A 126,935-nucleotide genomic window follows, 5' to 3' on the forward strand; every position below is an offset into this window, starting at 1 on the left:
TGTCTTCACCTCACGCAAATGCGTTGATTTTTATTTCACCTTTTCTCAGTCACTTTGCTACAATTTCTTGGATCATCATTTAAATTTGCAAAACAGGAAGTGCATTTCTCAAAACAACACGTGCCTGCTTGGGTTTTCTGTGGGTACTCTGGGTTCCTCCCACATTCCAAAAATATAATTGCAGACTGATTGAACACTCTAAATTGTCCCTTGGTGCGAGTGTGAGTGTGGATGGTTGTTCGACTTTGTGTGACCTGCGATAGGCTGTATCAAACATCCTGCCTGAAGACGGCTGGGATAGACTCTAGCACCCCCCCCCCCCCAACCGTTATGAGGATAAAATGGATCGGAAAATGGATAAATATTTGGTTATCCATCCATTCATCATCGAAACCGCTTGATCATCAAGAGGGTCTGGCCATGCTGGAGCCTTTGCCAGCCAATCACAGAACACAAATAGACAAACAACCATTCACACTTATTTGGTTAATCATTAAATTTAATTAATTATGAATAACAATTTAAAACTATTTCAAATAAATTTGGTATTAAAATAAATTATGCTGCAGATTGTTACCTTTTTTAAGCTCATCCGTTTAAAAAAAAGCAATCAATCAATAGTTTCCTTCAGCACAGACTTTTGCCCACTCCAATTTATAGTCTTCATTTACCCTAAAACATGCATGCTTTTGGTATGGAATAAAAACTTCCTGAAAAGTACTCGCCATGATATCACACGTTGACATTGAGTTTGGTATGATTGATCAGGGACACAAAGGCTATGTTTGAGTACATGTGGATCGAGTGAACTACACATTGGGCGGACGCAGCTTGACGTGAACACACAGTGAAAAGTAAATAAACATGTACCAAAGGCCAAGAATTGAAGTCAAGGATCCCACACAGCATGGAGCACCAGCGTGAATTTTACTTACATTTTTTCACCCTATGCAAGGCAGGAATCCCCAGCTTTCACCCCTTCCTCATCCTAGTTGACTTCAAGTGAGTCCTTCCGGTACACGTGCCGCCACTTTTTGCAGATGGACAATTGTTTTCCACAGTCTGTCATTAACAGACAATTCAATGGTAAAGGCATAACTACTGTAAATATTTCCATTAAAAAACACTTCAAGTCCAAAAATATCAACTATTACTTACTGCACGTGCCGTTCGTAACCTCGAAACGCCGTACAGTATACAGTATCTGTAAAGCGAGTCTCCTGTGTGCCACGGGGGTCGGGGCTTATTCATGAGGGAATGGCGCCTCCTTGCGAACAAGCGGTAAATAACAGTGAAAAATTGGAAGGGTACCTGTTCGAAGGAAAAACTTCACCGACTCCACATAATCGAATGAGTTCAAATAAAAGAGCTGGCAGAATAATTCTGACATAAATAAGGCGGCCATGATTCGAGGTTCCAACATTATAAGTGATTACATGACGTCATGTAGGATTTCTGTAATTTAGTCTTTATTCAAAACTTTTTCCTTAAACATTCCGCTTAATGAATTTCCAATAAAGCATTGTCAAATCCAGTTGTCATTTTGGTTGCAGTTTACAAAAATGAACTTGTAATCCTAGTTATTTTTAAAGTGAAGTTTCACTTTACAGTAGCACTGATGTGTATACTTTTTAAAATGGGGCCTCAACTTTAGTTTCAAAATGCCAGAACATTTCCCTACATTTGCAATATCTTCCACAATATTTGAAATGGTTAACGCACCTCTGGAATTCTACACACACAAAAAAAATGCTGCTAAATCTATAGAAGTGTGATTATTTGGCCTCAATTTGCAACTCATTGTACATTTATAGCTCAGAATCACTCTCAAATGTTCAACTCTTGTTGAACATCATGAGCATCACGAACATCTTGATATCATGAGGCCATTCATAAGTAACTCTTGGCAGGTTCTGACAATTTGATTCAGTGGCACTGCTGTAATGGGGGAAAAAGGTAAATCAGCAATAAAATAAATAAGCAGGCTTCCAGTTAGAAACACTCTTCATTTATTACCAGTCACAAACATTCAAAGAATGACTGTAAACATTTTAGCTAGGATGGAAATCATAAAAAGGCTTAGAAGAGTTACACTTATGTACTTCACTGAGAAAATGTTCTACAACAGGCCGTTAAAAAAAAAAAAAAGTGAAAGCTGAGCATGACGTGGATCAGGTCCATCAACCATGATTCAATAAAACATTTTAATTTACAACAACAAGATACTCAAGTGACCACTACGACACGGAAACAAGAGTGTTGTGGGAGGAAAGAAATCCAGATTTAAAAAAAAAAAAAAAAAAGGTCCAACACTTCCCTCGTGGACTTTTTCATTTTTACAGAGGCGCAGTATTGTTTTTGCGGTTTCCATATGATAGTTCAGAAGCGTCGATTGAAGGCTCCGCCCTGCATGCCACCTTGCATCGTTTGGTTTTGTCGGTTCAGCGCCCCCGAGAGAGACTGGGATGAGCTCATGTAGCCTCCGCGGCTAACGACACACAAAAACATACAAGTTAATGAAGTTTGGTTGTAAATGAATTTAGTAAAACGACAAGTCAAAGCAACTCACCCTCCCATGCCTCCACGCCCCCCCATGTGGCTCGGGCCCGGGATCCCATCGCGACCTGAATGTGGAGGATGACAAAAACGCACATTGTTGTGATGCTCGTCAGCGAGGATGACACTGCATGCAAAGCACGGTACACAAATGCCTTCAACACAAAATGTGTGCAAAACATTTGTACCTTGCCACGGCCGGTCGCCATCCATCTTCCGACCCGAGTCCCAGTCTCGGCCTCCGTCCCTGCAACCAACCTCAACTTTAGAAAACTATGTAAGCTCTGCCAAGGATATTGTGATAGAGATATTAAAGCCATGGTTAAAGTGCCTAAAGAAAAGACCAAATCTAAGGAACGGAATGTTTTTCACGAGGCAAAATAAGCAGGCACAATGTTTCCTCATCTTAAAAAAATAATAATTAAAAAAAGCACCTGATTGAAAGTCATAAAACCATACAATTCCAATAATTCAGTTCAAGTCAAAATACAATTGTTTAAATTAAGTCTTAAAAACAAATCTTCAGCTTTCGGCCATTTTAACACTAGAGCAGACTGCTTCTAACCACTGTAAATGGAAACGAGAAGCCAAGATAGATTTGGCAGGAAAAAACAAACAAACAAAGCATCACGCCTTTCTAGAACGCCCATTTTGTACCCTTGGACACGGGGACGTTAGCTCTCAAGATCAGCGGCAGCTGAACATTTTCACGTGTATGGCTGAATAGGGCCCTCACCTGTTCATACGCTTGTCATAGCCGCCGCCCCAGGAGTCGCGGCCATGTCTGTCGAAATTCTGCAGATCCAAAGAATTCCAATAGTTATGGACCACACATTTAAAGGAGACGAATTATGCAAAATTTGACTTTGTATGACATCTGTAATCAAACAAGGGAGAAAATGTGAACATAATGCCTGTCCACTCTCAGGATTTGGTCACGTTTCTATGGAGATAAAATGTGTCCGTCTCTCTGTCCTTTTTTTATTTTTTATTTTAATAAATACTCTGCAGTGTGACGTGCTTGGAAACGTACAGGAAAGATTTGTGTTCTTACCGGACCATCTCGGTCTCCACCCATGCCACGGCCGCCGCCTCTCATGTCGTCGTGGTAGCGCCCTCGGTCCCTGTGGTCAAAGTCCTGATAACGATCCTGCCGGCCAAAGTCTGAGCGGTATCGGTCGTCCATGTTCATGCGCTTGTCGGGCCAGTCGTCCTTCCTAAGAGGGAAGAATTGATCAGGTGGGGACATTGGAGTGGAGAGACATGCGCTCATAATCAAACAGCCCTTGACCTGCCATACATGTCGTAAGGCCTCTTCATGGGGCGTCGTTCCTGCTCGAAGCGCAGCTGTTCCTGCTGTCTCCGAATCTCCTCGCGCTCCCTCATGATGCGCTCCTGCTCCCGACGCCGCTCGTATTCGATTCGCATCCTTTCACGCTCAAGGTAATGCCGTTCCATGCGGTCAGCATCGAGACGGTCCCTCTCAACCTGGGGAATGACCAAATACAAAACTGTTTTGTCCCCCCCTACGTGATAAGCAGGAAAAACACCTGTCATGAGTGGCTGACTGTTGAATGAATCCTTTTTCACACTGCACTTGCGTATTATGAAAGGATTGCGCGACAACGTGCGACGATGATGGCGGTCTCTGGTGCCCGCGCTATATTTTTTGAACGTGCTGACCGAGCAGCCAACCGGGGAACAAACGCAGACTTTGAGCTGGATTAGTCAAGAACAGAATCTAACTGTGGGGTTTCATGTTCTTTCTTGGATGGAGGGGAGAAAAAAAGACATACGAGAAATTTAAAACGCAATAGCTGGCTGTGAGCCTTCAACTTGGCTTCTATGAAAACTCTTCGTGTGAAAACGAGGTCGGTCTATAGATCCCTCCCTCACGGGAGAAGCTCCAGCTCAACCGTGACTAATGTCAAGTGCTGTCGAAAATGGATGACGTCTGCATACTTTTGTCAACGTGATGAAGTCGAGCATCATGAGCACAACTATTGTGAGCTGACCTGCAGCCACTGTCTCTTCTTCAACAGGTGCTTCTGCTCCTCTTTCTCCCGGAAAATGCGGATGCGCTCGCGCTCAGTGCGGTTGTCCTGACCGCGATCGCTGCAAAGAGACTCCGGGTGACATTGCCGTAGGGACGCGCGGGAGACACGGCTTCCACATTCGCCACGTGGCCTCTTACTTCATTCTGCGCCTGTCCATCTCTCGCATGTCCCGCTCCCGTTGCCTCTGCCGCTCACGCTCGCGCTGCTCCTTGATCTGGTCGAACGACAGGATGTCCTTCCTCTCCTTACTGGAGGACTTGCGGTCCTGACTCTTTGAGCTCTGGTAGGGTTGGGCACTGAGGAGTGAAGTCCATTTTTCACGGGGTCGTTTTCCTCCTACCATCAGACACTTACTCGCTCTTTGCTTTTGGATTTGACGCTGATGACCGGCTCCCCCTTGGACTTGTCCATGACTACGGTCCTCTCGTCCCCTGGTTAAACAAAGAGTCGTGAAACGGTGGCAATAATTTTTCGCTAAAAAAGCTGGGGGTTAAGAAATCAGCTCCACCCACCTTTGCCATCCTTTCCTTCTTCCTCCTCCTTCATAGGCCTGCAAGATGTGAAACTTTTGTCAGCCATCATTACTCTAGTCGGAAAACTAAATCTCACGGTTTTGCTAACTGGCTGAATTGGAGAACCTCTCCTCTTATGATCAGTCAGCAATAATTGTTCACTGTGTGAAGAGTTTTGGGTTTTTTTGGTCCTACTTGATTTGCGGTCTGGTTCAATGACTGGTAAATATTAAACATGTTATTTATTTCTCAGCCTGCTAATCCTGTGTGGTCAACGCAGAGTGTGGCTGAGGCACGGACCCACATGTTTGTGACGTGAAACGGAATGATTGCAAATAAAAAAATCTGGCGGTACTACTAGACACACAATAAAAAAAAAAAGAGGAACAGCTGGCCATGTGAGTTTTTGTGTTAACCCGTCACACAAGGAGAAGCGTTTGCGACTGCAATCTAGTAACCACATAAGAGTTGAGCTCGCTTCTTCTACTACTACTTTGTATTTTCATGCAGTCTGAATAAAGTGTGACAACATGCTGCCTTCTCATCGGTCAGTTTGCTACATGGAACAGGCGTGGGTGTCAGATATGCTGTGTTGGTCATCTTACGCCACAAACTAAGGTGTGTATGACTTTTTTTTCCCTCATGATGTGTGGTTGCACATTTTAAAACTTGGTTAATAGGGGGAAGAAAAAAAATATATGCTGGAGTATTCTAACCAAAACATGAAAAACGAATGTCAGAATAATGCAGGGTATTCCTACAACACTGGCCTAGAAATAAGGTTGGAGAAGAGAGTGTGTGGAGAAAAAAAGTGCAGTCAAGCTTACTTGGAGTCGGCTGAGTGTCTCCGCTCGCCGCCTAACTTCTTTGGATCGTTTTTGTCGGCTGGCTTCTTCCCCGCTGGCTCATGTTTAGCCTACGGTATGATGAGATGTATGATAAGAGCGTTTGCAAAGTTCAACATCCGAGTGTACGGTTTTCAGCTGCGATGCGCACCCGCTCGACAGAGATCATCTTGCCGTGCAGCTCAGTTCGATGAAGTTGGCTGACGCACGTGGCGGCCTCTTCCGCGGAGGACATGGTGACGAAGCCATAGCAGCGGGCCCCGGGGCTCTTAGCATTGGTCACCACCTTGGCACCAACAACCTGCACGACAAAGGGGCTGCGTAAGGAAAGAGACCCGAGCAGAGCGCGACGTGCGCCCACAACAATAATGGGCCATCAGCCAAGTACTTCTTTGCCTGCCACGACAGCCTTTGGGCCCAGCTGCAGGGCCCCTATAGGGGCCTGTCTGGGCGGTGGAGGCAGGAGCTAAGAGCTTTGTGGCGGACATTGGAGGCAAGCCAGAGAAAATCACGATGGCCCGCCTCAAGCCTCATTATTTACTGCATCACCACACGATTAGCTTGAAAAGCTTTTCTGGGCCGCAATTAAATACAGTGACCCGACTAAAATAACTTCATTGACGCAAGTTAAAACTAAGAAAAGGGCACAATCAACAAATATTCATCAGGGTGGCAGAGGAACAAGTCATTAACTCAGCCAATTCTTGACCAAGTCGAAAAAGACGTTTAAAAACGTCTTTGGGAGTGAATGAGCTAAATGCAGCCATCCGTGGTACTGACCTTGCCGTGTTTACTGAAGAGTGTCTTCAGATCAGTCGCCCTGGTGGTGGAAGCAAGGCCGCTGACCCACAGGTTGCTGCTGCCTGTCGCAGGACTCGGAGTAGCTAAACGCAGCAAGCATATGAAATCGTGAGCATATGATCACCCGGGCGGGTCTAAAACCGATCCCCATGACCACACTCACCACTGGCATCCTTTTCCTCCTCCTTGCAAACGTTGTCTTCGGCGCTACAGACAAATTCAAACGATAACAAGTGAGGACACCAGCAAGCGCTTGCAAACGTGTGCGTCTTCAGACAAAATGTGGCAACTATCAACCCATTGCGGGCCTTTAACAGGGAGTAAGCGGGACTTGGAACCTGACAACCCCGTCGTGCTACTCATTGGATAATGCCGTGTAAAAGTGCAGGGCGTGCGATACGACAAATGCATTGGTCTGCTTTACCACCTTGAAAAGAGCATCCAATTCTTACGTAGCACAAAAGAGCCAATGCAAGAGAGGTCGCCATTTTGGTTTCGAGTAGACAGAAAGCAACAAACCTCTTGTTCTGATCGTCGCCCTCGACTGAGGACGACTCTTTCACTGCCGAGGCTGAATCCGCAGTCGCATTCTCTTCTGTCTTCTCATCCTCACCCCCCTTCTTAGAACCCAATTCTGAACCAACAGTTTCAACCCCAACGTCCTGTTCGCTTACACTAACAGCTTGCGAGCCCTTTTCACTGTCCAATGTCTCTTCTGGTGGCTTCTCCGCATCCGCGGTGGCGTCCGTCTCAAGGGCATCCCAGTTGCTTTCTGCGACCGCTTTGGCTCCCGTGTCGGCAGACACATTGTCTTCCCCGCCAGCGGTGGCCGCCTGTTCTTCATCGGCGCTCGTCTCACGGCTCGGGAGGCGGTCTTCGATAAGCGGCTCAGATAAACAAGACCCAGCTACTTTGTCATGTTCTACAGGTTTAACAGGAATAGAATGGCACAGAGTTTAATAACTTCTGAAACACAGCAATGGTTAAGGAGGAAGCGGCAAGGCCTGGATTAGGAACGTCATAACCCCGAGCCTGTGCTCCGACAACAACTAAGCAAAGTGCTGAAGTAGACCCTACGGAGAGACTGGAAGTGAGCCCAAAAGGTAGTAAAATAACCAAGCGTGTAGAGTGGGGAGGGCGGACTCATTCTTTTGTCTTGCAGGTTTGACAAGTGGCCAAGGTGTTCACCTGATCCAAAGCGGAGTCCGTGAGGGAAGAGAGGCGCAAGATCAGCGTTAGCGCACTGAGGGTGTCCTTGTAACAGTCCTTTTTGCTTGGCTTCAGTGTCCTTGGAGCAAAACTTCTTAACTCAAGTCCAACAGTTTCATATCCTTTATTGTAAATTGATGATTGAGGCTTTGATGTATCTTCGCGTCTGCGGTCTTCGAGCGGCCAAGAGGAACACTGCAACGGCTCGCCCCTGACTCTCATTCAATCCGATTGCTGTCAACGTGCCTCAAAGTGACCCTCAAAATGGGCCAAAAATGGTACCGGGACCATTTTCTACAACTTCAACAACTGTTGTCAACCAAGTTTCAACACAGCGACAGCAATCACCTTTGGGCTTCCAGTCTCTCTCGCTCTCTCTTTTGTGCTCTCTCTTTGAAATTAAAGGTAATTTTTGGCACTCCAAGCTATCGCTACAAAAAAACAATTTTCTGGCTCTTTCTATACATTACCTGTTTCTGCTAATAGTTCGTCTGCGTCGGCAGTCTGAAACACAACAAAGAGCTCGATTTTAAAATGAAGTTTTGTTTTGTAAAATATGCAAATGCGGTGAACCCACATTCAGCGTGGGGGATTCAATCCAGACAAGACACGCAATTAATGAAAATCCGTTTGGGATGCGCTGGAGTGGTAAGTAGGCATGGGCCAAATATCGATTTGAGCATTTACAATGGCTTGAAAAAGTCAAGGTTACAATAACCGCTGAAGCTGCCCGTCATTGGTAATGAGCTGCTCTTTTCTTTTATGAGGCGACTTCTAAGCGAGATAAAATATGATTGGCTCTTTGCAGAGTTGAGTAAAAGAGCCGTCTCTTTGAAGTTAACTTATTTTTCTCCTTCTCAGAGCGCAGTTACGCATGGAAGTGGTGCAACGGAGATACCGTAGACAAATAAAGACAAGAGTTGCACGGATACCTTTACTTTTTTGCCTTTAAAAAAAAAAAAAACATGTACATGTGTAATTGCCAGCGTGTGCGAATTAGCCCAAACGACAAAATGAGTATCCTACGGGTGTGTTCTAAGAATAGCTCACCAGTGTTATGACACTGTGACTGGCTCAGAAGAGTTAGACCTACAGAATACAGTCAATTTATGTATTTATGTTAACTTTAAAGGGTTACCGGTAATTTAAAAATGGCACATGTTTAATGTACCAAACATTCTACATTTTGTTGAACTAAATGGATTGTGTCCAATGAAAGACATAGGCTCACAATTTCCATATCAGCCCGTGCCTTAGTGGCGAGTGCATCAGCTACAGCGAGTTTTCGAATGAGTGTCTGGACATCAGCTGGTAGACAGCAGCTCTGGCGATAGTGCATTCATTGTGTTTCGCAGCTCTCCCAGAATTTAATGGCTGAATAGTGCATCTCCTTTCCCACATACAAGGGCTTTACAGTAAGTTTAGCAAGTATGGTACTGTGAAAAAGAAATGACAGCTGTCAACTCAGATTTCGCACAATATAGATAAGATTTCAATAAAAATCTAATATGTTATGGTGCTGGAGCAGGTAAACTGCAATATAGTGGTAAATGCTGCGTTTGGAAAAATGACACCCAAAAAAAAAAAAAGACGCAAAAATAAAACATACCACATAAAGTGAAGAGCCCAGAATATCTTCATCTTCCAGCCCCCCAGAGTCATCCAACTGAAAAAAAAACGACATTAGCATAAGTCAAAGCCCTTATCTTGATGAGCATAACTTCTTATAACATGGCTGCTTCTCACGTGTCTTGCGTCCTCTTCAGAGTCAATGGTAACATCGTCCTCATCATCCAGGTGCTCATCTTCCTCGCTGCCAATTAAATTGCCCAGGTCCTCCACATCATGTTCTGGCAACCCATTGTCATTGTTGTCAGCCTCATCCAGCACATTCATGTCAAGGATGTCCATGTCCTGGAAGCTATCGTGATCCTCCTGAGGAGAAAGGCACAATATTTACACCTTGATGACTTTACACCCGCAAAGAGCAATTTCTGATGACGATTGGTGTATTGGGGTCGGGGGGCGTACATGGCCATCACGAGATTCATCTTCCAAATTGTCATCCTCGTGTTCATCAGTCCCCTGCATTACATCTGAGGACAAATTGCAGACAAAGATTAATGCAAGACTCAGAATTAAAACATGAGTTTGGAGAAAATGCTGAAACGTGGGGGGAAAAGGAGAAACACACACACACGCATGTTAACTGAGACACAGGGAGTGTGTGTGTGCGCGCGCACACACATATACATACATATATATATATATATATATATATATTATATACACACACACACAGAGACTAGTTTATGTCTTGCATGTTCCGTATATATAGCACCTCTTGCAGCACGTCTTGGTGTAGCTTTCTTGGGCACCGACTCCACTGAAAGAAGGATTGTATCAGGGTTTCCGCCCTCCTCCTCGATAGCCTGCATAAGTATATACGGATTTTTTTAATGAACGAGAAAAGAAAATTCACTTCTCAGAACTGCAACAGACTTTTAACTTAGAACGGAAGCCCTTGCAAGCTAATAGTTTTAGCCTCGTTAGCACGATGGCGTCCATTAGCCTATGGGCTAACATAGCTTCGTCACGTGACGTTATTCTGCGCTGTTGCGTACTTTGAAATGCTATTTTGCTGTGTAGTAAAAATCTATCTGGAGGATTACAGTTAACAGGACTGCGTTTGTAATAATCAAAGACCAAAATAAGACCTTTTTCAGGCGCTCCGACAGCACGCTCTTGTTGCCGAAGCTGTCCAGGTTTCGTTTCTTCAGCTCGGCCTTCAAATCAATAACTCGGAGGTCCGACAATTTGCGAACTTCATAGCCTTCCGGAATGTCATTGGCGGTTGATGGATCAGCCATCGTTTCAAATGGTAGGATACCTCACTCCTGCCAGTAGATAAGTGCAGCAAAAACAAAACAAATAACAAAAAATCGCAGATTTTGCACCGGCAGCGTGCAATTCGACCTCAAAATGGAGTCCCCTCAGTCTTTCTCTTTGGCTGTGTGCGTGTCATAAACACGCATGCGCAGTGGAAATACAGTGCGGCTGGGGAGCCAGGAAAAAAAAACAACGAAATAAAAATCACTTTTTTACGTATTAAGTTGTATAATATAGTGTATGATTACATAATTTACACCGTGTATTTATAGGGACAATATCGTTTGTTATTATTACATGTTAAAAATCAGTCATCTCCAGTACTTTTTAGACAGCTCTTTGAGATTGTCGGAATGGTGCGGCGATAGGCCTCCCAGCATGCAAGTAAATAGTTATTATGTTAAAAGTTGTTCTTTATTTGCTTTGTCATAAATGTGTTGTTGATGCAAAAGGTGGTCGAGTGGTTAGAGAGTCGACCTCAGAGGGCAGCCCGGCCTTCCTGTGTGGAGTTTGCATGTTCTCCCAGTGCCTGGAATGTTTTTTTTTTTTTACAGGTACTCCGGTTTCCTCCCACATTCCAAAAACATGCATGGCAGGCTGGTTGATCACTCAAAATTGTTGGTTGTCGGTTGGTTGTTTGTCCCTGTGTGCCCTGCGATTGGCTGGCAACCGGTTCAGGGTGTCCCTCGCCTACTGCCCGAAGACAGCTGGGATAGGCTCCAGCACACCCCGCGACCCTTGTGAGGATGAAGCGGATCAGAAAATGGATGGATGGATGGAATCTTAAGACTTTTGAACAAACAAATTACACCATTGTTTTTGTGAACAACGTGAATGGTTTTTTACTTGAAAAAATAGGACTTTATTCTTATCACATTCTGACTTTTTTCCCTCATAAATAGGCAACCTTTTAAATCTTATGGCATTATGGTCTTAAAGGGGTATACATGGTGGTTATGTTTGATTTAAGCAAACAAATATGTACTTCCGAGTACACCTACAGTATAGAAATACGGTATTTCTTATTTCAATCTAAAAGTACTTCGTAACTAAATAACAAAAAGGTTTCATTACAAAAACTACGATAGTGCTGGCCTAAGACTTGTACATAAGGCACAGATAAGAAATCACATATTTTTCTTTATCATTTAGAGAAGTGAATTTGCTAAGGCTTAGTTGGAACGGTATTTTGTTTTGTCCCTATATTTGTCAATATTAGCAGTTGTATGACCGCGCATTGGAGGCTAACGGGGCAAACTACTCGGAGAAGGAGGAGACCTCAGAGAGAGTGCACGAGTCCAGGCTGAGGGACGACGAGGCCGAGCTCGTTCGTGGTTGGTGGAGGTTCAGTTTGGACACCAGTGGTTTGCCCACCGTAACCGCTTGCCTTTCCTCCACTTCCTCCTCCAGGTTGACGTACGTGTAACGGAGACAGACGGCGAACGTGAGCTCCTTCTGTAAGACATAGCATGTCGAAACTTATCAAAGGCATTCATAAGGCGATTGGAGTTGATCAGAATAAAAAGAAGCCCGACCTTGAGTCTTTGCAGGCTGCAAATGCGAGTGTACAGACCGGGGAGTTCAGGTGAAGGAAGTTGTTCTTGGATTAATAATAAACTGCCGGCATCGACCAGAGTTTCCTGATTGCTCTTCTTTAAGTCAATGTCCACATCCTTTAAACACAACGCGATTAAGGTGAGGACAGTTTGCATCGCTCAGTGTTTTGGTCTTCTGTTCAGAATACACAAGAGACATTCGCCACTTAGCATCCATTTTCGAGAGTGCTCATTCATGTGTGAAAGAGGCCCAGGTCGTATTTGGAAAAAAAAAAATCTGACTTATACTGTTCAAATCGCATGAAAAAATATATTTTATGTGTTGCATGAGGGCAAAAGAAAAAAAGGAAATTTAGCTGCAGTCTTGACATAGCTTAGAGTAAAAAAAATGCTCATCTTTGGGAGGGAATGTGGCAGGAAAGATACTGAAACATGCAGAAAGCATGCATACTACACACACAACTGCCTCACAGTTCTGCGGTTTGGAATTTAAATCTCCGTTCCGAACTTCCTGTGTTGAGTTTGCATTTTTCATCAGAAAATTCAGAAATAGATTCTCCCATTTCATTAAAAAAAAGATCTAAAAAAAAATCAAGATTATGCGTAAAGTCTATTTCTACACATTTATTATCTTGCAAACCAATCGCTACTCTGGATTAAACATTAAATAGTCTTCTGAAAAGAAAGTAAAACAGCTTCATTGTGTGTGTAACCATACCTCTGGGAAGTCAGTAAGTTGAGCAGAGCATGAAGCAATTTCTTTGGGCTTGTCCAGTATGCGTGTGTAGATGACCATGATGTTGGAGAATTCAGCGGCAAATCTACAGAGAATATTATGAAGAAACATCAATACAGTAGTATTTTGAGAAAACAATGGATATAGTTTGCTTTCATACAAACCCAAGTTGGACCTTCACACCACACTTAAAGTGGATAAAATGGCTCTTTGGCAGGACTGTAAAAACACATTTCAACATTTGAATCAAGTTTTCTGTGGTAAGATTCTACAGAGTAGTTTGACGTCAAGTACCATGAGCAACAGCCCACTGTAGGTTGCGAGCCGAAGAGGCCGCGGAGCAGTCTGACGTCTGGATAAGGTCAGTGAGGGAACGCCGCTCAGAAAGATTACTGCGGAGTTCCAGAGCCTGCCTCCCTCGCGTGATTTCTAAGCGACCCATGTCTGATGAGAGCATGACAAAAGACAGAGAGTAGCGAGTTATTAAGGGAAGGCCTATGAGTAAGATTTGGAGCGCAGAAGTGGGTATAATTTGGAGTTTAACCAACAGTTATGGAGGAAAAAAAAATACCTGAGTGATGACGAAAATGAAAGTTAAGGTTAACTCAAGGAGTCACTGATGGTGTGATGCTACACTCGCCTGACTTGTGTGCAGGCAGCGTGGGATCGGTTCCCACTCGGTGACGATGTGGGTGTGAATGGATGTTTGACTCTTTCTGTGCCCTGAGACTGGTTGGCGACCAGTTCAAGGTGTGGTCTGCCTTCCTGCTGAAGGCCGCTGGGATAGACTCCAGCAACTCCCCGCGACCCTCTTTAGGATAAGCGGTGTTGTAAATGGTTGGATGGGTTAACTCGGTTGGTTGGATGGACCAGAAAGGTAACTCTTCTGGAATGAGCCGAACATCAGCAATGTCTACAAAACGCCACTAGGTGTCCGTACCGCTCTACAACAACTTCCGGTTCCCTCTCCATTATTTGTCCGGTGTTTGTCGTTTTGATACCGTATAGTGAGCAAGCTCTCCTAAAACCTGCACAGCAGTTATGAACGTTAAAATATTACAGCTCCCTACAGTTGATAAAGTTTACACACATTAATTCCTTTTTATTTCCATTGGGAATCTCTGTTTTGAAGCTAGAGCTAGTTGGAAGTCACCATCTAATGACATCAACGCAACAGCAGTATCAGAAATTCTACCATTACGGTAGACAATAACGCCGAGTTTGGATTTCTAAATATATTCATTTGACATTATGTTTATAGTTTTCAATGTCGTTGGACTGTACTAAGTCTTGTAAAAATCAAATATACTAGACTACAATGAAATTTAAAAAAATACCTATGTAAAGAATTAATTTGAGAAAATGACCCAAAGTCAGCTCAGAATTGGCTGCAGCTCACGAGTGACACTAATGAGGACCAGTGGCATAAAGAATAAACACAATATAATGCACCTTCTGCCACTCTGTCCAGCATGACCGTGACCTTCTCATCTTGGCAAATATGCCGCTTGAGGAAGCTTATGAAGATGCCGTTGGACACGTCTTCTTCCCTCATTTCGTAAGCCTCCGCATCAACACACCTAAATTCAACAATGTACTCATAAATTGGTTTTCACATTAACACAGCCATTTCTGATTCAACTTACGTGGCATATCCAAAGACTATATTTGCTGTCACCTTCAGCAGTCCAGGTTGAACTACAACTTCATCGTTTGGATTTCTAAAAGAATGAAAACAATTCACACAAAAAATATGCACAAAGAGGACATCACATAGAAAGCAAGCAACATTTACTATGAAACCTTTTGCGGCACATATCCAGCAGGAACACGTTGAGTCCGGTCTCTTTCTCCTGCATCATGGTTAGTATATTTTGCACGCAAATGCAGTGCTCTGATGTGTATGAGGCTGGCGCATCGATGGGCACCATGAAACTGTTGCCGTAGTTCTCATAACCGTGACCGGCAAAGTAGAGCAAGCCTGTGCAAGAAGGACAAAAATTGAAGTTTAGTGATCCTTCTAAAAATCTTTGCAGTAAATGTTTTTTCCAGTAAATGTTGCAGATTTAAAGTCGGTATTGGCATTGAATGGATTGATTGCAAAACGTAGGACCTTTAATCAAAGAAATTACAATAGTTCCTCAGCGAGTGGCCAGTTTGTCAAGTTGGTCACCCGCAGAGTATTTGGTAGAGCATTTGCAAGCATTTGTTGGATGTGAGGCATTTATTAGAGAGGAGGTCCTCACTTATACAAATCAAGTTTATACTGTATAGTATATTCAAATTTGAATGAAATGTTGTCATAACGGGCGGCCCGGTAGTCCAGTGGTTAGCACGTTGGCTTCACAGTGCAGAGGTACCGGGTTCGATTCCAGCTCCGGCCTCCCTGTGTGGAGTTTGCATGTTCTCCCCGGGCCTGCGTGGGTTTTCTCCGGGTGCTCCGGTTTCCTCCCACATTCCAAAAACATGCGTGGCAGGCTGATTGAACACTCTAAATTGTCCCTAGGTGTGAGTGTGAGCGTGGATGGTTGTTAGTCTCTGTGTGCCCTGTGATTGGCTGGCAACCAATTCAGGGTGTCCCCCGCCTACTGCCCGAAGACAGCTGGGATGGGCTCCAGCACCCCCCGCGACCCTAGTGAGGATCAAGCGGCTCGGAAGATGATGATGATGATGTTGTCATAACAAAACCAATTAGGGTACTGTGGTCTAATGAATATTATCTATGATCATGAATATTACGTATTACATATGATCGTTGTTGATTTTAATAACCTTTTTGTCATCCGGAGTTTACATTATTTTGATATGTTCATTTTTTATTGAATTCATATTGCAGCAATAAAAAACAGCTATATTAGTATAAGTATTATATATCATAACATGTGAAATGCACGCAACAGTTTGAGGAAATGAAGGACAAAAGGGAACAAATATTGAAGCTTAAACGCCCGAAGACGAACCGTAAACTCCTTTGCCGAGGAGCAGCAGGAACTCGGTGACGGCGCTGTGCATTTCCTGCCAATTGAGGTCCAGCAGAGAGACCACCTTGAAGTCCATTTGCCTGAGGAGATTGCTCAACTCGTGGACGTCCGCCATGGGAGCGCACAGTTGAGTGCGGTAGCGGTAGTTCAAGTTGCCGATCAGGAGAGCCACCTTGTCTGTGGCTGAGGAGGGAAAGAGCTTAACTAGGGTCAAAAGTTTTCAATGTGGATAAATCACTACTTGTACATGGCATTGGCAAAGGTCAGTGTGATAAACGTCTGTTATTCTCATACATAAAAAAACACAGTTGACTGTTTCTTAGTGGGAATTAAACTCAAGAGTCACTTTTTTTTAAGTTGCTGGAAAAGTCGCTAAATATTCAAGAATATTGGAACAATCAATTCATCTGTTGATTATTGAGTCAATTAATCAATGAAGCGGATTAAAAGAAAATGCAAATGTCTGTCCTTTTATTCAAAATTATTTCATTATTTCAAATTGACAGTGCAGAAATTACATGATTAAATAAGAATTATCATTCAGTTACTACTTTGGTCCGTAACAAGTCAGAAAATAGGCAAAAATGGTGATCATTGTTTTGCAAAGTAAAAGCTAACGGTTAGTTTGGTTCCAACACAATAATAATAATAATAATACAAAGATAATCGGTCTGCTTACATGGAGGACTGGAGTATATTTATTGTTGTGAAGCTTAAATTCTGAGCATTTGGACATTTTAAATCAGGGGTGTCCAAACTTTTTGCCAAGGGGGCCAGATTTTATGTGGTAAAATGTCGGGGGGCCGACCTTGGCTGACATTCTTTACATTGAACAACAATATTGTTCAACAAATTTTAGTAAGCCAGTCTGTTTCACATTTCCATTTTTATTTTAATTTCAACAATCTTAAGAATTTCTTTTGGTTCATTTGAAACGGGTATATCACATGCAACTGCTTATTCACTTGACTTTTTCTTAAACAGAAGTCTCCTGAACAAGCAATACACATATCCACAACTGCAAGGATCATTTGAAATATGACATATCAGTCAATATAAACACGGAGTGATGTCTTGTTAACTGTGAGTGATGCCCTCTAGTGTCTAAATGCTATTACTCATTTAGTGAATGCTATTACTCATTTAGCCACTAGAGAGAAGCAGTACTCTATGAAACATCACTCACCAGTCTACGAGACCTCAGTCAATGCAACACGTGTTCCATTGCGCCCAACCCGCGGGCCAGACGGCACTGATTTTATGACAGATGAAATTCGACCGCCGGATTTGGCCCGCGGGCCGGACTTTGGACATGCCTGTTTTAAATTTTAAAAAAGTATCTGAATAAGTTGAGAAACAATTAGCTGTTATATCTCTACTCAATAAAGTAAATAAATCCTGACAAATCAAATTAACAAATCAAGTCGTCAAGCCCTATGAATGACTTCAATCCTTTACTACAATTTTGAACTATCTGAGGAAAATTCTATAAAATTCTCATTACCGTAAAACTGTTTGGATAATGTTGGTGGATTGGTCATCTGTGGACATGCGTCTTCACTTGTGATGGCACTGTCCACTTCCTCGGAATCTATTAAAAAAAAAAACCGGATTTGTTTGTCCAGTGCTCTGGGTTTTTCTGCAGTTTGCGCTGTAAAACAAGAACTAATAAATGATGTAGTAATGAACAAAGAGAGGAAGTGAACACATCTCTCGTTATTCTGCTTTACAAGATATGCTGTTTAAGGAATACCTAAGCCGCGGTCAACTGCTTCCCAGGACGAATCAGTGATGGAAGTTGGGCCTGCATATAAAAGGAAAAAACACAACACTATAGCCAGGGAAAATTTAGGCGGAATAGATGTTTAAAAAATAAATAAAAAAATGGAATCAATTATGTTTCACCGATGCTGACAGTAGCAGGCTCACTCCACACTTCGTGAAACAAGTTGAACACTTTGCATCTGTATTGGCCTCGATGTGCTGTGGTCACACACGGGATCTGGAAAGTCACAAACAAATCTTGCATTGGATTATAATTGGGGACACAAGAATGCTGTATGACTATTCTCTTTGTATGACAGTTGGGAATGATAAATTGTTACCCAAAACAACATTGCCTGGACAGTTAACAAAATGTTGTGATTAAATTACATTACCGGAACATGAATTCACATGAAATAAACTTTTTTTTTTTTAATTGCAACAAGTTTGAAGTCAACAAGCATCATGGAGCTGATTGTGCTCACCTTTGGAGTTTTCACGGTGTTTTCCAAAATATGATCTATAAATAATCGGATTATGATAAAAGGTGACTTACTTTGAGAAGACGCATCTTGCTTTGTGGCATCGGCGTCGAGTTGTGGTACCACTGGTACTGGGCAGGAGGGTTGGCCACGGCAGTGCACTCCAGGAGCAGCATGTCACCCTCAGACGCCGTTTGGGACTGAGGTTGGTAGATGATATGCAGTCCACTGGATGAGCCTGAAAACATGCCGCTGCTACAGCCTGGAGTGGCAAGATTTGAATAGGTTTGATCCATAAGGTTTAGCAGAATGACAGGGCTTGTACTAAAATCATACTGGGGCTGTTCACTTGTTATCACTAAAAAAAATGCTGCCTTTGTTGAATCAAAATCTTGATTTGATGTGCTTAGTCAAATCCTCAACCCAATCTGCTGGGAATAAATAACTCAGGCTTGGCTAGGTGGCATTTGGTCCTAAGCTATTTCACCCGATTTGGGTTATTTTTAACCCAGCAGTTCTATTTGTTCTATTTGTCCGAAGAATCTGACCATTTGCACCCTCTGTCGGGACCGGAAAGCTTTTGTGTTTCGACTATTGAAGTTCTATCGGGAATGGATGAAGAGGAGGGGTGAAGGTCATACCTGGACTCGAGCCGGGTGAAGAACGAACCAAGCGCACCTGAGCCCACTGGGAGAAAACGCAGGTGTCTCCATGGTTGACCCGACAGATGTAGCTACCCTGGTGCTCGGGGCCCAACGCACACACAACAAGCTCAGGTGTGCGTCCACTGGCTTCCAAAATCTTAGAGAGACAAAGATAGTCTGATTTCAATTGAGGTCGACATCCTGTCATTGCGAATAACAACACTCACCTCCTCTTTGCCTTTAAACCACTGGTAACTTAATCCAGGAGGCCCTGAGACTCGGCATGTTAAAACCACCCTGCTGCCCAGTGGGGCCCGCTGGGAGCTGGGCTGTCCTGTGATCCGGATCTGCTCAGTTACTGTTTTATATGTGGAGAAAAATTGCCAATTTTAGACGATAATACCAACGTTCTTTTTTTAAATGACAAATTCCACACATCATGCATCCAAAGAAATATCAAGTTGACATGCATGATTTGCCTGCATGGGCAACATGTTATGGCACGCAGGGCCTGAGCCCTGGGCCTTGAGTTTGACACCTGTGATTAAAGTGAAAGGTCTCAATGATTTTTGCATTTTAAGTGGCCCAAATTGAGGAATAATTAGTTCATTATATTTGTTTTATTGACACACCAGCTTCAATATACACTTTAAATAAATAATATTTGTCAATTATTTGGCAGACCCCCAAGCAGCGTCTCGCAAAACTGCCGCACTTATCCTTGGGTGGACATTTAGCTTGGTAGAGGATGACCTGTAGCGCTGAGCAGCTGAACAGCCTCCTGGTGGTCAATCTTCTTCAAACAGTGCAGCAGGAAGAGCAGAGAGCAGGATCGATCGACCAGTAGAGCTAAGAAGCTGCGTCCTGGGCTCCCTGTCGCACTGAGCACCTGGAGCGAGCAGTTGGTCACATCCTTTTCACTGCAGGGGTGAGGTTCAATGTTACATATACAGCACTATAAACTCCCAAGATGTTGAAGATGAATTTAATGACCGGTACACAGATTTATGACAATGTGTCCCACAAATTGCACGCAACCCTTTTTTACCATAACCTCTTTACCATAGTAGAAGAAGTGGAAAGCAGTGAATCACAGGATATGCTGGACTTGACATGATCAACAATCTTCCAAAAGAATGGGTTAAGAAAGGGTATGTCCTCTCTTCTATTTTTTAAAAAATTTTATAACATAGCCTTAATTGAATGTCTCACTCGACCTCATCCCTGTTATGCATATGATCAGAATAATACAATTATTTTTACTACTACTGATCTACTTACTGATTGATCAGTAAGTTTGTCCTACGCTGATTTTAGGAAGCCTTTGATAATTTGTTACCTATTATTGATTAATAGAAAGTAAAGGTTAATTTTCAACAATTTTGAAGCCAAAATGTCCTCCAATTCTGTATTTTTAGCTCTGACCTATAATCTGCATAACAATAAAACATTTTCATAAATTATTTCACTCTGTGTGTTCTGAGTCTATGTATTTTTATTTTCTTTTGATCTCAACTACTGAAATGAAAAACATTTCCACGAAACAGTTTTCACTTTCACTTGATGTAGTACTTGTAATGGCCAGTAGGTATCCGATTACTTTCGTTCAAAAAGTGTCATTTTACAATCAGCAGCGACAACAGAACACCTGTTTGTACTGGAGTAACCAATAATACACTTCTTAAATCAACCACAATTCCTTGTCTCGTTCAAAACTTTTCTCTTTTACCACGAACTCTTCTTATGTAATTCAGTGTCGATGGTGCGTTCATTGCCCACCTGCAGCGGAATTTCGGGTCTTCGGACACAACCTGGGCCAGCTGCCTCCATCCGCAAGTGGAGTTGTCCAGCATCGTGGACAGTCTGTCGAGCACTTCTTTATCCAGATTGGCGAGACTTAATTTACACTCGTCCATCTTTTGTGATCAAACTAAAAACACAGGTCCCGGAAAGCAGACGCGCTGTGAAAGAAACTCGTCCCTCTAAAATGTTCGCCAGTAGTACGGGGATTTCCCCTTTTCACAAAAAAAATGAGGAAACGAAGCTGGGGGCGGCGGGGAATCTTGAATCGGCTCACCGTAACCAACTACGGTACAATATCATGATGTCGTGAAACTCATTTCAACGCACACTCCAAATTTACACTTCCGCCATCTGCGTTGACGTTGACAAATCTCGTTTAAAACGAGTGACTTGACGTTACATTTCAAACTCGTCGCGGGAGCGTCTCTGTTGGTTACACGAGAATTTATAAGAGTCGTTTTAACACAACGAGGCTCATAAAGTATATTAAGTTGTTCCTATCGTCTCGGTTCCTCATTTTACTCCACCCACCCCACCCGCACATAGGTGGTCTTTCCCACGCGTTGCCACGGCGACCGTACTGAAGTCATCAGACAAACAAAAAGAGGTGGCCCAGCCATCCATGATGGGGTCCGAAGGGAAGTCCAAATTGGGGGCTCTCTATTTTTTAACATTGATATTACTGATTGTTATGATATGATGATATGTTAATTGTTCCATGTACAGCACTTTGTATGCAGCGATGGCTGTTTGAAAGTGCTCGAAACAGTTGATTATGATCATTCAACTTATTGCAGCAGTGTGTGTATACCCTAAGAGAAGACTTGAGTTTATATACAAAATATTCCAAGTAATAAAACTAGATATTGTAATTTTGAATATCATCGAGGCCATCTACAAGTAGCCAGAATTAACCAACATACGATGCATTTAATGTAAAAGTATCATCTGGTTTATGGCAACAGTAATGTAAAATTAATTTGTAGAGGTCTCTCAGATCAGTGGTTCTCAAAATTTTCACACCAAATATCCTCAAAAAACACCTGACTCTCCAAGTTCCACCATCACTACTGATATTACAATTCAGTAGCATAGAATGCCCACCCTTCCATTAAAAAACAAGGCAGAGGTTTTATTCCTAAAAATAAAAGATAATCTCCCCCCCACTGTGTTTTACAGTGGTTGGAGAAGAAACAGGTGCAAGAATAAATGTTTTAATAAGCCACACAAATATAGTACAGTAAAAGCAACAAAAAAATCTACATTGACAATATAAACCATGCATTGTGAAATTCTCAAAACATTTTTCAGTTACAGTTGAATTGAAGATGAATTAATCCAGCCATCCATTATCTACACCGCTGTATCTTCATGACTCGAGACCATTCAAAAACATTTAGGAGAGGAAAAAACAAAACATTCCAACTTCTTCATTGATCCTCGGCACAGTCACTTTCACAACTCAGAAATTCCCCTTTGGGAATGGATATCATAATGCGTCACCAACAAATGAACAAATGCAAAAACAATGAAGCGGATATAACTAAAAATGCAACAAATGGATCATGTTTCAATCTCTAAGATACTTTTTTTAAATAGTCACAGAAAAGGATAAAAAGGAGGTTTTGTGAAAAATCCCTGAGCTTTTAGGCACTTGGGAAATCTGGAGGGAACGTGTACATAAACAACAATATTCAACCACACTCACAATTAAAATAAAATCAAAATAGCACTCTTGAATCGGTTCTTGTTCATACAATAACAGCACTAAAAAGTACAAAGCCAATTCCATACAAGTTGGAATGTTGTGTTAAACAAATAAAACCAGAATACAATTAAGTTAGAATTTTATAGCTTCAATACATTCCCCCCCAAAAAGCCAGGCCAGCGTCATGTTTACCACTGCTACATCACCTTCTCTTTTAACCACATTCAATAAACATTTGGGAACTGAATACACTGATTGTTGAAGCTTTCTAGGGTAGAATTATTTCCCATTCTTGCTTGATGTATAGCTTTAGCTGTACAAGTCATCATAATGCACCACACATTTTCAACGAGAGACATGTCTGGACTGCGGGCGGGCAAGTCTAGCAACTGCACTCTTCTGCTACGAAGCCATGCTGTTCTATCACATGCAGAATGTGTCAGTGTCATGCTGAAATAAGCAGTGGGGTCCATGATCAAGACGTTGCTTGGATGGCAGCACGTTTCTCCAAAATCTCTATCTACCTTTCAGCATTAATGGGGGCTTCAGAGACGATAAGATATCCTTTATTTGTCCCACACTGTTCTTTTCTGATCGTTTTTTTCCACTTTGGCCCAGAGGAAACGACGACAACAACTTCCAAAAGTAATTTGAAATATGGACTCGTCAGACCACAGAATGCTTTTCCACTTTGCATCAGTCCATGTTGGAGAAGCAGGCGGTATTTCTGAGTGTTCTTTATAAATGACTTTTGCTTTGCATAGAACAGTTTTAAGTCGCACTTGCGGATGTAGTGCCTAGCTGTCGTTACTGACATTGGGTTTTCCTTAGTGTTCCTGAGCCCATGTGTTGATATCCTTTTTTATATTGATGTCGGTTGTTGATGCAGTGCCCTCTGAGGGATCGAAGGTCACGGGCATTCAATGTTGGTTTTTAGCCTTGCAGCTTACATTCGGTGATATCTCCAGATTCTCTGAAACGTTTGATATTTTAGACTGTATATGATCAAATCCCCAAATTCCTTATGATTGCACCTTGAGGAACATTGTCCTTAAACTGTTCGCTCATGCAGTTATTCACAAAGAGGTGACCCTCATCCCATCTTCGCTTGTGGATAACCAAGCAAGTCAGGGAAGCTCCTTTTATACCCAATCATGGCACACACCTGTTCCCAGTTAGTTTGTTCACCTGTGGGATGCATACCTCAATGTTTGGATTCATTTTTGCTATCTGTACCAGCTTTTTTGGAATGTATTGCAGCCATAAAATTCTACGTTCATGATTATTTTATTTTGCTAAAAACAGAGTTTGAACATTAAATAGCTTGTTTTTGTAGTGTATTCCATTAAATATAGGTTGAACATGATTTAAAAATAATTGTGTTTTTATTTGTTTAACACAACGGCCCGACGTCATTGGAATGAGGTTTGTATATAGCGTCACTGTTGACGATGTGTCATCCCAACAAAGTCACCATTGAAAAGGAGAAAGATGAACTGCTTGACAACTGACAGCTTTTGCACCCCCCAATAAAATAAAATAAAAAGTAACAGCACCGTAAAACCCAGATGTCATGCTCATGGGCCATACAGTAATATAAAGCCAAACCAAGTCAGTGTTTTTTTTTTGTTTCACTTTAAAGATAAAAAGTTGTATTTTTATCTGATACCAAAAATGTCATATTACAAGAACAAGGTGGGATCATTTAATTAAGAGCATGCCTGAGATGTCTACGTGTCTTTTTCTCCTGATCATGTAATACTGATCGTAAAAGTGAAAATGATTATTTTAACGTTTAAATGGACAAGCCATATCACTGTGTGGATTTTAACCATTTATTTGCCTACTCCTTTAATTAATTTCTTATCCTAAAATAACTATTCTTGTGAAATTAATATTTTTGTTGTCATAAGATGATCTTTTTCCTGTAAATAAAGACTGCTCTTAAAACAAACAAACAAACCAAAAAAAAGACAATCTAGTACGATTACAACTCATGGTGTATACATATTTTTTTCCCTATGTGAAGTCCTAGTAACTCTTTTGTAAAGGGTTGGCATAGTAATATACTGTTGTTGAGCAGCGTTTCAGTGCAGACTTCTCTGTTTTCTCTTGGGCGCGCCACTGACACCAGGCGATGCAGCAAAATGCAAAAATACTCAGTGACTCAATGACACACCTGATAAATGACCCGCACACAAGCTCACTGCAATGGAAAAAAAATAAAAATGCAACAACTGCTTGGCCGAGTTGTCAGGTATGTGGCGGTCTTAAGTATTGTATGACGTCAAATGTTCAATGCAGCATTTAAAGCAGCAGGCTTGATTCTGAAATGTTGCATAAAGTTGCGAAACAGGTGCAAGATGCTGCTTTTTTTTTTTTTTTTTTTTTTGGGTGGGTGTTTTCATACCAGAAGACCGGCTCCAGTCTCACCTGAGCAGACATAATCAACATTTCTGGAGCGTCCGAAATGCGTCCTAGTTGTTCATGAGGTACTGGTGGAAGTAGATGCCGAAAAGCGAGCTGATCACCTGACAGGCTGCCACCCACCAGGTGAAGAAGGCAAAGAACCCTCTGAAGAAGAGCGGCGTGAGGACAGAGCGCAGCGCGGCCAACATCTCCGACAGGCGGGCCACCGTGACCTGGATGTCCTCCTCCATGTCCTCAAATGACTCCTCGTCTTCGTCCAGAGCGCCCGAGATGACTGGCGCCGCCGTGGGCGACGGAGAGGCGGGCGTTACGCCGAGGTTCACGTCTACACTTGCTCCATCCCAAGAAAATCCTCCTGGAAGAGAAAAAACACGACGCACCATTCAGTCATTTGGCTGCAAAGTCCACCCCGAGGGTAAAAAAAAAAAAAAGACTTCATTTTAGTCCCCCACTACCCCCACTAGAGGGAGCCCGCGCACCATACTGAGGCCAGCAACAAATTTTGAACTACACGTTTTCAAAATGTATTAATATAGCCTGACTGAAGTACATTAATGAGTACCGGAATCCTCAATATTTCAGAGAAAGGGTTAGTATATTGTTGTTTTGTTTTACGCCACTCCTTATTTGATTCAAATGTCAACAAATTCAACTATGTCGGTCATAACCTCTGTCACTGAAATGTCAGCTCATGTAGCTTTATCCTTTTTAAAATATCTACCGTACATTAAATATATTGAGACATTTTTTTGACATGTTGTTACACTTCAAGTACTTATTTTTGCATGTGCAGATCTCACGGCTGTGTCAAGGCACCCTCAGACTTCGATTGCTTTTGTTTTGCATGTGTGACCATTTTAATGCCGTTTTATTTTTTTTCCATGCTTCTCCTGCAATGACCAACAGGTGCATGTTTCTGTGGGAACCTGTGAACACTGTTACAACTGTCCCATAAGAAATACACACATTTCTGGCACATACAGTTTCTAAATTCCCACCATTACCACCGATTTACCAACCACTGGAAAATCTGTAAGTCTACTTAGAAGACAAGTGACAAATTAGGCTCAGAACAGCCTCAATGTACACAAGTTTTGAAGCACCTAAACAGATGTCTGACATTGATTTGTGTATTATGAATCACTTTAAGTAATGCCATCAAATTTCAGGGTGAGCGAGGGACATAAGATATTATTACTGCTGTCAAATGATGGTATGCGAGATTAAAATGGTCCGTTTACTTTGATAATGATCGGTGGGTGTGTTATGTGTGGTGGACTTACTAACCTAGTGCCTTGAGGGCCAGCGTGGAGAAGAGGATAAGAAGCACTGGAACCACGTACTGTAGAGTCACTACACTCAGGTAGCAAAACACGCGTGTAACCTGGAGAGGCAAACATACACACAAATTCAATGCAGTTGATTATTTCAAACTCATGTCTTTACTGGTATATATTGATTTAGGGGGAGGGGGTATGCATATGCGGGAACGCACACGAAAATGGAGGAAATTAATCCAAGTATCGTCCGAACATCAAATTCAAGTGGTGGTCTGACCTTCCTCTGAATGTCAATGGCGGCGATACGTCCGGCTTCCTTCTTCATTTGTTCCACCCATTTCGGGGCCAGGTTGAGGTAGGCCTGCAGATGGTAGCGGGTTAACGCTAGCCGCAGCACACACAGAGACACCACGGTCCACAGCCGCACGCTGTCAAAGGCATCGCTGGACACCCTGCGAGGCCAGGCAAATTGATTCAAAGGGAGTCCGCAAGTGGAATGTGTTGTGTGTACTCACAGCGTGATGGAGGTTTTCCCCAGAGGGGCTTTGGCGAGGAAGTCTCTGGCTAAGGGTTTCACCCACAGAATCAACACCACCACTGGAGACAGGAAGCTCATGTGCAACAGAATCCTGCAACAGAAATTGGTGTAAGTGAGCATTGTGCTGGGGTGCCCTCGTATTTCCTTCAAATGTATCAACACGCACTGGATGAGTGGGCGGTCCAAGTTCATCTGCACGGCGTCCAGGTGAGTCTGAGCCAGGCGCAGTCCGGGAAATGCCATCAGGGCGCCAACGTACGCGCAGAATGCGGCCAACCCGAGCTTCACCGTCAGTTTGGTAACGGGAACCCTTGACACCACCATATGAGAGTACGGTGTTGTGATGAGCGCAGCAGTGAAGCGAGGCCAGCAGTTGACTTACGACCAGTCGGCGTAGCCCTGCTGCTTGGCGAACACCTCCAGGTTGTCGAAGAGACTGGAAAAGCCCGATTCCAAGCCAAACTCCAGGTAGTCTTCTCGGACCACCAGCACCAGCATGGCGACCAAAAGGCACAGGAAGCCGAAAGCGAGGCACACAGAACGCTCTCCGCCTTCCTCCGAGCGGAAGTAGTGGCTCATGAGCATGTGGAGGGCTTTGCTAAAGGGTGAGAGTTAAGAGAAAAAACTCTGCTGCTTCGTCGCAAGCTGCTTTCACACAGAGATCCTGCTAAACTGTGCTTAGGTTGCCGTTTACACAAAACAAAACACAAGGAAGTCTCGGTATTGCGCAATACAGAATTTGCTTTTGCTAATGAGGTAGGGAATTTCATTCATTCAATTCATTCAAATTTGTCTCTATGTTAACCAAAACAGAGCATTGATAACTTCACAAAGCAAATTCAGCTCTTATTGGTGTACATCATGAAGAGTGCTTATTTTGTAGTTTTTGAGATTGCCAACAAAAAGGATACATGCTGAAAAAAACAGTGAGGACACACCAAATGGCGCCAATGTTCACCTCCTTGCTGGCATCCACCACACTGTAGTAACACTCGGTGAAAAGAAAGACGCCTGTGGCGTAGACGGCAAAGTCAATCAGCCACTGGTACTCCAGGAAAAAACGCAGCACTGAGATGCAAATAAAAAAAGGAAAAGAAGAATTAAGTGTTTGTGTGTGGGTGTTGTTTGATGTTGCTCTGAGAAGCGTTGGTCCAACCAAGGGCATCCATGGCGTTGACTGGAGCTTTCTCTAGGTGAAGGTCGATGTCTTTGGGCACGGTGAGAGGCTTGTTTTCTCCATTTTGTCGCCTGCGAATAAGATTTCAGCCCATCAAAAATATGAAAAAACTTATTTTGGGACAGTGAGACAAAAGAGAACTCTTTTTTGTGGAAGCGATCTGGCATTCAACTTGAATTCAAGTTTACAAAAGGCAAAAAAATAGAACTTGAATTTACCTCAAGAGGTAATAGCACAGCTAGTGCATTACAGTTTTGTCAACTTCATACATAAAAAAAAAAACACTGCAGATGACAACTGTGGAATATTACATACATGCATATCACTAATTGAATGTGGATGAAAGGAACAGAGACACATAAAAGCTTGTGACTAAATAAAACATATTTTTGTTTGGACAGTGACACAGCGTTTGTGTGAACTCTGACTGTACTGTAAGGAAATTGGTGGCTGGAATTCATGGCTTTCCCTGCAGGCATTGTTAGGAAAACATTCCCACCTGCAACGTCTGTTGTCTCACCTGTCTCTCCTGTTTGTTTTGGGCATCTGTTTCCCAGCCAACGCGCACAGCTCCCCCTCAGACGGATGTTTAAACCGGAACAGACTTGAAAACACAAGAAAAAGATAAAAAATAACAATTTAAAACTCTGATGTCTGCCCGCCCCACCAAAGTGGACGGACGGTATCTCACCTGCCGTTGCATAGGAGCCAACGTGCAAAGGAGCAATGTGGCGCCATCCTCTGCATGATGCTGGCAGTCAGCAAACTGACCACCAGCTGGATTCCCATCAGTGCCTAGTGTCGGGACAGTGCATACACACAAAGTAAATGTCCCTTCCAAACATTTTCCACAAGACATGTTCTCATTTGGGTGATTGGTCACGGATAAATTGGAGCCAATCCCAGCTCGGGGTATACCTAAAATGGCCGCGAGCTGAGATTCAAACCCTCAAACAGTGAGACAAGTGTGCTAACCACTAGGGTACCGTGCTACCCCAGTCATCGTGAACTAGTCAAAATGAGCTTTTAGAAAGAAAAGAGCGCCCTCTGAAACAGCGCCTTAAACGAGGCTACTGACAGGAAATCCATATAAGGATGTGCGTGTTTCCTTGGACCACTATTAATGCTACACGGCAGGTAAATTCATTCCAGACTCGCTTAACACAACGGAATTCACTAATCACGTCAGGGAGTAAAACACGAATGCAGTTTATTTGAAGAGTGTGATACATGTGCAAGAGTGAATGAATAAAGCAGACAAGTGGCTGCCGTGCTAAATTTAGCCAAACTTAAGCACCTGTCAATGCTGCTTGAGGCGTTAGCTCATTAGCATTAGCACGGCGGGTCTCGTTGCAAAACGGCGTCAGTGCCAAACCTATTCATAAAATGACTGTAAATGAACTTACCATTTTTTTCCTCCCCGAATTATGTGCTCGCACCGACCAAGAGCAACTGAGACTCCACGAGCGTTCGCAACAGCTGATGGAGGGACATGTGAAGCCTCTTTTTCCTCTTCTGTGACGTACGTGACAGACTCTTTGGCAGCTCGAGAGATGTTGCTGCCCCCAAAGTACGGCGGGGGAATCGCAATTGGCGGTGAGTGCAATAGTTCGTCCTTAAACATTCCCAACACTAATGTTTCAGATAAATTACAGTACGTTTCTGATGCTTACCCTGGATTAACATCATTTTTTAAGCTTATGTTTTGCTTTGTAACACCATTACTCAAATGAGTGGTTAGAATAGCCCAAATGTACTCAAGTGAGGTTTGTGTTACGGAAATATGACCCGAGTAGCGATCAAATGTACTCCTCCAATAATCACTTTCGTAAGAACTAAAAATATAATGCAACTGGTGAGAAATTTCAAATGAATGTTGGAAAAAAAACCACACAGGGCCCTGTTATCGTGCACAGTACAAGTCTTGGGCAAATCGTGGTCTAACTGTGCGCACGTGTGGAGTCTTCCTTTTTTTGTGGTATTTTTGTAGCTCTGTGCAGCTAGAAACTGGCATTTGTGCCGTTATGGGAGTGAACACAGCCTCTTGCACTGGCGAACCTCTCGTGATGTCACTTTGTATATCAGTATGTTGCACCAATGTGAATAAAACATAATTTCATGTTCCACTAGAAGTTTTACGTTTCATTGGGCGAAAACGAGAATTAAGCAAATGATTCAGCTTAAAGTCTTAGATATGCTTCCCTACATCCTACTTTGTCATGAAAACATGTTCAGTCCAAATGAGTGTTTTCCTTTTTGTTCTTACAAAATAGGTAGCAATCCATAGTAATGACGTATTTACAATGTGTATTCTCTGAACACAGATATGAGATTATTCTAAAGAGTTTGGCCACCGGTGGCTTTTATTGTGTTATTGCAGACATAAACACCCTCGGCCAGCCTGCACATGCATTATAATGTCAGCTCATCCTTTTTAATGCATGAGGCCTCCGACGATGTACCGTCACGGCCTCTGAGGACCTTCTACCCAAATCTATTCACCCTATTCAAATGTGTTCGTTTTATCTGGGTGGTCTGCCAATTTAATGTTGAATCCCCTCATGCTGCTAATTGGTGGCGCTCCTCTTGCTGCAAGATGTGCTTGATCCTTCACCCTGTGCATTTGGGCGCCAAAGCGTGACGTTGTGATGAGAGAAGCAGCAAGTAACATCTCTGGCGGCTTTCCTTGCACCACCAGGCAGGCACCAGTAAACATACATTAGATGAAATTAGCATGATCTCTGTATAAAGTGTGTCAGTGTTGGTACTGCTGCAGGCAAAGCTGCGAGGCAAATTAGTCCGTGCAAGGAAGGGGAAATTGATCTGATTAGGTTTTAATTAGAATGGCAACTTTTAAATGTATACTTTACTAATTTTTCCATTTTTAGCACTAAAAAGTTCATATTTTGTCAATAATGAATTTGATAACTTCATTATTTTTCATGTACTGTACAATTAACTTCTTTAAAAATGGATTTTTGCCACTTGTTGTTGACAAAAAATGACATCACAGGGCTCAGGTAATGACCAATGATGTCCCAGCTAGCGAATGTCACATGAACCGCGGTTGATTGTTACCTGACCCCTGAGGACATGTGATGCCATTTTTAGTTGACAGTAAGTGACAAAATGTGTTAATTGTAGGTGTTAATTGAGCAGGAAAATAATGAGGTTATAAAATTCATGGTAGACATAACACTTTTTACTGCTGGAAATTGCAAAATAACTAACGGATCCCTTTAAATACAGCAGACAATTTTGAATGTTCAAAAGTGGTACAATTTGAAGATCAATATAGAAAAACACAACCATTGTAATATTCACTGACTGGGAACTTAACACACACTGCCTGCACAGAAGTGAGGCGAGTGAACCGGTACACCATCAGTGTAAAAATGGGCATTCCCTTTCAAAAACTGCTCTATAGATTTAGGTGTCATTGAGACATAGATTTGCTAATCATTTTTAAGTATGCCTCGCCAATTTGTGGTTGCACACGCCCGCCAAAGTTTGGAAAAATACCATTTGCCAACTTCAGAGGAATTGAGGAACAAATAGCTTCAAGTAGTTTAATATTTAACAAGATCACATCACCTGCATCACAGCGCTAGCATGAACAGTCAGTGTAGCAATTGCAGTGAGAATTAGCCATCTGGATAAATCGAGGTCTAGGTATATCTCAAGGCTTTCAACATCACTTTTTCGACCACGCATCAGTCGTATAAGACAAACCACTGCCCAAAGTATTCTGCTGTACAATGATGGTCAGAGCCGACTTTGAAGAATCAAAATGTGATGTCGGTGTGTAGGCTTGGCTGCCACAAGACACCAAAATATAGCATCAACAGAGCAAAGTTGTTTTCCATATTCAAATTATGGACAGCAGGGATCCAATCAAAGCAAAGCTTTTTTCATGACAACGCTAGCTATCTTATCTACAAGGGGTTTTGAACTAGAAAAGGTTTAGTGAGGTTGGGGGTGGCGTTGAAGGAATGTCACAGTCGCCAATGCACTTGTGGCCATGTATTGACTGGAAACAAATTCACACACAAATACAAAATGAAAACACTCACAAGGAGCGTGAATCAGACACACACACACAAACACACACACTCACACACACACACACAGCCACACACACGCACACACACACACACACACACACACACACACACACACACACACACACACAGGGCTCTTCCATTATGATGGCCTCAACTAATCCTATCCCCGTGTTAGCCATCTGTGGCTCGTGAGTGGCCAGCCACAAATTAGCGAGGAAGAAATGGACACAAATAAAATGCAAATTCAAGCCAGCTACTACGTGGCTCCCCTACTCCCATCGCCTGGCTCGGGGGGCCTCACGGTTCCCACACTCCTTCCTAGCGTCTGTCTCAGAGTGCTGCTGGGCTTCTGGGGGGGATGCAGCACCGCCATTGGCTCGCCTTTGTCTGGCCTCTTGCGTGGCCTTTCAACGGCAGATTTGAATATATGCAAATGTTGCCATGGTGCCCTAAACCCCCTCAGCCCCCCCACCTTCATTTTGCTGCCTCTTTTTCTGCGCCTTGTTGAAATGCTGCAAGGGGAGCTGTGGGAACCAATTGTGAAGAGCCTTCACTGTCACACTAATTTTATTTATTTAACTTTGAATTAATGTACACATGCAGGATGAGATTAAAGCCTGTGAAAATGACATCGAGCATAAAAGTGAGAAAACTCATCACCTAAATGTGTCAAACATGGATGCAAGATACATATTTTTATCTGTATTTTTTTACGAATAGGAGGTAAGATGAATTTTTAAATGCCATTTTTAATACTAACGCAAGTATAAAAAGAAGTTAACCGGTGTAAATTGTAAAAACAATAACTAAACAACATTACTTGAGAGGGATTGTTTCGATATCATAACGGCCTGTAGCCTTGTGCCTACGAATGAATCACAGTGTCATGATTCGGTTTATGGACCAACAGGTGGCACCGTGGGGCTCCCCCGGCAGCTGCACACCTGCTGGTCATTGGTAATTAGGGCTTTAAAAGGACTCCCAGCCCGAACACTCACGGTCGGGTCATTTTTGCTATTGCTACTGTCATGTCTGTTTGTTTGCGGTTCCTTTGCTGCTGTCCCATTTGTTCTAGTAGTGTTTTGGTTATTGATAGGTTTTGTTTAAGTCATGGTTTTTGTTTGTTACTTTGGACGTTGTTTTGGATTTAGTTTTCTTGTTTTAAATACAATTCTTCAAATACACCCTGCTCCTCCCTCCTGCCCGCTTTTTGGGGTCCACCACCACCTCGCTACGTGACACACGGCCATGATGATAAGAGTATACACAGTAAAACATCACAATGTTTCTTGTGTGATATTTCGTTTATACAAAGAAATATTGGTGGTCAATATAAGATCAGTTATTATGTTCGGCTATCAAAAATCGTTACGCAAACAGTGGCATGAGCCACGGAGTTAGCCGTTGGCGCAACATGCTAACTAGGCGAAGCATCTGCGTCAACATTGACCAAAAAAATTAAAACAAAAGCTTGTTTTTCAAATTAACTTTAAGTTGGACAATCGGTCTACTTCACATTGAGTCTTATCATGCTGTTATATCATTCAGTGCGTTAGCTAGCCTACCGGCTGGCTACTGGTGGCTAGAAAAAGCAGTCAGAGGTCACAGGCAGCAAGAATTTATGGCACAGCAACAGGTGTAAAGCTACCTGGCCCTACCTTTGGACACAGTATGGTGATGGATTACAGAATATAAAATAAAACTGAAAACTTGTCAGTGGAAGAAGCGACAGTTTCCAAGTGCACTCTATTTGGTCAGCCATGCTCCATTCCAGAGCGACGGCGAAAGTAACAGCTCTCGCTTCATAAAACTGTTCTTCATATAACTGTTCTTCATAAAACTGAAACTAAACATACAACGTACTGTACTTGTCCAATTTTTCGGTTTGTTCTCATCAATTTAATCAAAGTCACAGACCCCACAGTAGCACGTGAAGATGGAAATGTTCATGAATTATTAAAACATCTCCATTACGTACCTTCTGTGCTACCATTGTTCAAAATTCTCGTCATAAACAGTTGGATTAAAAGAAAATTCCCCTGATATTTATAAAAAATGTAATGTTATTCAAACAAAATTATACCTATATCTTACCTTAATGTTTTTTTTCAGCATTTTGGAGAGAATTCATAGGGTTAATTGCTAATATTGTTTTCTCAATTATACATAAATTATGGCAGCATGGTGGTCAACCTGTTAGCACATACTCCTCACAGTGCAGAGGTTCATCGTTCAGTTCCGGCCTTTCTGTGTGGAGTTTGCATTTTCTCCCTGGGCCTGCGTGGGTTTTCTCTGGGTACTACGGTTTCTTCCCACATTCCAAAAACATGCATGGTCGGTTGATTGAACGCTCTAAATTGTCCCTAGGTGTGAATGTGAGCAGGAATGGTTGTTAGTCTCTGTGTGCCCGGCGATTGGCTGTTCCAGCACGCCCCACGACCCTTGTGAGGATGAAGCGGATCAGAAAATGGATGGATGGATGGAATCCTAAGATTTTTGAGCCCAACAAAATACACATTCAGACTTTTCCCCCCTCATAAAGAGGCAACTTTTAAAATCTTGGCTTGCAACCAGTTCAGGGTTTACCCCGCCTACTACCCGAAGACAGCTGGGATTGGCTCCAGCACGCCTGTGACCCCTGTGAGGAATAAATAATATTAGAAAATGGATATATGGACGGATACATCAATTACATATAATCTACATAGGCCGGGCTGGTCTTAATCCGTGAATAAGAGAGGTCGATTGTACAATAAATAATTTGTTTAAAATTTGTCCATCGTCTGATAGGATCAGTGATCGGTTATGGTTTTTTTAAACTCACTAATTGGTCATTGGCTCCAAAATGCTGATTGAGTAGACGTGACATTTATTTGTGTATATCCATGAAATTTGTGACAAATGAAGCATGTTTGACATTCAATCATATTTGAAGTTAAGACAAGCAACCTGAATTCATCTAAAAAAAAGTTAGGGAGTAAATTGAACAAAAGGACCCAGAATTGCCATGTTTACGTGGGTTTTACGGCCTGTACAGACCTCCATGCTTCCGTCCTCTTTCTCCATAGCCCACCCTCCTTCCCCCAATCAATCTGCCGTGTGCATTCAAGGCTGTCTGAATGCGCTTGAACTTGACCGAGGGAACTGCCTGGGAAAAGAGGCGAGACTTTGGCCCTTTTGCTCCCCTCCTTTTCACCCAGCCAGACTGATGCCGGCACTCATTTGCATAAAATTCAGCCCCCTCGTCTCCAATTAAACCAGGAAAGCCTCAAGAAAAAACTAGTCTGGTCTGCACGTGGCCAGGGATGAGCAGACATCTCCTATCTTTAACCACTGTCGGCATCCCTTCACAAAGTGTAAGTTGGCTGTTTATTACCACTGAATGGTGAGCTCACAGGTGTTCTTACCTATTCTGGTTCAGTTCTTATGCAATCTGTGTGAGTAGTTTTGTGTGTGAATCTTTTTCTCTTGTCGGGAAACAATTGAGTTTTTATGAAGTCCGCTGAGGGCCTTAAGAATACGATTCAAACACTGAGCAGATGTTTATCATGGTATAGTATCAGCATGTGTTTGTGTTTAACATTTTTGTGGGCTTCTTTTTTGAAACAATTTCTCTGAGGTTTTATGACAATCACATGGCAGGCTGGAACTAGGTTTTTATACTAATGTGATACAGCAATTTTGTGATTATGATTATATTGGAAGAGAAAAAAAACTGGAAGGGAACTACATTCATCTTCCATATTCATATTGTATTTTGTGAGGTTCCCCCAGCCCCATTTTCTTCTTTTATTCAACGTTTTCATTATTGTCTTTATATTTCCGCCTGAGGTTTCTTGCACATTATCCTGCATTTATTATTTAGGTTATTTGATTTGTTTCACCAAAAAAAGCACCATTCCGATAGAGGGTAGCGAAAACTAATACATTCAACTTGTTATATTGGACGAAAACAACATATGATACATCATGTGACCAATCTAGGTAACTAATTGAAGAAGGCAACACTTTTGCATAACGATATGAATAAATAATTCGGGTCCTCAAACAGCAGCATATAACAGAAAAGCAACATAACAGAAAACGATACACTACAATGTAAATTTGGTTGCCTCACCCGATGTTCTGTATGGCCCAAAAGCTGTAGGTTCCGATGCCCTGCACGGTACATTACTATACATGCTCTTCTGTGTCACCATTTATATAGTATGTCACAATTTGCTTTTCATATTCAACCAAATTGTCTTGCACTTCATTTATTGTTCTGTTGGCACACATTTTGTCCTCCTATTGCTACCCGAGACCTTGAAAATGTCTCATTCCTGTGTTCTATTCTCATGAAAATACTTTTGACAGAAAACTGGAGGAATTCTTTTCATTTTAATCAGGCTTTCCTGCAACCTTTTCTTCCCAAATCGGCCACCCAAATTGGCTACAATGCATCATATTTGACCACAGAATCAATAGCCATAAACTGTCCATAAGATAACTGATTTTTCAGCTCAAAACCCAAATTACAGACACAAACTTATAATGCATCACCGACATACTATACTTAAACTGTGCATTAACAAAGGAGAACATGAAAAAAACATCAATCAAAAAGCTATTTTCCAAGAAATTGGGTGCTTGCCTGAATCCCGATTCAAAACTCAATTAATGGTGTGAATGGACGGAGAGAGATAGGACAATTCCAGCATTTTTCTAACTTCACCAGAAATTAGCTCATCTTAATCAACAATCCGGTGTGGTTTAGAGTGCAGACAACTATGTGGACTTCCCATGCAACATCCTACATCTCGGGTCAAGCCTCTTTTCTGAAGGGGAGCCATTATAATTCCCAGAGGTGTCCACTTGACTAGGGTCATTATTATTGTTACTCACCATTTGTGTTCGACATGAAGAGTCGGCCTGCTCATGCATGCTGACTCGGTATCTGTCCTATTTATTGCCCATTTTAGGCATACAACTTGCACCTGAATGATGTGTTTGTTTAACATCACCTCACATCAAATACATCTGATAGCACATTTGAAAAAAAATACACAACATTATGTTGTGTATTTTTTTTATTATATTGTGTATGAAAATACACAACATTAACCAGAGAATATGATCTCAAAGCATTACAAGGATTCTAAGGTCAAGTAATAGTTCTCTTTCAATGCAACACAAGTTATAAGATTCAACAGGCGTTAAGGTGATTTATGTGAGTATTAAAGGAAAAACATTTTAAAAGAAGAGCAATTTGTTTGAATTTATCCCATCTTCAAAGCAATTTGCCACATCATTTTAAGAGTGGGAATTCTTTTCAATTGGTGTATTTTTTTAAAAGGATCCCTTAGTAGTTTTGGTAAAATCATAATGAATACACATTACAAATTATCTCAATGTTGTGTCGTGATGAGGGGTTAGAGTGGTTAAACGTAATCTATTTAAATATTCTTGAATTTGTATTTTAAGTTACAATAGTGTGTATTATTACGTTTTAAAATGTTACATGAATCCGTGTAGTTTCAGCATATTCTTGAATTTTTCCAAATGCATAAAGTACACCATTAAAATATTTTTAATGAAAAGCCTAGCTCCACATCTTTCAATTTACAAATATTTAAAATATACAGGAAAATAATTTCACTTGACATATGCTAAATAATTATGATTATTGTTATTATTATTACCACTCTACCTTCCCGACGTCACCTTCTTATTCTGAGTTATGATATAATTTATCGTTCCAAGTTTAAATCCGTTTATAATTAAAACGATATTATAGACGATAAAACTCGTATTTCGTTAATTCATTTATGTTTGCTACCTTTATTCGTATGATCAGCATCCGTTATTACTTTTCGTGCTTGTGCAAATGATTTGATCATGCTCAAAGCGCCTTTGACTAGTTGAATTGGCTAAAAAAAAGCGAGATGTAGCACACATTGCATCTATTAGTGAAATCAATTTAATTTTCTATATTGCAGATATGGTTTTCTAAAAGCGATAATTATGATTCTCGCAATAAAAAGATTAGAGTTCATTGGTTTGGGATCAGAAGCCGTGTAAATAGGCCTCCAACTGGCGGCTCCGTTTGCGTTGATTACGTTCGATTGAATCTATAACGCAGCTATTATAGCTAATACTGTATTTGTATGATTCTTATGAAACGTGTTTACATAAAAAGGATTCATTGAAATGGCTGACAGTGGGCGTGGCAGCGGCCAGACTGCGGAGGAATGAAGGCCGTGGTGTTTTTTTCCCCCCCTTTGTCCGGCCTTTTAGCATGCTGCAGTTCCGCTTGTGACCAATAAGTGCCGCCATTGATTACGTTGAGAAGGGATTTTGGCGCGCCTAAAAATTGAAGGTCACTAAACTCGCCAAAACCAAATCTAGGATGTTAGAAACCCATTTATAATTACACATATTCTCTGATTTAATTAGGTCGCTTTCATCCTCAGTAATTATATTCTAATTTAACGTATCTGTGTACATACATAAATCGTGCCTATTTGTTGAGAATTATTCACGTAACAATAAGAGATGAGAGAAGAGTATGCATGCATTTTTTTCAAACTGCAATGCATTGTACTGATGTGTTTCTCATATGTTGCTGTTTACAATCACAAGGCAATTGGAATATTATCTGCAGTGTGTGATGTGCTCGGGGATTGTATTGTTTTTGCAGTGCCTTTCACAGTGTGAAACACGAAAGAGACAGCAAACCCTTCAACATTTAAACACTTCATTCATTCATTCATCTTCTGTACCGCTTGATCCTCACTAGGGTCGCGGGGGGTGCTGGAGCCCATTCCAGCCGTCTCCGGGCAGTAGGCGGGGGACACCCTGAATCGGTTGCCAGCCAATCGCAGGGCACACATAGACGAACAACCATCCACGCTCACACTCACACCTAGGGACAATTTAGAGTGTTCAACCAGCCTGCCACGCATGTTTTTGGAATGTGGGAGGAAACCGGAGCACCCGGAGAAAACCCACGCAGGCCCGGGGAGAACATGCAAACTCCACACAGGGAGGCCGGAGCTGGAATCGAACCCGGTACCTCTGCACTGTGAAGCCGACGTGCTAACCACTGGACTACCGGGCCGCCACATTTAAACACTTTACCATAAAATTAAAAAAACATTTAAATGTAAAGAAATAAAAGTAGTATCAGAAGAAAAAAAAATTACAAATGTTTTAGAGCCCGTAATCAAAGGTAGTAGTCCTATCACCAGTGGTAAAAATAAGAATAAATACTGTATTTTCATTATTATTATTTTTATTCCTGTTGATTATTTTTATTCTTTAAAATATTTCAATCGTTTTTTAATTATTTGTATACATTTTACTAACACTATTATTAGTTGTAGTAGCAGTGGTAGGAGGTAGAATAATGCATTATTGTCATCTATTATCATCAGCTGTTTTCTTTATGCTTTAAAAATATAATGTTATAATTGTATACAATTGTCAACAATTACCTATATAATTTATTGGTGTAGCTATTTATTTCGTTAGTTTAACACCCTCGACCCTATTAAGGATTCGCGGTTCGCCTGTGGGCACCCTTGACCTATTTAATGTCATATACAGTATGTTACAAATAACTTATATGGTGAGCAAAATATATCTTACATTCTACGCCTTACATAAAATTTAAACAACCTCCCCTCCAACATATTACGCGTTAAAAAAATTGAAATTATTTTTCCGTGAAACGTCTTTTATGTCACCACCCTCTCGAAGAATAGGCGTCCTATTGGACGAGCCTATCCTGGCACGTGACGTCATTACGCCGTGCCTATCTTCGCTCGCTCGCTCTCTTTCACGTCTTTCTTTTTCTTTTTGGTTGCTGTACCAGCAGCATCCGTTCAACCTCTCTCTTTTATAACCTCGATATTAGGGCTTCATTCAAGAACACGTCTGTTCTCGAATGTCCCCTATCACAGCCCGGAATGAGCTGCCAGTTTACGTCAGAGGCGGGGGGTGGGGCGTGGGTGTTGGGAGGACCAACGAGACGCAGAGTCAGCGCCGCGCACATTCTCCTCCGAAGACGTGGAGGAGATGCTGCGTGGATGCTAGTCAAGCTAAAGCAATGGCGACTTCTTCCATACGAACTGGGACAAGTTGACGTGACGCCAGAACGCAGACTTTCACGGCTCGCTCCAGATTCTTCGTTTGAAAGACGGCAACTTTACAAAAAGGACTCGAAGCTATTAGGGTGGATTTACCGTATGAATGTAAGTCGTGTTTCTTCCCATAAAAAAGCATGGTTGTGTTTTTTCAATGTCTCTTAATGCCAAGTTGCGTCCATTTAGGACCACCCTGAGCGAACAGTTACGTGACTGTTAGCACAGTCATGGGAAATTGTTTCCCCGAGTGTGTGTGTGTGTGTGTGTGTGTTGAGTGTGTGTGTTGAGTGTGTGTGTGTGTGTGTGTTGAGTGTGTGCGCGCGCGCCAGACAGCATTGTGATGCTAATACGCGCCAGCACGTTGTTGAACTTGATGTTGACTTTTTTTAGCTGATACCCCACTGCAACACACCTCTGAACTCCACTCTTAATTTTCAGTTTCTATTTTATTATACACGTGTTTCCATATAAATTTCCCATACAGTACAAAATCAAGATATAACGTGCGTTTGGAAAAAAATATTGGAATAATTTTCGACCATTTACAATAGAAATAATTATGAATATCATTTTTAAATACAGTACAATCTCCATTCGTCATAATAAATTACAGCATGTTTAATATTTTGCAAGAAAAAATAGTAACCAAAACACCCTATGGAGGGCAGTTTCAATGTCTAAACAAAAAACATTTTCTCCACTATTCAAAATATTATGTAGAGCTGTTTATATTTTGTGGTACCGGGTAATTTATAATCCTAAAAAAATGTTTTCTGTCTTCATTCTTACATCTTGTTTGACGATGTGTGTGTAGAATATTTTTCCACTAATGGGGAAAACAAAAATGTTTTCTTCGTGTCTTACTCGTGTAACATGAAAGCCTACTATATATAGTTTAACTTTTAACTATAATCCACACTGACGCAATAATTGAAATACAATGCCAACTTTCCTGGACAAACAGTCAAATAATTTGATTTGCTATGATAATGGTACTTTTAAGGAAAATGTATTCAGGTAGAAAGCAAAATAATGTAAAATAATGGCAAGAAAATATAACAGTTCCATCCATTTTAACAGTTGCATTTTGGGGACATTTGACTTTTTATATTTCCTCCGTTTTTCCCCATTTGTTGCATATTTACAATTTGATTTGTGAAACCTTTGTAAGCCATTTTTATCAGGCAAAACACATATGTGATTTACTTATGGCGAGAGCCAATATTTCTTCAATACCTGTATTGTGTTTTGAGATTAATTTGCTCAGTCGTAATATGAAAACATTGTGCGTGTGCGCGTGTGCGTGCGTGCGTGTGTGTGTGTGTGTCTTTCCTAAATTCGTTTCAGCACCATGGACAGTGGTCGTATAGTCCCCTCGTGGATGCCTCTCGTTCTAAGATCCATTTAAGTTATATCGTATACGTTCTGGCAACAACATATACGAATCAACGCACAACACAGACAATGACTTGAAACGAGACGAGGGCGTGCATGTACGTTCACGTGCACGCTACTGTACGTCTATTTGAAGGGACGTGACGTAGCTTGGGGGCGTGTCACGTTCAGAAACTACTTGTTTTTCATCCCAAGTTTTTGTTCGGCAGAAAATGCAAATAATTACATAATCATTAATAATTGCACACAATTGAAAACGGTACAAATGAAAAAATAACGATATGTTTTAACGAAATTCTTACGAGCTCTGATGTAGGAAATTTAAAATCTAAGAAAAATCATACACACACGCACAGGCACACACAGTCGCGCGCGTGCACACACACACACACACACACACTGAGGTACATATTGGGATGCAGTAATAAACATTATGTGGCCGCATTTCACTTAATATCCCTAAACAAGTACATATAATATTATTTCTTTGTGATTATTCAGGCTATTAAAAAATAGAATGTCTTGCTCAGTGCTAACCGTTCAGCTGTCCCACTGCTATTCTTTTAGCATCAGCCTTGTATTTGTTTTATTAAAAAGAAATAAAATGTTCTTGAGGCCAGATACAAGTGAAGGACACGTGTCTAATGTCCTGTCCCGACTATAGTCAGTTTAGCTTTCTTTAATTTACATAAATATGACTACCCGTGCACGACAGTAAGACACTGAGAGATGATTTGACACATTCATATTTTAAAAGCAAACATTCTCTCTCCTTTGGACCATTATGATCATTATTGGGTAAATTTGATCATTAAATATTAGTATATGGCCTCAGGCACTATTTATTATTTTACTCCCTTTTCCATAAATCAACATGCTTGCTTGGCTTCTTACACGAACTCGTTTCCTTTTCTTCTGACTTTGCTGCAGCTATAGGAGTAAAAATAAAAACCGCATTACTGGTGCTTGGATAGCTAAAGTTTTTAAAATAAATTGACACCAACCACTCACCATCACGTGGGTCGCCGGTCACCACGGCTGGGTGAGGCCGGGGAGGGAGGGTCTCATTACGGATTACAAGTTCGGGTCGACCCGCTGTCAGTCTGGTGGATTTCAAACGAGGTCATTTTTATAAAAAGTTCTAATCATTGTAATTAACTGACCTCAGTATTTGGAATTTTGTTTTCACTATCATATTTAATTAAGAAAACGTTCCATAGGCTTCGCCATACCTGAATCTATATTATTTTTCCTGCTTTTAATTGCAATGTGATTCAATGGCGATGCAATATTAGAGTGCACTTCAATACATTATAGACACTTCTGTTGAGAGTATGTTTCACTCAGTTTCTCCTTGTCCACGGCTAGTGAACATGTGATGACATACTGCTGCTGTTGCTATATATTTGTGGTGTTGTCCAACAATCTGTGGATTAATTCACTGTGGAGTGCGTGTGTGTCTGTGTGTCTAAAATAGGGTCGATACAGGGTAGCATTTGACGCCAGTAACACGTTTTGATGCTTCTTGTTTGTTGCGAATATTTAAAAGGCTGCACGACCCGCGCGTGGGGGGTTTACGCTAGACTTAGTCACAGCGCGTTTGTGTGTGAGGACTTACGGCAGGTGGGTGTGACATCATCGACGTGATGAGATGAGCTTCCGTGACTGCTCTTGTCGTCAATGTTCAGTTGTGGCGGGGTTGCACAAGTGTGGCCTGTGTCGCCGCTTAGTTTGCCAATTACGACGGGCAGTGAACGCAACTGCCTGATTAAAAAAAGGAAGGTGAGCGAGGGGAGGGGCGGGGCGGAAGAGGACTGTCCCCCACGTGACCACAACACGCTGCAGCGTCGGCGCCGGCGGCGGCTCCTTTAAGCGAGATGTGGGTTAGTTTTTCTCTTTGGTTATCTAGCTGTATGAGTTTATGCAATATCATAAAGCTAGAGAACCGAATGTAGAAACTAATCCCGCAGACGTCACGTGCAAGGATGGCTGCGAGGATGGATGGAGAGATCATGAGAACGAGGGTGGTGATGGAGGACCGAGAAGCACCAAACGTCATCCGCGTAGATCGCGTGGGGGAAAAAAAGACACCTCCTTCCCTGCCACCTTCCTACTCGATTTTTTGGAGTTCAAATTGCCGTGCAACCTGGAGTACTCAATACAAAAAAAATATGGGGGCATTCATGGCGCTATGCATTTGTGGAGTGACTGCCATGCCGTGGGGGAGGTTCCATTCATGAAGGAGGTGCTGCTTCATTTGAACACGCATGTCTTCTGTTATATTGCCAGTTGTCTTATTGTTGTATGCATGGCTTGATGTGGACGCGGATGTGTCAGCCGAAAGAGCCTTCTGATTGGTCCACTGCACCAATATACCCCTACTCCAAACAAATGCATCGTACCTGTCACGGCAGGAAAGAAATGCGCCTGTGCCCTTTATCTTGTATGGGGAGATTTTATTTGGAATTTTGCATCTGGTTGGGTGCCATCCAATTGGAGTTGTCCTACAAGGTATACTCAACAGGGTTGTGTGTATTCCTAGGGTATACAACCTAAAGACCGTGGACAATATGTGGGGCTGGTTTGACATTCAATTCAATTAAAACTTGGATGCCTTCAATTTAAAATTGTTGCATCATATTTTTGCATTAATTTAGCATGGTCTGCATGTAAAGTCTCATCAAATTTTTATAGGGCTTGTCTTCATTAGGGTCGCATAAAACTGGACAATTTAGAGCCTTGGATGAATTTAACCTGCATGTGAGAGGAAACAAACCTAACCATTAGGTTACTATGCTGCCACCCCAAAATATTTAACCCACAAATGAGCACAATGTGATAGCTGCTCCCCCCCACCCCATTGATATTTACCCTGAAATTGAAATCTATTGAAGGAGAGACAGTAATTCATCCCCTTCAACCCAGGATTTAGTCTGATCCAGGCTGCATGTGCAAGGCCTGTCATGTTTTAAGAAGTCAAGAGACCGACATTAACATAGAGAGGCTAACACTGAACTTGGCTTTTACGGTGGTCCAGGGAATCAAACCTTAGCCCATCTAAGTCCCAGATGCATTCTTTACCACTCCCAAGCTTCCCTGTATGTTACATTACAGTATTTCATGTGACCGCTGTATAGACAAATTTATCCCATTGGTATGATTTGAGAGGTAAGATTAGAGAGACACCAAGGTCAGTCTATTTTGCTTTATTTTTTAAATGTCCAATTTTTTTCCCCTTTTTATCCGAAGGGAAAAAAGCACCTCTCCTTGTTCCGCTCTGGATGTATTGTGTTCGAAGGGCCTGTTGAATTTTAAACAAGTCACAGTGCAGTGCTGGACCTGCTGTAGAGCTGTGGCTATAGCTCCTATAAAGTGTCATGTCGCTGAGTCACAGTGGAGAACGACTTACTGTTAGCAAGGATAGCGCTCTTTTTGTGTCATGTGATCAGTAACCAGGATGCATTGTGATGTCATTGACAGTGTGCAATGTGTAAAAGGAAATCAAAACACAACTGGAAGTGTTTATTTGCAGTCTGATGTTGCGATTGAGCATTGACACCAATTCTCTTGTCCATAGAAATGTCTCTGGGATGAGATAAGTGTTTAGAAAATGGGATTGATATTTCGGCCTGAAATGACATTCACACAGATTGTCATTAGATGTGTCGGTGCTGAGAGATGAACGTTTGCATGCAAAATATTGTAAGGTTGAAGTATTGACGGTGTTATTTCCTGCCAAATAATAAATATGAAAGCAGGGATCTCACACTCTTGCGAGTCCATCAAATAACGTCGTCGTGCCAAACGATTGGCATTTGTATAGTTGGGTGTCCACCAAAGAGCTGAGTGAATGCTGAGATGAGGAGGCACAGGAATATTGTTCATCGTAAAAATACCTTGTTAATCTTGCGACAACCATTCACACAAATGTTTCTGTTGTTAGAAAATGTCAATGCTGAAAGATGAGCATTGATGCTCTAGTGTTGTGATATTTTGTCAAATGAATTATGTGACTACTGAAAGATGAGTCTTAACTATGTCATTGTCCATAACCAGTTATGGGTGATAAAAGACAAGCATAGACCCTAAACATTTTAATACTCTTCTAGTCCATAAAATATAGTGTCAGTACCAAAGGATGAATACATTAATATTGTCCCATCAAAAAAACCCAAAAAGCTACCGGTATTTTATGTTGGTCCCCCCCCCACCTCTCTTACAAAAGTCATTTGTAATACAAAATAAGACAACAGTGGTCTACCGGGGCTTCATGCAATCAGAAAATGCCTGAATTCTTCAGACTTGGTGAAGCAGCGCGTGGCTCATCGGCCAATGTAATTGTGTTCAAATCGGTTGTGTTTTCTGACATGTTTGGGAGATTTTGTTGGATAAACCAATGAAAGCAAAGTTCAAATTTTTGGCCATAATTCCAAATGATATGCTTTGCACAAACAACAACACCCATCACCAAAAGAATAAGACTGACAGTGAAGCATGCTAATAACATCATGCATTGGTGTGTCTCATCAGCTTCAACTGGGATCCAAGTCAAAGTAGAGGGAATTAAGTCTGAAATAGTTGTCAGTTTCCGCACACAGCCTTCAGCTTTCTGCTAAAAAACAAACAAATGAAAAACAAGCCACCCAGAACAGCTGAACTTTATTTGGCATTAATCAGAGGTGTCTGCTTACTCCTATTTTGCTTGAATGGAATTACTTAATTCTGGACACAGCATCCCAGTTAGATGAGGATGTGTGCACTCAAATCAAAAACACTTGGTATTTGAAAAGGGGTGTGTAGACTTTTTACATCCACATTAAGTGCCATATTAGAAGGCCTCATCCTGTATTCCGGATGTGTGCTCAATACAATCTCTTCTCTTTCTGGTAAAAAAATAAAATAAATGACACAGATAATGGTGTTTTGATATGAAATATTGCCTCATTAACTGAATAACCTCATTACTTTTTTGAGTTGGGGTTTCAATATCCATGAGAATATTGGACTTTATGATTTGATAAGTAGCACAGGCGTGTTAAATGCGTGGCGCCTTTGTGTGTCCTTTAATGGGATTATTGATACACCAAACAAACGAATTTATAGCACCATTTAATTTTGACAATATAATTTATGGTCTGACTACATATGCACCCAACACATGCAGTGATTGCCCAGTTGTGGTAGGAACTGAATGAATGCATTGCTGTGGGGTAATAAATAGGGGGGAGGTCGGGGAAAGGAGTGTGGGGGTGGGGGTGGGCTTTGAGATCGAAATTCAGTCTAGCGAATGACGGAGAGGCAGGCGGGCTGGCAGGCTAGACGTCGACGTTCCCACATTAATATATGTGTCTGTCTGGGCCCTCTTTAGGCCCTCAGCACCAGATGGAGTCTGGTCTGCCCTAGTCTAGTCCACCAACACCTGCCATGCTGCATTGTCTCCATCACTGATTACTCAACTTCCCATGTCTGCTTTTTAGCATTTTTATTGCTTTGTCGCCGCTTTTATTCCAAAACACGTGCTTTGGCTGTAATTCGTTTGCTATACATTGTCCACCAGGACGTTGCAATGAATGAACAAATGATTTTTGTAATATATGTTGACCGTTTAGGGTTTAACCCTGTAGGGATTAAATACTAAAAGTGTGGCAATAACTGTTTCTTTATGGCTGTTATTCCACATTATGGGAGGAAAACAATGTCACTACCCATTACCCAACAATATAATCACAGATTATACTGTAATAAGTGATTTGCATTTGTTTTCGTACGACCACACACAACATCCAGACACACTGGACAATTGCCATCTCATTTGCAAATTGCCCATTATTGAAAAACACTTGAATGTTCTTCTAAAAATGATTTAATGATGGCACCAGGTAACGTGATACAATATTAGCTTGATTTATATTTAACAATAGTATCATGGTTGAGTATTTGCTCTGTGATGGAGGAAAACTCACAGTCATAAATGCATGAAAAGGGAGTCTTTCATAATGTTACCAGAAGAAAATCAAAAAGCCTTTTTGTTTGTTTTTGTAATGTAATTGTTGGAATCGGGAAATAGTCCAAAATGTCATGAATTGCGACATTGGACAGAAGCTCTGGAGATTTGCCTCAGTGTCTATCATATAACAAAACAATATCTGTTGTTATGAACATTTGTAAGTTAAAATGTCTTTAGGCTTTTGATAATCGTTTGTCAGTGGGTTTATTTATTTTGAAGCAGTCTGGATCAATTGTGCTCAGGGGTCAAATATAGCCCACGGGCTTCAGATTGCTTATTCTGTAGATGTTTTCACATTTATGTGCCATGCTGCGTACGTTGAACGTGTGTATGCATGAAGATGTACATGCAAAAGTGTCGTTTCTACACCTCTGCTGGTATACTGTTTTTTTCAAAACAAATTTGCATTTTGCGATTGAGACAATGCATTTTTTGATCATAAAATGAAAATGTGATTTTTACTGACTATTTACACTGCTCCCAACCTTCTAAAACTAGTTATAGAAGTTATTTTTATGTGTTATATTTTTGCACTTTAAATTGCAAAACCCCCCCACCACTGATCTCTCTCTCTCTCTCTCTCTCTCTCTCTCTCTCTCTCTCTCTCTCTCTCTCTCTCTCTCTCTCTCTCTCTCTCTCTCTCTCTCTCTCTCTCTCTCTCTCTCTCTCTCTCTCTCTCTCTCTCTCTCTCTCTCTCTCTCTCTCTCTCTCTCTCTCTCTCTCTCTCTCTCTCTCTCTCTCTCTCTCTCTCTCTCTCTCTCTCTCTCTCTCTCTCTCTCTCTCTCTCTCTCTCTCTATATATTATATCTATAAACCCTTTTCCCTCAAATTATGAATTCTAGGCTTGGTAGCCTAGCAACAGGCTCTGACCCATGTGAGGGAACCAAGGGAAAAAATTTGAAAGGCTGACATGCCGGCTTTAAATCCGCAAAGGACGTCAGATATTGGGTGGATGTAATCTCGGACTACTTTGTGTAATCGCTTGTGAAGTGCGCTGCCTGTGTGCCTCCCTATGTGTATCAGTTTGTGTGTGTGATTCCGATTGTCCTCCATTTAGTATTGCCAGCTAAAATAATTGCAATTAACATTTGAAGGAACAAGGACAGATCCTCCTGTTTAGGAGTCTTTATCATCAATACACTCACTGTCCACATTTTTTGTATGAGATGTCATGCTTCCAAAAACAAATATTTGGTTTTCAGAAAATAGTCATGCTAATTTTTTAAGAGATACTATGTTTAACATTTATATTTGTTTGTTTTTTATGTGTGTGTGGGTGTCGAAATGCACTGTATCATAGTGAGAGCTGTTTCTCATATTTTCCTAAAATTATGTGGCGCTTCAGCGACAGACAATGCTACTAAGCATGTTATTAGATAAATTCAGACGTCCACAGAATATTATAACTGCTTTTATATCACTGTATGTGCAGTCGTATCTCACGAAGTGTCCGTTACATATAGTTTAAAATGTAATCCTCAATGGATAAATAAACCAGAAAATAGCATTAGATAGGAAAAAAAAAACAAGCCAAAGTGTAACTCATCCCCTCAACAACATGGAGTATGACTTAAATATTATGGTGTGTTACACATATAGTATATTTATATTATTCATTTTGACAAATTGAACCTGTCTCATGCGTTTTCTGTTTACAGGTGTGTGAACTTACAAGTCCAATGGCAAAGCAGGCAGATTTTTGCCACACGAAGGCTTCTTCACATTGAGCAGGTGAGCGGACGTGCATGTCTGGAGCGCTTGCATTATGGGTTGAAATGTGATGATTGGTTTTATTTTATTTTATTATTTTTTTACACAAATATTTCTACAAAATGTGGTGGATGGTTGGGTCATGCACGATCAGAATTTTTTGTGTTAAAAAAAAATATATATATTTAATTACTTTACGTAATCTCTCAGTGACGAATGCTTGAGAACATTTCACCATATTTGAGATTTTGAAATGCACTCCACTGATTGGCATTCCAGTTTTTATTCTTCTTTATCATTCACTGTATATAGCACACAATTGTAAAAATAAGTTCCATCCATCCATTCATTTTCTATACGGCTTATCCTGTTTGGGGTCGCAAGGAGCTGGAGCCTTTCCTAGCTGAGTTTGGGCGAATGGTCCCTTGTCAATCCAAGGGCACATCGAAACCACTACACCATCGATGTCCATCAGTGACTATGAAAACAAATCAACAACAAAACCTATAAAACACCGGTAAGGAAATTGAACAGTTGGCACAGAAAAGCCAATGAAAAAGCCAGTACCCCTTTGATTCTCACTGTACTCTGTTCCAGTGAGGTACCGGTATGTGGCGCCATGGTATGATTTAGAGGCGTTATTGAGACAGACACTTCAGAGGTCCACTGTATGAAGTATCTGTCAAGGTCATACTTTAAATGCACTGCACTAACTTGTGTGATCAAAGTCTTTAAGCTCTTCCTTGATGTGATATGAAGACACAAGGTGAATCCTTTTCTGTCATCTCAGCATTTGGATCCCTTTAAGGAGACATAAGAAGTCTCCCGAGAGTAGGAGTGGTAAGAAGTATAGCCACATGCAGCATGCTCTCTTTTATTTACATTTAGATTATCCGTAGTCCTATCATATTAGGGGCAGGAATTTTGCCATTCTCCCTCAAATTAATTGAGAACATTTGTTTATCGTATCTATTTTTATTGTATTCATTGGCCTCATGAAATCATTGTTTAGCTACACACACACACACACACACACACACACACACCCACACACACACACGTTTCAGTATGCCTGGGCAGCTTTCACTACACTGTACTGTATGCTACAAGATGCATCTGAAAAAAAGTATTTCCTTCCTTTTCTGGCACATTTCCTACCTCCTGTGACAATGTGAGCAGACGCTTCGTAATGGCTTGATACGGGGGTAGCTCAGCCCATCTACCGCTAGCTTGCAGCCTTGAGGCGAATCAAAGGATGAGACCACAAGGAGAAGGAATAGGTGGCTGAAGTACTCACACCTTGTACTTAAGTACAGATACTACTGAAAAATAAAACGGTAAATGTAGAAGTACACGAGCAACGGCGTTACCTAAGAAAACATTTTAACATGTTCATCAGTACAGAAGTAAAAGAAGTAAAAATACAAAAGCCACAGACTAGTTTCCCTATTTTATGAACAGTCGTGCTTGTCGTGTTTGAATGCAAAGTAAAAAGGCTAATTAGCATTGCTTTCGGCTTTTATGCCATCCAGACATCATGATCCCACCGCTTTGCTAATGTTGTATTCGCTAACACTTGATAACCCCAAATTAGCTAACATGAACTATTTTTTACAAAATAAAGGAGCAGAAAGTACAGAGATTCAAATTTTGCCTCACCGCGCAAAGCAAAAATCGACCAAGCCACAGTTCAAAACTCTTAACTACCTATTTTGTACCGTCGCTTCTTTCACATGCCGTAAGATTAGCCTCACTAGGCTAACAGACGCGAGGGCGCCGCTCGCCCTGTGCGCGCTTTCACAAAATAGATGGTGCAATGGAGTAGGAGAGAAGAGAGGGGAGAGCTTCATCATCAGTGGAGGAAGTGAAACCATTTGATTTCCCTTCGGGGGCGACATGATGTTGTGTGACGTCGGCCTAGTTCTAGATGAACCTCCTCCTCCTCTCCTCGGGGGAAAACAGCCACGCGAAGATCAGAGGAGATTCCGCTGCCCGTGGCTATCCTCCTCCGTAGCGGCGGACCACGCAGCTGCCGAACGCGTAGAGCGCCACATCAGTCGACAGCGCATCCTCCAAACGCTTCAATCGATGCAAACGAGCGTTCTGGAACTCGGCTTTGAGAAGCCGCTATCCGACCTCCATCCGGACGCGGAAGCGGATGTGATGGCACATGCGTGTTTCGGCATACCGAAGACGTGTGTTACTGGACTCAGGTGCTGGGGTTCCTGTGAATACTGTATGTGTTGTTCGTGTGCCATTTCAAACAGCCCTTCTTTCTTTGTATCCTTCTTTGCTTGTATCCTATCCTTGTTTCCTTCTTTCCTTTTATCCCTCTATGGTGTTTGTATTGTATCCTCCTTTCTCTCTGTCCTTGCTTTTCTTCTCTGCTTCTGTCCTTCTATGCTTGTATCCGATCTTTGTATCCGTCTTTCCTTCTATCCATCCTTCCAACTTCTTACCCTCCCAACCCCCCCGTGCGCTCTCCCTTCCGTGTATCCTGCAATCCCTTCTTTCTTCCATCCTCTCATCCTTCGACCCCTCCGTTGCCATCCTCCACCCTGGTTCAAAATTAGCTCTCCAGTTCTCAGCCGCCCCAGAGAAACCAATTCGGAGTGCTCTGCTCCACACCGTCATGGCATGTTGGCCAAGGGAGATGGAGTTCTTTCAGGTCCTTGGCTACACAACACATACGCAAACACACACACATATACGTGACAGAGCCCCCCGCCCCCTTTGCTTTCCAACATGCCTGCAGTATTATGTCGAGCAACGTGACAGAACTCCTCTCGAGGTTCTTTTGGAGTTATTCTGCAAATTACGTGTCCTTTTTAAGGGGGGTTTGGCTTAAAAATGCGCACATGGGCATGTGCGGTGGTGGCCGTTGCAACCCGAGTCTCACGTGTGCACACTTAAAGTACACTTGTTAGATTTAAATGCACAACAAATCAAGCACTCCCTAGTAGGTTTAAGCACACTGGTTGTGAGTATTGTCACGGCGACCTAAATCTGCTTTTAACCGCCTGCAGGTTTTCTCAGGTCTTTTTGTATGCATCACCCTGCTCACTGGGCTGTTCTTAAAAGTTGATTTGAATTATACCCTCTGCTTTATGTTTCTTGATAGGATATAAATCTCTTGAAATGAATGCACTTTGTGGGTGTGCGCATAGAGTAGCGGCGGCGTATGTTAACATAAATTAAAGTGTTTGCTGCAGAGCCGACGGGAGAAAGGATTTTATGATTCGGAATATTCACAATTGACTTTCTTTTTGCACTCGTGTCAACTATAAACATTGTATAGTAATGTATACAAATACAGAACAATATTTGCACTTGTTTGGCAGACAAACAGTGAATCAACTAATGACACAACGTAACTATAGTTGTACCTCAACTTATGAGTGACCTGAGTTTTTCGAGATAGAAAATGATTTTGAAAATTCCATGCAGTGTTCGATGGCGGCAGTGTCAGATTATGAATAATTCTTCCCAAAAAAAAGCCCAAATATTTTCTCCAAGTTGCTTTAATGCCACACTTAGTTGAGGTTGAAAATAAAAATTTTAAAAATCGTAATTAGTTTTTGTTTGTGTTCCCACACGGGGGAAATTTGCACTCTACAGCAGCAAAATTGGGCGGGGAGGAAAGAAAAAAAACAGTGTTTCATTGTACAAAATAAATGTTTAAAGTTTTGAATGCTTGCAACAAATGCAGACAGATGATTTCAGACCGAAGGTTCTTATGGTGTTGGACGACTCAAGTACAAGGAAGCAAAGCAGGATGATGCTCAAAAAATAGTTATTTACCCCTGCCCAAAAAAAACCCCCAAAATGGCAAACAAGGCACAACGAGGAATCAAAATACTAAATGAACAAAGTCTAAATTAATCAAAATTGAAAATCTGAAAGAACATCAACAGACATAAATTATCCGACACAGACTGGAAGAAACTATGGATAAAACTATAACTTTGTTGCAACCGTCTTCAAATTTACATGGAGTATGTTTGAGTTAGACTCCCCCCTTGTGGTCAAGCAATGTACACCAGAAGGAGCAGCACAATGCCCACTGAAGTAAAGCATGAAATCATAACAAACTGCTCAGTTAGACATACAGTGTCTTTACATTCAATATGATTATGTTCTTGTTTAAAAACACGTTGGATATTTTTGTGTGCTGGTGATGATGTTTTGGCAGGACTGTAATGATTAATGGTTTTTTCCCCCAATTTTAATTAGAAAAGAGGATTTTGAGATATTTTGTACAAGCGTTGAAAATTTTGAAATTATGTTTGTATCTATGCTTAGCACATTACAATGCCCTCCAAATTGTACCAATGGCTGCAAATAAATCTTGCAAACAAGTTTAGCTAAAAAGACCAGTGGATCCATCCACTTTTTTTTCAACGCAACAGCAAGCATTTAAAAAAAAAAAAAATTATCTCACAGCTAGATGGAATAGGGAGCTACCGTGTAAAAAAAAAGAAAAAAAAGAAGATATAAGTTACTTTATTGTGATGGCACGGTGCAGCAGGATGATGGATGGATGGTTGAGTGGCGCGCAGGAGGGGAGGCAGAGGCGTGCACTGAAAGGCAGCAGGCTGAAGATTGAATGGGAGCGGGAGCAGAAAGGAGGCAGGGGCGGGTGGCATTAGTGGCGGGCCGACGCAGTTTGGGGGTGTTTGGATGATGGAGGGCGGGGGGCACTGGGGTTCCCTCTATTGGTTCAATGCAACGGCCGGAGCAGCTGTGAAAAGAGGTCTCCCCTTTTTCCCACGCCCGGCGAGACGCACGAACGCAGCTTCAGCCTGCTAGGGTCAAGTCACATGGCTAATATATACGCACGTGTGTCTCACACACACACACACACGCACACACACACACACACACACACACACACACACACACACACACGTTTATTGTGTGTGCACACAGGCGCATTAATAAGTGAGCATTAGCAGACACAAAGATTCTTAGCAGGTTGGTCCGAAATGTTAATTAAACAAGAAACGATATTACTTGTGCTCAACGCACATATAATAATACTGTATGTGCGTTGAGCACAAAAATATCAGTCCTAGACAATGTGTTTAATTGTGTGGCCTTTTTTGTGTTCAATTTTGCTGTCTCATTTCATTGCATCCCTGTCAGTTTCTTCTCTGGCTGAACAATTAATCAAATTCAAATTGACAAAGCGATACAATAGAATGTAATATCCAAATCACAAAGGCTGCTATAACAACAACAAAAAAAGCTTCATTTCGGCCAGTTGGTACGCTTTCTTGTTTATATAAATGGATGTTTTATTTATTAATAGTATCTAGGTAAATTCAGTGTTTAAGAAATGCAATCCACCTGTTCTCGTATCATTGTTGCATGAAACACGAAAAGTGTCATTGATAAACCCGCAGATTTATTTGCCTCATTGTCGTCATCCGATTTATGACTTACTGACTTGTTTACACCGCACTTGAATGAAACGGTCCTTGTGAACAATAAAAAGACCACAAGCCAAGTTAGTTAGCCAGTTAGTTAGGAAGTTAACCATTCAAATTGAACTAGTGTCTTTTGTTTTAATTCATGGATCATTTGCATTCAGTTTAGCAAAAGCCAAACCTATAAGACCAAAACATATATGTATAATAAATATGATATTGTTTCTTATTAATATTGTGTGCATATTGTGTGCACCATAGTATGTTTCAGTAGGTTTAAAAGCTCCATTTTAAAATGTATACATTTGGTGACTTAATGGCAGTAGCCAATGTAGCTTAGCAGACAAAGCGGGGTTGTAAAGTGATGCACCATACTCAACACATTTCACCTATAATCATATTCCTCAAAAAGAGGCATGGGAAGCTGGGGGGGCAGGTGGGGGGGGGGGGGGGGGGTCTAGAGGCTTTGTCCTAACCAGGGCCCCACCACCACCCAGTGCCAGATGCCCTGCTGCATTGTGTGGGTACCCCCCCCCCCCCCAATCCACCTACACTCCCTACCCCATCAACCTCTCTGTCTCCTTCCACCATGATGTCACCCTCCTTGTCTGCCTGTCAGCGCCTCCACAAGAACTTGAGTGTGGGAAGCCAAAGGGGAAGGGGCGGCATCGGGGAGGGGGCTGGGGGGGGGGGGGGGTGAGTGGTTGACGTTAGGAAGAGTCTGGCCCGAGAGGTCAACGCATGGACTTGAACAACAAGTCGAGCCGCGGCGACTCGCCTAGCAACTGGAATGTAGATGGATGCGTCGCACTGATCCAGTCTGGACAAACTCTTCTGTCTGAGTCACAAAAGATATCAAATGTGGAGGGAGGAAAAACAGGAGGGATTGGCTGTCTAAAACCGTCTGTTTGCACGTCGTTATTCCACAAATGTACACTGATGCTGGCTGGGTAAGGCTTAAGGTCTGAAAGGCACTTGCTACTTCAAATAATAGAGTAATGCTCTAAGGCTTGCTCTGGAGGGAAAATTAGCAACAGTTTCTACAAAAATGAATGCGCTGATTAGTAAAGAAGCCGCAAAATTCTATGGTGACTCGAAAGAACATGTTACTGCTTATTCACGATGTTTGTGTGCTTTTACGATCTTTTGATTAATATTACAGTCATCCAAGCATCCATCCATCCCTCCATCCATTATCCGAGGCGTTTTGCTCAATTTTAGGCCCTCACCAATAGTTTCAGTAGGCCACAGGTTTTTGACAGATTCCAGAATTTTAAGGTCCAGCGAAACTGATTGGCGTGGCACGTTGGTCTCTGGGATTATGATTGTCGCTTGGAGCGTGAGAAGTCCTGGGTTCAAAGACCGGACAAGCCCTGAAGGTTGTAGGTGCAGTATCCAACTTGTAAGGAGATTTGAAAGTGAATGTGGGTCACCAAATCCCATTGGAGGACAACAAATGTTCTTGGGATTGCTTCAAGCGCAGGTGCCAACCTGCGGTCCGCAAGGGCCACTATTCTGCATGTTTTTGATGTTTCTCTCCTCCAACACACCTGAGTGAAATGATCAGCTCATCAGCAAACTCTGCAGAAGCCTGATAATGATCCTGACCGTTTGAATCAGGTGTGCTGGAGGAGAGAAACATCTCAAATATGCAGGATAGTAACCCTTGAGGACCGGAGTTTGACACGTGTGGCTTAAAGTTTGCAAGAAATTCTCAATATACGTCATACTATGTGTAAAACTGTATTTTCTTTTCATTTTTTTAAAAGTATAACCCTCAGTAGCCACGGGGCCGATTATCTGTTTGACGGTTTAAATGTGGTTTTAAAAAGGTCAAGGTTTCAATTACCAATGATTCTGTCCGTAATAAGCTTCTGTATGTGAGGAGACTTGTAAGCAGCTGCAGTAGGATTGGCTGCTTGCAGAGATCACTTAACTAGTCACCTCGATGAAGTTAGCGACAAGAGGCCAGTCCTCTTTTCCTTTTTTTTTTTCCTCATTCTCGATTAAGCAGAGAAGGGAGTGATGAGCAGTTACAGGGTGAGAGAGGGAGTGGAAAGACAACAGAGAGCAACAGTGCTAAATCCAGCATACTTACAGATGCCTTTGTGCTATTTTGATCAACACACGGTACCAGCGGGTACTAATTCGAATTGCCTTGCTGAAAATCGCATTGACGGTCCCTGAAAAAGACGTTGCCTGGACTGCAGCATATGTTGCTCTAATCCCTACCTGTACCTTTCAGACTTAATAGTGCCTTCACAGCTGTGCCACATTAACATCCCCCCCATACCATCACAGATACTGGCTTTTGTGCTGATAACAATCCAGAAGGCTCCATTTCTTTTATTGGTGATTTTTGAAATGTGGACTCGTCAGACCACAGTTCACTTCTCCACTTTGCGGCAGTCCATCTCAAATGAGCTCGGGCTGAGAGAGCTGTCTTGACATGGAAATGTTGATTTTCAGCCTTCCGTGTAGAGATTTTTTTCACATTCTCTGAATCTTTTGATCATATTATGGACGGTAGATGATGAAATTGCTAAATTCCTTGCAATTGTACATCAAAGAAACCCTCAGACTATTTCCTGATGTAGTTGTTCACAAAGAGGTGAACCTCACATCATCTTTGCTTGTGAACAACTTAATCACCTGTAGAAAGTTCCAAACGAGATAATTTTGGGTTTTTTTTGGCATTACTAAACTTTCCCAGCCTTTTGTTGCCTCTGTCCCCTCTTTTATGGAACATGTTGCAGGCATCAAATTCAAACTGAGACAATATTGCCCCCCCCCCCAAAAATGGTTTTAGTAAATGAATGAAATTAAATAAACAATTTTAATTGTAATTATTTTTCATGAATTCAATAAATATATATATATAATAAATATATCACATAAAAACTCATTAATTTCCATCATCATTTTTAATTTTTTCTTCTTTCTACCCACAATCTTGCTGCTGTAGACTGTAAATTTCCCCAGTGTGTGAGAAATAAAAGATATCTTAATCTTATTTTTCAAATCAAACACATGCAAATCAAGTAAAATGTCATTCATTTCCTGTCGTTGTCACCTTTGCATCTTGATTTGCTTCCCTTTCTTCTTTCACATTTCGCCCTCTCCTCATGTGCCTCGCCGTCCTTTCGTGTGAAGAAGAGTCAATTGTGTAGCAAGAGACAAAGACTTGCAAACAACACAGCCACCAGAAGACGCCTTGTGGCAATTAGGGCGCACAAAGGGAGGGGAAGGTGTGGCTTTGGAGCACGCTGGTGTGTGGCTTTGCCTTCACGAGTGCCAAGCAGGGCTTTTGCAAAGTCGAGTGGTCGCATAGACAATGGCGGACAGGATGCACAACACGTGTTCAGGCCTTTTTACAAACAGGAGACAATGGCGACTACGCTGTCTATTAAACATGCTCTCTCTTTGTGCGCAAATGAGCGAGCTACAAGTTAAAAGGCCATTAGGGCTTTGTTGGATTTGTGTGAACTTCAGTTTGTGGCCGTGCTGTCCGTCTTTCAGTAACGCTAATGAGAACAGAGCTTTTGAGAGACTGTGCAGATCCCAGCCAAGGCCAACCTGGAAACAGTTGTTGAGGGAAACATGTGTAGTCCTGGCTCTCCAACTTCCTTTTCCAATCCAAATGGAATGATACATTACTGTAAAATAAAATAAAATACTACAGTAAAATGACCTAATTCATTCATTCATCTTCCGTACCGCTTGATCCTCACTAGGGACGCGGGGGGTGCTGGAGCCCATCCCAGCCGTCTCCGGGCAGTAGGCGGGGGACACCCTGAATCGGTTGCCAGCCAATCGCAGGGCACACATAGACGAACAACCATCCACGCTCACACTCACACCTAGGGACAATTTAGAGTGTTCAATCAGCCTGCCACGCATATTTTTGGAATGTGGGAGGAAACCGGAACACCCGGAGAAAACCCACGCAGGCCCGGGGAGAACATGCAAACTCCACACAGGGAGGCCGGAGCTGGAATCGAACCCGGTACCTCTGCACTGTGAAGCCGACGTGCTAACCACTGGACTACCGGGCCGCCCGACCTAATTCAATAAAATTAAAAAAATACTACTGGATAAAATGCAATCAAAGATATAATACAATAACATAAAAAGAATGCGAAATGAAAATAACGTGCATTACAATAAAATAAAAGAATAAAGTTAAACACTGAATTTAAACATTCAAATACTGCATTAAAATGAAATTAAATACTGCAATTAAATGGGAACTAATGTAATCCTGCAATAAAAGGAAATCATATCCTTGGACTTCTGCTCGCCTGATTTAACAAGCTAGTCAGAGGCCTGATTGAGTTTTTATTTGAAACGTGTCTCAACCATACATAATTTTAAAGGGGATTTTGTTATTTTTTTATACAACTAATTTTTGTTGGTATTAAAAAAGATAATCAGGAACAATATAATTACTGTCCAAATATACATTTCTGTTTATCTCAGTGTATTATTATTATTATTATTATTATTATTATTCAAGATTAGGAGAGGAATCCCAAAATCCACTGCAATGTGTTTTTTTGTTTACTGTTTATTTATCATACATTCAGGGGTAATGAAGTATTCACATCCCATTGATGTGATTTATCTTTATCCTGTGTAAAAGGACCAACATGCCTCAACACAAATCTATGGCTTGTTTTGTCACTGTCCAACAGATTAAAACAATATTTTTAAAATATAAAATGACCAAAAAAAAATGCTTGTGCTCCAGTGGTAGCGTGTTCAAGAAATAACATGAAAAATGGTTTCCGGATAAAAATAATAGAGAGACACACTTTTTTATCCTAGATTTTTAAAAGACTGTGAGGGATTTGTTATTGTTATTTATTTATTTATTTATTTTATCTGTCCTGATTTCCCTGAAGTTGAACATTAAGATGAAGATCTCCTTTATTTGTCCCGCAATGGGGAAATTACAATCAGAATTCAGAAAGGAAAACGCTGGGTAGGGAGAGGGGGAAAAAAAACACGCTCGAACTGTCCTCTTCCGAGGATAATTTAAGTCCAGGATAAAAAAGGCCCTAGCACATAAATAAGCATATGACAGTTACAACAAGTCACAAGACACAACATGTAATAAGGGGGGAGGATAAATGGGACGGGGGGGGGGGGGGGGGCGTAGAGGGGGTAACCGCGACGCGGCCGAAATGACCAGCTGCACGGTCACCGTTGCGCTCCGCATATCGAACCACGAGCGATGAAGACGGTGATAACAAGGATGTGTATGCGCGTGTGGTTGTCCAGTTCTGTATGTGTATGCGTGTACAGGTCATAGCTGCTTCGTCGAGGTCTACTCATCATGAAGACGGTCCTGGCTTATCAGTCCATGGCCGAGAAGGAGGGGGGTGGTGGTGGGGGCCCTGGACTCCCTGCGTACTTCCATCCAGGGGAAAGGCCAGTTAGCGTTGTTTGTTTTGGAGGGACGGCCGCCAACAATTCCAGACAGCCTTGAGTCCTTGGTCTGTATCTCCTCACTGGCGCCGATCAGTCGGACCCGAAAATTCTTTCCGCAGCGCGGATTCCAACTTCTCTATGGTGTTGTCGATCGCTTGGAATCGCTCCAAAACCGCAACAATATTGCGGTTGAGCTCAGTCACCGCTTGAGTCTGAGTGTTGGACATTCGCGCCAAGCCATCCAGAGTGACCGGCAGCTTCTTCACTTCCAATAGAGCCGCTCCCGTCGGTTGAATTTTGCGATAGAACAGAAAGCTGCCAACACCGAACAGCAGCATACCTGTTATCAAAGGGCCAATAATGTAGATGTCTTCCACATCCTCCACGGACAATACTGCCAGGCACACCGGTCTCCACTTTCTCCATGGATCCAGGGCGTATCCAGCAGCAAGTGTCCCCGGAGGGCAAGCAGGCTCCCCACTGCCCGCTCTTTTCGTCGAAAAAATTTTGTCGATTACATCGAGAGACCAGCCAACTAATTCCATGGTTAGTTCTTCGGATGAAAAATACGGTAGGCTAGGAAAAAAGTTAGCCAAAGACAGCACAAGGACTAAGTAGCGAGCACGGAAAGGGTGGGGTGAGGGCAGGAGGAGCAGTGCAAAAAGCATCCACCTTCGTCGAGAGCCAAGCAGAATAAACCAGAACATGTTACTTTTGTTACTTTTTGTTACTTGCAGCTGGCTTCTCAACCACAAAGTGTGTGTGTGTGTGTGTGTGTGTGTGTGTGTGTGTGTGTGTGTGTCATCTTTCTCTGTACGAGCAGCCTGAGGGGATTTTTTTCATGCAGTCAGATGGCATCCAGGCAGCCCCCTCTTGCCTTTTTTTTTAAAGACTTCTTTAACCTTGATAAATGAAGTTACCGCGCGGGAGGGAGGAAAGTTGCATGGAGGTAAAGATGGAGAGAGAGAGCGAGAGTGAGTGGTTGAGCGTCACTGACTCCCCCCTACTGGCTCGCTTTCAGGATCAATAACAATCGGGGAGCTGCTGAGCACTTCTATCTGGCAAGTGGGATAGCGAGGGGGGAGGACCTGAGGGGGAGGTAAAGCAAGAGCCTCGCCGGTGCCATATCACGTTATTTCCCCAAAAGTATTCGGCTGTGCGGGATGTAGAATTACCCCTGAACTTCCTGCCAGGAGCAAATGTAGGGTGTGACCTTTGGGGGCGCTCATCTGCTCTTAAGGCGCTCTTGTTGAAGCTCAAGGATGATGTCATAGAAATGCGACTGTTTTTGTGTTACGTTTTAGACACCACAGGTCTGCAGCAACAAAGCGAACATAATGTCCCACTCACTGAAAATGAATTTTTAATCCATTTTTGGTGCACATTTTAAGTTCAATCAACCAGTGGGATAAACATAGCTGAACCAATCAGAGAAGAGAAAATGTGTGAAATGAAGATAAATGATTGGTGGAAATCAATTATTACCATTTTGTGTGTGTTGTCAATGTAGGTTTGACTTTCTGATAAGGTTTGGGCTAGCAGAGAAGGCCTTTCAGGCAAGCCACTGTCAAAATGATGGTTAAGTGACGTAGTCCTCCACAGTGTAACAGCGACGTCAGCGGATTTGCTAAGTGGAATCATCAGCAAAGCAAACAGATCAATTCCGAGGAATCAAATTATTTGGAGCCGGTTCTCAAAAAGTACCAGTTTTCGATTCCCGTCCCCACCTGCGACTGCCAAATCCCTGTGAAGTGTTGCAGAAGCATCTCCCGCTAACTGAATATCCGTTGCAGTCCAGTCTAATAAGATTATCTGCTGCATTCCGTCTATGGATTTGTATAGTTTTGCAGCATATTATTAGGGAGCGGAAGGGAGTTTTGGAGTACGGACACCTGAGATTTTGATCTCCCTCCGGCTGACTCTAATCCTTCCTCAGCGTCCCACGCGTCCATTCCTCACCCTCTCGTCACGGCCCTTAATTGAGTGAGGCATCAGTTGACTGCCTCGATCACTGTTCGAGAGGTTGAACTCCCTTCCCGGGAGGGGAGATCATTGTCTCCGCTGGTTGACGAGTGTAATCCCCGCTGTGCCACCAACAGGGACCACGGGGCACTACCCTCACTAGCCTTAAGCAACCCTCACAGGGCATTAGCCTCCCTGGTGAAGCACATGCCGAACATTTTTTAGGAATAGATTTTCAGTGGTGATTTGGGCTCAGGCAGGTACTCAAGAAGGCATTTTGAGGGATGTTGGATTTGTTAGGTGCGAGTAAAGAAAAGAATGGGGTCGTGAAATTGCATGAATGGTGATACCTTTCAATCCTAGACTCAATTCTCAGAAGAACAGCTTTCCAAGACATGCAAGTCCAAAGCCAAGGGGCAGCACCAAAAGGCCCATTGACCCCGTTTCCCCCGTTGTCCTCTCCGCTTCAACACTGACAAACTCTCCATTTGCGTCTCAAAGCTCCCTCCCTCCCTCCCTCCCTCCCTCCATCCATCCGGCCGTCCGTCCGTCCGTCCTTCCATCCATCCCGCCCGCAAGGCCACAATGCGTCGGCTGTGTCCCGCGGTGGCCACAAAGCAGCCCTGAACTAACAATATCACCAAGGCTTGCCTGGAAGCCGCCCAGGTCCATTGTGTTCGGTCAGAGGGGAGTTAACACCCATGTCTGAGCCCAATGAATAGCATTATTGTGTCTGAGACAAGCAGCGCACCCCCTTGTCCCACATCCGTGCCCCCTTGAATCCTAACCCCCCCCCACACCAACCCCCCATTCTTAGACTTGCCTCTCGTACTCGGCCACTCTTGCAACTTCCACCCCTTCTGTACTCCAGTGGAAGGCTGTTTAGCTTTTTTTTGTTGTTGTTGTTGTTTGAGTGCAGAGAAGACGCTCCATTTTGGACATGTGAATGCTGTAATGTGGTGAGATAGAGAGGGGGCTGAATTTGGCATTGGCTCTTTCTCACACAATGGAAGTATGAATCCCCCCCCCCCCCTACACACATACACACACCACCACCACCACCACCAAATTGCTATTATCATAAGAGAGTTTGCTGGAGGCATTTGAATGATTCGAGCTGACACAAAACCTACAAAGTGATTCTTTGACCACTTTAGAGCAGCACTGGTGCAGTCCAAATATTTCCGTTCCTTCACACGCTCTTTGGCATCAACACAATCAACTTCTTTACTTTGGAGTATTTTTTTCCAACATGTAAATTGGGTCCTTTTGAATCGTTGGCAGTTTTAGGGATCATTTCTTCTATGTCCAATTTAAAAATATAATTAGGAATCTGGGCGGCCTGTTGGTCCAGTGGTTAGCACGTTGACCTCACAGTACAGAGCTACCGGGTTCAATTCCGCCTCCGGCCTGCGTGGGTTTTCTCCGGGTACTCGGGCTTCCTCCCACATTCCAAAAACATGCATGGCAGGCTGATTGAACACTCTAAATTGTCACTAGGTGTGAGTGTGAGCATGAATGGTTGTTTGTCTCTTTGTGCCTTGTCATTGGCTGGCAACAGGTTCAGGGTGTACCCCGCCAACTGCCTGAAGACGGCTGGGATAGGCTTCAGCACCCCCCGCGAGCCTCGTGAGGATATAGCGTTTCAGAAAATGGACGGATGAATTTGGAAGCTTTCAGCTGAAACAAACCCGTTGTTTTCAGTGTCATTTTAACAACTCTCTGTTGCACGCGTTCTAAATTTTATTCGTATTGGACCGAGAATCTGCTATTTGATGGCCCAACCTGGAGTAACATGTATTAAGAATGAGAAGAAGAGGAAGAAAGGTCTGCGATTAGCTGGTGACCTGCCCCAAGTGAACCCCACCTCTCACCCAAAGTCGGCTGGGATGAGCGCCGGCGACCCTCGTGACTCTACTGAGGATATGTGGAATGGAAAATGGATGAAAGGGTAGAAGAAAGAGCAAAGATTGAAAATTTGGTAGATTTAGTTGAATGATCATATCTGGCTGTCCAGTGTGTAGTTTTCATGTTGTGCCCGTGCGTGTGTGAGTCTTTACTTGTAATCGTAACTGCAAGCTGCCATATGATTGATATTCTGATTGGGAGGGAGTAAGATGGCAGCACTACTGATTCTGAAGGTCATGGGGCAGATTAGAGTGACATGGCAACGCATACAAACGGACGTTGTATCAGGAATCCACATACACGCACTGGAAGCAGTGCAGCTAAGACAAACGCTACAAAATGAAGACAGTTGTGAATCAATTAATAATATTTTATGGAACAAATTTTGGCAATTGGGTTGTAAATATCAGTCAATGCTTCAGCTCGTGTTTCGGCTGGTGGAGAAGGCTTTGTTGTCACTGATGGGTCGCCACCGGTATCTAAAAACCACGAATGTCTTAAGTGTCAGACCTCCAATCGTAACGGTCTTTGCTCTTTGAGATGAGGCGGTTCATGCTGCTCGCCGAGAGATGATACCAGAATATTCACCCCTGAACTCTTACTCAACTCCAGCAAAATTTACGATTAACCATTTTTTTCTCCTTGTGTTTGTGTCCTGCAGAGAGATGAGGCAAAAGATGAAAAGGAAGAAGAGGAGGATTCGGAGTGTGGGTGGAAGGAGGGATGGATAGGAGACTTTGCAGGAAGCGGCTGAACCCGGAGCAGGTGAACACAGCTGTGGATCTCCATGACGGGCCTCGCTGGCTGCCTTCCTCGCACAGGCCCCCCGGCGTTTGCGTTCGGGGGTCCCGGCAAGCGTACAGAGGCCAGGCAGAGTGGGCAGGCGAGGGCGGGCCCGAGCCAGGAGAGATGCAGGTGAGGCAGGCGAGCCGAGGCGCCCGTCGCCGCCGGCTAGGAGCCTCCGCGCTGTCAAATCAATACAGAGGCTAGCAGAGGTTGGCCAGAACCGCCCGCGGGCCCCTTGGAGCCCTGGGACCGACCGCCAGTTCCCACCTCCATCTTTTTTTTTCCAGCTTCCTCCAACAGTCCTGGGCCAGAGCCCTCACCCTTGCACCCGCCCCACACATGGATGGATGTTTCGGTGTGGGCTCGGCCCGCAGGGATTTTTTTTGCCGCTCAATAAACATTTTGCCAGTGAGAGGCGGGGACGCCAGAGCGGAAAAGAAGAAGCCAATATGTGGGAAAAAGCAAGAGTTTCTTCTCGATTCTGTTAGGATTCACAGAGGTGGGGGGCCGGAGGTGGGGGGGGGGGGGGGGAACAGGACGCTATCCAAGCCCAAGAAAACCTTCATCTCACGGGCTTGGATGAAAGGACAACTTCGTCTCCAATCTGCTGCATTTTTTTGTTATTGCTTTATATTTCCTGAGCCACACTAAGAGCAGCCGCCTTCAGAGGATATGGAAGTGCAGTATTGATCTAGCAGGTGGAGCGGAGGAAAAGATGAGGGATTTCGCCGCTTCCTCACTGTTTGCAAGCTCAGGTCCACCGTTCATTGCTAATGAATGACTGCTAATGAGAGCCTACTTTTTCCTTCCTCATATAATAAGACTCTTTTTTTATTTTATTATTTTTTTTTACCTGTAACAAATCCTAATGTGAAGACATGACATGGGACTTAAGGCATCCATCCTGAAAATCTCAAGGCAGAGTTACTACTTTTCGGTGAGTACCTTCACGTCACATTATGTTGTTGATATTGGCAACGGTTTGCTTGGCCTACAATCTGTATTGCCTGATGATGAATCGATTCTTTCAAAGATGGTTCTGTTTAATTTGGGCGACGGGGTTGCCGTCATAATTCTTGAAAAAAAAAAACAATATTTTATAGTGAGTGAATTGTACAACCCACCTCAGTGATTTCATCGAAATGTAAATTGTACCACTTTCAATCTAGATCTGATCCGGATTTTTGTCTTTATCTATTTAAGCCTTGATCAGTTGGATCTAAAATCTGGCACCAGTACCATTTGCAGCCCGTTGCACGTTTTTTATTGGTCCGTATCAGGAGTTGATAAGAGAAGGTAAAAGTAAACATCACCCACAATTTAAAAAAAAAAAGAATAAAGTTGAAAGTTACAAGTCATCACACTTTTTTTAAAAATTATTTAAAAATGTGAAGAAAAAAAATATTAAAAATAGTGATTTTTTTTAAAAATTGGAGATAATAACACTATTTTTGGAATATTTTATTAAATTGAATATTACAGTATATCATGCAATCTATACAAATAACTTTTTGCTTTGTCATCAATAGCCCCTAGCCAATGTGTTTAACTCCTTATCATATCATTACCCAAATTTCTTTCGAGACAGTTTTTAATTAACTGCCACAATGTTAATTTAAAAAAAAGCCCTACGTGCTTGCTAAAAATGTAATATATTCTTAATGTGTTACGCCGCAAATTTTCTATTGAGGGAACTGCTCTCTTCTTGTGTGCTTACTTGAGATGTGTTTTTACTTTTTTTTTTGTGGAAAACAAAAAAAATGACTGATTCAATTATGCTCACGATAGGTCAATCGAGACTATATTGGATTTCGTTCAGGTTTTACAAACATAAGGTGACATTGTCCCCCAGTGCCCCTCATTTTTCTGTATGTGGGGGAAAAAAAATGTCATCCCTGTTGTATACTGTTGGCGATTGGGCATTTGACAAAAGCATGATCCTTGGCAGACGTGCACTCTCAGGCTGTTGTTGCTGGGTGATAAAGTCAAAATTAGCGCATAAATGCAACAGCAGCTCCTCTCACAGGAGCCTTGTGATTGCTGTGTCGTTTTTGTTATTATTGCATGTACCAACTCATTACAGCGCGACTCCCGCCAATCTCCTGGCACGCGGCGAGATTGGCGCCTCGAGTTTTCCTTTTCCTACCACCTCCGCCTGGCAACAGTGCTTACAAAATGGCCGATCGCTATCTGCCAGCTGTCTCGCTCGGCCAAGATGGCGCTCGGGCGTTCTCTTCGAGTGCCCGCTGTTTGCCATCTGCCCTCCGAATGTTAACGGCTATGCAAATACACCGTAATTGCATTTGCATGCGCTCCATCCGTGCCATTCCTTCCCCCTTTTTTTCAGCTGTAAATAAAAGCGTTGAAAGAAAAGCCGAATAAAAAGCTGCCCGGCTGCTGATTGAATAAGCCGTGAGGGCAATTAGCGGGTGAATGTCGCCTGCGTGGCCAGCGTCTTAAGCATTTTAAGCTCACCTCATTACCTATGCAAATGCCCTTTTCTACTTTTGGATGGGAGCCTTCCACTCGCGGCCGCCACTTTTTGGGAGACGCTGCCGTTGTTGCCGCATTGTGCCATATGTGACATCTGTGCCGGGCTTCATGCCTCCGCTGACAGGCACACTGTAAAGGAAAGGAGCGTCCAATACATAATGGCCTCATTAGCATGCTCGCGGATCCCTGCTATAGGCCCTGGTGTGCTGCTGTGCCGTGGGACCCGGCGGTGTACGCCCTTCTCACAGCACTCAGCATGCAACATTGTGTTAACACCCACCACCCCTCTCCCCAGCCGCCCTCATATACACACACACAATGCGGCGCTTTATTACGCCTTGTCAAAGCGCGGGGGGATCAGGGCTATCCGTGCACAAGCAGCGGGATGCAGGCTGCTGTGTCGTCGCAACAGTGCTGGTGTACCCCCCCCCCCCCTGCGCTTGCCGTTTTTGTCTCCGTGTTTATGTTTGTGTGCGATTGGCCATTTTATGGCGAGCCCCTCAGGTATTTGGGGTTGTTTTCACCTGTCAGGGCTAATTAGGAGTGGACCCTCTCTATCTGCGCACCCCCTGGAAGTAGGCCATCATCCCGTCGGAAGACTCACCCCCTGCTTGCTGACTGTTAGGACACCGCACGGCAGTGTGTTACTGTTAGAAATTAGTCGGGTATTTTTATTAAACAATGTGCAATGGCAGCTTGACTTAAGAGTGGACCAATTGTGTTTCAAGTTGTGAGCCATTGCTTGGATGATGTGTTTGTTATATTTTGATTATGTATACACTGCTCCTTGGGTTTAGTGACAGAAGAAAGAAAAAAAAAGAGCCGCAATCGCTGATGCTCCTTCAACCATTTAGACAAACACTAACAAGCAAATGCAAAAATGAGAACACTCACAAGGAGCATGGAGCAGATGCTCACACTTAAAAAGCCCGCATTAATGACTACAGACCCTAATGTCACTCACTAAAGGCACACGTTAACGCACGAGTACTGCAGAAGTTTGACTTCATTACATTTGCATTCTCTTTAACTATGGTGTTATGTTATTATATTTATATGTTGCAATATAGTGCTATTCTTCATCAACTGGCCATTTGCCTTAACCAGAAAGTCGTTTTCTTGTTACCTGCAAAACCTGGTCATGAAGACAAGCATTAAAAAGCGAATGCTAAGCCCCATTTCAACTCCCTTGCTAACCAACACAGCAACACTTTAGCACCAAAAACAGACTTTCATGTGAAGTTTGCAGATTTACCTCACATTTCAGTATTAAAGATGACCTTACAGCATGGTTGCACCTTAATATTGTACGTTTTAAACTCCACTTGATATTAATGTAATATCAAAACTTATTGTAACAAATTTGTGCAAAGTTCTTCTCTTTCTGATGTGGCGTGTTAGGCACTTTGTAATGCGTATTGCTGCCCCCTTCAGGTCTGGAGTATAACATTGACACCATTTTTGACAAATCGTTTTTTTTTTCTTGTTTGTTTTGTTCGGCGCATCATTGGGTTAAAACGTGCCTTGTCAGTCCTCACAAGCAGACATTAGTCTTGCATGCCTCTTATCTGTCATTAGCATAATAACAATGGAAGTGTCATGTTTTATACAGCAGCAGAATGAACATAACCCACAACCAGGTTTACTTAACCACGCGCGCGCGCACACACACACACACACGCACACTTGTACAAAGAGTAATTCTAATCCATTGACTGTTTGCATTCACACTTACTTAAAGGATATAAAGAAAACACTCTGCACCCACCTTCTCCTGCAGAAAGCTTTTATGCTAATGAATGCAAGTGAAGCTGTGCATTTCGGTGGCATACTGTGCACAGATGAGCTTGCTTCAGGTGGTCTGCAGTACGGTGTAATTTCATACGGAGAGTCAAATGTCGATTTGTTAATATTAATATATGAATATTTTCATGTAGCAAATAAATGAATTAGAAAGAATGCCAGCATCAAATTGTCACCATCATAAAACCTTGATTAAATATACGGGCAATGCTTTAAGAAGCATGTTAACATTCTTTACCATCATCCACATTTCAAATAAATGAATAAACTATGATATTGAGACACACTGCACTGGTAGCCACTTGTCTTGCAAAAAACAGTTCAGCCATAAGTGTACAGAGACCATGACAACACTTTCAGATGGCAAAAGTAGTCAGGCTGGGTACTCATGTATTACAGATACTTGTGCTTTGGTTCCAATATTCAGTCACGGCTGGTGCAAGCCCGGAAAGAAAATTGGTGAGCGGCATCATGGAAGAGCATCTGCCACAAAATTGTGCTCATCAAACAAGTAACTCACGTGGTGACCCGTGAAGTGAGTCGCACCAACAACTCCTGTGCACACTATAAGCAAAAAGTGAATTTGAAATTTGAATAATCAGTTTGCTGCTAAAGCCATAGCAATACTGTATGTACATATTCTGTTTTTCAATACTATTTCACTATAATTCTAATTACTTATGTAACTGTAGATAAAAAGCCAAGTGTGGAGAGTCTCTGTGCATCAATTTCAGTCAGTGAACAGGGCAACTGATCATTGCTAAAAACTTCTCAAAATATCCGCACTCTCTTCATTGTTCGTATTTTCCTCTTCTTTTTGACCATCCACTTTTTTCATGACAATCACGCCATGTTTTTGTAGTTTAGCAAAAAATAATATTGTCCAAAATATTGCATTGTGGTGCCTTAAAATATGCTACGTGCTACCCGTTTTTCGAATGCGGCACATTAGTTGATGTGCTCTCAGTCACTTGGCATGTGGCGAAGTATCGCCAACTGTAATTGTTTTTCCTGTTGATTCGCTTGAGTCGTATTTGGCTGCCGGCCTGAAAGCTAGCAAGCATTTGCTAGCAATTTATTTAACATGTTACCACTGATTGTGTGAATTAGGCAACAACAAAAAAATGCATGAGTCGCAAATGATAGCGACTGAAAAAAAATCCCGTGTTTTATTTCCAGATCTTACTTCTCGGAATGTATTGTGTCATGGTCATTCATGCTCTCTGCTTCATCTTCCTATATATGTCGCTGCTGTCCCTATATGTTTCCGCTTTATCGGACCCAAAAATATTAATCACTCAAGATTTGGAAGGCTTTTTTAAATATCATTCTGTCAACTTTGACAAGGTACCAACACTTCCCAAAGATCTATTCAATTACAGTTATGTATTCTTTTTGCAAATGACAATTTTGAGAGTGGGCTTAGTTGTGCTTTATTCAGATTGCTTGCTGCTTTTTATTTGCTTCCCTATTGATTTTGTTCGCGCGTGTGTGTGTGTGTGTGTGTCGCATTGATGTAATACTTGCTGAAAGCATTTACAGCCATCGCTCAATTCTTTTCAGTCCCGTTCCACTTGTCTTACGTGCCTCCTTGCAACCAAGCTGAGGCGCAGCGATCGTTTCTTCTCAATTACTTCATTTCATTGGAGTTCAACGGGCATTTCCACTCAACTTGGAATTCAAACCAGTATCACTTTTTGTCTTCAGACTTCAGCTCAGTGACCCAGCTAATGTTTTCACATTACTAAATGTGTTTTGCATTTCGGTAAAGAGGTATCATGATATCAGTACAATATATTCTTATGTAGGAATCTGCTCCCGTTGCTACACTGGTAGTCACCCTAAGTCTTATTTCGAATTCTGGGAAAGAAGTTAGGAGTTTGGGCAAATTGGGGGGGGGTGCATTGCTCCAAGTCAGTGATTATGTCATCCCAACCGGCTGAAAACGCTGCACCTGGCCAGACAGGCACTGAAGGGCAGAATTATGAAGCTAGAGTGGAATGGAGGCTGCATGAGGAGAAAAAAAAAGGAATGAAAATTGAGTAGTGCTGCATGTGTGATTAAACTGCCTGCTCGGACTCAAGTGAAAGGCCACACTGCTCGACACAGACATGCCCCTAATGAAAATATGACGCCAACCCCATGTATGATGAATGATGTGCATGAGTGCATACAGCCTACGTGCAGTGGCGACGCTAAGTAGGATTTTGTACTGAAAAGCTTCGCCTTTTGTATTCTATTGTATGGAAACCGGTGCCCTATAGCCCCTTTTGTAAGTGCGAGAAACCATATTTGGTCATGGACTTTTGCCTTGATGAGGCAACATGTGTCTCATTGTCCAATTTGTGAACATTTTTACATTTTCATACTTTATTTGGAGTGCACTTGAGAAAAAATGTTTTTAAAAAAAAGAATTCTATCCTGATAAAATGTTTCTTTTTGTTCCTGGCATTCCCTTTCCTTTCTGGGATGACGAAAGGTCTTATGTTTCTCATTATGCCCCAATTTATTAAAAAAGATAATGTAGGTTTTGTATGATTTCCTACTCAGTTGTTTTGCTCTTGTAGGTATATATGCATAATCTACAATATAAAGATTCAGTCCAAATCTGTCCTCTACAAAGAAAAGAATGTTCACTTTTAAATTTGTGGATTTAACATTGTGGTGATTGAGTATAAAATTGCACAGTGTGCTCTTTCTAATATTTTGGCTTGTGTTACAATTAATATGATTGCATATACACAAAATAAGGTCTTCAGTGTTATCTAGCCATGTACAACAATTTTTTCCGTCCAGATGCCGAGACTTCGCATCAGTCATCCAGCGAGCGTGGGAATGGGCTCGATGATGATGATGATGATGATGATGACGATGACGAAGGGGGAGTCTGTGTAGTGAAGGAAGTTGCACTTATTATGTGGCTAGACGGCCCAGTTGTGCTGACGTTCATTCAGAAACAGGTTTGGAATGATCGCAGGGGTCAAGGTCAGGGGTGTGGTAGTGCGCTAGGGGGAGGTTTCGTCTGTGTGCGTGTGTTTGCATCCCCCCTTCCCCTCCCCCCTCAGCTGGCCGACTGTGTAAGCTGTCTCGGTGTTTGCTTATTTTATAAGCTGCTTCTTATTGCTTTGCTCCATGGACAACTTGGTGCAAAAAGGGATAGGGGGGGGATTCGGGTGGGTGTGGGGGGTGTAGTTGTGGTTGGGTCGGGGGATTCATCACCACCCACCTTCTGGCCCGTCTCCAGAAGTCCAAATCAAGCCAGGAATCAGTCCTGCATCTCTGTAGCCCCCCCCCCCCCCCCCCCCGGTCAAATAAGCGCCCCCTTTGCAGCACCATGGAGTGAAACCCGGTCAGACACTTTGACAGCCCCCCCACCAACCCCAGCAACACCCCCCTGGTTGTCTCAGTCTGCTGCCTCCTGTAATTTAACATGTCAGCTCAGGGTTCATCTCATGTGCACCCCAAAGTAGGTAGCCAGGCACCTCTTACACTTGCCGCAGCCGTGAACATCGTATACAGGACTGTATAGGTGTCTTGAAATACCACAGGGGGTTTTTTTCGATTATATTTTGACACCCGTAAAGAACGGGTTTCCTCTATTTGATGTCAAGTCTCAATTACCGGTAGTCTATTTTGAATGAATAAACACATGTGTCATAAGAGATACTGTAGCTTCCTTTTAGCAGCAGTTTAAAAAGAATAAAGGGAGTAACTATCAACATGTCAGTTGAGATGGTATTGTTCACACATGGACTTAAAGAGTTAATTGCTAACAACAAAAAAAGAAGAGTGGGAAAAAGTGCTCACACAGCTACTTGTGTCAAGAAAGAAAAAAGACTGGTAAAAACAGAACGACTGATTCAACTTCATTTACTTGAATAAAAGTAAAAAGAAAAAAAGAGTACAGACTCCATACCGGTGTATAAGTACAAACAGTAAAAATCAACACTGCTTATCCTCTATGGGTCAACTTGGCACAATGAAAAAAAATGAAATCTACACACAAGATAGTACAAATACATCCAATCAATCATATTGAGAGCTGTAGAATTTACCTCTTGAAAGTATAGTCTGCTTTGGTAAGTTGAAAAATTACTCTGGTGGCTAAATTTAGATGATAGGACCTCCAGAGGTTCCTACTTCTGAGCTAAGATTCCTGCAGTTGAAATGTGCTAGTTTTTAATTTATTAGGGGGGGGGGGGGCGGTGCCAAAGGAGAAACAGGCAGCTGTCAGGTTGTATTTGAAACACGTGTTAAGATATTTCATTTCCAAATGAAGAATGCTCTTTAAAAGCTGTAATCCCGTTGGTAATACAAATGTAATTTGCTACTTGGATACTTTTAATGGAGGAATATGGAAAAAAAAATCAAGGGCATTGGACGGAACTAGCGTTCTCATTTTCCACCATTGGGGGCAATTCTGCTTCATTGGAAAGAAAGAAAGAAAGAAAGAAAGAAAGAAAGAAAGAAAGAAAGAAAGAAAGAAAGAAAGAAAGAAAGAAAGAAAGAAAGAAAGAAAGAAAGATAGAAAGAAAGAAAGAAAGAACTTTTCCTTCATCACCTCAACACAAGTCGGCCCCTCTCTTTCTCCTCGCCTCCGCCTGGAGGGAGGGGACGGGCGGAGCCGTCGTCCACCTGCAACAGAACCAACATCCCGTCTCACGGCCACCTCATCGTCTCAGCCCTCGCGTTGAAATCAAGCTTAGCGACGACATTCGGTGACCGCTCACCTTGTTCACACACACACACACACTGCAGCCACCCACTGCTTAAATCCCTATCAGCATGTCAAGTTAAATGTCTGCCCAGCTGGGGTTGACACACATGCATGCACACGCACACAGGCATTGACACACCACCATCTTTCGCTCGCTCCCAGGCTTTAGCCTTCATCCCCGCTGACCCCTTTCACCTCGTCTTTTCCTCCCCGCCGCCTCTCCTCCGAGCTACTAAATCTGCGCCCGCTTTATAACGGCCCACTTTTTTATTATCGTGTTATTTATTTATTTGATTCTTTTTGAACCAGCTTTCTTCAATTGCTGCTATGTACCCTCGGGCCGCACCTCCCCCGCTCACCTTTTACATCATTGTGATTAAAAAGTTGCGGGAATCCTCCATCCTCTAAATTTGTCGCGACAACAACTCCGGGGTCAGTTTATCTGCTAATAAAATCAGCAGCTGAAATATCTGCAGTATGAAATAAGGTGCCATATTTTTTCTTATTTTATTCTTTTATGGACTGCTCCCACAAAATATACAGTCAACGGAAAATAAATTGTCCTATTTAATCAGTTTGAAGCCGAGCCAAGTCATAAGTGGCTTGTAGTGTAAATTACTTCAAAACCATTCAAATGGAAGACCTTTGGAAATGTATACACAAAACAGTATATCTATTTTTTAATCATCCATGAGACGCATTACTTTTGAAATTGTTTATTCTAATTGTACCATACGTTTGACAGATTTAGCGCTATTAAGCTAGGTTGAGACAGATCAAAAACATCGGGCAGCGCCACGTGTCTTACGTGCATTTCTTGGTCACACAACTACACGGGGGTTGTTTCGAGCAAAGGAGTGTATCCTCTGACAGATGGCAAACAAACTTTAAACATTGCTAGTGAATTTGGTGACCGATGGTTGTGTTGTTACTTTGTCTAATGCTAAATGCTATCTTAATTGACAGTACAGTTGCTGGGAACAATTTATGCCCGCAACATTAACGAGCTTTTTTGTCAGGCCCCTGCAGCTATTGGAAGCTGGATGTTTCGTTGACCTTGTGCCGGTCTGGTCCTTCATTATAACTTTGGAAATATGCTGCCAGAAAAGCTCGGCTTGTGTTGGGTCTAACCAGAGACACAGAAGCAAGACGCAGTCCTAGTCCTGGTATGATGAAAACATATAAACACATGCTAACAATTTAGATGAGAATGACAATGCAATCATAATAGGAAGGAATTTGATTTAACACATGATAAAAAATATTTTGGGTTGGGAGGCTAGAACTGATTAATGGCATGTCCGTTAGTTTCAGTGGGGAGAGCTGATTTGTGACTGTTGTGAGTGACAAGTGTGGAACATGGAACAGATTAAACGCATCACTCAAGGTGCAAATGTCCTCTGTATTTTACCCCTGCAAAGGTGGCCAAGATAGGCCTGAAATGACTTAGCAGGGCTCCTGGATGGACGCTAGCGAAGTAAATGAGCGGGCATGCTAAACGGTAACAAAACTTGACATTGTTTTAACAGCAACTTGATCATTTGGCTCCAAATTGGCCCAAAGTAACGTTAGCACTGATGCTAACATAAAACAAGATGTCCTTGACCGTTCCATTTATAATCTTCCATCTTCCATACCGCTTGATCCTCACTAGGGTCACGGGGGGTGCTGGAGCCCATCCCAGCCGTCTCCGGGCAGTAGGCGGGGGACACCCTGAATCGGTTGCCAGCCAATCGCAGGGCACACATAGACGAACAACCATCCACGCTCACACTCACACCTAGGGACAATTTAGAGTGTTCAATCAGCCTGCCACGCATATTTTTGGAATGTGGGAGGAAACCGGAGCACCCGGAGAAAACCCACGCAGGCCCGGGGAGAACATGCAAACTCCACACATGGAGGCCGGAGCTGGAATCGAACCCGGTACCTCTGCACTGTGAAGCCGACGTGCTAACCACTGGACTACCGGGCCGCCTCCATTTATAATCGAATTCACTAAAATAGAAAATCTACAGGCCAGTCCTTACTACAAACCATTGTACCATTCACATGATTTTGAAGGTTTTAGTTTCATCTAGTTATCACCATGTCTAAAGACAAAATTATTTGATCACATGTAGCAGTCAGCTCTCATATAAATCCTTCCTCTTCCGTTAACCCTTTCATGCACCCTATAACCTGCTAAAATCATAAGCTGTCCACTATGGTAGCAGCTGTCCCTGAAAGGGTTAAAGCTATATATAAATTTGATACTTTCTTTTGGGGTAGTGACAATAACAAGCAATGCAGCCTTCTCTACGACAGCAGTACGGTTGCTATCTTCTTGAAAATGTATTCACATCATCTTAACATCCCACTGGCACAATATTAGCAGGCGAAGTTATGACAAGTTGAGACCCCTGCCAGTGAATGAACTCTTATTAAAAAATGTGTGTGTATGTGTGTGTGTGGAGGGGGGCTGGTCTTTAATTTGTAAACAAAGCATGCAGGCCCTTCATTTTACTCATTTTTTTCCCATCAGGCATGGCGTGGACAGCACAGGGCTTGACAAGGATGGGGTCCTTGCTGCATGCACGTGACGAGAAGGGAAGGGAACGTGGACCATGTGGAGGTGTGTGCGCACTTTCATCATACAGTTGTCTCAACATTGTTAATCAATTACACACACTCACACACACACAGAGCGATCTACTGTGTGTGCGCGTGTTTGCCTGTGTGTCAAGAGATGCTCCTGATGTTGTGTTTTATCAGTCGTGCAGCAACGGTGAGAGCAGATGTTCGGCCCTCACCTGTCAAATTGTGGCCTTTGTTTTGAAAGAAAAATGTCTGAGAGTGAATTGAAAGTACCATATTTCCTCAAATCGCCCCCTTGGAACCAAAAATAACTTGCTGTCTAACAAGTGTCTGCTAATTTCTCCTTGGGTGTTTATCAATACACAGGGACAGGCAGGGCTGAAACAACAGGATGTATCGAGGAATATGGAGTACCACAAATTATTTGATGGGTGGGGGGGATAAAAAAAATACAATCATACATTTTCATTTCATACAGTTTACCTCACCCCCTATCCATGCGTTACTGCTTTGGCACGCATGAGACCTAAAGAAAGAATTCTGACATACATGTTTTTCATCAAGCAGGATCTTCATAGGTTGAGTTTGAAGAAGCTGTTTACACAGTGCAACAAAGCTTTAAATCCTCATCCACACCTTCCTGTGTGAAGGGAAGGTTCCATAGTGCGCCGCTCCATTAACGGGTGGGGGGTGGGGGAGATCCAACGTTCCAGTCATGCTCACTGGTAACGAGTAAAAAGGGCACAATTGAGCGCAATCCAATGAGGCATGTGTCGATTGTTATGAGAGGAGAAATTGTACAGAGCTAACACACAGAATGCAGGTTACATGGACTTTTGACTAACATGCAGGGTTGGGATGGTTACCTGTTAAAAAAAATGTAGTCAGTAATATAATCCAAGTACCGGTACCATTATATTAATGTCGCTTGTTTACTTTAGGATTTGTAAATGGCAAAAAAAAAGTGACAAAAACGAAATATGCTAAATATCAAGTACCGGTATATATTTTATGACTGTCTTGCCTCATGACACTACTTTTAAAACCTATCCATATTACAGAGTGTGTTTTTTAATTACCGGTACCAAAAATGTAGGGGGAAAATACTTTATGAAGCCTACCTTTGCAGTTAGGAGTAGACACGGTTGCCACATAATAAACGACACAAACGATCTGCTTTTCTCAAATCCTTTCTCCTACCACTTAGCCCGCAAAACTGACATTTAGCTTGTTGTTTCGTACCTCCACACCGCCTTTACGTTATTGAAAGTGGCGTTATTTTTCACTTTCAAGTGTCACAACGGGGTCGCGCCTTCCATTTTCAACCATTTTTTTTTACACACGGAGCCGCACCTTAAATCACATAGCGTATGTGTCGCATACGCTCTTTGTGTGCGTGTGGACGTCTGCATGCTCGCCGGAATGCGTACTGTTAGGGCCGCTATTAAACTGTCTGACTGCATCAAGCGCACCCAACCATAGAGTACTCTGTGTGTACGGTGTGCAAACTTCCCATGGCAGGCCACACATTGGGCATAACGTTGGAAATAATCTGACTTTCAAACATGTTTTTAAAAAATATTAAATCAAAATCAACAAAAGCCGAATCAGCGACAGCAAACGGTCTTGCATCAACCGTCTTTGCACATGTGTAACAGGCGAGTCATTACATAATTGTGTTATATTGAACTTGGGCGGGTGGATGCACTCACACTTATCAACAATATTGACTTTTCTGTAACTACTAAAATCGTTTTGAGTTCTGCCAATTTACAGCATTCTTCAGCATCTGTGCTTTCTTTCTCCCTGCTCCTCTTAACGGCTCAAAATCGAAATTTGGTCTTCCATGCTGTGGTTGACCGACTCGTTTTATTCCACATCGTATTTTGCAAGCGCAGATTGAGAAAAAGTCTCCAGTATGTTTCAAATGGAGTTCTTGTCGGCTAAAACCTAACCAGCAGTTCTGATGGATTACTAAAACAGAGTCATGTGACACAAGTGACACAAGTCTCTGTGACAAACCGAAACGACTCACGCGGGCAATCATAAATATGGAGAAAAGTACTCGTAGTGAGCGGAATATGTCACGGAATAAATTTGTTAGCCAAAGACTTGAGTTGATGTTGGACTTGGTGCCTAAGCAACTCTACTTGACTTACTTCATTTTGTTTTTTCCACAGTCCCCAAAAGGGTTAGTAATATGTTTGTTGCTGCGGATTTGATTTGCACGAGCGTGTCACTACACCGCATACAGAAAACGACCATAATTACCTTCATGAGGGGGCTATGAGATTTTTCGAGGTGTTCCTAATGATTTGTCCGGTGAGTTTATTTCATGTGCTTTTTTCCTCACGTTTTCGGGCTGTGGCACAATTACAACTGGGAGGGGTGGTGCAGAGAGTCAGACAGTTCAGAGGATCTACTAGACCAGGGGTGGGCAAACTTTTTGGCTCAGGGGCCGCATTGACTTTTAAAATTTGACAGAAAGGCCAGGTCAGCACAAGCTATGGTACATTTAAAAAAAACTGTATTTGTTGACAGTCCATATCAAACATCAACAGAACAAAAGCATGAAAGTACTGTATTAATGTACTTTTTAAAATGACAACAGTGTTGTTGATGACCTAATTTAGCCTGTGCATTGCTGCAGATGGGTTGTGATCAGATCAGTAGAAGTAGAGCGATACAAAGGTCCTAGGTGGTCGAAAAGACCCCCCCCCCCCAATCCCCGTGTTCTGCAACTTCAAGTCAATGCGCTACCTGGCGGTGAAATGCCTGTCATTACAAGTCCAATTGAAATGAGTGCAATCATTCATATCGAATCTTAATTGTGAACCAACCTTTGGCGGGCCGGATTAAAAGGACCAAAGGGCCGGATTCGGCCCGTGGGCCGCAGTTTGCTCACCTCTGTACCAGACAGTCTGACTACACTCCTGGACAAGTTGGGGGGGGGGGGGGGGGCTTGGTTATGGGCCTTCCTCAGACCTTGTACCCAGACCTCAATAGGACATTAGGTGGGAAGCGCAGCCTGAATGGCATGTTGAGACCCCTCCAAGGTCCTCACTGCTTCCCCCAAAAAAGCTGCACCCCTCACTTCTCAGACCCATTGAGGGGGTCCCACCAGACGCCCTCCACTCGTCAGCATCGTCTCTGCATAAATTACAGTCAGCTAAGCAACCTCCCTTGTGTGCCGTCTCCCAATCTGCTGCTCCGAAGACCCCCATCCCCTGCCCCCTCTCCTCCGACCCCAAAGGATCTCCTCTTCTCAAATCATGCACGTTACGCCCATTTCCTCTGTGGCGTCTCCTCACTTTTTACCTCTAAATCTCCGGCTCCCTCTCGGGCGGCCTCCTTTATATTCCCCGCTTTGGCTCTTCGTCTCCAGTCGTCCCGCTTCTCTCCTCCTCCTATTCAGCCTGGATATTGTTTACATCTGTCTCGCTAATCAACATCAGAGCCGCAGTAGACCTCACAGATGTTGTAATAATGCAGGCGGATTATCAGGTTTAACACTCAGGCTTATTTAAGGCCCCCCCCCCACACCCCCCACCACCCTGCGCCCCCACTCCCCATAGTCTGTTCCTCTGGTGTTTGACCTCTTATTTCTGAGCTGGGATTCAGCAGTTTTACACTTCTTGGATTTGACTTTCCATCCGAAGCATCTTCCAACGTGGAATTTGTTTGATCCTGCTTGCTGTAAATTGATCACAGCTTGGATTATAGTCAAGCCCAATTTATCATGGGGAATATGTTTCATCCCAGCCGCAAATGCAGAAAAGCCACAAAACTTCTTAAAACTTGCTTCCTCGGCACCTTTCTTGCTCGCACAGTTCCATAGATAAGATGCAAAGCGTGCTTGCTCCCAGTTTACCGTCGATGGCCACTGATGTTTTGTCTTTAGCGGTGCGTGCGCTGCGTAGCACGCTTAGCAGCTAGCTTCCTTTCTCATCATGGCGACGGTCCCACTGCTCCCCTAAAATATAATTAGATGCTCCTCAAAGACTCAGCGTCGTGCCGGCCGTTTTTATGAGCAAGCACATCCGATGTGTGCGCGTGCGTGTGTGTGTGTGTGTGTGTGTGTGTGTTTAAGGGTGGCGTAGAGGGGGTGGGGTCAGTGTATTTCTGTCTGGAGCCTAATCCCAAAGGTGATATTAGTCTGGTGAGGTGGCAAAGACACCACCCCCTTACTTGTCTATGTGCGTGTGTTTTGATGCTGCAGGCGTTAGGGTCAGCGAGTAAACCCAGACAGACTCTGTCTTGACCCCTGACCCATCACTGTCTACCAGTGCCGGCTGGGGTAGTGGAGGGCGAAGGGGTTGCGGATCACACACGCACGCACACGCACCCACCCACACACACACACACACCCACACACACCCACACACACCCACACACACACACACGCCATTGATGCAGACAGCTGATAGACGCCCAAGTGAATATACACACACTTACATGGACATATGCCAAAGCTGACCCCCCACCACAACCGCCACCCCCTTCCGTTGTTTGTTTGCAACAAGCCACACTTGCTTTTATTCCTCACCATAATTATAGTGACCACACACTGATTTTAACTTGTCTTCCATTTTTCTTTTTTTCTCCACAGATGAGGCCACTCTTGGTCGCCATGACGATGTAAAGCTGCAATCAAGTACAGGAACACATGCAACAAAGTGCGTGCTTTTTATTTGTCGTCATGAGAGCAGGTCAATTGAAGAAGCTTCTAAAATGTATTTTGAGGAGTCTTAAGGGGTTGAGCAACCACATCTGTTTAGAAGTACAGCTATAATCAGAAATCAGTCACACTTTTTCGTTTTTGTTAAGTTATGAATAGGCCTAATTAAAACCATGTATTGCCAAATTGTCTTATCTAAAAACAATAATTAAATTTGGATTGGATTGGATACAACTTTATTGTCAAATGTGTTGTATGTGTAACATACACACACACACACACACACACACACACAAACACAGCACAGATAAGTGACTATAATTTTTTTTAAATATTTTTTTAAATTCATGGAGTCATGAGATGTATTTGTTTTCTTCAGAAACACATTTTTCAATTGTTCTAATAAATTTAATTATTGGGGGAAATTGTGATACATTTTTGCTCTTCATAAAAAACAAGAAATACATTCTTTTTTTTTAATAAAAAAAATGATATTCATTAATCATATATGTATTGTGTATTTTACATTAAGTCAAGATCAACAAGGGTTTAAACAATAAAAATGTATTTTTAGTCATTCAATTTTGTCCAGTATCTCCTTTCCATTGATGTCCATACGATAAGAACACAGCATTAACTGATCACTTGTACAATGTTACCGATATTGTCCTGATGTGATTTCCAATAAATGTGTTTTTAAAAAGCCTTTGCTTTTATTGTACAATATTTTATTTTGTAAGTGTGCTGGCAGTACAACCCTAAAAGTGAAATATTGAGCACTTTCCCCTACTTTTCCAAAACGTTTATGAAAACACCCCAACTGCAAGTAAATGGATGCCATTATGGTCGTTCATAGCAGGGTGCTGTTTACGTGCCTGCACACAAAGCCGCGGACGCCCCATTGTGCGCCATGACTTGAGCAGCGACTGAAGGATTGGAAGGGGAACCGTTCAAGCCACTGGCCCAAATCTGTGGTGTCAATTAGACGTCTTTGTGGCCGAGCAGCAGGAGTGATGAAGCGAGTTGACGATGTTGAATGAAACCTTTTATTCAAAACCACACACACACACACACACACACACACACACGGGAGTGGGGCGCGACAGTGAAGGTTTTTTTTTAAAGGCTAAGTGTAAATTTCAAGCTGTTTATTGCCATTCCCAGTTGTAGTTGAAAGAACAAATTAAGGATGATGAGTGCCGATGCTTGCATTGATTCAAGGTGTTCATCACAGACGCTACCGATACCAGCCAACCGATACTTTTTAAAAATCTGGGGGAGAAATCAAGTAAATCCTCAATGAAAATCATCATCTGCATCAAAAAGAAAGGCTTTTGTTCACAATCTTTTGGCATTTTGTTAAATGAAATTTTATAGATGCAAAGTGCTAAAGGTGTAAGTATTGGTGAGTACTCAGAGTGAATATTACATGGGTCCCGTTTGACCCGTTTTGGGTTATTTTTGACACAATGATTTTTAGACGAACAAAGATGTATTGTAAACAAGCACTTAGCTTTACGAAAGTCAGCTAGCCTAATGCTAACGCATAATGCAAAAGCCATGGACAGGTTAACAAAACTAGCATCAATATAACACTTTCAGCAACCGGGATTTGATCACAAGCGATGCAGTAACACATGTAATGTGTGTAATGCTACTAAAACATGCCTTGTCTAAAGTAATGTTGGTAATCACTACTACATAAAATACTGTACATGGATGGAAAACCGAGCCAAGAAGAGTAGGTTATGAGCAGTGGAAAAGAGAAATAAGAGGCTAGAGAGGGTATAATAGTCCAAACCGTGCATGTAAACAGACCGCGTCCTCACTGTGGAACCGTAGGCCTCGCCCAGCCCTTAGGCTGGCGCTGACCTCGAAGGAGAGCCGGGCAGGCCTCTGTTGCCGTGCCAGTACAATGGAGTGTGTGCGTGTGTGTGTGTGTGTGTGTGTGTGTGTGTGCGTGTGTGTGCGTGTGTGTGTGTGTGTGTGTGTGTGTGAAAGAAAGTAGGAGATTATCCCATTCTGTGTGTCCAGTCACCAGTGCGGTATCGACCACGGCGGGCCACCCGGGGTGCCTGCAGTCAGCCGTGAGATGGCCTGATATACATGCTCACTGGCCATGCTGGATTCCCTCACACTCCACAGACACTCTGGAAAATGCTGGAATGACCTCTGCGCAAAGTACGCACGCACACACACGGAGTACAGTGGCCATCAGGTCATTTTGGGTGTCCGGCGAGGCGAAGCCGAGGTCATCGGGGAGGTGGAAAAGCTCTTTAAATGGTGGGAATGATAGCGTAACACCTCTAGATGGAGTTACGGATCATGTCACATGAAGTTTGCGTGCGACTCGTGTTGAGAGTGACGGCCTCGCCAAAGCATGGCTGGGCAAGCGTGCGCCGCCTGACCTTCTCGTCTAAAAATGAATAAAACGTTAGAGGAAGTCTTTGGACTTTTAGAAACATTCGGGACAACTGAGGAAACAACTGCTTCACTAACTGGCTTTATTCACTCTTGCTGGCATGCGGCAGAGGGCTGGGGGTGTCCTTTGTCATCTAATTGCCCCTCCACTGTTTGTTTGTGTTGTTAACATGCTGGGCAGTTTGCTACACAAAAGGCCTTTAACGACAGGGGACGGCGGAGCACAAAGCCGTAAAATGCACAAACAGGGTTATTTACATGGAGGTGTAACTACAAAGCAATGATGTGTTGCTATATTTCTGCTTTGAAAAATACAATTTGTTTGTTTAAGAAAACAGAACTTCTGTGACGCCTGTCGGATCAACCTCCTTGTATTTTATTTACCTTCTTTTATTTTATCTACGGGCGGCCCGGTAGTCCAGTGGTTAGCACGTCGGCTTCACAGTGCAGAGGTACCGGGTTCGATTCCAGCTCCGGCCTCCCTGTGTGGAGTTTGCATGTTCTCCCCGGGTCTGCGTGGGTTTTCTCCGGGTGCTCCGGTTTCCTCCCACATTCCAAAAACATGCATGGCAGGCTGATTGAACACTCCAAATTGTCCCTAGGTGTGAGTGTGAGCGTGAATGGTTGTTCGTCTCTGTGTGCCCTGCGATTGGCTGGCAACCGATTCAGGGTGTCCCCCGCCTACTGCCCGGAGACAGCTGGGATAGGCTCCAGCACCCCCCGCGACCCTAGTGAGGATCAAGCGGTACGGAAGAAGAAAAAAGAAGATTTTATCTACCTGTGGACAAGTGTTGAAATTTTGCACTCGTGCTTAAACAACGCAATGCAGATGATTTGTCAAAATACGTACATTCGATATTCACGATGTTTTACATTGACTGAGTGGGTAATCATAACAAAAAGGAGACAAAGCGCGCGCGCACACACACACACACACACACACACACCAAAAGAAAATGCAACTGCTAATTTTAACTGACATTTTGAAATGAAAACGCCAGTTTTAGTCATTCCCTAGGCTGAGTTTCACAAAGTGAATAATGACCGCAACAATGAACATTTTTTTAGGATGTCTATGTTAATGTTACAATTAATATTTAGAGAAGTCTAAGATCTTGACTACAGTGGACGGCTTATCAGGTTTTCATCCTACAGGGTGCATGAAAGGTTGAAAAGTAAAATTTAACCTGCACAGTGTTTTTTTTTCATGTAACATTAGATTTGTATTTTCATTCATTCATCTTCCGAGCCGCTTGATCCTCACTAGGGTCGCGGGGGGTGCTGGAGCCTATCCCAGCTGTCTTCGGGCAGTAGGCGGGGGACACCCTGAACCGGTTGCCAGCCAATCGCAGGGCACACAGAGACGAACAACCATTCACGCTCACACCTAGGGACAATTTAGAGTGTCCAATCAGCCTGCCACGCATGTTTTTGGAATGTGGGAGGAAACCGGAGTACCCGGAGAAAACCCACGCAGGCCCGGGGAGAACATGCAAACTCCACACAGGGAGGCCGGAGCTGGAATCGAACCCGGTACCTCTGCACTGTGAAGCCCACGTGCTAACCACTGGACTACCGGGCCGCCCAGATTTGTATTTTTCTTTTTTTTTTTTTTTTTTACCCAAAACATGATTAAAATTGAATTGCACTTGTTTTCAGAAATCTTAAATATAAATGGATCTTTTTTTTCCTTCTATAGTGTCAACTCATGGCTCCCAGCTGATATAGGGTGAGGGATGGGTACCTTGTGAGGACTTTGGAATGGTGGACAGTCATTTGTAGGCCACATCTAGACAAAACGATCAGTTGCAGTTGCATTCAAACCTATTTGTTTCAAAATAGCCTCTATCAATACATGCGAAGTATATTAGACTTGCAAAAGCTGTCTACATTTTAGTTTGATGTTCCGCCAAAAGCGTATCGCTCATGTTAGCTAGAGGCTGAGCTGCACTGCGTATGTTTACGGAGCAAATTAGCGCTAGGCAGATACACTTCCTGTGGCTTATCTAATTACGCTGGTCAACATCAACGATGAATTCGAGATGGCGTTACATGTGCCAAAATGAATTTTTCCTCGCTGATTTAAAAAAAAAGTATTTACTTTTTTATAGTACATCATGTGTTTGATATATTTTATTTGGTTGTTTTTAAGTTTGTCCTTTAAAACTCTGTACTATATGGATTTAACCTTGTATTGTAATTTATCGCGACGATGTTTCAGAAAAAATACCACCTGTTGCTCAACCTAGCCCTTATTTTAAACAACTAGAAATCATAAAAAAATGGGCAGATTCTGAATCAGCATTAAAAAAAAAAATCAATCTCGAAACGTTTACTTGCATCTCTGAGTAGAAAAGGATTTGTTGACCGGTGTTGCAGTATGTTCCATGTGGGAACTTGTTACGCCTCTGTACTGTAGCAGAGTAAAAACAAAGTAAGAATACAGGTCTTTTTTTTCCTTTTTTTTTACTAGCTGTCCCAGGACCACCCAAAATGGATCAGCGGCCCACTTTTGGGTCCCGACCCACCGTTTGAGAATCACTGCTCGAAATTGTCCATAGATATGAATGCGATTGTGAACCTTTGTTAGGCATCAGACACCAGCTCAGGCATGACACAAATGAGAACAAGCGCACCAGAAAATGAATGGATAGTTTTCCTTGGCCCCAGTCAAAATCCTAGCAACCAACAAAGACTCTTGTGAACCGGACTGTTTCGAGAAAGAATTGCGCTCGCTGTTGCGGTGAGAGCGCAACATTCAAAGAATCCGCTGAAGGAAAAATTGCCTAAATAAGTTCACCCTCGCTCAGTTCAGTCGTCCCCTCGCCTCCCCTGAACTTGGCCGCCCTCCCCAGACGCCTCATAGAATATCGCCTCGGCCCAGTGTGTGTGTGTGTGTATACACACAGAGGGAGCAAGCGGACTGACCGTGGCCGTGGGCGGGTGGGGCAGACGGCGGGTGGAGTGTGTGCGTCGGACAACCCGGGGCCCACTTTGTCACGCTGACCGCGGCGCCGCCATTGAATGTGTGCACAGGGAGCAGAAGGTTCACAGGACCCCGAGCCATTCTCATGCAAAACGCGCCGTGGCCTTCCATCCATCCACACCTCCGCTTTTCTTTTCTCTTTTTTGGGGGGGTAAAGAAACGCACATGCATGTTTATGAATGACCCCCGTGAGTCTGTTTGCGAGTCACATTGTCACAGAAACCACCAATAGGTCGAAAACGCTGGCTGGAGTTGATTTTGGTGGGAAAAGAAGGGTACAAGATGAACACATCCTAACTTCCTGTCACCTTGACGGTGAAAAACAATTTTCTACGACACGTTTCCACCAATTTCGAATTCTGTCTTTGCCTTCATGGTAAATTAGCCACGCTACTTCCTTCATTCCTCTTCTTGAAGGTGGCGCTTGCCGCCGGTGTGCACCTCTCATCAGGTTCGAACCTGCTCCGCACGTGACAAGAATGTTTTTTGTTTTTCAAATGTAAAATAGTGAAACAGACATACGTCGGATCCTTGGTTTATGAGCGACTTTGTTATAAAAAAACTAAACAAAACCCCAAAACAGTTCAGTTCACACGCTACATTTTTGAAGACAAATTACCTCAGTGAAAACGATGTTTTGTTTTTACAAACAGTTTCTCATGCTTTTGCTCTTGATTAGTTCTCAGAATGGTGCCTGAGAAATACAAAACTGCTTGAATTTGTGCTCCTTCGTAGCTGATTACAAATGAAAACGTATTTTTGTGATCTTGCTCCACATTTTGTTTTGGGGGAACTCAACCAACTGTACTATTTGAAGGTATAATAATGAATCAAATGTATAGCGCTTCTCTTAACACTCTAAGACACATGTGAATGACTGTGAATTATATTCTGATTTGCTACAGTATTTACAGGCCAGCCCCGCAAATAGCAGATGCCACTGTTTTTGAACGTTCACACTAAGCCCCCCAAATGTATTTTTACACCGAATGATCATGAACATCCATGGTGTACGAGGATCACACCTGATTCAATTGTTCATGATTGTTTAAGGCGTCTCCAGAGCCTGCTGACGAGCTGATCATTTGAATCAGGTGTGTCGTGATGGAGTAGGGAAGGATCTAAAACAGGAAAGGCATAACTCTCGACCAACTGGAGTTCACTACCCTTGGTCTGAATTGTCCCTTTGGCGTGATTGTGAGCGAAAATAGTCATTCGTCTCTGTGTGCGCTGTGATCGGCTGGCAACCAGTTCAGGATGCGCCCCGCCCCCCCCCCCCCCCTCCCCCCAACCCCTGCCTGCTGCCCGAAGTCAGATGGGACGGGCTCCAACACGCCCGCGATCCTCGTGAGGGTAAGTGAATTAGAAAATGGATGTATTAATGCAGTGTTTTTCAAAATATCCAATTTGTATGCCTATGTGATCTATCGCCCAGAAAGTAATTGTGTAGTACCTTCTCATACCGCTAGGGAGCAGCAACAGCTAGCCAATTGCTTTGTATTTCGACCACTCGAGACAAGCGAATTTGTGCCGCATGAATGCAGGACGACAGTGAAACAATAAATATGAAAGATTATAAAATACTTTTTTCTTTGTGTCCATTTGATTACAATTCAAGCTGTTATAATGTCATTAGTCAATGTTAAAAACCGGTAGGGTAACAATAAAACATTCATTCATCTTCCGTACCGCTTGATCCTCACTAGGGTCGCGGGGGGTGCTGGAGCCCATCCCAGCCGTCTCCGGGCAGTAGGCGGGGGACACCCTGAATCAGTTGCCAGCCAATCGCAGGGCACACATAGACGAACAACCATCCACGCTCACACTCACACCTAGGGACAATTTAGAGTGTTCAATCAGCCTGCCACGCATGTTTTTTGGAATGTGGGAGGAAACCGGAGCACCCGGAGAAAACCCACGCAGGCCCGGGGAGAACATGCAAACTCCACACAGGGAGGCCGGAGCTGGAATCGAACCCGATACCTCTGCACTGTGAAGCCGACGTGCTAACCACTGGACTACCGGGCCGCACAATAAAACATGTTAATTGTTAATAGGTGGGTTTTTTCACATTTTCAGCTAGTGGTGTGCCGCGAATTTTTTTTTTTTCAATGAAAGAAGTGTGCCTTGGCTCAAAAAAGGTTGTAAAACACTTGATTCATGGATATATAAAAAATGTCCGCGTACATAGTCCTGACAAGGTCATTGTTAAAATGAGAACAAGAAACTCATTGCCTCATCATCATTGCCTCTCAAATTCCCATTTTGAATCGAATCGCAATCCCACTGAATCGGTTCCACTTTAATACGAACCGTCCTTCAATTGTATCGGACCCAAAGTGACGAGTACTCATCCACTGTCGCAGCAAGTCCTAAAAATTGGCACTTCTAGTCTGACGAGAGTAAAGTCACGTGACTCAAGTTCCCCCTCCACCTCGATGGAGCATAGCTGCCATTGCAGAGCGAATTTGATTGAGTGCGGTCCGGGCCGGCGTGCACACTCCCTCTAATGGAAGCGGCTCAGTAATGCACCGACCTCGCAGCTTTTAACAGCTCTGCCAAAGCCATAAGTGGCCATATGTGCTGGATCTTGTAAAATTAACAAGGCTGAGCTATAGCACACAGGAGGAGGATGGGTGGGGGATGTCCCCGCAGCACTTTAGCATGCATACATTGAGCCACTACACTTCTAACTCGTGTTTGGGTTTCAAAGTAGGGTCACAATTAATTAACGGCGGTGAGGGTAATGGACGAGGAATGCAACCAGGGCCGCCTCTCCCGATATAAAAGCTTAGTCCGCACAGTGCGTAGGACACCATCGTCCATGGGGGATCCCGGTTTGCGCAAGGGGATGGATTGGATCATCCAGGGCAAATGTCATGTGCGACATTGTTAAAATATTTGTTTTTAAACTCCGATTAGGGTTTTAAACAAGACAGAGGGTCTCAAATTTGGGTTGTAAACTAGGGTTAGGATTTCATAGTAAGGTAAAAAAAAAAAATCTGGGCGTTCAATATGACGTTTTAAACTAGGGCTACGTGTGATTTTAAAGGTTAGGGTTTCAAAGTAGGGTTTTGAACTAGGATTAGTAACGTCTTAAAATAATGTTAGTGCTTTAAATCAGACTTAAGGTTTCAAATTGGTCTTAAACCAGTGTGAGCTTTTTAACTAATGGTGAGTTTTTAAAAACAAGTTGGGGTTTCAAAATAAGGTTTTAAACAAGGGCTTGCGTTTCAAAGTTGGGTTTTAATTTGAGGTTTGCACTGAGGATTGAGAGGAAGAAATTTCATCTATGCTGCATGTCATACATAAAGCATATTTGTCAATAAAGATGACCTTGACCTTGAGGTTAATGTTTTTTTTAATTCAGGTTTCAAAATAAAATGTGGGTTTTCAACTACATTTAGGGTTTCCAATTAGGGTTTTAAGATACTGTTAGGGGTTCAAAGTAGTGTTTTTAATTAATTGGATTTTACACAAAGACTTTGGTTTTTAAAAAAAAAAGGGGGGGGGTTTAATTAGAACTGGTGTTTCAAAGTTGGCTTTTGAAGCCACATTTAGATATTTTTGCGACCATAAAGGGGACTTTACAGAAGAGGCCTTTACTGGACAGCTTATGTTGTATAAAATCCCTCTCAAGGTGTTCGAATGCCCGCTGGATTTATGAGCGCTGTCTATTGCGAAGTGGCTCCAGTCTTGAGTCGCCCATCAAAGTGACTGCGACTGAATGTCGTCCAGAGCTGGTTGGCACGTGGGACATGCACGCACGTACACACATGCTTTAATATTTACACTCTCATCCAATACATCAGCACCGCCGTTGCTAGCTGCCACAGCCCACACGTTAATCATGTTTATCACGCAGGCTGTTGCATCCCAAACTGGACCGCGTAATGCCGAGAGCTTCTTCTCAAATGTTTGGAGTATTTGATATGCTTGGGAGGCGATGACATATGAGACAGTGTTGCCTTGAGATACACGTGACCCCGTGTTGTGTCGTTGTAACCCTTTTAAGAACGAGATATTTGAACACAGATTTTGCATAACACATGTAGACAGGGGATATAAAGACACTCATATGGTCAGATTCTTTATCCTCTGCCAGGAATAACTAATATTACTGCAGCTTAATGAGGAACTGAGACCATCTCAAGACACGATATTGGTTTGTCTGTATTATACTGGCAGCACAATGACCACTGGTTCGCAAGTCTGCCTCACACTGCAGAGGTGCAGGGTTCGATTCCGGCCCCGGCCTTCCTGTGTGGAGTTTGCATTTCCTCACGATGCCTGTGTGGGGGTTTTTCCTGGTACTCCGGTTTCCTCCCGCATTCCAAGAATATGCATGGCAGGCTGATTGAAAAATCAAAATTGTGCGTGTGTGTGATTGTGAGCGAAATGGCTGTTCATCCATGTGCACCCTGCGATTGGCTGGCAACCGGTTCAGGGTGTCCCCCGCTCGAAAAAAGCTCCAGCACACCCGCAACCCTCGTATGAATAACCGGCGTAGCAAATGGATGGATGGAATATAGACCAAAGCACGCACCCAAAAAGGAGCAGAACAATAGCCATTGATTTGAAGCCAAAATGTAGGGAAACCGGTTTCTTTTTTGTTGTTGTTTTTTTCACATTCTATTGAATTGGGTTCACTGCATGTGTTATAGGTAATTGCTCCAAAAAATAAAGGAAACATTTAAACAGCGCAAGGCTTCCCTATTTTTTATTTTTAAAGAAAGCATGCACAAATAGGGTGTTCTTCTGGAATCCACGCAGCCCGTCGATGCGGCGTCCATTGTGATTGAGGTCATTCAGAGCGAGACAGAAGAACTCACCATGTGAAATATGATGCCGCATGCATCCCAATCGCATCTCGGCATGCTTTTATTGTCCTGCCGTCACATTTCTTTTCGATTTTGTGTATGTGTGAACAGCTATTGTCCGCCATGCGGGGGCGAAGGGCTCCAAAGTGAATTATTCATGCCACATTTGAGTACATGCAAATGGTCAGGCACCCCTTCTTCTTGGCACGGGTGCAGGTTACCTATGGCAACGGCGCCTTCAAGAAGCATCTTTCTATCCCTCCCTCCTCCTCTCACTCAATCACCCGCCCCATGACCACGCTTGCATCAACCTGGTGGTATTGTCTCGATTGTTGCAATACCAGGCCTATGCGCCCTGTCTGTTGGCAGGACATCCCATAATTCATAGTCAAGGTCAGAGGCAAGGGGGATGAGAGACGGAGGACAGGATCGCTCCATCCATCCATCCATCCATCCATCCATCCTTCTTATTGCTCAACACTTGTAAAAAAGATGAAAATGAAATGGAGGATATAGGTGAATTCCTTTCAGAAGATGAACGAGGCATTTACGTTCTTAACTGACAATGGCACAATAATGCTTCGTGTGGATGGATTTCTAGTTCGTTCAGTTATGGAAACCCATATGTATGCATCATAGACCAAATCTGCAGTCATTCAATCTGAATTAAGAAGTAAGGAATTTAGATTAAAATGAAATATAATCATATTTATAATGTGAAGTAATTCAGTGTCAATAATTTTCTTATTTTTGCCCTTTGTTAAATCGATATTTAAAAAATAACGCTTTCAAACCATTGGGCAGTGTTGACAAAGAACTTTTTACAAGTCTTAAAACCGTGTGGGCCGGGGATGTCAAGTTCGGGTCATGTGGTGGTGTGACGAACACCCCTCACACCCGACTCCCCCCAACTCCACGTTCGCGTATTTCACTGCTGCCACCTAAAGGAGAAAATCTAGCATACTAACGCACACGCACACACACTCACTCAAAACTGTAATTGGGTTTTGTTGTTCTGCCACGTGACAATTTTGGAATGCCGTATGTCGATACCGTCGTAAAGCGAGGACCCTTAACATCTATATGTAACACAGGCAATTATACCGATTTATTTTGTAAAATACAGTACCGAAAAAAACACGGAATTATTAAAATAAATCAATATGTATGAACTGTCGCATTGAATTAACGGTTATAAAATATTTGATATTGACGTAAAACAGATATGAACATGACATAAATGTGCAACCACGTTTTTATTTCACTGTCACTCTGCGCATTTAGTATGATTTGTTACAGGGCGCCCTCCTGTGGACAAATAAGACATTGCTGCGTTTGACAGAAAAGGCGTTTCATTCACACTTTGAATTGGAAAATATACATAAATTGAATGACTAAATTAGGTGTACCAATAATAAACACATCTTTTTATTTAAAATATCGATATGTGGATTTCCTTCTCATATTGTCCAATTAAAGCATGCCCGGCTACCTTCTGCACATCTGAACCACAAATGCATTTGTTGGCGTTCATAAAAGCTATTTGAGCTCAACTCATGATTATAGTCAAAATCACCATGGTAGTGCTTGAAAGGGACATTCATCATATGAAAACATACAGTAAGGTACAAACCGGGGTTGAATAATTCTAAGGCTGCAATTTGGGAAGAAAAAAAAATCCCACTTCTCTGTCATATAGGCTCATAAATTCAGTGCTTAAGCAGCACAGTCAATTTATTTACATGCCATTGTTTCATGAAATATGAAAAGTTGAAATGACAGAAGTTGGTAAAACTTGTTCTTGAATGCTGAAAAGACCATAAGTGAAAGTGCTTGGTGAGTTTAAAACTTGAGTTGTAGTATATAAACTTTTTCAAGTACATTCATGGTTCATTCACTTTTATTTTAGCGCAAGGATAATTTGTAGACCAAAACATTTATGTACAGGTGTAACAAATCTGATATTAATGTTTATAGTACCAGTAATGCCGATTAATTTCTTGCTGTTTTTTGTATAAAAAAAAAATACATGGGAAGTGGACCTGGATGGAAATTATTGTTTTAAATCGCAATTGTATTCTTGAGGGAGGGGGCGAAACGCAATTCAATTATTTTTCAAAATTGTTCAGCCTTAGGACAAATCATTCCCAAGTATGGTCACAACCCATGTAAATCTGTATTGTAATCGAAGCTAATCGAGGCAGTCTTCAGATTCTCTTGAAAAAATATCAAGTAGTGCAAACATAGAACAGGTTTTTGCTTAATAGTCATTATTTTCTTCTGTCATTATTTTTTTAAAGTCTGCTTTTGAGCTCCATTGGTCCAAACTGTTCCAGTCAGTGGGCGAAGAAGCCCATCTGGTGCACTTTGAGGAGCAGGCTGTGCGTGATATCGAAGGTGGTGAAGCTGATGCCCACGGCGACGGGCCCCTTGAGCCAGTTCATACTCAGGCCTTTGTAGAGTCCGCGCACGACGCCCTCATGGCGCACGATTTCGCGCATGGTGCCCAAAATAGTGTTGTAGGCGGAGCCGGTGACGCCGGCCGTCTGCATGCGCCGACGGACCACATCCAGAGGGTACGATGCCGACTGTCCAATCAGACCCGCGCACGCGCCAAAAGCCAAGCGCTCCACGGTGTACGGCTGAGCTCGTTTTGTCTTTTCTAGAAGAAGCGGAAAGAAAAGATGGTTGGGTGAGCAGGGTGCGGTGAACTTTCATTCATCACAGATGATACCTTCTGCAACTCTATACATGAAAATACAGATAATATAACAAACAATATTCCCAGACATATATTCTTTATCCTCTGCAAAAAACAACTATTATTCATGAGACTTACTTGGCAGTTGAGACTGTAAATCGATATATAAAACTGCTCCCTGTTGGCCCAGGCGCATACACCAGAAGCCACCATAAAATGACTTACCGGTAATCCTGATTCTGATATATTTTACAACAGCATGTTGTTGTTGTTGAGTGCTTTTTATTCTTATTTGCTTCATTTTTTTTGTGGCCCTTGCTTCTTTAATTTGTCTGTATGTGAACCTCGGTGAACAAATTTAGGTAACGCTGCTGTAGAGATGATATATGAAAGGAAGACGTAAAGGACCAGGCGTCCCGATATTTCTAGGTACCTGTGTGAAGTTTCTTGAGGGTCTCATAAGTGAAGAATGTGATGCCGGCGTAGGGGATGACACCCAGAATTGTAGGTGTAAAGCCTCTGTAGAGGGTCTTAAAACCTTCCTCTTGGGAAATGCGCACAAAGACGTGCATGATATTGCAGTACCTGTCAAAATCAAACGAGACAGATTTGACTTTCAATCCAGACTGATTTGATCTTACAGTACAAAAACTGAGTCGGCAACATTTTATTTCTCTTTCGATTATGTTGGGGTGGGGATATCGATAAGAGCCCAAAAGATATTAAGTCACGACTCATGGAGTAACATTAGCCAAAATCCACACGATAAACCCTTACATTTCTTTGGCTGTAACAGCCATGCGGGCCCGCACCATGTCCAACGGGTATGTCAGCATGGCAGCGGTGGTCCCAGCCATTGAGCCGGCCAGGAAGCGCGGGAATGGTGGAAGAGCTCTGAAACAAAGCAAAGAAGTGTTGCAGTGACAAATATAAAACAAATAAATTATTGTGAACGTCATCAGGGTGGAGCTTACTTTCCCTGACAGCCGTAGTGGCCCTCGAGCACCTTTTTGTACTGTTCGTGGGACGAGAACTGGATAGCAGCGTATGGCATGACCCTCACCATGGTGGCGGAGTTGCCCCTCCACAGGCTGAGCAGCCCATCTTTCACGTACGAGCTATAGATGAGCCTGAATGCCTCCTGTTTGGGCGCATTACAGGGGGGGCGGGGGTTGGGGGGTTAGAATAGCGAGAGATGTCTCATTGTACTAATACCCAATAGAGAAACAGACCCAAGTGTTCATTTTGAATGGCTCCAAAGCCCCAGTAAGGAAAATCTGGAATAGAGTTATTATTATTATTTTGGAATGTTTAATCTAAAAACAACAGAATTGCATTTTGTGGATTTTTTTTTTGCCCCATCTAATTTTGAGGTCACTTTTCATTTGATCTTATTTATTTATTGTTTAAAAACGTTTCCCCTCAGGTGCAACAAAAATGTTTTGAACGAGTTTTACTTTTAATAACCAAAATGACGTTTTGGTTTGCTTGTTGTGACGTTTTTCTTTGCTTATTTTGTTTTTAAACAAAACGACAACAAAAAACAATTTTTTTTGTTTTTTCTTTTCCCCCCCTTGTTTCCAGTTTTTTCAATCCAAATTTTTTTTCATTCCCAATGCCAAACAAAAAGTAATTTTATCCCAACATTTTATCTGTATCAGATTCAGAAGTGCAACAAATAATTTATTAAATTCATCAATAATTATATTGCTAATTGTTTAGCGATCTTGTTTAATTTAAAGATGTCCAAATGATCTAAATTTCAGCCTCTCAACCGTAAATATTGCCAGATGTATGTAGTCTTTCATTAAAGCAGACTGAGAATCTAAGAATTAGAAAACAACAGCTGAAACAATGATGAAAGATTTTTGCCCATTTTTTTGAGGAGTTACAGACCAAACCAGGCATTTTGTTTTTGTATGTTTTCTGCACTGTTCTGCAATGTTAATATCACGTGTCAAGGCACAACAAACGTGAGGTAAAGGTGAGAAGGTTAGATGGTATCCCTTATATGACTATTTTTGTCATCGCTATCGTTTTTGCACACTGTATTCATATGTGACATACTTTAATCACGTTTTGGTGCTGAACAACTGCGTGCCAAAATAAAACATTTTTGCAGATGAAAGTGAAACTCACCTTAGCCGAAAACCTCTTTGAGGAGACTAAGGAATGGAAAAACAACATGTTTAGAACAACCAGCTCTCTCCCATGTAGGCTAAACATCTAATAAGAGGATTAGCGGTTAGTTAACAGTTACATCAGACACTTAACATTCTGCAGTGAGCAAAGAAAACCTGGCGGTAAATAAATGATTTATGTTTCAACCTTCCATGGCCTGATCTCGAATGTTTTCCGCCCCTTACCTTGAAAGATGATCTTAGTGCGATCCAGGGGTGCGATGACGGTTTTGGCGACGGCTCCGGCGAACGCCCCGCACAGCAGGGAGTCCAACGCCGTCCAGGTGGGCCTGAGGTCCTGTTTGAGAGTTTGCATCGATCACGTTCACATTAATAGTGCATTGTTGCCATATTGCAAGGTGTAAATATAACTGGAGTCTTCTTGCTTGTTGAAATTGTTGAATGTTTTTTTTTTTTTTGTTTTCCACACTCAAATACTACTGAGGCAACAACAAAACTATGAGGTCAATGAAATAATAATAATACATTTTATTTGTGGGCGCCTTTCTAGAAACTCAAGGACACCTTACAACAAGCAGTTAAAATCACGAGTACAATGTTAAAAACTACATCAAATAAGATAAGAAAAAAATACAACAAAAATAAATAAATAAAAATAATAAAAATAATGGCATGGCTGTTATTTTGTATCCTATAACAAAAACAAACATCACAACAGATTGTGTGAACTTTGGATATTCTACTCCATATATGCGCACGTGAGCGCATGCACATGTCGACAGGTGCCTATTTTTCTGACACCTCAAGGACAGCTGAGCCCAATAAACAGCCACTCAGGAGTGATAAGAGTGGCCTCACGAGGGCTATACAGCGCCATTTCACAACTTACTGAGGCCAGAAGCTATTTTGAAGGCTGAAATTGCTTCCGCGGACGTGACAACTGGCTATCCGGACGGACAGAATCCCTCCCCATGCAGACTCGGGTCGATTAGCGCAGCCCAAGTTTCAAAACGAACATGGTGAATCAGCATTTAGATGTTATGCTGCACGCAAATGGATAAAGTGCCAATGGGAGTGAAATCAGCCCCAAGTATAAATACCGGTACTTTAAAATCCATGATAAAAAAAAAATCATTTTCACTGTACGGCAGAGGCGTCAAACCGATTTTTGTTGTGGGGCACTTTGGAGTGATGTCCTCCCTCGGAGGGCCGTTATGACAGTAAAAACATATTTAATCATCACATTGTATTATGACTGGATTACTACGTTTGAAATCGGCTACTGTTTTGAAATTATTGTTCAAGTGAGTGTAAACAGGATAAGAAAATCTCAACGTTATTTATGACACATGGCAATTTGACATTTCGGAACAGATTTTAGCAAGGATCATGGAAGTTGACATGTTTGATTTGCTTTCGCAGGCCACATGAAATGATGTGGTGGGCCGGATCCGGCCCCCGGGCCTTGAGTTTGACATCTGCTCTACAGTCTTTTAGTACTGTCAGAAAGCTCCTTTTTATGTGTTTCCTTTGCTTTTAAATATCTTTTCGTTGTAAATAAGCTTAAATGTTGTAGATGAATACTGTACTTGACTTCATGAAGAAATCCTAATGGAATTATTCGACAATAAAATCAGACTCAAAACAGAATTTCTTTCATGGAAATGAAGTTGCCTCGCCTCGCCATAACACTCCAAAGCAAAATGACAAAATCCAAAATACTTGCCTTTATTTCGTATCTATTTTAAATCTCCACTATATGGTCTCCTGCGAACAATTCCGACTTCAACGAACATATCACGCATGTTTCTGAAATGTGAGAAGGAGCCAGATGACATAGAGCGGCAGAGATCTGAACGCAGACTCTCCCACTATGCTACCATGCAAGCTAATTTTGCTCGCCTGCTTTCCCTTCAGCTCACAACCTATTTCACTTTCGGACTATGACACGAAAGAATGTTCAGATGTTACTTTACATCATAATTACAATAAATATTTTATTATGGTGACAGCGTGACTGGTACTGTTTCATTCAATATATACTCCTTCTTATGTGGAGGAAAAAAAATGCTTGCGAATACAAACAGGCCCTGTAACCTGACCTAGTTTTGGACCGACTTGTACATTACTGCTATTTACAACCACAAATGCCAGCCGAGGCAAGACTGACTACTGCGGTACGCTCTTTCTGGCGGTGTCACAAAAACAACACTGAGCTGAGCACGGGGGCACGTGATGTATGATTTTTTAAACCTCCACCAAGGGGCCATTGATGGTAAATTGGTATTTCATGAAAAAATATGATTATGTATTAGGAGCAGTTGTGGATTAAATGCAGCTGACGGTTGCTCTGAGGTTTTATTATTATTTATGTATTTTTTTTTTCAATTGAGGGCGTGGTCGTGTGACTAATGACTGTAGTGGTGCAATGAGTGAGTTCCATGCCAACTTGGTTCCAGTATAAAAAGCCGTTTTGAAAATGTTTTCGGTCTCCAGTTTAACGCCCATGTACTTGAATGCTCTTTTGTAATTGCGAATAAGACTGTTGTGCCTACTATTTGTACAATGTGCTAGTTGACATTGGCGCACTACGAGTACTGCTGAAGTTAACAATCGTGGCAAAATTTAAAAAAATACCACTGGTAATAATAGCTGCACAATATTGTCAACTAGGGCACAGATTTACCTCACGAATAACATGAAGTCCGACTACTATGCCAAAATTGCCCTGTGGAAAAATGTCATACTGTCGTAGAAGGTAATAACGAGAGAAAGACACTCATTTTACTAGAATGAGAGTACATTTCCCTGAACTGTCCTACTTGTGTGGACAAAGAGTTTGGCAGTACAACAACCTTAAGCTAGTAAACTTTTTGTCCTCACTTGCAGAACAAATTTGGCATACTTGTAGGACTCACGCGGCCCGGTAGTCCAGTGGTTAGCACGTCGGCTTCACAGTGCAGAGGTACCGGGTTCGATTCCAGCTCCGGCCTCCCTGTGTGGAGTTTGCATGTTCTCCCCGGGCCTGCGTGGGTTTTCTCCGGGTGCTCCGGTTTCCTCCCACATTCCAAAAACATGCATGGCAGGCTGATTGAACACTCTAAATTGTCCCTAGGTGTGAGTGTGAGCGTGCATGGTTGTTCGTCTATGTGTGCCCTGCGATTGGCTGGCAACCGATTCAGGGTGTCCCCTGCCTACTGCCCGGAGACGGCTGGGATGGGCTCCAGCACCCCCCGCGACCCTAGTGAGGATCAAGCGGTACGGAAGATGAATGAATGAATGTAGGACTCACAGCTCTTGAGGTAAAACTGTAGAATACATGGGTACTACTGGTGACATTTAAAAAAATTTAACTCGTCAATATCTAGGGCAGGGGTGCCCAAACTTTTTGGACCGAAGATCTACTTTTCGATCAACTAATCTCACGGGATCTACCCTTACACACGCGCACGCACGCACGCACGCACACGGCATGATGATAAACGGCCTGAAACTGAGGCAAGCGATGCACTTTTGCAGCCTGTTATCTATCGTAGCTCAAATGTAACGTTTTAAAGTGCTTCCCTGTTACTAGTAAGACGCAGTATTTTCACCGTGGTTATGATTTACAGTAGTGAGGACAAAGAGCATACTAGTACTTAGTCCTTAGATTTAATATCAAGGATATTGGGAAAATGCTCGAAAGGCTTACACTATCACTCAACAGTAATCTCGTGAATCAAATAACTGTTATGTAACACATCGGCCTCATTTTTTAAAGGAGACTCACTTTAGCTTGGCTGGAAGGAGGCAGGGTCAGTACCGTGGCCTGGGCTACTGGCAGGCGGCTTTGGTGGTCGTGCACGCGGTGGGCCATGAGTGTCCCTCACTGGTGGTGCTGGTCACTCTCACGCACACACATGATTCGGAACCAATGTAGGTAGATCTGATCTCTGCAAAATAAGCACTGCTTAGGAATATCCTGCAGCAAAGCATGTTCCCTTTTTTGTGTTCCCTGTTTTGATTGATCACGAGTCGCTGTGCCAATGCAATATCGTACTCAAATGGGGGGGGGGGGGCGTAAACAGTGTGTGTGTGTGGGGGGGGTGGGTTTTGGAACATACTGTCCTCTTGTCAATGACAAACAACAAACAATACATTTCTTTGACCGTACGTCCGATCTAAACCCTAGGTAACCAGTGCATCATGCATTTTGACGAAACGCTATAATATTGTGTACTGTACCTCAACGGGCTTCCCAGGTGTTATGGCAACATTGCTGCATGGACGGCTTGTTTTCTCTCGCCAGCTGCAACTCAAGTCCAAAGAGCCTTTTCGCGTTGTTTTATCCCCGACTCCTTTCCTCAGGGAAATGGTTGTAAAAGTCTGGTGGATTGTGAAACTCTCCAGCTCCTTTTTATAGGCGATAGACGCGAGGAAATCAATCTGCATTGAGCCTCTTCTGCTGCGCACCAGATTATTTGGTTTTGTCTGGCACGGTCCGCGTCCTCAAGAAAGTGGGACGACGCTACCCACTGTTTTGGACTACAATGCCCACAAGCGAAATAGGTCACAAGTGAACTCTCGCGACACTTCCCGAAATCTTGGGTTGCCAAATTCTTAGCCTATACGTCCCTTAAATGTTCAGCGTTTTAAAAACGAAAGCATGTCGACCGAAGTTAAACAGGCCAAAATGTAAACGTAGATTCTGCATTATAATTTGATGTATTTTGTATACAGTGTGTTTCTAGTTTTATCAATTCATTTAGACATAGGGTTGCAAAAGTGTGGAACAATTTCTGAAAAAGTCGAATGATCAAAAAACTATTTTCATGAGGGAATATTTAAAAAAAGATTTAAATAATGTGGCTTTGTCTGGGATGTGGTTATGCTCAGTGGACCAATCAGTTGATGTTATATGGCAGTGGTTATGCATCGCCACCATTTAAAATTCTTCAGATAAGCTGCAAATAAGGTCAGATGTTCCAGTAGGCTTTTTTTTTTTTTTGCTTTTTAGTTGTTGTTTTTTAATTCTAGCAGAAATCAGATTTTTTTGTGCCAACATTGAATTGGTATTTGGAACTTTTCACAATTCACCCAAATTGTAAAGTCACATTACTAGTGAAATTAGTGATTTTGGTCTCCGTTTTTCAACAGGGATGTGGAGACTTGTATTCACACTGCATATATTCCTTCAAAAACACTAATAGACTCTGAGGTTGCTATATTTTGTGAATTCGTGACACAAGTAAACTGTAATGAAAAAAAGTAAGAAATGCACAAATGTGAAAACTAAAGGGGGGGGGGGCGAATTGGACATAGTAGCTGGGACAGAGGGCTTTCAAAGTCGGCACCTGGCAACCCAGCAGCCTGGCCTGTGAGCGCTGAAAAACTTGTTGTTGTCAGGGAAAATGGCGTCAAACGTAGAAGCCCCGGAGCGCTGGTACCTCGCCCTGCTCGGCTTTGCGGAGCATTTCCGAACCTCCAGTCCGCCCAAAATCCGCCTTTGCGTCCATTGTCTCCAGGCTGTGTTCCAGTTCAAACCGCCACAGAGGATAGAGGCCCGTACGCATCTCCAGCTGGGCTCGGTCCTCTACCACCACACCAAGAACAGCGATCTGGCCCGCAGCCACCTGGAGAAGGCGGTGAGTCGGCTTAATGAGCTAGGAAAGAGCGGGGATGCAGCGGCGGAGCCGGCGGGTCTAGGCCACACTTTGGGAAACAACGAAACACCGAAGGCATTTTAAGCGCTTCGTTTACATTTGTCAGTTCGTCGCATTATCGCTAGTTTGTAATTGTACCATTTGCTTCACTACATAATGACACGTTCGCCCTCAGTCGGGCGCTTTCATTCTTTTAGGTGCTGTACATAATTAGCTGTGAATGGGTTTCTAAATGGTCCAATATTACAGAGAACAACAACAAGGTGACTTCGGACTCTAACAACGTTTGTATTTCTTCTCTTGCAGTGGTATATATCCCAGCAAGTTCCTCAGTTCGAAGATGTCAAGTTTGAGGCTGCAAGCATTTTATCGGAACTCTTCTGCCAACAGGTAATATTGAGACGTTGATGTACTTGTGGATTCCCACTCCAGTACACAAGCTTGCACGGTGGTGCTGATTGCAGTCGTGTTACTTCGCTGTATTTGCATTGAATAACCTCGGATTCATTCACATCTGCTGTAACTGCTCATCCATTTTCAGAATTTGGTGGACTCTGCAAAACCTCTTCTACGCAAGGCCATCCAAATATCTCAACAAACACCGTATTGGCACTGCAGGCTGTTGTTCCAGCTGGCGGTATGTATCAAATTCTGGATGAAAGAATGGTCAAAATAGCATACAAGTTAAAGCCTTAACCCTGCATCCTTCCTAATGACCAGCTCTTTGTAGAAGTGGTCTCCCACCTTTTTTTTTTTTATAACATGCACCGGATCTTACGAAGGGTGATGTTTTAATGGACTGTCATGTAAGCAAATTAAAACATTCTCAAAAATACAACTCACCATTACATTGATTGTAGTGCCAGAGTGAGTGGGAGCACTGCGCTTGTTTTTCTTCTAAATGTCGGTGCCATCTCAGTGTAGTGGCGACAATTAGGGATTCGATAGATGAATCGCCGAGTCAGCTTCACTACTCCACATCTAGCTTGAAGTTGACTTATTGACACACGTGTTTTTGACATCCCGTCTTCCAAGCAGCCAATATACAGGACTTTCGACTGACTTGTCTGCTACCATTGCTGGCGATTGACACTCTGCCAGACAGTATCACTCTGAGGGGCAGGAAAATGTCAGGTTGACAAGGTGACATCTTCATATATCTGCGCGGGTGTGAGAGTATGCAGTGTAAGGTTCTTGATCATTTTAGCAGTCAATCTCACTAGTTCTGTTATTCCGATTGTCTGTAGTATACAAACATTTTAGACCAGTGGAACCACAGGACTGCCAGCATGGTACGAGGGCAGCAGTACCAAGTGAAGTGCCATCTTCATCGCCTAGATGTTCGGTCCAAAGAATGTGTGGACAACAACCGTTTAATAAGAACTTTATTCATCCTTGAAGCTATATAGCATGGCCACCAACAAAATATGCAAGTCTGTCCTAAAATTGAAAGTACGTGTTAAATAAAAAGGGGGAAATATTTTTTCTTTTTCTCCTACAACATACCATGCTATGGAACACAACACAGGACTCTTTAAAGCTAAATATTTGCAGGGCTCCCACTAATTACAACACCGACAATCACCTTAATGGTGAAGTGCATTTTTAATACTTGCTTAAATTTGTTTCTGTGTCAGTCCATCACAATATGTCTTCACTTAAAACCGGAAAAGTTTGAGGACATGCTGCATTGTACAAAAAAAAACGGTTGCAATGTCGTTGCCGAATTGATTTGGTCTTGCCTTTCATCACAATAGCATCAACTATGGGGAAAAAATATTTGGTTATGCAACACCTGGAGACAGTGACACACTAGTTCAATCTACGCTGCAATTTTGTTGTGGTTGCAGTTGTTGCAGAAAGGCATACTGCATAAAGATGTTGAAAATGAAAGTATTCCATGCATTTTTTGGGGGGACCGGGGGGCAGTTTTTCATGCTTTATTGCCTAGTTTGCGAGCCTGTCGCCGTTTGGTTGGTGCATGAGAATCTGTCTTGATAAACCCATCTTTTGACAATAGCATCTGACGTTTCGTCTCTTAAGGTATAAAAATCTTCACCTCACAGCTTTGCAGCGCTTTTGTTGCTCCGGAAGCAAGCGCAACTGTCTGTCGTAAAAATAACAAAAAAGAAAACGAATATGTCGACAAGGTCGGAGGAAACAATCCGTGAAAGAAATTTACCAAATTTTAGAATTATTTCACATGTAATAAAGAAGATGAACTGGCTTACACAACGTACTTTCAGCATCTGCAATCACTTACACAAAGTAACTACCGGTAATTAGCTAATTTAATATAGTCTCCCACCACTTGTTAAAATGTACCCTAATGTCCCCGCAACTGGTCATGGATTGTTTCAACCGCCCCTCAGTGCCCTCGAAATCAAATGATAGAGCAGAAGAAACGGGTAAATAGCACATCCATACATGAGCATCTCTGACCCATAACTGATGCCAAGACACTCGGCACGCAGGCTTGGTAATGGTTAGCCAAGTAACAGTCTAGTCGCTAATTTAAACCAACAGTCGCCAACTAGACTGTCCTCACTGTCGCACATGTCACTCACCAAGGCTCGGTCCCGCCTTTTAAGGCCACACATAAGTCACAGCTACGACACTGTAGAATATATGATTCCACACAGCTCCAATATGACCTCCAAAGGTGGACATTTGCCGGGTGGATTATCCCTGTTCAGTGTCTGCGTCGTTCAGACCGAAACAGAACAGTGAGGGTGAAAACTGCTGAACTTTCACAAAAGGGATTTTCTTGTTTCCCAGCAACTTCATACACTGGAGAAAGACTTGGTGTCAGCGTGTGACCTGCTGGGCGTTGGCGCGGAGTACGCCCGCGTGGTGGGCTCGGAATACACCAGGTACGTCTCGGCTAACGTTTTACAAGTGCAAACTGGTACATTTTTAGATTTATTTCGTCGTTTGGCCATTGAAACATCCTCAAAGTGGACTGAAGAAATGTTAATCTTAACGCAATTGTTCAATGTCTAACCGTGTCATCTTTTCTTAGCCGCGATTGATTTTTGTGGAATGTGTATTGACACTGCCTCATTTAATTATGTGGACGTAAATATCGATTCACTTGACTGATTGTGAGGAATGCTGACCTGATGCTTTTGTCTTTTCAAGGGCATTGTTTCTCCTCAGTAAAGGCATGGTAAGTCAAACTTTTATTGGTGGCGTTACAGAATTGCCTACAAAGGGCACATTTAAGGCAATGAATAGTAATGTTGCGTCAAAAATAAGTTTGGGTTATTATGAGAAGAATTAAGTCCAATAGTCATGTTACAGGATTGAATGTCATAGTTTTCTTTTTCCTTAGTCATAAATTGCCTCTTCATTCCAGGAAAATTATGACTTTTTTTTTTTCTTGGCTGTTGTATAAGACTTTTTATTTACTCAGCATTCTTTTAATTACACGAGTGTCCCAAATGTTTTTTCTTATTGTAAAACTACAATGAAAATATTTTAATCTTATCTTCCCATCACAATTGTTTCTCGTCATTTTCTTCCAGACTTTTTCATAAAATGAAGCTTTTTCATAAAATGAATATTTCAACTTATCTCATGAGTATTTTTTTCATTGTGTTTTCTATGTACAACATTCATCCTCATAAAATTGCTACTTTTTTATGTAATGTGTGGCTGTTTCTCTTTATATATTATAAAACTCCTCTCCCCCACAAAAAAATGAAATTGCCAAGAAACGTTTTGCCACTTTTTTCTTAAAATGCAAGGCATTCCATTTTTGTGACATGTGATTTAGTTTTTCTCATTAAACAACTGTTCTTTTGTAACGACTTTCTCTTTATCAATGTGGTCGGGTCACTTCTATTAAAATTTTGTAAAAAGTTACAAAATTAAAAAAGCTCTTTATTGCCCCATGATGACATTTTCTTCTGTTACTTAATCTCTGTAAAATGTCAAACTTTTCCTCATCTTTCTTAATCTTTAGTCCTGTAATTATAATCCTTATCAGTTCTTTACACCCTTTTTTTCTCTTTGTGTCCTTTCTTAATTATGAAATGATTCTAAATGATTTTTTTTTTTGCTGAGTGATGTTTTCCTTGCCCAACAGCTGCTGCTAATGGAGAGGAAGCTGGGCGAGGTTCATCCCTTGCTGACGCTGTGTGGAACCATCGTCGAGAATTGGCAGGGAAATCCAATCCAGAAGGAGTCCCTCAGAGTCTTCTTCCTGGTCCTGCAGGTCACACACTACCTGGATGCTGGACAGGTACATTCGGGACCGTGTCAAATCAAAATGTTGCTTCGTTATCTTAGATGCAGCTCTCGTACTGGGTCATATCAGATTGTGCGGATATTCCTGATGTCTTCTTAGGATGATGTATTGATAGGATCATGTCCATGTCCCTTCAGGTGAAGAGTGTGAAGCCGTGTCTGAAGCAACTGCAGCAGTGCATCCAGACCATTTCGACACTCCACGATGACGAGATCCTTCCCAGCAACCCGGCTGACCTCTTTCATTGGCTCCCTAAGGAACACATGTGTGTCCTTGTTTATCTGGTAAGCATTGCACTTGATTTACTTTGCCCTTACCAATACGTTTATATAGCACAGGTTGACTTTTGAAACACTTACAATTGAGATGAGTTGCATTAGAAATCATTTGGTCTACTCCAGTCCTAACAGACGCTTATTACACAAATGTAATATAAAATGTTAAAAATAACACAAACGTAGAACATAAGTGACGAGAAGCTAATGTTGCAGTTAGGGATGGCACAAACATCTTTTTAGAATGCTTGGATGCTGACTAAAAAGAGGTTTAGCGAAGTACACCTGTGTGATATGCTGTCAACCAGTGACAAAAGTAGGACATCCTTTTCATAAGTGCCGCAAATAACAAAGAAAGTACCCCCGTCTTTACTTCCTTGACCTCTAATTGACCGTCCGATGTGATGACGTCTTGGCGACAGGTGACAGTGATGCACTCCATGCAAGCGGGTTACCTGGAGAAAGCACAGAAGTACACAGACAAGGCGTTAATGCAACTTGAGAAATTAAAAAGTGAGTGCATTGTGCTTTTTCTAAACAATGGTAGCGGACTGCCCGTCATTACATCGTTTGATGTCTGTTTGATAGTGTTGGACTGCAGCCCCATCCTTTCTACCTTTCAAGTCATTCTACTGGAGCACATCATCATGTGCAGGCTTGTCACAGGCCACAAGGCCACTGCGCTACAGGAGGTATTTCCTCCCTCTGTTTCTGCATGTTCCACTTATTTGCTGCAAAATGAACCCTCCCTACCGCTCGTTCTCTCCTTTCAGATCTCACAGGTGTGTCAGCTTTGCCAACAGTCTCCCAGGTTATTCACCAACCATGCTGCACAACTCCACACTTTATTAGTGAGTATATCAACCCTTTTTTTTGGTGTCGTGTTTAGGCATAAAGAGGAGTCATTTGATGTATGTTTCTTTCAGGGCCTCTACTGCATCTCTGTGAACTGCATGGATAATGCAGAGGCACAGTTTACCACGGCCTTGCGGGTGAACGCATCCCCGTTTTTGCTGCACGCATTTGGATGATTTCCTGGCTGCCCTGTGGCGTCCGCTCCTGCTGACTCAAATGTGTGTCTTTTGTGTTGCAGCTCACCACGCACCAGGAGCTGTGGACTTACATTGTCACCAATTTGGCCAGCGTTTACATTCGGGAAGGCAACAGACACCAAGAGGTATGACCGTGAGGGCGTAGTGTACTTGAAGTATACAGTGTGGAATAGAAAAATATCAAACTGATGCTGGGAGCAAAGCGGGGTACACACATACCAATTGTCACCGATGACACTGGGGTACAATTTGAGGGAAAAAATCTGTTGGGTTAGATTTTTATGCTGATTAGAACTCAAATCGGCATGCAGATTCCAGAATTGCAGTCATTTTTATTTTTATAGCACGTCACGTTTTTTTCTCCACAGCTTATCCTAGCAGCAAAATTCCACTGACTAGCTTTAGTTATTTTATTGATTTACTTACCTGATTCTGACTTCGGTGTGGTACCAGGTTGAGGAGTCGGAGCCGAAGTTAGAGGCAGCACAGGAAGGTCAAAGTTGGTACACTCTATCAAATATGTTCTGTGTGCGCGGAGGTGTGTTATTCTATTCAAACCTCCTTTTCACGATATTATTTTATGAATGGCCGACTGGTTAATACTGTACATCCTGCCTCAAAGGTTAGTTTCTTGGCTCCTCTCGCCCAAAGTCAGCTGACTTGGATAACCTGCAGCACACCTGCGAGTATAAACTGTACAGAGAATGGTTGGATCCTCTAAAATGAACTTTGCACATTTAAATGATGTGTTTTAGTCCTTTTGCAATTGATTCATGACCAGGCCCAAGTTGAGAACATTTGCCTGTATGACAATTTGCCCACCAGAGGGCGCTATAAGTGAAAAGCGCAATTGATGACACTCAATCCAGATTTCAGGGTATTTTGGAGAATATTAGTGGAATAAACCATGTAAAATGGTTAATTTTGATATTTCTCTCTCCTGCAGTTGTACAGCCTCTTGGAGAGAATAAACCCAGACCACAACTTCCCAGTCAGGTAAGATAACGTTGAACCTGTTTGCCTGATAGAAGGCCTTCTATCAGGCAATTGTATTTATTTTTAGACTGACAACTACCACGTTTTTTTGTTTTATTTTTTTAGAAATATAAATATACATTTTTGCTTGTGTATCTAATAACGTTTTGAGTGAGTGTAATGTTCAGCAGCGAAAGACTTTTGTTTTGTCAAGCGCAATGCAGCTGTAATAACATGTTGGTCTTTGGTCAGCTCACACTGCCTCCGCGCCGCTGCTTTCTACATCCGGGGACTGTTGTCCTTCTTCCAAGGCCGCTACAATGAAGCCAAGTAGGAGGATTTTTTTTTACTTTTTCTCTTGTGACTCAACCCTGAGACACTTAGACATTCTTGTTGTTCTCTTTCCAGACGCTTCTTGAGAGAAACCCTGAAGATGTCTAATGCAGAGGACCTGAACAGACTAACTGCTTGCTCGCTGGTTCTGCTGGGCCACATCTTCTATGTGTTGGGCAACCACAGAGTAAGACTCAGTTACTGATCCGGATGCTTCTTTTGGGTTGCTAAAGTTACTTGCAATGTCTTCTTAGAAACAGGTGACACATTTGGTTTTCATTCTCGTTTCTCTCGACCCTTCTATTTTGAAGGCTTTTATGCTGTCATATGACAATTCCGATGGCCAATACTCCCCCCCCCCCCCCCTCCTCTCGGGAAAAACATAATTTTCCCTCATAAACACCGTGTCTCAATCACCACAAGCGGCTTTCGCAATTTCTGCATTGTTCAATGCAGGAAAGCAATAACATGGTGGTACCGGCCATGCAGCTGGCCAGCAAGATTCCTGATATGTCTGTGCAGCTTTGGTCCTCCGCGCTGTTGAAAGGTACTTCACTTTTATTTCACCAAGTGTTATTATTTTGTTATTTTTTTGCAGAACATAATCTGTGTTCTGAATGTCCTTTTTGAGGACATGGACGTCATCTGAGCTCCAGAAGCTGGCCGTACTGCAAATTAATTTTTTTCCATGCCTTTCACGTACAGATTTGAACAAGGCGCTGGGGAACACCATGGATGCCCACGAAGCAGCTCAGATGCACCAGAACTTCTCCCAACAGCTGCTGCAAGACCACATCGCCGCCTGCAGCCTCCCCGAGCACAACCTCATTAGTGTACGTAGAGGACTTCACATCTCTCACCAGTGCTCTTAAATTAGAATCTCAGAAAGTCGAAAGCACGAAAACTTGAAAAATTCTGAGTTTAACCAAAATTATCTGGAAAGATGTCTCAATGGTTGAGTTTGCGGAGGCAAAGAAGAAATTGAAAATCTCTTTACACTTGTATGATACAAAAGTTAGGAATGATAAATTAGTATTCCTACTTCAAATGATTTTATGTTAGCAGCGGTTTGAACCTGTAACAAATGAATTCAGGTTATTTCCTATGTGAAGAAAAAAAATTAAATAAGAATAGCTTAGGAGTCAACCAGATAAGAATTGAAGGCTCTGCGATGCTTTCAAAACATGTATAAACTAATATTTGCTTCTTTTTGTGTTTCATAGTGGACTGACGGCCCCCCTCCTGTCCAGATCCAAGCCCAGAACGGCCCCACTACCAGCCTCGCAAGCCTACTATGAGGGAGGGTGGGGGGGCTGTGTGTGTATGTGTGACAGCATGAGTGTGTGTTTGCTGCTGGTACATTACCACAACAAACGTAGTTTAAAAAGTTGCTATCCAGATCGTTTTTCATTCCGATCCAAGTAACTTTGTAATTTCCTGGTTCACTGCTATCACGGTTTTAATTTGCTGTAAAAACAATTACCACTACTGTTGTCGTCTGGTTGGATCGAGGCATGACGTTTGGACTGGTTTAGCTTCGAGCAGGGATGGGCCGCTTATGTCTCTCTCCCCTCTCAATTCTAAAAACAAATAGCAGCTCTTTAGTATATGATCATAAACATCTGTTCAAAGGACTGTAGCTAACATGACAGTAAGGTTCCCCGCCCCACTTAAGAGCTACTTCACTTCACCCAGAGTCCTCGATTTTCCAGCTTTCGTTTTCATTTGTCAGGAAGACAGGGCGATAGGTAGACAGGAGGCTAATAAAGATGTAGAAAAAAGTATTTATTCATATTTTTGTATCTGTTGTTAAATATTTGACATCATGCTTTCATTTTTTTTTGTTTTCATATGCATGGAAGTTACTGACGTTGGATTCATTGTACATTAGTTCCTGACCTGGGTTTGCGAGTAAGATTATACTTGGTAGATATTTTTTGCACAAAATCCATAATAGAGAAGTAAAATGACCTCTTGTAATATATTTCACCTGAAATAATCATTTGGAATGTTGCATTTTTGCGAAATTAGAGTTGTGGTGCATTTCTATGAAAGTTCAGTGTTCATTGTGTATGGATCCAACATCCATGCAATGTTTTATATCATTTTGCGCCCCCTCCATTTCTATAATATATTAATTTCTACAAATTATGTACTTTTTTTAATCCATCATTTTCCAATCTTGTCCTTTTTTTACATACTTTTTTTGTAATTCCCATTTTGAGACGATTAGTTCGACTCAATTGTGTTCTTTACAGTCTGTGCATCTGGAGTCACCACTCACTAAACCTTTTATTGTACAGCGAAATTTTATAAAGTCAGTTTAGTAAAGTGTCATGTATTTTTAGCCCTTACGATGTAGAGATTTCAACGCTTGGTATTTAAGGCACTCTCTTAAGGACACACTTTAAGCTCGAGTACTAGTTATACTCTATCAATGAATATGTTTTTAATGCTCATGTTTTCAATAATTTTCCAATTAAAAAATATGAAACTACAAACTTCGTTTTTGCTGATTTATTTATATGAATACAGTGTCTATGCAAAACGGTACTAAACAATGTGGCCAAAAAGCAGGTACGATATGACTCCTACATGTACTGTGTGTGTCGTGGTGTTCCGAAAGATATGTGGAATGTTGCCATGTTGAAGGACATTTCAAACATTTATAAGATTAAACTCTTAAGTAAATAGTAGTGTGTGTGTGTGTGTAAATGCTTCTCTTTTTTCTTGAGGCAGATGTGGGTTGCAGTGGCTCATTTTCCAGGACGCTTGGCAATTTTTCAATAGAACTGTTGTTGCTAATTATGTCCACTGGAGGTCGCACTGATGACCACTTACCATTTCAACGACATTCGGAAATTGGCAGTGAGTCGACTGCCGCGAATGTTCGTGCCTGGGCCGGCCCGCGAATAACAACAATCCGCGTATCGCTCAAGATGGTAATTATTTTTATTTTTTATTTTAACTAAATGGAACATTTCTATGAAAACTAATGCAAATGCATCCTGGCGTGTTAAGAGTTTGGTTTTGAAGTTATTTTACAAATGTTCATCTTCAAGCTGTCTTTACTGTTAATGAAAGCGAATAGAACTTCATTATGTTGTCATACACCAGAGGGATCTGTGAGCTGAAGTAGCTGCCATTTTGCATTCACACAATATGTAGGAATTCTTGAAATTGTCTTAAATATTTATAACTATTTATTATCATTTCGCTCTTTTGACAAGGATTGCCTTTACTGTGAAGGCCTAAAATTTTAACTCACGAATAACTTATAACAATATAATAATAAAGTTTATATTTTTCCAGCAGTCAATACCATTATTGATGAAATTATATGAAAATGACCCTTCGATTTATTTGCATACTTTATTTTTAATTAGCAAACTCAGTACAGTACAACTCTGCAGCATGTTTTCCCAACACCGCAGCAGTTAGAAATGAAACATTTCCGAGGTGTCTTGAATGCAGCATGACGTCGCCTGTGGTGGCTCACATTAGCAACCGGAGTGGCAGCGGACTGAGGAGAGGGGTTCCCCTGGATTTTCTCTCTCTTTTTCTTTTTTTTCTTTTTTTTTTTTAATAAGCAGAAGATAGCAAAATACCAGTATCACAACCCCCCTGGGAACCACGGGGAACTCGGCTGGGCACCCGTTAGACTCTGTAAGTCCAAGCATCCGTCCTCGGTAACAACTTATACCACGTTTTGTATTGACAATCACATCTCGGCGATACGGGGGAACTTTCTCCGCCGATGCTAGCTCAGAGCTAGCCTACTAGCATCGCGCAAGGTAACAGTTGGAGCACTCACACCTCAACGCAGCCACGGCGTGCGTCGTCTCCAAACTCTGGATATTTACACCAACTTCACTGGCGAAACTTCATTTAAGATGCTGCAATAGTAAGTCATGACGTACGTTTAACCCGTGCGTGGGCTGCGATATCGTATAAAGTGGGCAAAATGCACGAGTTTCCGTGTTTAATTAACGCCCGACTGGTCCGTGTGAAGAATAAAATTAGCGACAGTGTGTCTGGGCAGGCAAGTGTCCAGAGAGTTAGCATGAGCTCATTAGCAGGCTAACTTAGCTTGTTAGCTCCGAGGGATCAGGTCGCTCTTCATTGTCTGTCGTGTGTATCGCTATTCACACGCGTACTCGGAGCCAAATATCACGCGTCTTTTTATTCTCATTTCACGAGTACACCCGAGACAACACGCCGCTTGCGGAGCGTGTTAATTGTGTTCTATTTTCAAAAGGATGCTGTTAATGACTTGTGGTCGTTAGCTCGCCTTTTAGTTAGCCACGGTGACAGAAACCGGACAGATGGGCAGGTTGTTGATAGTAAGTCCTGAGATAGCTTCTTCTTTTCCTTCTTAGCATTTATAAAGTTGACAACACTTAAGTTGATTCCAACACCGGCCTCACTTTCTCCCCATTGCCGTGGGCCAGTTGAAAGACTTCTTTTTTTGTACCCTCTCCTCGCTGAGGTGCGATTATTACGCTCCCGTAAAGCCATTGAGCCTAAAACTTTGTCATATTAGCTCAACCATGAAAAGCCTTTTATGGAAGCGTAATGGTGGACGCTTGTGCCTCCGCCTGGGTGTGCGTGTTTTCTCTCTCTTTCGCTTTCTCTCTCTCTCTCTCTGTGTCTGTCTGTCTTTTTTTTGTCCACGACGGATTAACTGCACACGTAATCAAATCATTGTCCTCACAACACTTTGTTCTTGCTGCGTTATACCATTGTTTTAAATGCTAATCATATTCACATTGAAATAAGCTTTCGCGCACTGGCTTCAAGACAAAGCGAAATATCTATCTCAGTAATAATGTTGTTCTTACGCAGATTTAGTTTTGCAAACATTTGCATTCTGAAGACGTCTGACGAGTACCTTAGTCTGTCCATCACCAAATTCCCCTTTGAATTTCGGGGTCCCCGGCTTACGACGGAGATCCTATGGCGGAGACCAACCAAATCAGTCGGAAGTCGGAACGCAAAACTGTGAGGCAGACATGCCAAATACCTGCCTGCCCATCCATCCATCCATCCATCCATTTTCCAAACCGCTTGTCCTCACCGCCTAAATTTAAAACGATGCAATGAGAACAAGTAAATATGGCATGTTGTTTGACTGGGTGTTCTTGCACCGCTTCACAAACCAGTTTGTGTGCACTGTTTGTAACCGTGAAATATTATAATTACAGGAAATATTTGTGTAAAAAAACATGAGGCAATTAATCGATACAATCAAATGAACAACAGTGAGTTCTGCGGTAACCGAGCGTATCTTCTTGAGCTGCGTGATAACATTCCCATTCATAACTTGAAATGCCATATGTTGGCACTGTCCTTAACCGAGGAACTTCTGTATGGATTGTTGCACTCCACAGAGGGGATGTAAACATAATGGCAATATCACAAGATTAAGTTGCCACAATATCGTCCTTCCTATGTTACAATATTAAAAGTAGCACATCTGTTAAAAAGGCCAGAATGTTTTTCATTTCTCCAATTCCACGACCCTCTGGTGGTTAGTTTATGAGCGCAGTGTAATTTGAATGAGGCATGTTGTGGCCACCTACGTTTAAGACCCCCGCAAATTGCCAGATGAAGGGGAACATACCAAGTGTGAGTTCGTCCACAAATTGTCTCGTTTTGCAACGTGTGCATGCATCAGCAACTAAGTGTCTCAAGATTCAGTGTAATCGTTTATGTACATTTAGGATACTGTTACCTGTACCATTTGAATTTTATGTATAATTATGACCTCAGCATTGTATAGATGGACATTGACGTGTAATTGCTCACGTTTATTTTATTTGTATTTTGTGAAGTGAACAGTAAATAATAAACGTATTTAAGATTTCGAATAGTTCAATTAGCCTGGGCTTGATTTTAATTGATGATAAATTCTGCGTTACTTACTGTAACTGTCTGCAATTGTTTTTGTCTTTGTTGTTGTTTTTGCAAGGGGAGGTCACTTTTTTCCATGACTTAACCCATCGCTGTTAATTCGGTCATTGCTGTTTCTTAATTACATAACATAACGGATCAACGTAAGATGGTCGATCTTCCAAAATATATATTGAACAATAAAAAAAAAAAATCAATTGAATTGTTTTAAGGTGAGTGAATTTTGGAAAACCACTACATCCAAAGCACTTATCAACATTTGTCTGATGGCTCCTGCCTCTTCCCCCGTGAGTCCGTGTAACATACAGTGTTATTCCTTTGCTTATCCTATTTCGGTGCAGTGCTTATATAATCCTCTTCCAGTTACTTGTGGCTTTTCGCTCCATTTCAAGATGCATTATGGGATACATTTAGGGTACTATTGATGGAATAACCCACACTCGCTACATGTTTGAGCACCATTATTTGTATACAAAACATGTCAGAAAAGATATCCAGTATTTCAAGTTCAAACTACACATTTTCCCTTGTGCACTGAATAAAGTAAATTCTGCAGGTTGTCTGTGGCCTTGCTGATTGATTGTCTGGCCCACATTGTAAGGAAAAATTCTTAGCTTGTAGTTTGGGTTTGAAATATATCTTTTATGACATAGTCCTGGAACTTTTCAGGACACACCTTATAGGTTGCACTCGTCAGTAACGGATAGGATGTCTTCCCAAACACATCTGTCTTTTTGTGTCCCTCTTGAGAAATGTCACAGACAGGCAGACTCAAATTCACTGCACAACGGCAGGAAATCCAAAACAAAGTCCCTTGTGCACCAAAAAGATGTCAACGCTTGTGCTGAGTCAACCACAACTACTGGTATATCTCTAACCGGCCTGACAAAGATACTCTAACGCTGAACAAAAGTAGTTGAAGAGCGGCGTCGTGTTTGCTTGAAATGAGTCTGCTTAATTCATGGTAACCGCCAGTGCAAATTCTTCTCTCCTCGCAAAACACACACACGCACGCAGAGTTAATCCTTTGATGCTGGCAGAAATGAGGTGTATTAATCCTGACAAGTTTGGTACCTAAAAATGTGTGCGTTGTTGAGGAATATTTTTCCCCGAATAATTTTGGTTGGTCTTTGGAGGTTCCATTTTACAACGCTGAACAAGAGCCCTCTCATATGAGAGCCAGTTCCCACCCTCGGCTAGCGATTGGGGCACGTCGCTTTGCATTTTATGATGGACTATGGATTTGCACGGGGTTGGGGGGGGGTGTCTTTTTTTTATGGAAAAGACTTGCTGAGAATGATGTGAGCAGACATGCATGACTCAAATTACTTTTTTTCTGCTAAATCAGGCTTGCAAGGATTTTTTCTATTTGCAGAACCTGCTCAGAAGATGATACCTTTGACAAACAGCTTATTCCTTTTCTCATTTTTCTCTAGCGAGACTGACAGAGAAAATGGTGACAAAGTCAACCTGTGAATATTTTGCCTCAGTTCCATAGTAAGTGTATTTCACAATGGTGGGATAGGGGGTGCAAAGTTTAACCTGACAAACAGTTTTCCGACCTTCTTGTGTTGAAAGCAATTGTCATTGCACTATAATGATTTTGGACGTCGCAGCAGAGGCTACTGCGGACATCTCCAAATTTTTGGATTGCAGGATGACTGATGGCTATTTGAAAGCGTCCACACATTTGCAGCTGCTTTCCGTGTAAAACAAAATGGCAGTTTGATTCTGAAATTCTGTGTCATGGTCCTGATGTGACACATTTGTGGAATCTGTGTGAAGAGACTGTGGATAGCTACCTCTTGTATTTCAATTGTTTTTCGCCTCCATAATCTTTATGCATTGTTTATAAAGTACTGGTTGCATCTAGTAGTTGGGTCTTAACCGACTTTACGTTGTTTTCCTACCGTAAATGAGTTGGGTAAAACAAGAGTGCCTCTGCTGGCCATTGCCAAGTAGTGCACTTGATTTTGCATCCATTGCTTTAAGACTTAAATGACAATCTTTCCAGCTCAACAGAATTCATTCTGAACAACCTGTTTAACCATCATTACACAAACGACACATTGAAATTATAGCGTCTCCGCTGAGATTTTAAAAAAGTCTCCCACTCGTATTGCTTTTGCGACTTTTCAGATTTTCACTGGTGGTAACCTTTAGCGTTGTAAGACAAAACAGCTTTTTGATCCATCTTGTGATGAAACGTTTATGATATTATCTTTTCTTCCACTGTGGAATGCGGTTAAACAAAGTGGTCTACGTCTGCGAATGCTCAGTCATTGCGAAAAAGGTTAACAGGAAGTGCTCGTGAAACGAAAGTGCCACCCAAAATATTGGTTGGCAGCACACACGAGTACTGGCACGTTTAAGATTCCCCATTGTCCTAGACAGTTTTGAGGTCCTTGGCAAAGCGGCCATTTTATAGCCATGTTTCATCACATGACCATGACCAGTGACTGTATCGCTTTTGCCGGGGGCCTCAGAGCAAGCATTTGGTTGACTGACCCATTTCTTATTTAGCCTGTTCTTCATACAGACTCGTGTATGTGTATGCAGTTTATCCTGAGTGCAGTTCATAGCAGACAACTTTGGTTTTGTGCCCGACTGCACTTAAAATGTTTCCTCTACCATTGTCTTTGAGTCACACGCCACAGTCATGTTTTTGTGCTCTTGACTTATTTGCCTTGTACAGTCTCTAGGGCTGAAGACGGTTTGTTCCGGGATGCTGCTTTAGAAACAATTAAAATAACAGACATTGATTCACGGTCAGCTGTCACAACCGTAAAACCTTTAATTAATAAATGTGTAGCATGTAGGGTAACAGAAAGGGACCATTACCAAGGGCCACTCAATTTATTACTCTGCGATTTTTATTATCTTAGTCAAGTGTTGAAAGAAGCTAAGTGCTGTACATAAAAACTGTCCTTCCGCCTGAAGAGCACCTTGGCATTAAAACAACCGACAATTTCGGACAAGCCAAGCAGGACTAAAGTCGACCGCGTTTTGGCACGATCTCGCGCATGTATATTGACAAAGTTAAAACAATACTCACTACGCCGTAAAGACGAGTAAACATGCTCAATAACAACCATCAAAATGTTTCCATCCAAGCTACTCTCATTTGTGTCGTGTTGTTCCAACAATCACTTTGATTGACCTCGATGCTGCAAAGTGATTGAAGCCGTAGCACTATGTTGCACTAAGTGTATTTCGGCAATTACAAATATGATAGTATGCCTTAATTTGTACGTGATGACTACACTAATCAACTGTGCTACATGACGATTCTGCTGAACCTAAATGTTGTTTTGCTAGAAATGCACAGTTATCATTACCACGTCTCTCTCCCATTGATCCATGCTTTCCTCATTTGCCACGAACATGAAACAGTGAATACTTTGACCGTAGGGCTGTTGTTGCCTTAGATTGGGGGGGTGTCCAAACATTTTCGTTTGAGGGGCGCATACAGAAAAATGGGTCCACTTTAAAATTCTTCAACTTTTTCAAATGCGCTAAAGTCAGTCAAGAAATTCGCTGTAAGATTGTTTATTTATATTGTCTAGTTAATTTCATTAGCTTTCTGTTATAGGTGTCAAGGCAAATAGTTGAGGATGTTGGGGTGGCCAACAGCTTTTTATGTCACAGAATAAGTACTGCTTTGTATTTCACAGCAGCCGAATCCCATCTCCACATTCAGAACCCCCCCAAAATGAACAAACTGTAGTAATGTCACCTTTTTTTCAGTTAGTTAAGGATCATTAATGTGATGTCTTCATAAATCAGCCGTAGATCACAAACTGGATGACTGGATGATTTTTTTGCCTCTAAAATAGAATTACCTTTCTTCACTCCTGCGTTGTAACGATAAATTGTTCTCCTTTTAATTATAAATTGTTCATTTGTATCTTCAAACAAACAAGTTCTACACTTCTCATTCAGCCCACCTACATCTTTTAACCTTGTGGCCCATGTCATGTCATTTTTAGTGTGATGATTTTTTGGGGGGCGGGGAGTGTCAAGGTCGCGGGCCACAAATAGCTCTCGGGCCATCATTTGGACACCCATGTCTTAGATCATATCGATGCATTTTTTTCCGCTCACAAGTGGAACCCGCATGACCAGTATTGCCTGAAACTGCGTCTCATCTGCAGGTCTCGATGCGTCCCTGAAGGAGCAATACTGGAACTCAATTATGTTCTTAATAGAAACAAACACAATGGTTTTGATGACTGTAAGTTTGTAAGTTACTGCATGTGGTTCAAATATTCAAAAGTCGTATCGAATGACTCATCGGGTGAACCGTAATGTTGCTTTACTGTTTCATGTCATTCTCTGCACCGCTCAAAAGACAGTTTTGGTGATGTTGGCCATCGCTGAACTTTGGAGCGCTCTTAATTGCGCGAGCACGTTCAAACCTTCGGCCAATCAGAACCCATCATCCAGTCTTCCCAATAAGAAGAATCAGAGTAAATACAGTCAAAATCTTAGTTTAAATTTAAATTCTGGATGACGGTACTAGAGAGTTCATCGTGACCAAAATATCGCTCAAAACCTGATGTGGTGATGACATTTTAATGAGCATTTCAGCTGAATGTATTATTGGTACAGTAGCTGATTGTTTTGTTCAACAATTTATGGTGCTTATGATATACAGAGAACGGTCTGCGACCACGCATTTCCACCAAAACCTAATCTTTACATGACCCCCCTTCTGACGAAAATTCGCTTTAAGACGATGTTGTTGATGTACATACAGAGGAGTGTATTTTTGGTTACACACATGTCTGTGTAGTTTAGTGAGCAGTAAACGGATTTGACTTTTCTGGGATTGATGTTCTTCGAACTTCTGTTTGGACGAAATGTCAGTGTGGGCATGCTCTTGATTGACAGATTGTGATTCTTATGGAGAGTAAAAAAAAAACAACGATCATCAGGCATGCCAAACTTGTAGTCTAGTGTTTTGTTCCTCTCCCAGTTATCTCATTTGATGTATGTCGGAGTCGTTTTCGCTTTTCTTTTTACCCCCTCATTTTCTCTGGTCACTTCCTGTTTGCATCCACTTCTGAGAAATGTAATCTGATAGCAGACTGCATGTGTCCTGGTCTTTCAGTCTTTTTGTGGGTTTAGGCTTCTGGTTTTATAGGATTACAGGGAAACCAATTTGACTGTAATTTTAGATTTCTGCGGCAGGCAATTCCTTTTAACTGTGGCGAGTAAATGTTTTAGGTCATTCGGTGGTCAATAAGATGGGCTCTGATAATCGTGTGAATCAATTAATTACTCGGTGTGGCACCGAGGGCTGTAATGGCGTGCTTATGTGCGGGGCTCGTGTGGCGCTCTCAAGAAAAGCGGCTCAGAAGAATGTTTGTCGTTTGAACGGACGCTCGTGGATGCACTTAGCGAGGGATTAGAAACACTCACGTTTGTGTCTGTGATCATTCGCAAACGGCACACGTAAATGTTTTGTTGTTGAATTCATGCGGACACATGCTTACACACACTTTCGTTTGCCTCTGGCCCTGACTTGCTCTCTCACACACACTCGCACATTCACGAGGGCACACGCACAAGGACACACACAAGAGCACACAGAGTCAGTCCGGAGGATTCAGGGTTAAAGGCTTCCATTTTGTTAGGTAACACCCTAATGGTCTGATCCGTCAGTGGCGTTAAAATGGCAGGGGCTTAACCCTTGCCGTTCGGGACGGAACCAGTAGGGAGGGACACACACACAGACGCACACAATCATGTACGGGCACACATACATACTTACCTTCTCTGCTATTTTGTGTGGGAGGGAAAGACAAAGGGCAAGTGTGAGAGAGGACGAGGAAGCGTGTTTTTCACTTTAGTACAGTTCAGATCACGTCTCCCCTCGCCACATGTGCGCGACCTCCCACCCCCTCCCCCTTCCCCAACATGGCACCACTTCAGCTGGGTCCCTGCCCCCCACTCTGGGACTGTTTAGCATAGGTTAACTTAATCCTAATTATAATATGACAGTATTTTAGAATTATTGGTGCATAATCCATTCATTGATGGCAACGAATTCTGTCCAATTGTGTTGAATCAGACTGCAGTGTGGTTTTCGTCCCGGCCGTGGAACAGTGGACTAGCTCTACACCCTTAGCAGGGTCCTCGAGGGTATGTGGGAATTCGCCCAACCAGTCTACATGTGTTTTGTGGACTTGGAGAAGGCGTTTGACCGTGTCCCTCGGGGAGTTCGGTGGGGGGTGCTTCGAGGGTATGGGGTACCGAACCCCCTGATACGGGCTGTTCGGTCACTATACCACCGATGTCAGAGTTTGGTTCGCATTGCCGGCAGTAAGTCGGAATCGTTTCCAGTGGGGGTAGGACTCAGCCAAGGCTGCCCTTTGTCACCGATTCTGTTCATAACCTTTATGGACAGAATTTCTAGGCGCAGCCGAAGCGTTGAGGGGGAGTCCGTTTTGGGGGCCTCAGTATTGCATCCCTGCTTTTTGCAGATGATGTGGTGCTGTTGGCTCCTTCAAACAGGGCCCTCCAACTCTCACTGGAGCGTTTCGCAGCCGAGTGTGAAGCGGTTGGGATGAAGATCAGCACCTCCAAATCTGAAACCATGGTCCTCAGTCGAAAAAGGGTGGGGTGCCCCCTCCGGGTCGGGGAGGAGATCTTGCCCCAAGTGGAGGAGTTCAAGTATCTTGGGGTCTTGTTCACGAGTAGGGGCAGAAGGGAGCGGGAGATCGACAGGCGGATTGGTGCAGCGTCTGCTGTGATGCGGACGTTGTATCGGTCTGTCGTGGTGAAGAAGGAGCTGAGCCAAAGGGCGAAGCTCTCAATTTACCGGTCGATCTACGTTCCAACCCTCATCTCTGGTCACGAGCTATGGGTCGTGACCGAAAGAACGAGATCCCGGTTACAAGCGGCCGAAATGAGTTTTCTCCGCAGGGTGTCCGGGCTCTCCCTTAGAAATAAGGTGAGAAGCTCGGTCATCCGGGAGGGGCTCAGTCGAGCCGCTTCTCCTCCATATCGAGAGGAGCCAGATGAGGTGGCTTGGGCATCTGATTCGGATGCCTCCTGAGCGCCTCCCCGGTGAGGTGTTCCGGTCATGCCCCACCGGGAGGAGACGCCGAGGAAGACCCAGGACACGCTGGAGAACGACTCGGGATCCCCCGGGGAGAGCTGGACGAAGTAGCTAGGGAGAGGGAAGTCTGGGCTTCCCTGCGAAAGCTGCTGCCCCCGCGACCCGGCCCCGGATAAGCGGTAGATGATGGATGGATGGGATGTGTTGAATCAATTGTGTCTTAAAGCAGTTGAGGTAAAACGGAGAGCATTACTAGTTTAATGCCGTTTGGACTCATATCATCTTGTCGCCGATGACACCCACTTGGCATCTATTGCAGGTTGTGGTGGTCAACCTGGAAACCCTCCATCTGTGATTTCATTACGAAATCACAGATGGAGGGGGGGGGGCCCTGTGGGGTTCTGCTCACATTTTCCTTGCCCGGTTAGGTGGGTTCCCAACAGGAGATTGATTTTTATGAACTGTGGGTTTTTTAATTCTTTAGACCAGGGGTGTCAAACTCATTTTTGTCGCGGGCCGCTTTGGGGTTGCATTTTCCCTCGGTGGGCCGATACCACGGTGAAACTAATGTGTGTTTATATTTTATTACTTGTACACAACTAATTGATGGATTACCAGTTTTGAAACCAGTCAAATTGACAATTGTAGTTTGTTCAATTATTGTTTGAATGTGTTTTAACAGGGTAACAAAATTATCACAAAAATCTCAACATTATTTATTATACATGACAATTTGACATTTTGGTGCAATTTTAGCAAGGATCATGGAAGTTGATGCACATGATTTGCTTTCGCGGGCCACATAAAAGGATGTGGCGGGCCAGATCTGGCCCCCGGGACTTGACTTTGACACCTGTGCTTTTGACTTTTTTATGATTAAAAGCGCAATAACACTTTTAACATGACTCGACTTTACTCGGCTGTAACCGGTTTGTGTTCTAAAGAACAACTACGTATGTGATGTCACCTATCGGAAGATGAGCTACATGCAAACTCACCTCCATTCGGGAATAACTGCGGGCGCCATTAATCTGGCATCAAAACAGGAGTGCAAAACATTCATAAAGCTGGAGCCAATGAGTTACCGAGAGTAGATCATGAAAATGCACTCTGATTTCCGTCCTCACTCACAGGGTTGTTTCCACAAACCGTACAATGACACCAAAGCATGACTCTGAAATTTGACATCTTAAATGCTAAATTGAGTTGAAATGCTTTTTCGATGCTTGATTTTGTACATGCCTGCAGCAATCTGAAAAATATGCAGTCATCTGTCAAACATCTTGTTAAAACCGTCTGTGTATTTTCCATCATAATTCCATCACTTAGACTCACGCTGGGTTCGCGATGTGTTGAGAACACATGCGTCTCAAGCTACACTCAACTCTGTTTCGCATTCTTGCAGTTTAACACAAACGAGACTCCATTCCCAACTGTTACACATTTTAATTAGAGGCGTCAAATTATCACGTTAATTGCGAATAATTAGTTATATTTAGCGCATTGATGTTTTTTAATCGCGTTAATCTAAATTTTAATTGAGTTCTCCAAATTTGAGTGTTTTTTGATTATATCCAACTTATAGTTTTTCATACGGTTACTCAAAAGCGTTGCGTTACCCAGCACAAACGCGGATAAAAATGAGCGCGATGCATCCGGTGTCAAAACTATGCCTAATGCATCATCACTGTTGCCACACCGAACAAGATGTGCCCCGAACGCAACTTTCCATCATGGGTGCGAATAGACAAGTAACCGTACAAAGGCCTTATGTGGCTTTTAATTAGTTGCTTTAAGAGTACAAGTGGAGCTATGCAGTCTTCATTGGACAGCGACAATATACATACAGCCAAGACTAACTGTGCAAAGAATCCTTATGTTATTACACGTTAATAGTCTAACATTGATCCTCGAAGAAGCTTGGTTGATGTGCGTGAAAGCCAAACCGCTGACTCAATCTAGAACCAAATATCCGAGATGAGATGCGTACATTTTTTAAAGTGACCCGCCCACCCCTGCGCCTCCCGATCAAGCAATACGTGACTAACTCCAAACAAAACTATTATTGACCTGCACGTCTCTAATTGAAGCATAAAGACATGACTGGAAAGCCTTGGCTTCCCAAAATGGCCGTTAATGTGGCGGCTGACTGGGCCCAGTCGGGTCCCAGTGGGGGAATCATTATGAAGCTGGAGATAAGAGGCTGGTACGCTACCTAAAGGGCGGTGGATGAGCCCTTGGCATTGATCTTCTTTCCTTGTAGCGCTGGACACAAAAGGAGAGAGACTCTGTCGTGTCAAACCAGGTCAGGCGATTTCCATTTGCTTTCATGGTGAAAAAAATAAAAGCATCCTACCTCATCACATGGAACAGCAGGCGTGGAAATGTACTTCATGCAACCTGTTTCATTGAATTCAAGATTGGTTTTAGACTATGGCTGTTGGGTATCATTTACGTGTTGATTTACACAAGTGTGAATGCTTGTTCATCTACGATTGGCTGGCAACCAGTTCGGGGTGTCCCACGCCCTTCTGCCCGAAGACAGCCGGGATAGGTTCCAGTACGCCCACGACCCCGATGAGGTTAAGTGATTTTGGAAAATGGATGGATGGATTTACACAAGCTTGTGTGTCGAGGCAGAAACGAGGAGATGTTTTCGCTCCGTCTACTACAGTATTAGTCTGCGGGAAGCAAGAGGAACATCCAAAGCCGGCTGCATGAACAAACATGGTTTGCACCTGTGCTTATTCTGATTCACATTCCGTTGTTTCTTTTTTATTATTTTTTTAATATAATTATACGTACAGTTTTTTTACTGGATGGATTTATCCAGGCTGGTTCTTCCCCACATTTAATATTCTTAGTTTTTAGACCTTGTCAAATGAATGTCACCACTTGTACAGTCTGGTCTTTGGAATTGTACATGACAGAGAGATAAGTGAAACTTGTTAGGTAGGCCGTTTTTATCTTTTTAAAATAATGAGAAAATATAAACAACAAAAACAACCACATGTAAGGCCATTCACAAGATTATAATTTTTTAAAATGTTGTCAGTATGCAAAATCTTTCCAAAATATAAATGGATGTTGTTGGGAGACAACATAAATCTAGTTTTAAGTTGATGTGATATTTGACATATCAGTCTCCCGCGAAAAAAAAAAAAAGTTGGAATCAGAGATTCAAGTTTCTTATAAGCTAGAAGCGGTGAGTGAAGCGCTCACAAAACACCACAAGCCTCTAGAGCTCATATAGAAACCAAGAGACAAGACATGGGAAAACTCCTGGGACTGAGCGGCGTAGTGATGCAACAATCACACCCGGTGATACACAACCACTCGGTCGCCCTCAAGTGTGTGCGGGATTATGCCACACTAGCGGCACATGCGTGCGTGTAGGACAATTTTGTTTACCAGACTTGTTGCTTAGCAGCATGAACTGATGGATCAGGACGGCATCCTCCTTTTTCTTCTGGGACCAGCAAAGCCAATGTTTATGTTGACCTGCACCTCAGCTGTTCCTTTTAAAAACGGCATTGTCCCATCAGTTTGGGCTTGGCACCGTTTGATTTATTCACTGTAAATTCCAGATTGAATGTTGAGCCTTTTGAGTCCAAGGATAGCACAATTTAGCACATTTCTTAGTTTTGGTGCACCGGCGCGGGTTTGACATTTTATTACGTGCGTTCATGCAAACACAGATGTAGATAAAAAATTTTCTGTGAAAGGTTTTTATTCTCGCTCACAATGGAGAAATAATCAAAACTTGTTAAAGTTACTGTTAGGTGTTTTTAGACAGGACTTGGTTTGAGGTTTTGCTTTCGACCTTCCCGGTAATGTGTTTCAGGTGCCTTTGATAACATTGACAACACCAACTTATCATTCTGGTTGACATGCTTCGGAATGTCATTTGAACATTCCAAAACCTGTCAACATAATTAACTACTAACTTAAGTAGGTCTTTTGCTTGGTCCTTTGGGGCAACTTGTTCATCTCCACAATTAACAAGACTCGTTTGGACCGGTTTTTATCGGGGAACGGCACAGTCTAAATTAATCTTAGGGTATTGTCACGAGTCCTGCAAGTGTTTTACCACGTTGGCTGCTTCGTTTTGGTGGTGGTGGGGGTGGGGGAGATTGAAGCGGCAAGAGCTGAGGAAGCTAGGTCTGCATCATCTGACCCAGTTGGGATTGAATTTGAATGTTGTAGTGTTTCTGCTGTGTAATAGGTTATGTGGGAAGTGGCTTTCATCATCTTAACTGTACTGAAAGAGATTTGGGTCAGAATCTGGGGCATTGGCTCTTGGACAAGATGCAGGGTGGACCTTTTTTTAAGGGTGGATGTTTCAGCTAAATGGAACACGCTCTATGCCCACGAAACAAAGTAAAGAAGCAAAACAAATAACCATTGAAACAAAATTGACTGTCTACATTGTTACTGTTCCATGGCAAACCCGCACAAAAAAAAATAATTTTTGCCAGAACTATTTAATAAAGAACTCCACATATTTATGAGACAGGTTTTCCACCAGAAATATTATTCGTTCTTTTTAAAGCATTCCTCTAAAGAGCCTTGCTTTTTGTTGTGGTTGTTTTTGTGTTTGTTTTGTCACTTTGTGTTTGTTGTTGCGTCGTGTGGACCGGATGTGGATTGTTTTTCAGCATTTTTTGGCCACGACATTCATCAGGGAGGAGACTTGGTGCTTGGCGGTTGCGCCTTCTCTGCAGCATTGGTATACCAGCACTGTTGGGAGGAATGTCGGTGCCATTTGACTGTCATTCCTGGACAGCTCTGGGGCGCTTGTTTTTTTTTTTTGCGCCTCTAATGGGCAGCGTTTTACACAGCCCCATTTTGTTCAGCGGAGAGATCGGTGCTGTTGGATGGTCTGCGGCTGGATGGATGCAAGGCTTGATGAGCCGACGATGAGAAGAGAGGAGTGTCAGGACAGCCTGCCGATGCGAATACAATACAATACAATACAATACATGCTGATTTATAAAGCGCTTTCACAACAGCGGCAGCTGTAACAAAGCGCTTAACAAAACAGTTAACAAAGTAAAATAATAAACACAACACATAACATAAAACACGAACAGTCATGCAGTTCTAACCACTTTTCCATCACACGCTTTGTTGTTTGAAGCAGTTTGAGATGAAAGAGGAGAGAAACAAAGTGTCCTTTAACCAGTGGATCAGAGACGTCATGCTCAAAATGTGCACACGTCGGCTACAAGCTAAGTTTCAAAGTCAACAAGAAGCTGTAGCATCCATTGACGAAAAAAGAGATTGGTTCACTTCTCCTGTC

General features: G+C 42.5%; 5 protein-coding genes and 2 long non-coding RNA genes across 15 annotated transcripts; 3 read left to right on the forward strand and 4 right to left on the reverse strand.

Moving 5' to 3' along the window:
* Positions 1–1,986: 1,986 nt before the first annotated feature.
* On the reverse strand, positions 1,987–11,008 carry safb (scaffold attachment factor B). 3 transcript variants are annotated; one of them, XM_052072820.1, is made up of 21 exons: positions 10,698–11,007; positions 10,322–10,412; positions 10,012–10,076; positions 9,727–9,915; positions 9,590–9,646; positions 8,451–8,484; positions 7,291–7,693; positions 6,935–6,978; positions 6,751–6,854; positions 6,122–6,271; positions 5,953–6,041; positions 5,126–5,163; positions 4,968–5,044; positions 4,751–4,893; positions 4,572–4,671; positions 3,857–4,044; positions 3,611–3,773; positions 3,293–3,351; positions 2,745–2,803; positions 2,570–2,624; positions 1,987–2,488 (listed from the first exon to the last, which is right to left on the reverse strand). In XM_052072820.1, exons 1-21 carry the CDS (start codon positions 10,848–10,850, stop codon positions 2,380–2,382), a joined length of 2,370 nt encoding a protein of 789 aa, XP_051928780.1. In that variant the 5' UTR covers positions 10,851–11,007; the 3' UTR covers positions 1,987–2,379. The 3 variants fall into 3 exon arrangements, with proteins under 3 accessions (XP_051928780.1, XP_051928779.1, XP_051928781.1); XM_052072819.1 differs by having other exon boundaries at positions 3,848–4,044; XM_052072821.1 differs by lacking the exons at positions 1,987–2,488; positions 2,570–2,624 and having other exon boundaries at positions 2,784–2,840; positions 3,848–4,044; positions 10,698–11,008.
* A 253-nt stretch (positions 11,009–11,261) lies between these two features.
* On the reverse strand, positions 11,262–21,384 carry malt2 (MALT paracaspase 2). Of its 7 annotated transcripts, XM_052072823.1 has the most exons (19): positions 21,215–21,384; positions 20,812–20,959; positions 19,786–19,952; positions 19,260–19,390; positions 19,030–19,189; positions 18,463–18,650; positions 18,048–18,144; positions 17,896–17,946; positions 17,647–17,733; positions 16,122–16,325; positions 14,965–15,142; positions 14,808–14,882; positions 14,614–14,741; positions 13,456–13,605; positions 13,326–13,380; positions 13,144–13,246; positions 12,405–12,542; positions 12,148–12,324; positions 11,262–11,866 (listed from the first exon to the last, which is right to left on the reverse strand). In XM_052072823.1, the coding sequence occupies exons 2-19, from the start codon at positions 20,946–20,948 to the stop codon at positions 11,795–11,797; spliced, it is 2,298 nt and encodes a 765-aa protein (XP_051928783.1). In that variant the 5' UTR covers positions 20,949–20,959; positions 21,215–21,384; the 3' UTR covers positions 11,262–11,794. The 7 variants fall into 7 exon arrangements, 5 of the variants coding, with proteins under 5 accessions (XP_051928783.1, XP_051928784.1, XP_051928786.1 ...); XM_052072824.1 differs by lacking the exon at positions 21,215–21,384 and having other exon boundaries at positions 18,463–18,626; positions 20,812–21,206; XM_052072826.1 differs by lacking the exon at positions 21,215–21,384 and having other exon boundaries at positions 12,148–12,273; positions 20,812–21,206.
* Positions 21,385–24,193: 2,809 nt separating this feature from the next.
* On the reverse strand, positions 24,194–29,520 carry tmem161a (transmembrane protein 161A). Its single transcript, XM_052072859.1, has 11 exons — positions 29,375–29,520; positions 28,660–28,763; positions 28,489–28,572; positions 27,948–28,039; positions 27,703–27,859; positions 27,174–27,389; positions 26,958–27,101; positions 26,769–26,882; positions 26,531–26,705; positions 26,261–26,357; positions 24,194–25,328 (listed from the first exon to the last, which is right to left on the reverse strand). Exons 1-11 carry the CDS (start codon positions 29,375–29,377, stop codon positions 25,021–25,023), a joined length of 1,494 nt encoding a protein of 497 aa, XP_051928819.1. The 5' UTR covers positions 29,378–29,520; the 3' UTR covers positions 24,194–25,020.
* Positions 29,521–39,843: 10,323 nt separating this feature from the next.
* On the forward strand, positions 39,844–81,531 carry LOC127605428 (uncharacterized). Its single transcript, XR_007963585.1, has 5 exons — positions 39,844–40,266; positions 49,219–49,291; positions 64,664–65,725; positions 76,326–76,415; positions 80,988–81,531. It is a non-coding gene; the product is annotated as an uncharacterized LOC127605428 (long non-coding RNA).
* On the forward strand, positions 72,051–73,280 carry LOC127605436 (uncharacterized). The gene is made up of 2 exons (XR_007963593.1): positions 72,051–72,819; positions 72,873–73,280. It is a non-coding gene; the product is annotated as an uncharacterized LOC127605436 (long non-coding RNA).
* A 10,989-nt stretch (positions 81,532–92,520) lies between the features above and the next one.
* On the reverse strand, positions 92,521–100,651 carry LOC127605400 (mitochondrial coenzyme A transporter SLC25A42-like). The gene is made up of 8 exons (XM_052072884.1): positions 100,350–100,651; positions 99,895–100,057; positions 96,351–96,462; positions 96,124–96,149; positions 94,959–95,125; positions 94,762–94,878; positions 94,418–94,569; positions 92,521–93,945 (listed from the first exon to the last, which is right to left on the reverse strand). The coding sequence occupies exons 2-8, from the start codon at positions 99,979–99,981 to the stop codon at positions 93,620–93,622; spliced, it is 987 nt and encodes a 328-aa protein (XP_051928844.1). The 5' UTR covers positions 99,982–100,057; positions 100,350–100,651; the 3' UTR covers positions 92,521–93,619.
* An 814-nt stretch (positions 100,652–101,465) lies between these two features.
* mau2 (MAU2 sister chromatid cohesion factor) lies at positions 101,466–111,350 on the forward strand. The gene is made up of 18 exons (XM_052072841.1): positions 101,466–101,749; positions 102,074–102,157; positions 102,309–102,404; positions 104,546–104,640; positions 104,909–104,936; positions 105,858–106,013; positions 106,157–106,303; positions 106,717–106,807; positions 106,883–106,986; positions 107,068–107,145; positions 107,221–107,286; positions 107,388–107,471; positions 108,293–108,342; positions 108,574–108,651; positions 108,730–108,841; positions 109,111–109,201; positions 109,360–109,487; positions 109,878–111,350. The coding sequence occupies exons 1-18, from the start codon at positions 101,516–101,518 to the stop codon at positions 109,950–109,952; spliced, it is 1,797 nt and encodes a 598-aa protein (XP_051928801.1). The 5' UTR covers positions 101,466–101,515; the 3' UTR covers positions 109,953–111,350.
* The last annotated feature ends 15,585 nt before the right edge of the window (positions 111,351–126,935 follow it).

The sequence above is a fragment of the Hippocampus zosterae genome, chromosome 8, assembly GCF_025434085.1.
Source record: "Hippocampus zosterae strain Florida chromosome 8, ASM2543408v3, whole genome shotgun sequence".
Classification (NCBI taxonomy): Eukaryota; Metazoa; Chordata; class Actinopteri; order Syngnathiformes; family Syngnathidae; genus Hippocampus; species Hippocampus zosterae.

Bases quoted from the DNA above. Each gene is read 5' to 3' on its own strand.
- safb (XM_052072819.1), bottom strand. From the start codon at position 10,850: ATGGCTGATCCATCAACCGCCAATGACATTCCGGAAGGCTATGAAGTT. The intron at 9,647-9,726 runs GTGAGAAGCAGC...TTTTTTTTTCAG, and splicing joins CTGAAGAGGACGCAAGACAC to TTGGATGACTCTGGGGGGCT. The intron at 6,855-6,934 runs GTGAGTGTGGTC...TGCTGCGTTTAG, and splicing joins GGAGGAAAAGGATGCCAGTG to CTACTCCGAGTCCTGCGACA.
- malt2 (XM_052072823.1), bottom strand. From the start codon at position 20,948: ATGGACGAGTGTAAATTAAGTCTCGCCAATCTGGATAAAGAAGTGCTC. The intron at 17,947-18,047 runs GTGAAACATAAT...TTTTATATGCAG, and splicing joins GCCTGCTACTGTCAGCATCG to GCCCAACTTCCATCACTGAT. The intron at 13,247-13,325 runs GTTTGTATGAAA...TATTCTCTGTAG, and splicing joins GGTGTGAAGGTCCAACTTGG to ATTTGCCGCTGAATTCTCCA.
- tmem161a (XM_052072859.1), bottom strand. The intron at 27,390-27,702 runs GTATCCTTTTTG...CTCACCCTTTAG, and splicing joins CTCACTGTTTTTTTCAGCAT to CAAAGCCCTCCACATGCTCA. The intron at 26,706-26,768 runs GTGAGTACACAC...CTGGCCTCGCAG, and splicing joins GGGAAAACCTCCATCACGCT to GGTGTCCAGCGATGCCTTTG.
- LOC127605400 (XM_052072884.1), bottom strand. From the start codon at position 99,981: ATGGCCCACCGCGTGCACGACCACCAAAGCCGCCTGCCAGTAGCCCAG. The intron at 95,126-96,123 runs GTGAGTTTCACT...GCGCCCAAACAG, and splicing joins CAAAGAGGTTTTCGGCTAAG to GAGGCATTCAGGCTCATCTA. The intron at 93,946-94,417 runs GTACCTAGAAAT...CGCTTCTTCTAG, and splicing joins CCTCAAGAAACTTCACACAG to AAAAGACAAAACGAGCTCAG.
- mau2 (XM_052072841.1), top strand. From the start codon at position 101,516: ATGGCGTCAAACGTAGAAGCCCCGGAGCGCTGGTACCTCGCCCTGCTC. The intron at 107,472-108,292 runs GTATGACCGTGA...TCTCTCCTGCAG, and splicing joins AAGGCAACAGACACCAAGAG to TTGTACAGCCTCTTGGAGAG. The intron at 108,842-109,110 runs GTAAGACTCAGT...TGTTCAATGCAG, and splicing joins ATGTGTTGGGCAACCACAGA to GAAAGCAATAACATGGTGGT.